This window comes from Taudactylus pleione, unplaced genomic scaffold (assembly GCF_031769625.1).
Source record: "Taudactylus pleione unplaced genomic scaffold, aTauple2 ptg000080l, whole genome shotgun sequence".
Lineage (NCBI taxonomy): Eukaryota > Metazoa > Chordata > Amphibia > Anura > Myobatrachidae > Taudactylus > Taudactylus pleione.
In genome coordinates, this window is record NW_028284482.1 from 4,705,118 (window position 1) to 4,849,296 (window position 144,179).

General features: G+C 43.1%; 1 protein-coding gene across 8 annotated transcripts; it reads right to left on the minus strand.

Moving 5' to 3' along the window:
- Positions 1 to 30,379: 30,379 nt before the first annotated feature.
- LOC148532264 (uncharacterized) lies at positions 30,380 to 93,361 on the minus strand. Of its 8 annotated transcripts, XM_088468035.1 has the most exons (10): positions 93,016 to 93,361; positions 81,373 to 81,621; positions 80,597 to 80,862; positions 77,035 to 77,869; positions 52,002 to 52,169; positions 47,558 to 47,907; positions 46,828 to 46,929; positions 45,064 to 45,200; positions 31,264 to 31,618; positions 30,380 to 30,522 (listed from the first exon to the last, which is right to left on the minus strand). In XM_088468035.1, exons 2-4 carry the CDS (start codon positions 81,528 to 81,530, stop codon positions 77,817 to 77,819), a joined length of 477 nt encoding a protein of 158 aa, XP_088324161.1. In that variant the 5' UTR covers positions 81,531 to 81,621; positions 93,016 to 93,361; the 3' UTR covers positions 30,380 to 30,522; positions 31,264 to 31,618; positions 45,064 to 45,200; positions 46,828 to 46,929; positions 47,558 to 47,907; positions 52,002 to 52,169; positions 77,035 to 77,816. The 8 variants fall into 8 exon arrangements, 3 of the variants coding, with proteins under 3 accessions (XP_088324161.1, XP_088324160.1, XP_088324159.1); XM_088468034.1 differs by lacking the exon at positions 77,035 to 77,869; XR_015877745.1 differs by lacking the exons at positions 77,035 to 77,869; positions 80,597 to 80,862.
- Between the last annotated feature and the right edge of the window lie 50,818 nt (positions 93,362 to 144,179).

Genomic DNA, 144,179 nt, shown 5'->3' on the forward strand with positions numbered 1-144,179 from the left:
CCTCCACACTTCATCAACCCTAATAATCTCATTCTCCTCTCGACTCTTAACTCTGTCCCGCTCTCCTGTTCCCTCTGGAAAGCCAGTTTTGTCTATAATAAACTGGCCCCCGTTCATGAGCATTTCATCTGCAATGCCTTGATTCTTTTTGCCTTCACCAAACCCTGTATTTACCCATCTGACACCACTGCTCCTGCAGCTATCTCCTTTGGGGGCCTCACATTCTCTCACACACCCTGCCCTGGAGGTTTCCAGGGTGGTGGTCTTGGGGTCCTGCTATCCTTGGGTCACTCCTACCAAGTCTTACCTTCTGAACCCTCCATCTCATTCTTTCCATTCGACACTCATGACATTTGCCTCTTCCAACTTCTTCGAGTGGCTGCCTTTGTTTGTCTCCCTGGCCTTCGTTCAAAATTCCTCCATCACTTGGCTTCCTGGCTCTTAATCTTCAAATGGGCTCGCAAGACCCATTTCTTCCTCAATGCTTTCCAGCGCTCATCCTAACCCACTACTCTATGCTCCTTCCTCACTATCTAGCCCATCTGTGTCACGCCTGTTTGTCACCCTCCCCTTTAGAATGTAAGCTCTTGCAGGCAGGGCCCTCTTCCCTCACGTGCTTCTTCTTGCCTTACTTTTACTTTCATTTACAATGGCACCTAAAACCTGGTTACTGACACCCTGCTGCTTATTTAGGTGTTATGCAGAATTGTTTATAAATCATGTACTTGTCCTGCATTGTCTGTACTATTAATAACTGTTGTGTTTTGTGCTCATTTGCTTCTGTACTTTGTAAGGCGCTGCGGAACCCTTGTGGCGCCATATAAATAAAGGATAATAATAATAATAGCATGCTTGTATAGTCTCACATTTAAAGGGACACAGAGCATGCTTGTGTAGTCCTTACTTGCCGATATCCTGGCTGCCCCTTCTGGGAGGGAGCAGCCAGGTCAGCTTAGCAGGGGGGCGGGGGTAGTAAAAAGTGGTGTGGCCAGGGACATTACACGCCATTTATGGCTAGGGTTGGAGCCACGTACTCTCATCATTTTGGCCCCACCCTCGTTACACAAAGCTGATATTTCCTGCATTGTGGAGCAGGGGGCGGGGTCATGATGATGCGATTCACCGAGAATCACGTCATCAGCCCCACTACTGCGGGTGTTTGGGGATGCATTGCAGGAGGGACTGGAGGGGCCAGGGGGCTTGCCTACTTTTCTGGGGAGCCGGGAGCGTTTTTCGGAAGGCTCCCGGCCAAATTGGGAGAGTAGGCATGTATTGTGTAGTCTCACATGACACAGAGCATGCGTGTGTATACTTACATTTATAGTGACATAGAGCATGCTTGTGTAGTCTTACATGTATAGTGACATGGAGCATGCTTGTGTAGTCTCACATTTATAGTGACACAGAACATGCTTGTGTAGTCTCATATTTATAGTGACATAGAGAATGCTTGTGCAGTCTTACATTTCTAGTGATACAGAGCATGCTTGTGTATTCTTCATACTTGCCTACCCTCCCGATTTGGTCGTGAGCCTCCCGAAAACTTGGGAGGGAGAGCACCTGAACGACACACCAGCCTCTTGATAAATGACACAGTCAGCACCCCTACAAAGCTACGCTGCTGATAAATGTGGCTAATGCACACACACACACACACAAAAGAAAAAAAGATTGATTGATTTAATTTTTGGGGGGCACTTGGGAGGGAGAGCACCCGAATGAGGCAGCAGCCTCTTGATAAATGACACAGGCAGCTCCTCTGTGCAGCTAGGTTGTTGGTCATAAGTGTGGCTAATGCACACACACAAAAAAACACATTAATTGATTGATTTTGATTGATGGAATAATTGTTTAGCACCCAAACGAGGCACCGGCCTTTTGATAAATGACACAAGCAGCACCCCTGCGCAGCTACGTTGCTGGTGACAATTGTTGGTATCGCGTACACACACACACCAAAAAAAAAACACATTGATTGATTGATTGATCTTAATTGATTGAATTAATTTTTTTGGGCCACTTGGGAGGCAGAGCACCCATACGAGGCAGCAACCTTTTGATAAATGACAGAGGCAGCACAGCATCTTTGCGCACCCCTGCGCACCTACGTTGCTGATAAGTGTGGCTAACACGCACACACAAAAATTTGTTTTTATTTTTACACACGGCAGGTGTGGCTAACACGCACACACAACATTTTTTTTTTATTTTTACACATGGCAGGTGTGGCTAACACGCACACACAAAAAATTGGTTTTGTTTTTACACACAGCAGGTGTGGTTAACGCACACTCAAAAAATTGGTTTTATTTTTGCACACGGGGGGAGGGGGGAAGCACCCCTGAATGAGACAGCATTCCCTTGATAAATGAGACACAGGCTGCACACCTGCGCACTTACATTGCTGTTAATAATAAGTGTGGCTAACGCACACACAGAAATAAAAAAAATATTTTTCTATTTTCTCACTGGGAGTGAAGAGCACCCCAGATGGACAGAGCACCCGCTGTACAACAAAACAGAACAGTCAGCCAGCCAGCCAGCCCTTATGGACAACAACAGCTTGCCAGCCCCTATGGACAGGATAACAGCCAGCCAGCCCCTATATGGACAACAGCCAGCCCCTATGGACTACAGCCAGCCCCTATGGACAGGACAACAGCCAGCCAGCCACTATATGGATTATGTTATGGACAATAGCCAGCCAGCCCCTATATGGACAATAGCCAGCCCCTATGGACATTAAGCAGCCAGCCCCTGGGTGACTGACAATGATAAGTCCCTGGGTGACTGACAATGATAAGTTCCACACAACTGTAGCCGGCCCCTATGCACAGCTCCCAGCTCCCTCACAGCGGGATGATGAAATTGTGCCTCATTTTGAGTTCCGAGTCAGGCGGGAAAGCCTGAGCCGACTCGGATCTGACTCGGATCCCCTAAGTTCAGGTGGGTTCAGATCTCTGAGGTCCGAACCCGCTCATCTCTAACATTTGTAGTGACACAGAGCAGGCTTGTGTATCCTTACATTTATAGTGACACAGAACATGCTTGTGTAGTCTCACATTTATAGTGAAACAGAGCATGCTTGTGTAGTCTCACATTTATATTGATGTGAGGGTCGGGTGCGGTGCAATGCCTGCTGCCGTGCAGGTGTACGTCTGTTACTTACCTCGCGTCGCACCCTCTCACCTTCAGGCCGTGTGTTGAGCAGACGGTCCTGGAACCTTCGAATAGAACACGGACACGATGACCTAGGGGGAAGGAGATGAGGTGAGTACCGTCCTTCCTCACGTCGACCGACGCGCCCTACCGAACCGGGGGATAAATTCAGGTTTTAAGTGAAGATCATCATTGGCACTTTTGGCCTCAGATCCCGAATTTTCACCTATCGGTACTCACGCACCAGGTGAAGATCCGTCCTTGCACCGGGTTGCAAGGTTCACCGTCCGCCCAGAAGGAAGGAGATAGGTAGTGACAAACAAACAGGGAGAGACAGTACACACAGATATTCCTCACCGTGTCCACTCTTGCTCTTCGTCCGCTCACTCGCCTACAGGTCCCTGTAAGGAGATACACATCACAGCCGTGCAGGGCCTAAACCTATGTCAAGCAACTACACATACTAAAACAGCATCACCCTCAACCTACAGTGTGTGTAGTGCGACAGATATAACAAAAACGAAACATTTGCCCTGCACGGAACACCAAACACAGACTAAATACACAAGAGCAAAACACAGTGCTGTCCCTTTAAATGTCTGCTACCTATCCAGAGCTGGCCAGCTCCTCTTCTCGGTGACTGGGGAGACCACTACCTCATGGGTGGAAGCCGTACAGCTCTCCACCACTGCTCACACCTCTAATCATCTATGCGGGGGCTACCTAATGGGCTCAGGGCCCTGGACCTAACGCCTAGGATCTTACCAGCGGCTCAGGGCTTATGCCTGCCTACTGCGGGGTACTCAAGGGACTTGGGCCTGCTGCCCAGAGTCCCGCTCTATTTTGCTGCTCAGGCCTAGTGGCCTGCCTAACGGTGGGCTCTGATAGTGGTCTGGGCCTAATGCCCAGACCACATTTTATGGAGCTCAGATATAGGGCCCAGTGCCCTCCTGTATGGGTACAGGCCTACGCCTGATTTATGGCCACGGGCCTAGTGCCCGCCTACTCGATCATTTAGTGGCCTGGGCCTAGTACCCAGGCCACTCACACCTTATTACGGGCCAATCCTTTTATAGGGCCTAATGCCCGCTACTGTCCCCCGGGCCTTGTGCCCGACTAATTGCCCACGGGCCTAGTGCCCGACAATACTCCATGGGCCTAGCGCCCGACAATCCTGGCGGTCTAGGGAGGGGGGTATATGGTGGGCCTCACGGAGGGCCTACCTGCTACGTTGGAAGAGGCTGCGGGGGGGAACTTCGTGACGCTCTTTTACTTTCCTCCCCCGCAGTCCTCTCCGGTCCTCAGCCGCATTCTTCGGCCGCTGGCCCGTCCTGGCCAGCGGCGCCGCCTCTTCTTCCTTTCTTCCAGCCGGCGCCGCCTGTCTTCTTCTTCTTTCTTGACAGCGGCGTCTTCTGGCCTCTTCCGCGGCCGCCGCCCCTGTTGACGCGCCGAACTGCTGCTCTTCGGGAGGTCTTCTCTCCTCCCTCTCCGCCGCTGAACTGACTTTTCCCGCTCTGCGCCATCTAATACAAGACGGCGCGAGTGGGCGGGGCTATGACGCGGCGAGCCGCGATTGGCTCGTCGCGTCCGCCTGATTGGCTGCTGGCCCGCGAGCCAGAGCCAAACGCCCGCCGCACAGTGCACCGCGCCCAACGCCTGACCGGCGCTGGGAGCAGGTACTCTCTCCCAGCGCCGGCTACCCGCCGCTTCTTGGCTGCCGGGCGCCAAGCTCCGCTGAGCTTGCGCCCGGAACCAAGCTTCTCCCGGCGCCACAGTACCGCCGGCACTGGTGAAAGGGACCAGGCGGTCCCTTCACCAGGTGCCCGCGGTATCTGCACCGACGCTAGGGACATTACTGTCCCAGCGCCGGCAACGGATGTGTCCCGCAGAGGACACATCCCCCCTGCTTGCCCCTGCACCTCGGCTGATGCTGGGATCAAACACGTGATCCCAGCACAGCCTTCCACAGTGACACAGAGCATGTTTGTGTAGTCTCACATTTATAGTGACACAGAGCATGCTTGTGTATTCTTACATTTATAGTGACACAGAGCATGCTTGTGTAGTCTCACATTTATAGTGACACAGAGCATGCTTGTGTAGTCTCACATTTATAGTGACACAGAGCATGCTTGTGTAGTCTCACATTTATAGTGACACAGGGCAAGTTTGTGTAGTATCACATTTATAGTGACACAGAGCATGTTTGTGTAGTCTCACATTTATAATTATTATTATTATCCTTTATTTATATGGCACCACAAGTGTTCCGCAGCGCCTTACATAGTACATAAAACTAATAAGTGAACAAAAAAAACCAAGTAACTTACAGTACAGTGAAGGACATTATATAACTTGCTGCAATAGTAATTAAAACACTCACAATAAACAGCAGGAAGTTGGCAGAGAAGTGTTAGGTGCCCTTATGAGGAGTAAGGAGTAGAAGAAAGTGTAAGGAGAAGCACATGAGGGAAGAGGTCTCTGTTCGTGAGAACTTACATTCTAAAGGGGAGGGGCAGACAGACAGGCATGACACAGAAGGGGAAGATAGGGAGGAGAGAGTATTATGTGGGTTAGGATGAGAGCTGGAAGGCCTTGATGAAGTAGTGGGTCTTGAGAGCCCATTTGAAGATATGCAGTGACGTGGAGAGTCTGATAGGGAGAGAGTTCCAAAGGAAGGGAGCAGCACGGGCAAAATCTTGGAGGCGGGAGTGGGAGGAAGTAATCAGTTGGCAAGAGAGGTGGTATTCATTTGTTGAGTGAAGTAGATGGGCGGGAGTGTGAAGGGAGAGAAGGTCAGAAATGTATGTGGGGGAGGATTTAGTGAGGGCTTTGTAGGCGAGCGTAAGAACCTTGAATTGGCATCTGAAGGGGAAGGGGAGCCAGTGTAAGGCTTGAAGGAGAGGGAAGGCAGATGTAGAACGTCTGGAGAGGAAGATGAGCCGAGCAGCAGAATTGAAGACTGATTGTAGTGGAGAGAGGTGGGAGACTGGGAGGCCAGCTAGGAGAAGGTTACAGTAGTCCAATCTGGAGATGACCAGTGAGTGGATGAGGGTTTTAGTGGCATCCTGGGTGAGGAAGGGTCTAATCCTGGAAATATTTTTTAGGTGGAAGTGGCAGGACTGCGAGAGGTGCTGAATGTGTGGTTTAAAGGAGAGGGAGTCGAGTCTAGGATAACTCCAAGACAGCGCACTTTGGGGATAGAGGAGATAGCTGTGCCATCAATAGATAAAGAAATTGTGGGAAGTGAGGTAATCGAAGAGGGTGGGAAGATGATCAGCTCAGTCTTAGACATGTTAAGTTTAAGAAAACGCTGGGACATCCATGAAGAGATAGCAGAGAGACAGTTGGAGATACGGGTAAGAAGCAAGGGGGAGAGGTCAGGAGTGGTAAATTTGAGTATCATCAGCATAGAGATGATATTGGAGGTCAAATGAGTTAATGAGTTCACCTAGAGAGGACGTATATAGGGAGAAAAGGAGAGGTCCAAGAACAGAACCTTGGGGAACTCCTACTGTTAATGGAAGTGGGGGGGAAGAGGAGTCCTGAGAGGAGACAGAGAGGAACGATCAGAGAGGTAGGGGGACAGCCAGGAGAGGGCAATGCCACGGAAACCAAAAGAGTGAAGGATTTGCACGAGGATAGGGTGGTCTACAGTGTCAAATGCAGCAGAGAGGTCAAGGAGAATGAGTAGAGAGTAGTGGCCCTTGGATTTGGCAGCAAGGAGGTCAGTGCTGACTTTCGTGAGGGCAGTTTCAGTGGAGTGGAGAGAACAGAAGCCAGATTGAAATTAGTCAAGAAGGGAGTTGGAGGAAAGAAAGGTTTTAAGGCGGTTGTAAACAATACGCTCAAGGATTTTGGAAGCAAAAGGGAGGAGAGAGATGGGTCAGTAGTTGGAAAGTATGTTAGGATCCAAGGTAGGTTTTTTAAGAATGGGGGAGACAAGGGCATGTTTGAATGCAGAAGGGACAGTGCCAGATGATAGGGAGAGATTGAGGAGGTGGGCAAGATGGGAACAGGCAGAGGGAGACAGGTAACAGGAGACGGGAAGGGATAGAGTCAAGGGGGGAGGTGGAAGGAGGGGAGGACCAGATGAGGGCCATGACTTCCTCTCTAGAAACAGGGGAGAAGGATATCAGATTTGGTGAGACAGAAGGGGAGGGGTGGTCAGGGAAAGGAGGGGCAGGAGTGCTGAGGGTCTGATGAGATAAGATGTCCTCACATATGGAGTCAATTTTAGATGTTAAGTAGGTGGCAAAGTCAAGGGCAGAGAGCAAGGAGGGGAGGCAAGGAAGAGAAGGGCAGTTGAGCGAGCTGAAAGTGGCAAAGAGACACCAGGGGTTTGCATACTGGGAGGAGATGAGGTTCTTGAAATATGATTGTTTGGAGAGGGACAGGGACATTTAGATGAGAGAATAAATTTGAAATGGAGGAAGTCAGCCATAGAGCACGATTTCCTCCACTGGCGCTCAGCAATTCTTGAACACTTCTGCAGGTTTGTAGTGCATTTGGAATGCCAGAGTTGTGGTGTGGATCTGCAAGGGTGAGTAGTTATTGCCGGAGCAACGGAGTCAAGAGCAGAAGTAAGGGAGGCATTGTACAGGAAAGTGGCTTGTTCAGGACAGGAGAGAAAGGGGATAGGTGAAAGAAGCGAGTCCAGCAAAGAGGAAAAAGCAACAGTGTCAATAGCCTCGATGTTACTCTTAGTAATGGTAGCCTTATGAGGTAAAGGAGGGGAAGGAGAGAGGTATAAGTTAAAAGTGAGAAGGTGATGGTCAGAGAGGGGGAATTGGAGTAATCAGACATATCACAACGGTGAGTAAAGACCAGGTCAAGTGAATGCCCACTCACATGGGAGGGTGATGAGGTCCATTGGGCGAGACCAAAGGAAGAGGTGAGGGTAAGGAGTTTAGCGGCAGAGGAGTCTGTGGGAATGTCAATAGGAATATTAAAATCACCTAGGATAATGGAGGAGAGAAAGTGAGGGAGCCAGGAAGCAAAGTAATCATGGAGTTTGGAGGGAGAGCCATGGGGACGGTAAATGACAGCTGCTCTAAGGTTTACTGGTTGGAAGAAGCATATAGCATGAACCTCAAATGTGGGGAATGTAAGGGATGGTTCAGTGGGTATTAGCTGGTAGGAGTAATTGGTGGATAGAAGGACCCCAACACCACCCCCATGGTGACCCCCAGACCGGGGTGTGTGGGAGATGGTGAGGCCCCCAGAGGAGAGAGCAGAGGGTGAAATCCAGGTTTCAGTAATGGCTAGATGTAGGGAGTTGGAGATGAATGGGTGGGTACCAGTTTATTACAGACTGACCTGGTATCCCAGAGGGCACAGGATAGAGAGATAGTGATTGTGGTGGAGATGTAAATAAGATCATCCGGGTTGCTGTAACATGGAGGTGAGATTAATTTGGGGGTCCGATATGAATAAAGTTTAGTGATGGTGCGTAGCAGTAGAACTGTTGATTTCTTTACGTGACTGCACAGGGAGTCCAGGTATAACAGTCCTGAATATGTAGACAGCAGTGGTTTGTTGATTGATGGAAGTTGTTCTCCTTCTGTTTATCTTCGGTTTAACGCAGGTCTAATCCTACAGTTTTGCACTTAAGAAAACCTGCACTGTAAAAACTGCACCCTCCAGCCAAGGCTTCTAGCCGATATAATGATACTTATACAGAGATGTAGGCAAGTGTGGGCACTAATTAGTGAAAAACCCCATGTGGCCATCCAAGGAAAAGCTAGCAATAAATGGCATAAGTAAACAGTCAGCACATACCAAACATCTAGCAGTAGATAGAAATCATGCCTAGAGCATGCTTGTGTAGTCTCACATTTATAGTGACACAGAACTGTTTGTGTAGTCTCACATTTAAAATGACACAGGACATGCTTGTGTAATCTCACATTTATAGTGACACAAAACATGCTTGTGTAATCTCACATTTATAGAACACTGGGCCTGATTCAGAGACGGACGCTCTGAAAGACCGCTCGGTCTGAATCAGGGCATTTTTTTTTTGTGCGGCCTGCTGGCCACTCGCATAGCTGTGGGTGACCACCCACAGCTATTGCGAGTGGCCAGGATGATGGTCGTGATGGTCAAGACCATCGTGACCATCGGGGCTTGCGACGAGACCCTTGTGGTAGGGTCTCGTGGCAGCAAGCCCCAGAGAGCTTCTGGCTCTAATAGAGCCAGAAGCTCTCACACTGACATCACTGGTGATGTCAGTGGGGCCGCCCACAAATGGCAGGTGTTCTCATGGGAACGCCTCCGTTTGTGAAGCCACACCCCCACCACACCTACAAAACGGGGTGAGCTGTTGATCAACATCGACAGCCGCCCCTTTTGTAGTGAGCCATGGAGCGAGAGAATTTCTCTCTTGCTCCGTGGCTTGCACACGCGCAGTGTGGCCGCCGCGCGTGTGCAGAGCACACCATCGACCCGCTCGCGAGCGCTCAAGTGCTTGCGAGCGGGTCTGAATCAGGCCCACAGAACATGCTTATGTAGTCTCACATTTATAGTGACACAGAACTGTTTGTGTAGTCTCACATTTATAGCGACACATAGCTGTTTGTGTGACATTTATAGTGACACAGAGCTGTTTTGTGTAGTCTCACAATTCAGCTTTGTAAGTCATGCTTCCAAATAACAAAAAATGTGCAAACGTGTAAACAAAAAATAAGCTGCATCTGAGGTGTGTGCTTAAAGGTGTGTCTGGGGTGTGTGCTTAAAGGTGTGTCTGGGGTGTGTGCTTAAAGGTGTGTCTGGGGTGTGTGCTTAAAGGTGTGTCTGAGGTGTGTGCTTAAAGGTGTGTCTGGGGTGTGTGCTTAAAGGTGTGTCTGAGGTGTGTGCTTAAAGGTGTGTCTGGGGTGTTTGCTTAAAGGTGTGTGTGGGGTGTGTGCTTATAGGTGTGTCTGGGGTGTGTGCTTAAAGGTGTGTCTGGGGTGTGTGCTTAAAGGTGTGTCTGGGGTGTGTGCTTAAAGGTGTGTCTGGGGTGTGTGCTTAAAGGTGTTGTTGAGGTGTGTGCTTAAAGGTGTGTCTGGGGTGTGTGCTTAAAGGTGTGTCTGAGGTGTGTGCTTAAAGGTGTGTCTGAGGTGTGTGCTTAAAGGTGTGTCTGAGGTGTGTGCTTAAAGGTGTGTCTGGGGTGTGTGCTTAAAGGTGTGTCTGAGGTGTGTGCTCAAAGATGTGTCTGGGGTGTGTACTTATAGGTGTGTCTGGGGTGTGTGCTTATAGGTGTGTCCGGGGTGTGTGCTTATAGGTGTGTCCGGGGTGTGTGCTTAAATAGTAACTGTCCTCCTTTGTTGTACTATATTTCTGTTCCTCACTCCCAATGAGTATAAATGTTGAATAACCTTTTACATTTACCACATTATATTCTTTCACCTGGTTTTTTTTCTCCAAATATATTTAATCACTCTTCAACTTCCCATCACTCTACTTCCTTTCTCACATTTCTTTGTAAGATATGTACAATGTCTCGCTCAGTTTAGTGTTTCATTTCTATCACACAGAATTCTGGTTTTGCTCAGTTCTTAAAAATAATTACAGTTGTGGATGGACAGAGATGAATACTTCCTAATATGGATGCAATAAACAGTCTGCACTTTCCTGTCAGTGATGGCTCTGGATTCCAACAATACTGTAAGACTCTATATACACATACATTGTTATATACATGCCATCCCTTTGCTAATCAGAATGCACAGCCAGATTCATTATACTTTGTTATGTCTTTGCTATTTAGAGCTCCTTCATATAGTATTCATTTTAAGCTATCGCTTCCTGATTTATCACTCTATATAAAAACTAGTGCCTGACTAAAAGGGAAAGGATCCTTTTCTCAGCTCATAAAACAAAACACACAGCTGAAAAAGGAATTTTATGTAGTTTTATTTGCAGAAGCAGCTTTCCCAGGCCAGAATTACCTTATTTTCCCTAGAATGAAGCAGGGATGCTTGAAAAACCAGTAGGTTATATGTAAATTTTTTTCTAAGAGAATAAATAACAGTGGATGCACCATTATGCATCCCAATAATGGTCTGAATTGGAGAGACCCTAAAAACTCACCCCTCATATCTATGTATGAGCTATCAAAGGTGGCCATCCAATGTTTATGAATTCCAACATGACACGGATGCTGTGAATTGTAGTCAGTTAGGTTATTTATCAATCCACCACTAATAAGATAAAAGGAAAAGCAGCAGAAGGTAACTAATTAGTTGGCAATCAGAACATCGACACATTGCCGACAGTGTAATTGTTGACTTCATGAATGCTCCATAAGTGAAGTATCACCGTTTGGTCTTCTGTGCATGCTCTGCACCAACTTGTTACTATGTTAGAGTGCTACAGTGGGACATGGATGTGTTTCACTTAGCTCTGGTGATACTGCAGTATATCCTGAATATATCCTGCATATACATCTCTATTGCTGTACTGCTACCCTCAAATATGTTCTTCTGGTCCTCTGTATGTTCCGCTCAAGCTCTGCACCAACCAGGATACTGTGTGTATGTAACTGTGAGGACAGCTGTACAAACATACTGCTACACTGCAATAAAACAAACTACCGGTTAAGTCCTGAGCTGTCTGCTGTATCTGGATTCCGTTGGTGTCTTCTATTTTCCACTACAAATAGTTTACAAATATCTATACATACAGTACCTATACACACCAGACGCAAAGAAAATGACACGTTTAAGCAAAGTAAATAAGTGAGACTGCATACTGTGTTATAGTTCACAGCATGTCACAGGGTCTCCATCCATGATGGATTTTATTCATCTAAAAGGCTCAGAGAATTATTCCACATGGAAATTTGCAATGAAATTTGCATCTAGAATCCTAGAGCGATGAGGCTACAGAGTCCACTTCACAAAAGAAAAATGCTTCATGCTGAACAAGAGAAGAACTTCTTGGCGGGATGGTTACAGGAATATTAGTTACTGATACAGAAAAGTCAATGTGTGAAAGCTGTATAATAGGCAATCAAACTGTTGCCCATTCCTGAAATCATAAAGTAGAGCTAAAACACCCCTGGAGTTGGTGATACAAATGTGTGTGGTCCAATGGAAGTTAAATCAATAAGTGGATATAAATACTTCATAACTTTTATCAATGATTTCATGAGAATGACTCACATTCATTTCATCATGGAAAATTGTGAAGTGATGAACAAGATTGCAGACTACAAGAAATCAGTGGAAACTCAAGCTGGTTACAAATAAAAGGTCTGACAATGGAAGAGAATATCTAAACAAAGATGTGGAAATATTTCTAAAAAAAAAGCATGGCATGTATTGACCATTGCATACACGCCAGAACAGAATGGTGTAAGTAAAATTGTACCTTAGTGGAAAAACCCAGCCTAGGTTAGAAGATGACAACCTAAAACAAGTGTTTTTGGGTGAAAGCAGTTGCCCTAAAGGATAACACACCAAGGGCTCTATTCATTATGTTAATTATTGGGGTCAGATAATAAATATTCCAACTCGCCGCGAGCACCAGAGCAATTCATCATTGCTCTGACGTGGAGACAGATGATCTGTAAATTAGCTGTCTTCCCAAATCTTTTCACTGCCCCTTTCGGAGCAGAGAAACTTAGCACTGCCGAGTCTGACTGCTAGTGAACCTGCGTGACCTAGGGTACACGCAGGCGCACAAAAGCCCTGGTGGAAGGAGCCGGACAGGGGCGTAAGGATCCTAAAGGATCACTCTTTGCAACCCGGGACTCCTTTCCATAGGGGAGAAGCGGGGTATGTGCCGTGAGCGGGAGCAAACTCCATCTGCAGATAAAGAATGCTCCCGCAGTCAAGCTCCAAAAATATTGTATTTTCAAAGCTTGATGAATTTCTGTCCCCATACTAGTATATGGGGACAGCGGGCAACATTGTGAAAGAAAGGCAAGCAGGAGATATCTGTGTTTTCTCTTGCATTACCTTTCTGATGAATGGCCTGAAAACTTAATTTCTACAAAAGAAGGTAATAATATTCATTCTCATCTGCTTTTGTAGAAAATGAAATTAAGTGTTAATGAAAAGAGCCCAATATAGTGAGGCTTCTTTGGTATTATCAGGTTATTGGGAGGCCGCCTCAGTGCTCATGTCTGTCTGGAATTAATGCATTTTCTTATAATTAAATTACTGAAGTACACAAGTGCACATATTTTATTATAACATAACTGTTTAGTAAATTAGATAGTTGTATTGTACAAACTATTATTAATATATACTAAGACATTGAGGGCATTAAAGCACTACAATACATGACAGCTCAGCAGTATTTATTCCACCAAGGGGTGTGAAAATGTATAGTTGCATACCAAAATTATTAGCGTCTGGCCGGCCTTGGCACCATCACCCTCCATCCTCTTGTGTCACACCATCACTCCCCCGGAAGTGGTGAGGACAAACAGAGGCACATTTGAGTTCAACACCACATGATGGAGACTGAGGGTGGTAGGTAAGCAAAATTTTCCATTAAAAAATCATTAGGTCTTTTTCTCACTTCAAAGGGTTACTAATGATGATAACACTGTTATCGCTTGAAATAACCCTGGATGCACTAAGACTGAAATAACCAATACAGGTTGAGTCTCCCATATCCAAAATGCTTCTGACCAGGGGTATTTTGGATATCGGAATATTCTGTATTTTGGAATATTTGCATACCATAATGAAATATCTTGGGAATGGGACCCAAATCTAAACACAGAATGCATTTATGTTCTATATACACCTTATACACACAGCCTGCAGGTCATTTTATACAATATTTTTAATTATTTTGTGCATCAAAAAAAAGTATGTGTACATTAAACCATCAGAAAGCAAAGGTTTCACTTTCTCAGTCATGGTAAAAATATTCCGTATTTCGGAATATTCTGTATTTCGGAATATTTGGATATGGGAGACTGAACCTGTATCACCATCTGACTTAAAATATTATTTTTCAAAAATGATTTATTCTTTGATAAAAGCATTTTTTTGTAGTATTTAAAGTTTTTCAAATATTTTGTAATTTTTCTATTCTATTAACCAAAAGGCATAAAATTTATGAAAAATGTATAGAGTTTGGTGGAGTCAGAAAATGGCAACAAATTACTTATGATTTTTTTTCTGTGTGGGGAGGGGGGGATGCTGGTACTCACTCTTATCTGGGACTCTAAAATGTCTAGTTATGGTTCTGCATTCCACAGCAGAGCCGTAACTAGACTCTTTGGTGCCCTGTGCCAGAAAGAGCATTGGTCCCCCCCTCATTTTTCAAAGGGACATAATGCACCCAAAAAAGGGCCATGGCTTCATGGGGAAGGTCCAGGGAAGAGATAGGAGAGGCCAGGAGATGCTGGGGATGAAATAAGAGGAAGCTACAAGCAAGAATTATAATAAACAGAAATTTGCGCCCCCTGACCTTTGTTGCCCTGTGCGATGGCACCGGCCACACTACCCTAGCTACGGCCCTGTTCCACAGCATCTATAGCAGCAGGTATGTCACTGAGTTCTTTAAGTAAGATACCACAGCAGGTCATGACACGCATCTGGTGCTTTATTAATTTTCCAGAGATCCTTTTATAGATAAACATTTTTTTACCATTACTCAGTTACTCATTTTCCACATCATAGGGGAAGTTTATGCTATCCATTTAGGTGCATATTCAATTAGCAGTGGAATCTGCACTAAGCTATTCAATTACTGTCACTACCCTATGCAGTAAGACCCAGAGGGTGCACTTAACATGGATTTACCTCACAGTCTCAGGAGCTGCGAGGAAAAATATGCATTAAATGCACCCTCTAGGGCTTACTACGTGGGGTAACCCATAGATTCCAGGCACTTAACCCGGAATCTATGAGTAACATAATACAGTAGCTCCAGGAGTCAAACCAGGAGCTTTAGCTGCAGAGCAAACACTGCGGCTAATTGAATCTATCCATTAGTCCTTGTACCACTGGTGCATAGTGAATCTTACATATCTGGAAACATTAGCTTTCCATTAATGCACAGGCTATACAATGTGATGTGCTTCTCTTCATTTTTAACCTTGGTGCAAATTTTCTCAGATTACCCAAGACTCATTCATAATGAGACAATCAATACTATGGCAAAAATAATCAGAGAGACAAGGGGAACATGAGTGGCTATAGGTAAGTATGCAATGCACTAATTATTGTTCATATAAGTATCATATTGTATGGATTAATTAGGAGTTGTAGCAATTAATGTTCTGTGATGGTTACAGGCTAAATGACATCTGGTCAGGACCTGGCATTTGGGATTGGGAACTAGCTGTTGGGGATCTTTTCTTCCCCTGAGTCCTTAAAACCACATACTACATGTGCAGTAGAAGGAAGCTGCTTCAAATACACCAGGCAATACCCAGTAACAAATATTACAACATCTTTACATACAGGGGTGTATCTATAATGGATGCTGGGTGTGCGGTGCACACTGGCCCCTGGGTCCAGGGTGCCCACAGCGCACACCCTACACCCATTTATTAAATCTTACCTCTCCGGAGTCCCAAATTACCAGTACCAACCATCGTTATACAAAAAATTAGCCGCCGCTGCCAATTTTCTGCCATTTTGCGCAGGCACAGTAGGGAAATCACTGGGAAAATGGCTGCTGTGCTATTTCCCCAGTGTCTTGCGCATGCATAGAAGACTGTGGGCTAGCACTAGAGTCTACTCTGGTGCTTGGAGTCTGCTGCGATGCAGCACGCCAATTAGAGAGAAGGGGGATCCGGACGGAGACTGCACAGGAGCCCCCTCCTCTCTTAATATGCCCCTTATTACATATGTTATTACACTGACCACACAGTACCCCGCTATCTTTACTATAAGAGGCAGCCTGGACATTTATTGGTCATGCAGGTTGTCTACATTGGGACGAGCGAAGCTGCAAAGTTAGAAACTGGCTGAGGGGCCCTCAGGTCGTCCCACCTCTATTTTAGGTAATAGTATATACAATGAGTAATTACCAGAGATGTGTAATACTTTAAAATAAGAATGTGAATTGTTATGTACAATAAAAAGGTTCCATTTAATAGAGATTGTGAAAATTACACATAAGCAAACACATTTCACACAATATATAAAAAAAAATCAATAAATATGGCATTCAGTAAATTAGCCATATTAGATATTGCACTACTATGAGGTCTATCAGTAAACTATTAGTGGACCACATCCTTTATATTAGGTGGTTAATACTGTAAGTGTGATACAATTTGAGTAAATTACCTAATTAACTTTATGGATCCAGAGTCAAATGTTGGACTTCAAGTGTGCGCACACAATGTAAGCACTTATCTGTTGAAAAGGGTATGCTCAATGGTTTGTATTCCAAAAACTGCAATGATGGATAAGTATTTAGTCCTTAGAATTAATATATTGGGATATCTCTTGAATTAGCAACATCTACAGAACATGCATGTGGTGGGGATAATCCAGTTGAAATGTTTCTGAAGCATTTCGTAACCCCTGTTACTTCATCAGAAGTTACTACTGGTACTGCTGACATGGGTTTATATATTTATCCACATTTACCTCACAAATCATGAAAAGAGTATTAAGCTAATAAGGAGACAGTAACAATTTCTTAATTCTATAACACTTTTATAGGATAAATGTATAAAATGTGAATAATCATATATCGTTATTCAAACAAGTTACAGTTGTGTCAGCTGACTTGATCACATGATGAAAAAGTGTCAAGCCATTTATCGTTTATATTATTTTTTAAAAAGACTTCATAACTTTAAGAATGTGGTGATGATGTCACATGATAAGGTGAACTAATCCAGGACTGGGTCCTTGTTGTCATAGAAACCAAGACATACTGGGGTAGATGTATGATAGCGGCACTTAACGTGCCACTATAACACTTCCTGTTCACCTCTTTACCGAGGCGAAGCAGGAAGCACTACCGATAAGATGTAAGAACATCTCATCGGCCGGAGAGGGGGAGCGTTAACTCCCCCCTCTGGCTCTACCCGCTAGAGACCACAGCGTATCAGTCTAGTGCTGATGCCCTGTGTCTCTGTCCCGGCATGTGCGGGATCTCACAAGTATCGCGAGATCCCCGCGTGTAGCCTGGAGCCTGCAGCAGGGACAGCGCTATCCCTGCTGTGGAGATGGAGCAGCGCCAGGCTGTAGCTGTCGATAATGACAGCTACAGCGGCCGAACGGTCAGGTGATCTGACCGTTTGTACATGGCCCAGGCTATCTGCGCTGCTGTCTTGTAGATAGCAGCGCCGATAATGACAGGGGTGCATATTGCCTCTGTCATTTACCGCCCAGACCATTGCTTTGGGGGGTCTCATAGGGTGGTCTTTTGCCACAGTGGGGTGGTTTGTGGTAAAGTTGTAGTACTCAGCACCCCACAAGCTGGAGTGGAAATTAACCCAGCTCGAGATGAGTCTGAATATCTGGTCTATTTAAAAAAGTAGCTAGTCCAGTAAAGATTCATGTTTAATGGATCATAGTTTTAACAATAGTAAAATACATTCTTCTTTTGAAAATCACTTCCCTTTTCTATAGCAACTAAGGTAATTATACCAATGTAGAAAACATTCACTCTCCCTCCCTGGGTAATCCACCTCATTACTTGAATGGGCAATTTATAACTGAGCCACATAGTGCCCTATTGTGGCTCGAGTGCCTTGTTTTGAAGCGGGGCATCACATCTTTCAAACAATCCAGATCCAGATGATTCTTTGGTCTGTCACACTTACAGGATGCAACCCTGGCAGTAGCCTAAGTCTTAAACTAAGCTTGCTTAATAACAGAATTATTTGATATTAATATATTCCATAGACAAAAAACCTTACGGTTTCACATGTCCCATTAAGGCTTCTTAGACATGATCTGAAATGTGACAAAACCTACTGAATTTGTGCCACTCAAACGGCCGCTAATGCACGTTACCGTCCCAGGTCCCGGCCGCAGCTAACACTCGCTACCCCCCCCCTTCCCCGGATCCCAGCCGCAGCTAATGGCTGCTTTCTTCCCCCGAGCCCACTGCCACTGCCGCCACAGTGAGTACACCTGCTGGAGGCTCCTACTGAGGCTGTGCAACAAGTTGAAACTTCCTATCTCTACAATGGCAGATTCATGAGGTCATAGTTTAAAAACTGTAACCTTCTCAATTACCTAAATCCCAAAAGTGACTGCCCTGGAACAATAGCTACCTAATAAAGCAAACCCCAAGTCTAATCACCCCCTACCCTGAGTTATGCCTTCCCAAAAATCTCCCATAGAGAACAGCAGAAAAGTGGTCCTAATTGAGAGTGTCAGAAAAAACTGACCATTGGAACTTTAGACTACTCCCAAATCCTCATTTTTTTTATGGTTTTGCCCTGAAATTTGGCATGCAACACCAAGCAACAGTTCTACCTACCCATGCCAAATTTCTCGGTAACTCCAATAGCTTTTGAGGTGTAGCTCCCCTCGGGAGTTCTCTATGGGAGAATTGCATTTTTTTAGATTCAGCCTTAATATAAGGGCATGACTGTGCCCTTATAATTAAAAAAACAAGAAATCTTTTTTTACCATGTATTGTGTCCCTTTAGAACAGAGATGTGCTCAGACCTCCATTTTTGTGTTCTGGTTCTAAATAATCATTGTGTTTTTGTTTTGACATAACCACCCTCGAGTGTTTTGGTTTAGTTTAGGATTTCTTTAAAATAAATAAAAAAATAAATAAAATCATGTTACTTGGGCCTGTTTCTGTTCCTATAGTCTTATTAACATCAACAACATTAATTTCCAGTCAATTTTGATCACCTCACAACTTCGGAAATCACGAGTGAGGAACATATAGTAAGTGAAATCCAAAGTACAGCCATGGCCAAAAGTTTTGAGAAATACACAAGTATTGGTTTTCACAAAGTTTGCTGCTTCAGTGTTTTTAGACCTTTTTGCCCGATGTTACTATGATATACTGAAGTAAAATTACAAGCATTTAATAAGTGTCAAAGGCTTTCATTGACAATTACATAAAGTTTATGCAAAGAGTCAATATTTGCAGTGATGACCCTTCTTTTTCAAGACCTCTGCAATACGTCCTGGCATGCTGTCAATCAACTTCTGGGCCACATACTGACTGATGGCCATCCATTCTTGCCTAATCAATGCTTGGAGTTTGTCACAATTTGTGGGTTTTTGTTTGTCCACCCACCTCTTGAGGATTGACCACAAGTTCTCAACGGTTGGGATAAGTTGCTCTTGGAGGATGTTTTGGTACCATTATTTATGCATGTCTGTGTTCTTAGGCAAAATTGTGAGTGATCCCACTCCCTTTGCTGAGAAGCAACCCCACACATTAATGGTCTCAGGATGCTTTACTGTCTACTCAGAACCCCAAAATGATCCAAACCTGGACTCGGGGCCTGATTCAGAGCCAGACGCTATTTGCGGATGGTCGTTCCTAAAAAGGGGCCGGCTATTTAAATTGAGCGCTCGCTCATTGCAGTTTGTTGACGCCTCTATGTCTGAGCGAGCGAACGAAAAATGCACTCGCTATTTTGTAAAGACGCCCCTTTGCCATTCTCATCACACGTCATCTCCGGTATTTATTTGATTAATCGGGTACATCGAAAGGCATCTGAACTGCTCGCAGTGCTTGTGGTAGGTTTATCCTACCACAATCACTGCGAGCAGATCAGGCTAAAAGACAACCAAGTGACGTGGTCGATGACGCTCCTTTACTAATTATGCACTCCCATTAAACGCCCTTTTTACCGTTAGGCACGCCTGCGTTTGGATCTCCACTCCCCCGTTTTCAAGCACCTTCCCCTGTTACCACCCACAAACGGTACATTCTGTCAATCAAATTAGCAGCCCCTCGCTGTTTTACGAGCGCTCGATTTCCAACCGCAATGACTGGTTTGCGCATGCGCATTACGACCTATATGCATGTGCAGTTGTGCGAACATCGCTCATAGCGAACGAGCGGCCGCTTACGAGCGGCTCTGAAGAAGGCCCTCGGTTCGACTTGGAACCCAAAAGTTCAGGTGTGTTCGGTTTTCAGTAAAACTGAAGACACTCATCTCTATCACAAAATTAGCATTATACTTTTTCTAAACTAAAGTTTCACATGATTGGGTGATGGGGCTCACTAATAGAATCTTTGATCTCCTGTACAAATGGTGTCCAAAGTAGTTTTAGTACTACAAAAATAATTTTATTGTGATAGATATAATTTTGAAACCATGAATTTGTAGTTTGATTCAAAATTATCAAAATATCAGTTAATTTGCACTTTTTAAACCTTAACACAAAAGAAGTTCCTTTATATGCACACATATAATACTAATACATTATTAGAAACACCATATTTTTTCAAGATTAATATCTCAAGATAAAAACAATGATTTTAATGAAGGATTCATAATAAATACTATCGACCTTATTTAGAGTTAGATCCAGCTAAAGGATCCAACTTTGTACCAGACCAAACCATGTTGTGATTCACAGGGGGGAAAAAAAAATTTGTCTTTGCATGCAGGTAAAATACTGCCTGCTTTTGCATGTAGCATGCAAATAATGGACACTTTTAATTTTAAGCACTAATTTAGAGTTGAATTTGGATGCATGCCACCCAATACCAAACTCTAAATCTGTCCTCATATTTTCAGTTTGCTCCGCCCCTGCAGTTCATTGTTGGTTTGCCAAAGTGCAAAATTGCACCGTCTAGTTAGTTTTACTCCTATCACTAAGTATATAGAATTTATTGAGGTTTACACACATTTAAAGACAAGATTTAAAGATTTGCAATCAGGACACTAAAATATATATTAAACTTTTGTAAATAAATAAGCTTGTTTTCCTGCCATTTATATTTACAGTATAACCACTACATTGTTTTCAAAATATTATACTAAGTTCCATACAAAGGGTTTTAGTTGAATAAAGTGAATTAATAACATCTAATTATGAGCATTGTTTCCTACCACTGTCATAATGTATTTGTTTATTATAGTTGAAATCATTTACAGCTTGACTGCAATCAAATTAGCATGTTACTCCAAGAACGGATGTTCTATTTTAATAAAAAAGTGCATCTTGTCATAACAGAAAGAGAATGGAAAAATATTAATACAACTCAAACAGAGGGCAGAGAGAAATATGTTTTCTGACAGTGATATTTGTACAACAAATTGATGCATTTTATGTGCCAAAATGTGGGCATAGGATTAAATCATCTACTTGTGAGAGTATAACTAGCTTTTCACTGTATGTAAGCTGCAGGGCAGTAGCTAGGGGTGTGTTAGCAGTGCCGTCGCACAGAGCGCAGGACCCTGTGGGCGGGACTTCACTGCCCCACGGTCCCTACATCTGGCTAGCAGGGTACCTGGATGCTCTAGACATGGTGGTAATTAATGTACTCACCCTTCCAATGTTTACTTAAGGTCAGAATAAGAATATTAAACCCCTTTTACACCGACTTAAAAATCTGGGGTTGATGCACATGAACGCGCATCAACCCCGGTTTTTTGTCAGTGTAAACAAATCAACCTGGGTCCAGTGACCTGGGGATCTGACCCTGCTGGATTGCAGGGTTGAGCACCAGTCATTCCCATGTCACCCTGCAGTGTGAATGGCACGACCCAGGACACGATAACCCGGGTCGCGCCACATGACATCATCTCCAAGAGTCCACTGCCGGGCGACCAGAAAAGAGCAGCGCACCCCAGCTGCCCTCTGTGCCTCCGGACCACTTTCTAGTAAGGTTAGGGGGTTGCGGAAGGGGGAGGGAGGGGAATAAGCGCTGCTCACCTGCGCCGGAGAGTTTGAACAGTGTAAAAGGTGGTCTGTCTCAGGTCTGATCCGGGTTGGAAACGTGTTCTAAATCCCGGGTCAGACCCTGGACTTTGGTGTAAAAGGAGTATAAACCTGTGCTTTAAACTCCAGACAATAATACTGAGAGCTCAGAAGTGCCAAAAATATAAATGAATTTAATATCAATTAATAGACATATATTAGCAAATGATCCACAAATATAGATACAGTATAGTAATTATAAACAAAAATAAAACAAAAAAAATATATATAATAGGTACTCTCATATGTATGCCCAGAATTCTCTTGGGTAATTAGTGATGGGGCCGACTGTCAAGTGTTTTTTTGCCCCAACATCCTCAATATGCACCCCACTCAGGACCATAGCTAGGGCTCCGGGTTGCACTGCCTTGTCTCTTACCATTGCCCTGATCGCACCCCTGACAGCACCACACCTTGACTGTACTCTGCTGAATCTGCTACTGGCAACATCACGGAACAGTGATGATGATTTTGCACTGTTTCCCACTTGCCTGTCAGAGGTCTCAAGCGAAAAAGAAAATGGAGGTGGAGAGAAAATAAGGAGGCGATTTAAGGCAATCCGGTAACATTAAAGAATTTATGGGGATATGGAGAACATTGGAGAACTCACAAGGTGGGGGGATGTGGAGTTCTCTGAATAACTCATATGGGGTGAATTTACAGATGGTGAGGCACATTAAACAGCTGGAAGCAGCACTTGATTCAGAAAGGACCAGGAGCAGAACAGATGGAGACAACGTGCGTATGTCTGGGATGAGGGATTCCTACAATTTGCCTGCTGCACTGGGACTGATTCTGAGGTGGACGCAGCCATGGCCACATATTTTGCTGCAGATGCAACTGCATCTTTATGGTAATGCCATGGCCGATTCTGAGTATACTGAGATGCACACTTTCTGCGGTGCTAATCCATCACTTTACATCTTAGAATGCACCATTGGACACACCATCGAGATTTGCCTCTGCCCTATGGCAGATGCAATTTCAGTCCTGTGCCAGCGCTACTTTGTCTCTCCACATCTAGCTAGCCATCATCGTGTTACCTCCCAGAAATGCCCACTGAAATCCCCAGCTCTTGCATCCAAAATCGTTCTGCATCTCCCTGTGGTAACCATAAGGATGATTGCACAGTGCTACTTGGATGCACACACAGACTTACAAATTTGGCCACCTGCTTGCAGCATTGACACTGCATCCAACACTAAATCAGGCCACTGTGAGTATGCTTCCAAAGTGCAGTTGATGACTACAAAAGGTTCCAGGTTGAATGATATTGCTGCTTGAGATAATGGTGATATCATCTTTTTCCCACTGAAAATGGGGCAACATTAAGATTCCAGTTCCTGCCCACAACATTTTGCAGGATAACACCAGCAGTGGATCATGGCTGGGATAGGAGCCACAAGTGTTCTGGACTTAGGGGTTCCACAGATGGTCACCATCTAGTCAGGGGGGTGCAGTTAGATGGTGGCTGGGATTTTTCAGCAGGACTGCTTCAGTGGCAGCAAGTCCCGGGGGAAGTATAAGCTGGGGACTAAAGCATGAGGATGATTTTATCACTCATACAAGTCCCATGAGGACTTACAATTGCAGCAAATCAGTGCCTCAGGAAGCTCCTCCCTTTAAATGAGAAGCTTTTTGGAAATAGGAGGTCGTGATTGCACTACTATGGGGCTTCCATTATAACCAGTTTTGTGTGTATTATGCAGACACTTAAAGAGCACAAGAGCATCCCGTGGCCAGTTAAAATATTACACAATTATCTCAATGCTATCCCAAAGCACAAAATGGAGTTCTGGCCCAGTCTGCCCCTGATTGGTATGCCGTCTGTACTTTATGGGGTTCACTGGGACACTCAATGTACTGCATGGGAGTCACTGGGATGCTGTTTGAAGTGTATGGCAGTCACAGGGATGCTCAGTGTACTGTATGACGCTCAATAGATTGCTGTCTGTGCTGTATGGTGATCAGTGGGATGCTACCTGTGCTGCATTGTGATCACTGGGATACTGTTTGTGCTGTACAGCAGTCACTGGGATACTGTTTATATTGTATAGCAGTCACTGGTAAACTATCTGTATTATAATTGTCACAGCCCGCAACAGACACCTCAGACTCAGACCCCGGCATTTATCTTTGCGGGTCCTATCCCGCTGCGCTTTCCGGCTCCCACGACGTGCAGCGCTGTCCGCTGTCCTCTCTGATGGGTCCCACTGTCTTCTCTCCTCAATGCTGGCTTCGGATGTCCGCTCTGGCTCCAATGCTTACACGCTGAAACGTGCTGTCCTCCGGTCCATGGGCGCGGCCATCTTCGATTTACCCGCGTGACTCCACTACCGCCAATGAGTATGCTTCTGCTCAGCCAATTAGCCTCCTGTACTTCCTATAAATGGATGGTTCCTGCTCCCACAAGCTACCAGTGCAACAAGTCTCTTAGTGTAACTAAGTGAGCCTCCTCACTGCGCTCCCTATAGGTATTTACTACCTTCTAGTGACTTTGCTCCTCATGGCTTCCTAAGCCGCTCCAAGTAGCCTCCGAGCTACCATCGTCACCTCACGGCTTCCTAGGCCGCTCCAAGTAGCCTCCAAGCTACCATCATCACCTCGTGGCTTCCTAGCCGCTCCAAGTAGCCTCTGAGCTACCATCGTCACCTCACGGCTTCCTAAGCCGCTCCAAGTAGCCTCCGAGCTACCATCATCACCTCACGGCTTCCTAGCCGCTCCAAGTACTATCCGAGCTACCGTCACCACCTCACGGCTCTCTAGCCATTCCAAGTAGCTTCCGAGCTACCACTGTCACCTCACAGCTCTCTAGCCGCTCCAAGTAGCTTCTGAGCTACCACCATCACCTTACGGTTCCCAGCCACATCAAGTAGTCCTGTGCTGTCGAGGTTCTCTACCTACCATCCTCACTCACTCGTAAGTCCTTTCCGGCCGGGTATATCTTTTCATGCATAGGAACTTTATTAAACCTAGTCTCCTCCAGAGGGCATCTGAGTCGAATAGAACTAGTTTAAGACCCAACCCGGGAACACAGGACCTCATTCAGTCGGTCGTAGCGGCCACACGGTTGTACGCATCCCATGTTTTTCTTTCTGCGCCTGTGCACGGCTAGCTGTGCGCATGTTGCGTACGAGCTCTACCGATGCAAAATACTGTCAGTCGTAGGGCTTCCAAAATGGAAGTGGCTTGCAAAAGTTGATTGACAGGAAAGCCCGTTTGTGGGTGTATACAGGGGTGGTGGTCTGCAAACGGAGGCGTGCTTCAGCGTTTCCAGGCGTTTTATCTGCTTCGTACGACCATGAATTGCGGATGCATGACAACGTCACTCTACGAACAGGATGATCGTCCAGGCCAATGGTAGGCAAGAAGCGTCCGTAAGCCACAACAGTACAATCGTTAATCCGATGTTACTTGTGATGTTTCTAATTGGAACCACACAAACCAAGCAGCTAAGATTGGTGCATTGTAACTATTAACACTGCTAATTACCTTGTAAATGTTTTCACTTGCGTGTGCATTAGGGAATTCGTAACACAACTGTTTATTTGTGCTTTTTTAACTTATTTTTTTAGGACATTTTTTAAAACATCTAGCATTGTGTTTTGCGTAGCAGCCTTTTCAGATACCATACTTTTTAAACCATGTATACATTGATATAGTTAAATTTAGACATTTCTTTGTTTACATTTTTTATTTTTAGGAAATGAGCCTTTAATCACAATTTTATTTACAATTGTTAGGGCAACATTTGCCTATAAATAAAAATAAAAAATTAATAAAAAAAAAAAGAGCTTGAGACATTGGTGACAAGAAATATGGGGACTGGACAAGAGGTGAGGGAGGAGATATCTAGGGCTACTTGCGTCATTTGGGCCGACTCAGAGGAAGAGGTAAGCTATGGACAGCCGACTGGCGTGTAACCCGCCGACTGGCCTGGCCAGAGGTAGATGGTATTTCTTCAGGCCTAGGCATAGGGCTCTCCATACTTGTGCGGGTGGCTGTTGGGCTGCCAGAGGTGGTGGTCCTGGGAGGAAGGGAGTCTCGCTCCATCATGGCAGGTGGGTTTGCCTGCTCCTGGGTATTGGCCCAACGATCTATGGCCCCAGCAATGGTCTCCAGGGCCACCGCCACCCTCACCAGAGTGGTCTCCATCCTCAGAAGAACACATCTGTTCTCCTGAGTTTGGGAGACCAACCTGGTGAGGAAAGGCACTGCTCGGTCCGATGGTTGCCCTGGAGTAGACTCCACAGGGTCCCCAGATGGAGTACTTGGATCCTCCCCTGCAGAGCCTCCATCTGTGCTGGACCCAGACCTGACCTTAGGAGCAGGCACTACCTCCTCTGAGTCTGGAAAAAAAATAAAAAAAACATTTGTATTTTGTTGAAAAAAAAACGCATACACGGTTTAGCTTTATACTTTTTTGAGTCCTAAAAATATTTACATTCTTGCACATGTGGAGCGTTGAAGTCGGCCATGTCAGTGTCCATAGTGGACACGCCGACTATCTCCTCTTCCATCACACATCCCTGAGCCAACGTCTCCAACCTCGTCAAGGTCAGCTCCTCAGGGATGGGACCACCACCTGTCCCCGCAGCATGGTCCACCCTACTCCGTAGCTTCCTCTTCAGCTGGTATTTGAAATCAGTCCATCTGACAATGTGATTTGGAATTTTTTAAGGGTTAGTTTATTTAATTAAGATCTCGCTTTTGACTTCAGTACACTCACAATATAATTTTTTTACCTTTTTTTGATGACTTTCATGGTTCTGTGGGTTGTCCCCACAGCATTAACAGCCCTGGATATCTCCTCCCAAATCCTGTCTTTGGCTTGAGCCCCCATATTTCTTGGGGCATCCATTGTCAAGGTCACCAATGTCTCAAGCTCTAGCCTTGAAAATGGTGGATTTCTGGCCCTTGGCCTGCTTGGCCCCACCTCCTCCTCCTCTGGTGGTGGTAGTGGATTCCCAGCACCTACAATATTTTTTAATTTTGTTAATTTCAAAAAGGCATTTGTGGAAGATATGAACTGTTATTGTTTTTTTTTTAAAATGTGTTTAACACTTACATGCCTCATTTGTCCTCTGCTCACCATGCTCCTCGCTTGCCATTTTCAAAACTTGTGAGAGAGCGTGAAGAATAGTGCTTTTGATGACTATTTTATAGATGTGAGCACATCCCTGGATTGGTTCCCCGTGCATCCCTATTTGCCTACATACAATGCACACCTTGCCTGCATTCCGTAATCACTGCGTGGGTTGGGCTAGATGTGAGCGCATCCCTGGATTGGTTACCCGTGCATCCTTATTTGCCTACGTACAATGCACACCTTTCCTGCATTCCGTAATCACTGCATGGGTTGGGCTAGATGTGAGCGCATTCCTGGATTGGTTACCCGTGCATCCCTATTTGCCAACGTACAATGCACACCTTGCCTGCATTATTCAATCATTGTGTTTTTTTTGGCCTTATTTAAGGCAAAGCCAAATGTTCCCTTACTTGTGGGTTGTAGTTGGAGTGATTTGTGGTGCAGGAAGGATTGCTAGTGTTTACAGTGTTTGGAGTTGTTTGAGTGGTGCTTGTGTGTGTTTTTGGAGTGGTGCTTGTGTGTGTTGTTTGAGTGATGCTTGTGTGTATTGTTTTAGTGGTGCTTGTGTGTATTGTTTGAGTGGTGCTTGTGTGTGTTGTTTGAGTGTTGTTTTATTTATTTTATTTTATTTTTTTTATTTTTTTTGGGTGTTCCTTTTGTTTTTTGTTTTTTTAATTTTGGGTGGTGGGGTTTTTTTTGTTTTGTTTTTTTGGGTGGTGTTTTTTTTTTGGGTGGTGGGTTATTTTTTAATTTTTGTTTGTCCATACATTTCCCAAACCTGGTTACTTTGTGTGTTTGGGTGGCCGTGTTCTTTGAGGAACAAAATAACAATGTTCTTTGCAGACTCCAGTAAGTGTGCCAGCCTACTACAAGCTTTTTGTTCTCTTTTTGGTATTTTAAACCAAAAAAAGGACATTATTCAAACAATTATTGTCATGTTCTATTGTTTTGTTTTAGGTGTTTAACAGTCCAGTTTGTACTTGATTCAGGTAAGTATCTATGTTTACAAACCTAAAAGTTTTTTGTATTTAATAATGAAGTGTTTTATGCTGTCTTTTTTACATTTAATAATGCATTTGTGGTTTTTATTGATAAAACAATAATTATGTTTTCAATTTTTAATATTGCCCAATTTCAAAGTTAAGGATTGTTTTAACTTAGGCAGGTGGTGGAGTGCTGTATCAGCCTTTTAAAGGGCCGGTTCCGGTGTCTCCATCACTCTGGTGGTGCACTCATGTACTCGCCGGATATGGTTTCTCGCATTGTGGCCCTGTGTGGGATAATAATGGTATTTTTTTATTAAAATATTATTTTCTTTTTCTTCCATAAAATAAAAACCCATACACAAACAACACCTGTAGGGGTTCCCGAAGATGGCACAGCCCAACCCTGTAAGAATATGCACCATTATTACTAAGCTAAGTATTTTTGGAAAAATATTGAAAAATCTTTCTCAACAACACTTTTTTTTATTGTAACTTTACAGAGCGATGTGGGCCAGCTAATAGTGGCCATGTTGCCCCCCACCAACCTTCCTCAGCCTCCTCCTGGGCGTAGGCATAGGAGGCGTGCAAGGGCCAAGATATATAGAACACGTGTCACCCTTTTTGGAATGCCTGATGATGTGGTTGTAACCACTTATCGCCTGCCTCCAAATATTATCCTAGACACTCTTTCAATAATAAAGAATGATCTAGAAAGTCAGATTAACATTCCTACAGCAATCACACCACTTACACAGTTGTTGGCGGTGTTACATTTCTGCACCTCAGGGTCCATCCAAATCACTGTGGGGCTGGTGGGTGGCCTCTCCCAGCCCTCATTTTCATGGATCCTGAGGCATGTGCTAGATGCATTCTTCAATCATATAGCACATTTTATTAGTATGCCTTTGGATACGGAAGCCCCTGATGCGGAAAAGCAGAAGTTTTTTGAGATTGCAGGCTTTCCACATGTCATAGGGGTAGTGGATGGCACTCACATTGCACTTCAGCCCCCTGCATGCAGGGAACAAATCTATAGGAATCGTAAACATTTCCATTCGCTAAATGTAATGGTGCTATGTGATGCTTCCCTCCAGATCCTCTCCCTGAATGCCAAATTTCCAGGCTGCAGCCATGATGCGTACGTGATCCAGTATTCAGGGATTTGGAAAAAATTAAGCACTCTGCAAGCTGGTGATGCATGGCTTCTTGGTAAGTATAAATCCAGTATGTAGCTATAGTAAAAGTGTAAACATGTTTTCATTGACAATTTATGGATCTTTTGGTGTCCCATTTCCATCAGGAGACAGTGGATATCCTTGCACGCCCTGGCTGCTGACTCCTTATTTGAATCCCACACCAGGGCCACAAACTCAATATAATGCCGCGTTTACTGCCACCAGGCAGGTGGTGGAGTGCTGTATCAGCCTTTTAAAGGGCCGGTTCCGGTGTCTCCATCACTCTGGTGGTGCACTCATGTACTCGCCGGATATGGTTTCTCGCATTGTGGCCCTGTGTGGGATTTTACACAACATTGTAATAAGGAGTCAAGTACCCATGCAGCCAGAGGATGCCTTGCCAGAGGATGGCCCCCCGAAGGAAGGTGTTGTGATGCTGTTGGGGGGGGGCCAGATGCTATTCTGTTGTTTCAAGATTTTTTAGGTAATAATTTTTAACTTTATTTTTAAGTTTACAGTTAGAGCAAATGTATTTTAAGGTGAACCTAATTTTTTTATTGGTCCAAAATCACAACACTTTCCAAAACTGAAAAACTAATGGAACCCATTGGCAATACCCTGTACTGTTTTTGGACAACTAACATAATTTTTCCGGCTATACCACCACATGTTTAGTTAATTTTGATGTTTTTTTTTTAATTTTGTCTGTTAAAAAAGAAATATTATGTTTGAGTTTTGCTTTTGTTGTTTATGTCTGACTAAGCAAGATATTTTATTTTTGGAAACCCTGAGGCCATTTTTTTGTGTGATTCTGTGATAAAATTCTTTTTACAATTAAAAGCATGTTAGCAACATGTTTGTTATTTATTATATATTTTACAAAAAAAAAAGGTTTTGTGTAAATGTAGTTTGAAACCCATTTTGAGGTGGATAATGTAGGGCAACCCCAAACAAAACAAAAAAAAAACATTACTGCAAATATTCTTAAGGTTTACATAAACATTTTTGGATTAGTTACACTATGGAAAGGCACCCAGCTTTGTTCGCAAAGTGTTTGAAATGTAGAATGACACCATTTAATATTTATGAAAAAAAGAGGACAAATGTTTTTCAAACCAAAACTTTACTTGAAATCTCAAAACTTATAAATGTACAAAGATAAAAAAAAAACTAAAAATGCTCCAGACTCCCCACAATCCGCTGTAGGCAGCAGTAGGCCTCCAACAGATGGCCACTTGTCCGAGTTAGCTCCTCCCGAATTCCCACAAGTATGTTGGTTAGATCTGTGGACAGAAAAATTTATTTGTAGGTTAAAAACATCTAAAAAATGACCCACATTTTAACATTAAACATTATTCAATGTCCCAAATAGTGGGTAGACACAATGATGTTAGGATGTGTTCTAAAGTTTACTCCACACAACATTATTATTATGTAGAAACTTTTATGGTGTAAAAACACTTTGAAACCCTAACTATGTGGCATAACCAAAAATACCCTAGGATGATTTATAAACAACTGGGAGGTGTATTCTTAAGTCATGATGGCCATATCCTTAAAACACACTGCATGTATTCACTTCTAGAATGTCCTTGATAATCCAAAACTACAATGTGTTTGTTTGCTATGGCTAACATCACTTTTCCTAATGAAGTTACATCTTAGTACATTTTAAACACAGTGCACATAACATTAACAAGGTTAGTCTGGTTCCTATCACCTTCCCAAGTTCTGTGACATGTTTTATTTAAATCTAAAATACAAATACAAATGTAATCAATTTTTACACCAAATAAAAAGCATTTTGAAAACCACAAAAGGCATACATTTTTGGGCACCCCCCCAAAAAAAGGGCCCAGGCACAAAACATAAGCACAAAATATTGAGTAACAGGATTACTGCGCAATGATTATGACACCCATACTGTAAAAATGAAAACAAACACACAGCCAAAATATGTTAAAAAAAACATGGATAACAACAACACTCCAAAAAAAAAAAAAAAAATATTAAAAAACACATACCATCAGAGCGTGGCAACAAAGCACCCAATGGAGATGGTGCTGGAGATAGAGATGGTGCTGGAGATCCAGATGGGGAGAAAGTTGGTGTTGGTGGAATGGTGGGAGGGATTGACAACATCCAAGGGAGGGGATATTTGGGTAGAGGACTCGGGCACGGTAGTGATTTGGGATGAGTGGGCAGGGGAGGGAGGAATACTAGGGGAGTTTTGGAAGAGGGAGGGAGGGTTACTGGGGGAGTATGGTGTTGGAGAGGGAAGGCTGGGTTGAGCGGATGGGGAAGGTGAGGGGGAGGGCTGCAGGTTGGGACCTGCATTGCGGCCAAATCTGCGGGCCCTTCTCTGTCTCCGCTGTGTTTCTAAAATATAAAGATATTAAAAAAATCTAAATTTAGTTTTCACTTTCGGTTACACAATACAAGTACACTTTACACATTCAGGACAATAGGGACAACATACAGGAGGGGTTGTTTACATTTAATAAAAGAATAGGAAAAGGAACAGACATTTTTAACAGTCCACTAATTATAACATTTATACAAACACATACTTGTGTCTGCATAATCGCGCCCGCAAATTAGCCAAAAGGACTGGCGACCAGCGGTGCAAATCCAACCACCGCCTCTCTAATTGCGCTATATTGCGCCTAAATCCCGTACGGCGAAGGGCTCTCCTCACCTCCGCATAGGCCGCACGCTTTATGCGGTTGGAAATGGGAGGCTGGGCGTTTGTAAGCCTCCTGTCTAAAATATTTACAAGGATGCTTAATTTCCGACGGGTAAAGGCCGCGGCTCTCATGATGGCAATGGCCGAGTTTACAGAAAACATCAAATATACATTGGGTAAAATAAAGATGATTGGCTAAAATATTTACTCAGTTTCCTAAAAAAAAAAACACTATTGGCCAATCCTTTAATCATGTGACCCAAAAAATAAGGTCAGATTTGAATGGATAAAACACGCAGTGTGCAATTGCAAACATAAGAGTGCAAATGATCCTAACGCAAAATGCACATGCATTTTTAAAGTTAACACAATTAGCAACAGTACATTCACATATAATAAACATTATTTTGTTTTGGAATTTGTAAAAAAAAAACGAGAACGGGGAAAACACACACAAAAAAAAACAATAACGTTTATTGACACATGAAAAAAACTGAATAAAAAGAAAGGCAAGAGTTAAACACTCTTAATTAGATAATTGACAACAAGCTAATAACAAGCTGTTCGATAGTCCATGAAAACATGACATGTGACCATCAATACAACACATACGGCCGCAACCATCACAACATAATTAGCATACAGCGACTGACAGCGCCTGACTACGTTCGTTCTCGTTCGTTCGATCAGATCAGTCGGTAGCTAGAAGAGGTGCAGTGCTAACGAATGGGCGTCACTTTGTTCACAATCGACCAGCCGTACAATCGGATTTTGCGGCAGTAGCCCGTACAACCGTGCGGCCGCTACGACCGACTCTGAATGAGGCCCACAGTCTCAAGAATCCACAGCCGTAACAGTTTGCACTGGCCAGATGGACTCGGCAATTGGTCAAGGATCTGGTACGGATTCCTCTCAAGATGTCCTTTCTCATCTGCAAAGACAGGAGACTTCTCAAGCCCAACTCATCCAGTTCATTCAGGATGTCTTCTCGCTTGGATAGTATTCAGGCCCTATTATCCAATCCTGTGCCAATTAATTCTCAAGCTACAATTTCCTCCGCTGTGGCGACTTCACCTCTAGCACCATCCACCCCTCAGCTCCACCTCGCACTTCCCAGCAAGTTTGATGGCAATCCCAAACTATGCAGGGGTTTCCTGAACCAGTGTGAGATTCATTTTGAACTTCAACCAGCTAATTTCCCAACTGCCAGATCCCGAGTAGCTTACATAATCTCATTACTCTCCGGACAAGTGCTCGATTGGGTTTCACCACTTTGGGAAAAGTCTGATCCGCTACTCTCTAACTATTCTGATTTCGTTGCCATGTTTCGTAGAATCTTTGTTGAACCCAGAAGAGTCACGTCTGCCTCAACAGATATCCTTTGTCTTCAGCAAAGCAGTAAAACAGTTGGACAGTACGCGATCCAATTCCGAACCTTGTCCTCAGAGCTCAACTAGAATGAGGATGCACTCATTGCAGCCTTTTGGAGTGGGCTTTCTGAAAGGCTCAAAGATGACTTAGCTTCTCATGAGCTTCCTCCCAAATTGGATGAGTTAATCTCTCTTTGTAATAAAGTGGATCTACGGCATAGAGAACGTACTCTAGAGAGAGGCAGATCTGACAGGGGTAAACCACGTCTTGCTCCTCAATTCCATGCCCCTCCTACGGGTGAAGAACCCATGCAGGTTAACCATTCCCATTTGTCTGCGGAGGAGCGACAGAAGAGGCAGAGATAGAATCTCTGCATGTATTGTGAATCATCTCAACATTTAATTAAGGGTTGTCCGATTCATCTGGGAAATGCCTCCTCCTAACTTATCGCAGAGAGGTTAAGTTAAGAGTTGCCATTGATTCACCTAGGAAGTCAGATTCCACCATCCAGGCTCAATTGAGACTTCCACAGGGTCCTAAAGTTGTTCCAGCTCCTCTAGATTCTGGAGCCGCAGAAAATTTTTTGACTACGGACTTCGTCCATAAGTATCGGATTCCTGACGAAGTCATCAATTTGACTGCCATCGATGGTAGTCGAATTAATAGTGGAACCATCACCCATCACACCAAGCCACTTGAACTTACCATCGGGGTTCTCCACTCTGAGAATTTTTCCTTCCCAGCGATTCCCAAAGCCTCTCATCCTCTAGTCCTTGGCTACAGAGACATTCTCCACATATTGCCTGGTCTGCTATGCAAATAACTTCTTGGAGCACTAACTGTTTCAAGAATTGTCTTCACCGAGTAGTCCCGGTTCGAGCTTCTGATGTTCAGTTACCTTCAGCCTTCCCCGTACCCTACTCAGACTTTTTGGATGTTTTCAGTAAGCAAAAGGCGGACTTATTACCTCTCCATCGCAATTGGCACTGTCCCATAGATTTAATTCCTGGGAAGAATCCTCCGCGAGGACGCACCTATCCGCTTTCACTCCCTGAAACTCAAGCCATGTCTGAGTACATTGCGGAAAACTTAAACAAAGGATTTATTCAGCCCTCTTTGTCCCCAGCAGGGGCCGGATTTTTCTTCATAAAAAAAAAGACGGGGATTACGTCCGTGCATTGACTATCGTGGGCTCAACGATATAACCATCAAAAATCGTTACCCTCTTCTCCTCATAACTGAATTATTCGACAGAGTCAAAGGGGCCACAATCTTCAGGAAGCTTGATTTAAGAGGGGCCTACAATTTGATCTGTATCTGTCCCGGAGATGAGTGGAAAACAGCTTTCAACACTAGAGATGGGCACTACGAGTATCTCGTCATGTCCTTCGGCCTTTGTAATGCCCCAGCTGTTTTCAATTCTTCATCAATGAAATCTTCCGGGATTTCCTATACAAGAGTGTGGTCGTCTGCTTGGATGACATCCTGATCTTCTCTCGGGACTTGATGATCCATCGGATCCAAGTGAAAGAAGTCCTCCTGAGGTTTACGCTCAAATCAACTCTTCTGCAAATTGGAAAAATGTGTATTCGAAGTAACCAGTGTGCCATTTCTGGGTTACATCATCTATGGAACTAATCTTCAGATGGACCCAGTGAAACTTCAAGCCATCCTCGATTGTACTGCTCCAAACAGCTTGATACAGCAGGTTTTAGGGTGTGCCAACTACTACTGCAAGTTTGTAAAAGGGTTTTCCACGTTGGTGGCTCCCATCACCGCTCTCACCCGCAAAGGAGCGGATCCAACCATTTGGTCTGTGGAAGTTGCCTCGGCCTTTCAAATTCTGAAACAGGCGTTCATCTCTGCCCCTGTATTGAAACAGCTGGATTAACACGACCCTTCATTCTGGAGGTCGATGCTTCTTCTGAGGGAGTTGGAGTGGTCCTCTATCAACATTTTGAACATGAGAAACTCCATCCTTGTGGATTTTATTCCTGGAAATTTCTACCAACGGAGAGGAATTATTCCATCGGTGACCAAGAGTTACTTGCCATGAAATTGGCTCTCGAGGAATGGCGATATCTTCTGGAAGGGGCTCGATACCCGATCACTATTTACACAGACCACAAGAATTTACTTTATTTAAAATCTGCTAACTGTTTGAATCCTTGGCAGGCCAGATGGGCGATGTTCTTTTCTAGGTTCAACTACAAACTCTCCTATCGTCCCGGATCACAAAATTGTAAAGCTGATGCTCTTTCTCGTTCCATGGAAAGTGATTCCAGGCAGCTTCCTGAGCAGTGTCATCCCATCCTGGATCCAACGTCCATTGCTACTGCCAGCATCTCCTTAATGCCTCCTGTCGGAAAAACGTTAGTTGCATCTCATCTCCGCAAAAAGTTGTTACAGTGGGCACATGCGTCTCATTTCTCTGGACACTATGGTATTGAGAAAACTCTTGAATTCGTTCGGCGATCTTATTGGTGACCTTCAATGAAAGCAGACATTGTCTTCTATATTTCTTCATGTGTGAAGTGTGCCCAGCACAAAGTACCTCAGCAGACTCCTTCCGGACAACTCCAACCATTGGCCGTCCCTTCCCAGCCATGGACACACTTGTCGATGGATTTTATCACTGACCTTCCTCCATCTCGGGGTCACAACACAATCTGGGTTATCATGGACAGGTTTTCTAAAATGGCCCACTTTGTACCTCTTACTGGGCTTCCATCTGCATCACTACTGGCCCAGAATTTCATAAAGGAAATCTTTCGACTTCATGGTCTACCACAAGAAATCATCTCTGACAGAGGTGTACAGTTCGTGGCAAAGTTTTGGAGGTCACTTTGTTCAGCCCTTTGGGTGAAACTCAAGTTCTCCACCGCTTATCATCCTCAAACTAATGGACAGACCGAAAGGGTCAACCAGGATCTGGAACAGCTCTTTCGCACCTTCATCTCCTCCTCCCAAGATGATTGGATTGAGCTTTTCTCTTGGGCTGAATTCACTCACAACAATCAGTATCATACATCCACGGATTCAACTCCGTTTCTTACAGTCTTCGGCCTTCATCCTCAGATTCCAGACTTCCCTTTACTCCCAGCTCTGGATGTGCCTGCTGCCAAAGTATCCCTTCAACAATTCTCTGACATTTGGAGAAGGGTTCACTCTGCTCTCACTAAAGCTTCAGCCCTGTATAAGAAATTTGCTGACCACAGAAGATGAGCTATTCCAAGTCTTCAGACTGGAGATATGGTCTGGCTTTCCACTCAAAACCTCAGACTCCGAGTACCCTCAATTAAATTTGCACCACATTATATTGGTCCTTTTCCGATTATCAAGGTCCTGAATACAGTAGCTTACAAACTGAAACTACCGCCTTTTCCCAATTCCGTTCATATTTCTCTCCTTAAGCCACTGGTCCTAAACAGATTCCAGAAGGATCTTCCCAAAGCTTCTAGTGTCCAGACTCAACAAGAGGAATTTGAGGTTGACAGAATCCTAGACTCCCGTTGTCGATACAATCGTCTTCAATACCTCATTGATTGGAAGGGATATGGTCCGGAAGAAAGGATTTGGATAAATGCTTCCAATGTTCATGCTCCTCACTTAATCAAGGCCTTCCATACGAAGTTCCCTCATAAACCAAAAAAGTGTCCAGTGGCCACTCATGAAGAGGGGGTACTGTCACAGCCCGCAACAGAGACCTCAGACTCAGACCCCATCACTTACCTTTGCGGTCCTCTTCCGCTGCGCTTTCCAGCTCCCACAATGTGCAGCACTGCCCGCTGTCCTCTCTGACGGGTCCCACTGTCTTCTCTCCTCCACGTCGGCTTTGGATGGCCGCTCCGGCTCTAATGCTTACATGCTGAAATGTGCTGTCCTCCGGTCCATGGGCGTGGCCATCTTGGATTTACCCATGTGACTCCACTACAGCCAATGAGGACACTTCTGCTTCTGCTCAACCAATTAGCGTCCTGTATTTCCTATAAAGGGATGTTTCCTGCTCCCACAAGCTGCCAGTGCAACAAGTCTCTTAGAGGGGTATTCAATATGAAACGTTAACTTCACTGTCGAAGTTAACGTTTCATATCAGAGTTTTTTCCTGCGTTAAAATCTGGTGCGCGTTCCCGCTTATCCCCGTATTCAATATAAAATGAACGAAAAACGGGAAACTCCGAAGTTGGATTTGCGTAAAGTTACGAATTTTTCCTTAAAATAATTGTAAGACCCCCCTAAATTTGTAAAAACATGGGGGAACACTATGGGTACCCCCGTTTTAGCCTTTAATTGAAAGTCGGGGATTTAAATAGCCGCAGCAGGTGTTTTTTTCCCGACATTGAAGAAGTGATACAGAAGAGCACTTAGGTTATTTTTTTCGTTTTTTTAAGTGGTCCCATCAAATTTGGGGTACATGAAAATGGGTACTAGCATATTTTGATGTCCCTAAAGTAAGTTTTTAAAAATTCTGCATTTGTGCACCTGCCGCTATAATTCTATTCTTCAAAACACCTGCCGCATACTTGCAGAATAGCCCTGAACCTATTTCCCTATTGTTTAACAATTTTTTCCCATTTTTTTTGCACCCCAATTTTTAAATACACTTTTTGGGGTGTCCCTATTTTTTATTTTTATTTTTTTACACAGTTCTTTTTTAAATGTCAATCTCAGGGGTGCAGGCTATTTTTTTTAAGCCTGCACCCCTAAAACCCAATTCTGCACTTTTTTTCGACACCTATTCAATGGTGAAAAGTTATCACCGTTTTTTATCAAAGACTTGTCAAAACTAGTCTTTGAAATTGAATAGGGTGTAAAACTAAAACCTGCGATAATTATGTCATAATTGCGATATTAAAGCAAAAACGATGTTATCGCTCCCATATTGAATACCCCTGTTAGTGTAACTAAGTGAGCCTCCTCACTGCGCACCCTATAGGTATTTACTACCTTCTACTGACTTTGCTCCTCACGGCTTCCTAAGCCACTCCAAGTAGTGTCCGAGCTACCATCGTCACCTCACGGCTCCCTAAGCCGCTCCAAACAGCCTCCGAGCTACCATCATCACCTCACAGCTTCCTAAGCTGCTCTAAGTAGCCTCCGAGCTACCATCGTCACCTCACGGCTTCCTAGTTGCTCCAAGTAGCCTCTGAGCTATCATCATTACCTCACGGCTTCCTAAGCCGCTCCAAGTAGCCTCCGAGCTACCATCGTCACCTCACGGCTTCCTAGCCACTCCAAGTAGCCTCCAAGCTACCATCGTCACCTCATGGCTTCCTAGCCACTCCAAGTAGCTCCCGATCTACCATCGTCACCTCACAGCTACCTAGCCGCTTCAAGTAGCGTCCAAGCTACCATCATCAGCTCATGGCTTCCTAAGCCGCTCCAAGTAGCCTCTGAGCTATCATCGTCACCTCACGGCTTCCTAGCCACTCCAAGTACCGTCCAAGCTACCATCACAACCTCACGGCTACCTAGCCACTCCAAGAAGCTTCCGAGCTACCATCGCCACCTCACGGCTCTCTAGCCACTCCAAGTAGCTACCAAGCTACCACCGTCAACTCACAGCTCTCTATCCGCTCCAAGTAGCTTCCGAGCTACCACCATCACCTTACGGCTCCCAGCCACATCAAGTAGTCCTGTGCTGTCGAGGTTCTCTACCTACCATCCTCACTCACTCGTAAGTCCTTTCCGGCCTGGTATATCTTTTCCATGCATAGGAACTTTATTAAACCTAGTCTCCTCCAGAGGGCATCTGAGTCGAATAGAACTAGTTTAAGACCCAACCCGGGAACACAGTCTCAAGAATCTACAGCCGTGACAATAGTGAGTTGACTGGAATGCTCAATGTACTGTATGGCCATCTGTCACAGGAATGCTGTCTTCACTGTTGGGTTTTTACTGGGGTGCCGTCTGCTGTATGGTTGCCACATGGATGTTGTCTGTTCAGTACAGTGATTACATAGATGCTGTATGTACTGTATGGCAGTCAGTGGGAAGCTGTCTGTACTGGATGGTGGTCCCTGGGATGCTGTTTGTACTGCATGGTGGTCACTAGAATGCTGTCTATTCTGCATGCCGATCACATGAATGCTGTCTGTATTGTATTGTAGTTACATGGATTCTGTTGGTATTGAATTGTATCTAGGGTTAGCAGTTTTCTAACCCCATCTACATTGGTGTTGGGTCCCACCTACATTTTTATTCAGTCCCACCTACACGAGGCCACTTTCAGAATTGTTTTCCAGGGTCCCTTTCAGTTCACAATCCAACCAACAATGTGCATTGGTGTTTTCTAACCACCAACAGCCAAATAATGTCTTAAATAGTATATTTACATTCATGGGGTATAATATTAAGGAATTAATAGTTCTCTACTGCTAATTTTGTAAAGAAAAAAATAAGCTGTACTGTAGGTTGATATGCAATCTCTGTGTATTTAAAAAAGGTTAGCTAATCCCTACGGTAGCTGGATTCAGAGCAATGACTATATGAGGAAAGGCAACATCTCATCCATGAATAAAATAATGTGAAAAAAGGAAGAATGCTGTCAATCACGAATTTAAACATAAATTATAATAACAAGGGGAGACAGTGGAAGTGAAAAACTCAGTCCTACTGTAAATGAATAACCAATCCCCATGGTTGTAGAATTCAGACCTGTAATTATAAGAGGAACCTGACATTTCTGTAATAACTAAAGTAATGTGACTTTAGGATAAATGTGGTGACTCACAAATGAAACTGAAGTTATAATGGTAAGTGGAGCGAGTTGAAGTAAAAAACTAACTTATACATCATAATAGGAATTTGGCTAATATAGATTGTAATCAATCAACTAATGGAAACCACAAAGTGAGCATCTGTAGAATAGCTAATCTCCTAAATATATGAACACTAATTTGCTGAATAAGTAATAAACATGTTTAAAAGATATTATCAACTAATAATAATAATAATAATAATCAATTAAAACAATTATTTAAATAACAGATATATTAAGGATGCAAATGAGCCAATAAGGTTCTACGTGCTGCATACTACTTCTAATATCAATGTATTGAAATAAAATATGACATTAAATGCAAATGAATAAGATCTGCTCTCTGCTGGATAAATTATATTTAAAGTGTCTATGTTATGTGAAATAAAGTGTAATGATTCTCTCTATTCCTGTTACATTTCTAAACCTAGGCTTAATAACTATTTGCATATGCTGCATCTATGCCTACACTTGTATTTATGTAAATATGTTACTTTGCTGCCTTGTTTAACCTGTTTTGTACCTTTACTATATTTGGTACTGCTGAGATTTCTGGCACAGTATAAATAAATACAAATAACAATAAAAGATTATTGGTCTAATAACTTGTAAATTAGAAAAGGATGTTATAAGTATTACTCGTATTATTAATCTTTAGGTTACAGTATGCTGTGAGGTGAAAATAGGCATAAAACAATAAAACCATATTATATGTCGGGAATGGGATTGAAATGCTTGCGGTTCAAATCCCGAATAGCAGCTGCCCGACAGGATGAGGTAGGTAAGTATGCTAACCTCCCCTGCCACCCTCCCCTCCCCCTAACCCACTCTTAGTGGGGCCTAGCCCTAACCCCCCCTTACCACTCCCTAAACCTAACTCTCACCGGGGAGGTGCCTAGCCCTAACCTCTCCCTCGGGGTGCCTAGCCTTAACCCTCCTCCCTAGGGGTGCCTAACCATAACCGCCCCCCCCCAAAACCTAAAGCTAACCCGCTAACTGCCCTAAACCTAACCCTCCCTCCCCACGGCTAACAGGACAGGCGCCCCGGACTTACCTCTTTCGGGCACGCTTTGTCCTGGATTCCGGCGGTATTTCAACACCTGTCATAAATCTCTAGCTGGCATTCTGCTACATCCCATATGTTGTGCATCATAAATAGATGTGCCTAGAACAGAGGCGCATTCTAATAGTAATAAAAGTATAAGGATTATTGCAGTCGTACAGTACTGTATGTGGGCTATAGTGAAAGTGAATTGGTCTGATCATATCTACTATTTAAAAGTGAAAATTTGTCCTGTCTTTCTATACAAATTCACAGTTTACAAGCAACGATCGTGAAATTTTACATATGAGCGTATTAAAACACGGCGGAGGCAACTAAAAATTTTTTAAATTGAAATGAATTACTGTTAATTTTTAATTAATGAAAACCCACAATTTTTGATTAGCATTCGCCCTCGTCAGGTATGGATTTACAAAAGGATTTAGCTTATCTACTATTTTTTCTTTTCTATCTTCTCTACTAAATGGAAATTAATTACTGTTGCTTTTTAATTAATTAAAAAACACAATTTTTGCATAGCATTCACCCTCTACAAGTCAGGTACGGAATTACAAAAGGATTTAGCTTATCTACTATTTTTCCTTTTCTATCTTCTCTACTATATCAAAGCGAAAATTTGTCCTTCTATACTTCTGCCTTTCTATACAAATCCACAGTTTACAAGCGAAGATTGTGACATTATACATACGAGCGTATTAAAACACGGCGGAGGCAACTAAAAAATGTTTAAATCAAAATTAATTACTGTTCATTTTTTATTCATTTAAAACCACAATTTTTGCTGGACGCTCATTGTGGGGCCTCATGGCATATGGGTAGGGCCTCGGAGCAAGCATTTTGTGTTGTCATGTTTTGTCATGATCTTAATATTTATTATTGAAGAGAGCTTTAGCAGGCTTTGCCAGCAATCTCAGCTCTCTGACTAAAATTATGCAACAACATTTACTTCTTTCTTCCAACTGTCAAAATGATGACTTTGCAAGGACCCTGCCGTACTGTGAGCTGCCATAATATTACACATGGAATGCTTCTCCCAAAGTTTTTCTGTGCAAAAAACAGGGTATCAGAGCAACAGAAGCTCTTGGCCATGTTTACACTGTATATCCTACAAAATTTGAATGCTTCTATCTCCGAAGTTTGCTTTACACTGTTACAGGTCCTACTTCCTTTGAAGACCTTAGGACTGTTGATGGGGAAGTTTGTGACACTTTTCATGAGGCCTGCCTAAGGAGATTTTGGTTGGAGGATGATGTGTAAACAAACATTCTTAAAATTCGGGCAATGCCGGGTACTCCAGCTAGTTAGTAAATAAAATAAACACAATTAAAAAATATACAGGTGTTCTATAAAATAAAAACATAAGTAATAATATACATTTAGAAGTTGTTTATAAAATATTGGATATTTCCACAATTTAAATGTTCCATAACAGGAAATTGTACCATACTGTAATGGATACATTTTCATAGAAATGTAGCAAAGTATATTGCAGTGTTCAGCCCCTAGGAAATTAAGTCTTCAATTGATACATGTCTCTCTGTGATAGCCTCTTTCATTTTCAAATGCATTTAATCCTTAGTAGTTCTTTGATGTTGCTCAGTGCTCGCTAAAATGTTTGGAAACACAACGAGTGGACAGAACTTTTATCAATGTTGAGATGTTTTCTCATTCTCATTTTTAATGATCTTGATGTTTTTCCCACAAACTGTAATCCGCAGGGACATTCTAGAAGATAAACGACGTAATCACAAATGCAGGTGATGCTGTCAGTTATTATTTTTTTTATATACTTTGGAAGTGATCTTTTTACTTCATCTGACTGGTCACTGTATTAAATGATGAAGAGTAACTGAGAGGTATTATACTGTATGCTCTTTCCTTTTTTAATGAATAAAAAATCCTTTTGGGTTAAACAATTATATTCTTTAACACAAATTCTAAAATCTAAGATGGATATCGCCTTTCCTCAATTAGTTGGACAAGAATGTTGCCTAATCATTAATAGTCATAATTGATTAAAAAATAATAAAACAAATTGTATTTTCTTCAATAGCTCTTTTCGTTTATTTTTATCCAAGTACTATATGGTTATGACAACTTGACAGCATGATATAATAGTTGACATTAATCTCTTTTAAATTGTTTTTATTTTCTATAGTGTTTAAAATGTCTAAGTCTAAAATGCAAACTGTCTTTACTGCAACTGGACTCCAAATGTTATTTAAGATCATTATTGTTTATGAAAGCTAAAAATTCTTCCATGATTGGATTGTCACCATTCCAGATAAAAATAATATTGTGTATATTGCATCACCAAAAAAAAAATCTCCCACTTATAGGGCTGCCATACAAACTTTAGATATGTTCCCACAATCCTATAAATTAATTTGTGTAATTGAGTTTAAACTGTGTTCCCATCAATGTACTTTGAAGTTGTAGAAATAATTGATCTTGTAATTTTAAATAGTTATTGTTCTATAATAAAATCATAATGCTGTCAAGAATGAAATTGATTTGAGGGTCTTCCAAGTTGCTTTCTTTTTCTAAATAAAGATTGATTGCTGATGCCGCTTAACTGTGTCTGATGGATGTGTACGGAGATGAAGTATCCACAGTGCAGAAAATGCATTCTTTCTCCCATATAATTTATTTTAATATTGTGATGATTTCTGTGGAGTCTGAGGTAGGATGGTAGTTGAAAGATTTCTGTGAAAATAAGTTTCAATGTATCTCAAGGGTCTGGAGATCAATAAGCCTACCCAGTAATTAACGGATTTCCTGGTGGATTAATTGTATATTTATGCAATTGTGGAAGACAGTAGAAATAAAGGATCCATGGATGTGTAATATTTGGGAACTCAACTTCAGCTTTGTCAAGAATACACATCTAGGAATTTATTATAAGAACAATAAAAATCTTGCATTTTTATGTAATATTGGAGTTATTATTTAAAGATTTTTAAGTACTAAGTACTAACATACTGTAGTAGTATTTGAGTCTCATTGTAGCACTTATCTTTTCTGAGAATAATTGAACATCCTCCCTTGTTTATAACTTCTGGATTTTTCATACGTTAGTTCAAGGTTTTATTTACTTGTTTAGTGAGATTCTTTTTTTTCCCCCTTTGATGTTCTCCTATTCCTCCTTTAGCAAACAGTGGAAATATTCAACAAAGTTTTGCTTGACATATTTGTGGTAAAACATGGACTTGTTCTTTAAATTGGTGTGTGAAAACTTGTTAGCTCTTTGTGAGTCTGATCGGTAGTTGCATTGTTTTGTTTTTAAAAAAATATCTTTGTAATGTTAGAGATCTTTATTATTATTATTATTATCATTTATTTATATGGTGCCACAAGTGTTCCGCAGATCGTGGATTAATGGTATGTAAGAAAGCAAAGGAACGTCCTTTAATAAGTAGTGAACTGTGGCCCTGATTCAGAGTCGGACGCTCTGACAGAGCGCTCGCTCTGAATCAGGGCCGGGCTATTTTTTTTTTAGAACGGCCTCCTGGCCACTCACATAGCTGTGGGTGACCACCCACAGCTATAACGAGCGGCCAGGAAGATGGTCACGATGGTCAAGACCATCGCGACCATCGGGCTTGCAACGAGACCCTTGTGGTAGGGTCTCGTTGCCACAAGCCCCAGAGAGATTTTGGCTCTAACAGAGATCTCTCCTACTGACATCACTCGTGATGTCAGTGGGGCCGCCCCCAAATGGAGGAGTTCACATGGGAACACCTCCGTTTGGGCAGTCATTCCCCCGGCCCGCCCACCAAAGGGGGCGTGCTGTCACTCAACATCAACAGCATGCCCCCTTTGGAACGAGACCCGGAGCGACGGATTGCCCGTCACTATCTGGGTCGCGCACATGCGCTTGCGATCGGGTCTGAATCAGGCCCAGTGTGTGTTGTTCAATGCCAAATCACCAAGATAGGATATACCTGATGTTAGATCTGTCTTATTTTCCTTCTGGGAGATGTTTCTTCTTCCTTCGGAGTCTCTTGGCCTGGAATGTCTCTCTTTCTTATCAGAGGGCATTCTACATCTATTCTTTTTTTTCATAGGAGAAATATGGTTCCTGTAGAAGAGCAATTCACCCTTTTCTGTCAGAATATACTGTACTTGCACCCACACACCTCCTCACATCTCATAAATGCTGGGTCAAATTTTCCTAGCACCTGCTGGTAACTTTCCTAGTAGATGATTCTCCTTTTCCTACTTACCTCTGTGCATCTTTTTGTGTATTCTTTCTAGTCTTTCTGTGTGTAATATTTAAGTTAAGTGCAAAACCAACCCTGCAGTAGTAGGTTAGTAGGTTAGAGGGTGAGCTGTGGTAGTTGCATGGTATCAAAGAGATGAGCTTTCTATGCATTCATGTGTGAATGATGACATCATTGCACACACTTGGACATATTAGCATAGGGGGAGCACACTGCAGTGGCACATGTTGTGCTTTGCAGTTCCAGAACATTGAAGATTCAGTGGCACTGCTAGAAGCAAAGTGTCATTGACTGAAGTACACCTACCTTGCACCTACCCACTCTTTGTAAGCATGACTTAAATAAAGGCCCCTGTCACATAAAGTATCCTCTCATACCATAATAGACCTTACTAAAAGTGCAGATATCCCCTACACAAAATAAAGTCAGGTGTTTTGTGATCTGAAACAATATTTATTAGAATTCAACATAATCATTTTACTATGAAGGACATAAATGGTCCTCGCTGAGCCCTTCCATCAAGCCTGGCCCTGGGTAATTAGTACCCGCCCCCTTGACACCGTTGCGTTTATGTTCCAAAAATGATGTGTGATTTCAGCCAATCGGAGCCAGTGGTGGATATAGGGGGAGGGGTGAGGAAATCAGTACAATCACCCCCACTGTAAGTTACTGTTACACACATATCATCTTTTGAACATTTTGAACATTGTCCTTCAGGGCTCTGTGGGTATATTTAGTGAGCACCTTAAGCTCATCCCTGGAAAACTGTGCTCCTGGGTTTCCCCGTTAGTTGCATAAAGGATGATTCAGGCAAAATGACACCAATGCTGCCATGGAGCGGGCGCATGCCCTGAATTATGCATCTAATTGTGTAGCAATTCAGAAATTGTCACCCATATGTGGTACCAGTGGTAGTAGTATATTACATGTAAAGATGGGCTTATGTGTAAGCCTGTCCACTTGTCGCATAATCAAAGACATGGACACACATGTAACAATGCAGTAAAGTGGGTAACACTTGTACACTGGTCACACTGTGATGTGGATAGTGGGTGGTTTTGTGCAACTTAGCAGAGCCTGTCGCATTATCAAGTACATAGATGCAGTTGGGATCTCCCTATCTGGATATATCTATTGCATCCATGGCCTGCAGTGTGTTTACTGTATTGAAGTGCAACTATCTTCCATGCGGTGGCTATGGGGGTAGTGAATGGTTAAAAATGGATAAACCACATTTCGACTTTGGTCAATTACAGGTCCCAGCATGGCCCAGCTGCTATAAATGGCTAACAGTACCTACTGGCACTTATAGCACCACATATACAGAAAAATACGGGAAGGCCACCCAGTGCTGGTCTGAAAAAAATGATTAATTAATCAAATTATGTCATAAATAGTTCTTCTGTGTAACAGCATCAACCAAGGTCTTCAGAGAGCTTCAAACAATCGATGCTGACTGATATATTCTGATAAAAGTATGCTCACCTCAAATCAGTGAGATGAGTACATGTAAAGGTATCTTTGGAAGGTCTTCTAGATTTATTCAAGGAAATCACTTGTCCCACTATGATCGATTCTCCAAAGACCCTCAAACATAAATCATAGAGAATGAACTCCCATCGTGTGAGACAGTAAGGATATTTATTCACAATAACACAGCACACTGTACACGCAACAAAAGGTACTGAACAGAAAAAAATAAAAATAAAAGACCCCCTTCACGGTTCCTGCGTACCAGAGTGGGCCCAGAAGTAGGCACTGTAAAGAGCATAGGTGGATAGATGTTATCCCGGGTACATCTCCCCCCAGATCAATTCAGAAAAATCCCCTCCTAGGTCCAGTCAGGCAGCATTAATTTCTCCCACACCACCAACGCGTTTCGGAATCCTATTCCTTCCTCAAGGTGAATGGGTGAAATGAGAACTGAAGCTCCTTATATACATGAACACATAGTTAATGACGCTCATTAGTGAAAACACCTGTGATCCTAATGGTGGACTCTCAGATGAATATGTGCCTAAATAAATACAAAAATATCTAAAATATCCACATCCTATACACAATAATTATATAAAAAACCATTAAAAATAAATAATTAATAAAAACATGCGAAATTCATATTCTTTCCCCAATCGGTAAAAACCAAAGTGCGGTGCATAATCTTGACATAAATGTATTAATCCATAGTGATCCCATGGTCATATTAGTCCATTACCTGTTTTTGTGGTGCAAACACGATGCTTCAGAGATAAAACTACAACGTTATATCCAGTTCACGGAGCCCGAGAACGGAAGTCATCACCAACATAGATGCTGAACAGTAAGCCCGTCTGCCGTGACACACAAAATGATCCTACCGCCATGATCAAACTAGTATTTCCAGGTTGTGGAATGCAAATCCGGAAGTCATTGGTAATGAAACGGACAGGTAGCTCCGCAATGTGGATGTCAATTAGCCGCACCCTCAATTAACTCTTTATGCATGGCATCTCCGGTCACCGAATCGCATCGTGGGTATTGTAGTTTTTCTAAAAAATGTCCATGGTATTACAGGAACAAGGATACCTCATGAATGAAATAAAAGAACATGCAGTAAGGAAACAATACAATAAAAAACCTTCCACACTCTAAAATCAATATATATAAAAAACCATAAGGTCATAAAAATTCATAAAAACCACTTGGTCTTGAAATCGATATTGAGACCCCTTGGGGTTAAAGTGCGTAAGACATAAATGGTCCTCATTTCCAGCCTAGCTAAATCCCCTTCTTGATCTTTAGTTCTCCATTTACAGGGGGATATTTTAATACCACAGAAAGAGGTTAGAAATTTAAGATCACATAAGTGTTTTTCTTTGAAATGAAGGGGGACACTATGAGTCTCCACACCCTTATGGATGTTTCTGCAATGTTCTGAAAGTCTTTCTTTTAACATACGAGTAGTTCTACCCACATATTGACTCTCACAGCTACATTCCAGTAAATAAACAAATTTTTGCTGTGACATGTAATAAAATCTTTAATAATGTAGGTTTTCCCAGTTTCATTCGATCTGTAATGAGTGATGTTACTTGTGGAATTTTTGCATGTTTTACACATCGTACAAGTCCCACATCGATGGAACCCCTCTGTTTTGATCATTTTCCTTGGGTCTGGTTCAGAGGTCATACTACATACCAAGGAGTTTTTTAAATTATCAGCTCATCTGTAAATAAAGGTGGGTTTCCTCTCTATAAACTTTCTTAGTGTTGGATCTCTATACAAAATCTGCCAGTGCTTAGAGATAATATTCTCCACTTGACGGAATTGGTTATTATATTAAGTGATGAAGGGAATACATTCCTTATTATATTCTTTATGCCCTCCATCTTTTATATTAAGAAAGTCATTCCTATCGGAATTTCTAATTTTTATACGTGTTTCCTCAACTTTACCAGCATCATAACCTTTCGACACAAAATGCTTTTTTAAAGTTTCTGATTGTGCCTCATATTCTGTGATCTCCGTGCAATTTCTACGAATCAATTGGAACTGTCCCGTGGGAATACTTTTCAGCCAATTAAAATGGTGATTGCTAGTATAGTCTATATAAGAATTACAATCTGTAGGTTTAATATAATTCCATGTTAGTAGACACCCATCTTTTATATACAAAGTCATATCTAAAAATTTTACTTGATTGATACTAATATCAAAAGTTAAAACATTGTACCGGGTGTTAGAGTTAAGAGATGAACAAAAAGTATCCAAGGATGATCTGTCCCCCTTCCAAATAAAGAAGATATCATCTATATAGCATGTCCAGAGCACTAGTCTGGTCCTAAAGGACAGGTCCTCAACACCGAGGAGGACTCCCAATGAGCCATGAACAAATTGGAGTAACTTGGAGCCAGTCTAGAGCCCATCGCTGTCCCTGATACCTGAAGATAAAAATTGTCTAAAAACCAAAAATAATTATCCAATGGACTAATATGACCATGGGATCACTATGGATTAATACATTTATGTCAGGATTATGCACCGCACTTTGGTTTTTACCGATTGGGGAAAGAATATGAATTTCGCATGTTTTTATTAATTATTTATTTTTTATATAATTATTGTGTATAGGATGTGGATATTTTAGATATTTTTGTATTTATTTAGGCACATATTCATCTGAGAGTCCACCATTAGGATCACAGGTGGATTCACTAATGAGTGTCATTAACTATGTGTTCATGTATATAAGGAGCTTCAGTTCTCATTTCTCCCATACACCTTGAGGAAGGAATAGGATTCCGAAATGCGTTGGTGGTGTGGGAGAAATTACTGCTGCCTGACTGGACCTACGAGGGGATTTTTCTGGATTGATCTGGGAGGAGATGTACCCGGGATAACATCGATCCACCTATGCTCTTTACAGTGCCTACTTCTGGGCCCACTCTGGTACACAGGAACCGTGAAGGGGGTCTTTTATTTATTTTTTTCTGTTCAGTACCTTTTGTTGCGTGTTCAGTGTGCTTTACTTGGCACTACTTTGTTGATGTCATGTAGAAATGAAATGAGTTGGGAAGTGCCTGCAGATCCACTATTAAAACAATCAAAATAAAATATAATAAGATGTATCAAAATAACACAAATACATATAAATAAATAAACAAAAATGTGAACAAAAAATGAATATAAATGAATGTAAATAAATGAAACTGATAAATAATAAATACAAATCAATAAAATGAAATTAAATAAATTGATCAGTGAAATAAATGTTTATACTCTTTCTTGGGGATATTGGGTACCCGCTGCTGAAGTGCAATGCATGCGGGTGACTTTCCCTATCTTACCCTGAGACGCGGAGTTCTGCCTGGATTGTCCTCTGATGCTGGTAAAGACTTTGGCACCTGGTACTTTATGGACACTTGCACTGTGTCTTGAGTGCGGGGATGGCAGCTTACTCTGGCTTGCTCCCATTTTGAATGTGGGGATAGTGGCTTGTTCCGGCCTGCTCCGGTCTCTGTCTTCCCTCCGGCATGCTTTCCAGCTTATAGCTCTATTTAGGAAAGGGCCGTTGGTTTGTCTGTAGTAAGGGATCCAATGCGTTTCATCCACGTGACAGACTTTGTCAAGGACAAAACGTGAGCAAGCCGGAGTAAGCTGCCATCCCCTCACTCAAGACACAGTGCAATTGTCCATATAGTACCGAGCGCCGAAGTCTTTACTGGCATCGGAGGACAATCCAGGCAGAACTCCGCGTCTCAGGGTAAGATAGGGAAAGTCACCCACATGCATTGCACTTCAGCAGCGGGTACCCAATATCCCCAAGACAGAGTATAAACATTTATAGCACTGATCAATTTATTTCATTTCTTTTTATTGATTTGTATTTATTTTTTATCAGTTTAATTTATAAACATTAATTTATATTAATTTTATGTTCTCATTTTTGTTTATTTATTGCTATTTATTTGTGTTCTTTTGATGCATCTTATTATATTTTATTTTGATTGTTTTAATAGTGGATCTGCAGGCACTTACAAACTCATTTAATTTCTACATGACATCATACAGTCACATATCCTTTTTGTTTCGTCAAGCGCTTTTCATACTGTAATATACTCTTCCTATTTTTAATAGAAAGTACAGAAGCAGCTACAGATTTTCAGGCGCGCTATTTCATTATCACTATAAACCATTGCGGGTGTAGCGTCTTCAGAGGCGCTCTATCGGCATTTGCTCTGAGAGACAAGGAGTGCAGTCTCTGAGATATCCCTGCAAGTCAGTTGTCATTGCCGTACTCCATCCCCGGTAAGATCCCCACCTCGAGCACCTAGCACAGCATCAATCATCTCACCAGCGGGACGCTGCTGGTCCTCCTAATATTTAATAACAAACTAGCATCATTTCAGTTGGAAATTGAGACATAGCCTTTCATTGACATACTTTAAGGAAGTGTGCAAAAGGATAATTATAACACTACAACTGCACCATTATCAATTAAGAGCTCTTGGATTTATTTTTTCTGTTTTCCCTGGTTTGACATTTCTATGGTTATTTGCACCTAAGACTTTGTGTTAGGATTATCGTCCAAATTTGTCCTATATAGGAAAGTGTTTTACGCATTATATTTTACTGTAAAGTAGGGGTGTGCACCGGCCACTTTTCGTGTTTTGGTTCTGGATCTTTCTTCGTGTTTTGGATCTGGATTGGTTTTGCCAAAACCACCCTTCCGTGTTTTGGGTTCTGGATTTTGTGTTTTGGATCTGTATTTTTTTTAAAAAAAGCATAAAAACAGCTAAAATCACAGAATGTGTTGGTTTTTCTCACACCTCACAATTCTGTTTTTATGTCCAAAAGGTTGCACCAAGGTAGCTGGATGACTATGCTAAGCGACACGAGTGGGCGGCACAAACATGTGACCCATCTAGGAGTGATACTGCAGTGGCAGACAGGATGGCAGTTTGAAAAACTAGGCCCCAAACTGTACATAATGCAAAGAAAAAAAAGAGATGCAAGATGGAATTGTCCTTGGGCCCTCCTACCCACCCTTATGTTGTATAAACAGGACATGCACACTTTAACAAAGCAATCATTTCAGCGCCAGGGTCTGCCACACAACTGTGGCTGAAATGATTGGTTCGTTTGGGCCCCCACAAAACAAGCTGGCAATTAATCTGTACCTGCACAAACTGGCTCTACGGAGGCAAGATGTCGTCCTCATCCTCCTCATCCACCGATTCCTCACCCTCTTCAGTGTTGTGTACATCCTCATCCTCACAGAGTATTAAATCGTCCCCGCTGGAATCCACCACCACAGGTCCCTCTGTACGTTCTGGAGGCTGGTCTCCCTGGAAGAGTTGATAATTAATTTTTATGAACATCATCTTCTCCACATTTTGTGGAAGCAACCTCCTACGCCTTTCGCTGACAAGGTTCCTGGCTGCACTAAACACTCTTTCGGAGTACACACTGGAGGGGGGGCAACTCAGGTAAAATAGAGCCAGTTTGTACAGGGGCCTCCAAATTGCCTCTTTTTTCTGCCAGTACAGGTATGGACTGTCTGACATGCCTACTTGGATGCTGTCACCGATGTAATCCTCCACCATTCTGTCAATGGTGACAGTATCATATGTAGTGACAGTAGACATGTCAGAAATTGTTGCCAGGTCCCTCCGTCCGGACCAGATGTCCAAACTGGGTCCTGCCTGCCCTGCATCACCGCCAGCGGGTTGCTTAGGATACCTAAGTTTTTTCCTGGCGGCCCCAGTTGCAGGAGAAAATGAAGAAGGAGCTGTTGACGTGTCACGTTCCGCTTCAGCTGACAGTGTTTTCACCAGCAGGTCTTTGCACCTCTGCAGGCTTGTGTCAGCCGGAAAGAGAGACACCACATAGGCTTTAAACCTAGGATCGAGCACGGTGGCCAAAATCTAGTGGTCTGATTTCAACAGATTGACCACCCTGGAATCCTGGCAAAGCGAATGAAGGGCTTCATCCACAAGTCCCACATGCCGAGCGGAATCGCTCCGTCTCAGCTCCTCCTTCACTTTCTCCAGCTGCTTCTGCAAAAGCTTGATGAGGGGAATGACCTGACTCAAGCTGGCAGTGTCTGAACTGACTTCACGTGTGGCAAGTTCGAAGGGCTGGAGAACCATGCACAACATGGAAATTATTCTCCACTGCGCTTGAGTCAGGTGCATACCTTCTCCTTTGCCTATGTCATAGGTGGATGTATAGGCTTGAATAGCCTTTTGCTGCTCCTCCATCCTCTAAAGCATATAGAGGGTTGAGTTCCACCGCGTCACAACCTCTTGCTTCAGGTGATGGGGCAGGTTCAAGAGTGTTTGCTGGCGCTCCAGTCTTCGGCATGTAGTCGCTGAATGGCGAAAGTGGCCAGAAAATTTTCGGGCCACCCAAAGCATCTCCTTCACGCCTCTGTCGCTTTTCAGAAAATTCTGCACCACCAAGTTTATTGTGTGAGCAAAACATGGGACGTGCTGGAATTTGCGCAGATGTAATGCCCGCACAATATTGGTGGCATTGTCATCCCATGGACAACAACTGTCTCCCCCGGAGCCTGATTTAAACAAACCACATCACCATCAGAATCCTCCTCACCAACTTCCTCCTCAGCGCCAGCTACACCAGTATCCTCATCCTGTTGTACTTCAACAGTGACATCTTCAATTTGCATATCAGCAAGTGGACTGTGGGTGCTCCTTTCAGCACTTGCAGGGTGTGTGCAAATGGTGGAAAGAGCCACCTCTTCCCGTCCAGTGCTGGGAAGGTCAGACATAGCAATCGCCACCACACTTGGACTCTCCTTGGGGATTTGTGATATCTCCTTAGAACGCACAGTTCTTCGCTGTGCTTTTGCCAGCTTAACTCGTTTGATTTTTTTAGTGGGAGGAGGGCTTCCATCGTCATGTGAAGCTGAACCTCTAGTCATGAACATAGGGAAAGACCTTAGCCATTCCTTGCCACTCCGTGTTGTAAATGGCATATTGGCAAGTTTACGTTTCTCTTCAGATGATTTAAATGTTTTTTTCAATGTCATTTTCCTGAACTTTGTGAATTGGGATTGCATGTGCCCTCTACTATGATATTGGGCATCGGCCTTGGCAGACGACGTTGATGGCATGTTATCGTCTATGTCATGACTAGTGGCAGCAGCTTCAGCACTAGGAGGAAGTGGTTCTTGATCTTTCCCTATTTTATTTTTATCGGAGAAAGTTTGGTCCTCCATTTAAGTTATATTGATATATACGTGCGGCTAAGGCGCACACAAACACAGAAAATATTTTTTTATTTTGTTTGGAGTGCCCTTTGGGGGTTACAGCACCCTTTAACGGTCAAGCCAGCCGGCCCTTTACTTATGGGACACAGGTGCACGCTTGGCGCTGCTCCTTTGTTGATGCACGTGCAGCCACAGTGCACACAATTCACAAACACAGAAAATATTTTTTTATTTTGTTTGGAGTGTACTTTGGGGGTTACAGCACCCTTTAACGGTCAAGCCAGCCAGCCCTTTACTTATGACACAGGCGCACGCTTGGCACTACTTTGTTGATGCACGTGCGGCTACTGCGCACACTATTCACAAACACAGAAAATATTTTTTTATTTTGTTTGGAGTGTACTTTGGGGGTTACAGCACCCTTTAACAGTCAAGCCAGCCTGCCCTGTACTTATGACACAGACGCACGCTTGGCACTACTTTGTTGATGCACGTGCGGCTACTGCGCACACATTTCACAAACACAGAAAATATTTTTTTATTTTGTTTGGAGTGTACTTTGGGGGTTACAGCACCCTTTAATAGTCAAGCCAGCCGGCCCTTTACTTATGGGACACAGGCGCACGCTTGGCACTACTTTGTTGATGCACGTGCGGCTACTGTGCACACAATTCACAAACACAGAAAATATTTTTTTATTTTGTTTTGAGTGTACTTTGGGGGTTACAGCACCCTTTAACGGTCAAGCCAGCCGGCCCTTTACTTATGGGACACAGGCGCACGCTTGGCGCTGCTCCTTTGTTGATGCATGTGCAGCCACAGTGCACACAATTCACAAACACAGAAAATATTTTTTTATTTTGTTTGGAGTGTACTTTGGGGGTTACAGCACCCTTTAACGGTCAAGCCAGCTGGCCCTTTACTTATGACACAGGCGCACGCTTGGCACTACTTTGTTGATGCACGTGCGGCCACTGCGCACACAATTCACAAACACAGAAAATATTTTTTTATTTTGTTTGGAGTGTACTTTGGGGGTTACAGCACCCTTTAACGGTCAAGTCAGCCGGCCCTTTACTTATGACACAGGCGCGCGCTTGGCACTACTTTGTTGATGCACGTGCGGCTACTGCGCACAGAATTCACAAACACAGAAAATATTTTTTTATTTTGTTCGGTGTGTACTTTGGGGGTTACAGCACCCTTTAACGGTCAAGCCAGCCGGCCCTTTACTTATGACACAGGCGCACGCTTGGCACTACTTTCTTGATGCACGTGCGGCAACTGCGCACACAATTCACAAACACAGAAAATATTTTTTTATTTTGTTTGGAGTGTACTTTGGGGGTTACAGCACCCTTTAACGGTCAAGCCAGCCGGCCCTTTACTTATGACACAGGAGCACGCTTGGCACTACTTTGTTGATGCACGTGCGGCTACTGCGCACACAATTCACAAACACAGAAAACATTTTTTTTTTTGCACTTGGGGGGAGCACCCCTGATGGACAGAGTTCCCCCTGGACAACACTACAGCACCCCTTTAGGACTGGGGCTCTGCACAAGACTTTGGAGTGGACACTCTGGACTCTGGAGTGGCCTCTATGGACAACTGACTGCACAACACAGTCCAGCCAGCCCCTATGGACTTTGGAGGAGTGGACACAGCCCCTATGGACAACAGCAGCACAGCACAACACAGCCAGCCTCTATGGACTTTGGAGGAGTGGACACAGCCCCTATGGACAACAGCAGCACAGCACAACACAGCCAGCCCCTATGGACTTTGGAGGAGTGGATACAGCCCTTATGGACAACAGCAGCACAGCTCAGCACAGCACAACACTACACTGCACTACACTACACAGCCCAGCCAGCCCTAACTGCCACCCTCCCTCTTCACTGTCCACAGCCGAGTGAGAAAATGGCGCCGACGCTGGTACCTTATATAGGATCCAAGACCCGCGAGACCCAGAAGGCGGGATGATGACGTTTTGCCTAGATTTCAGATCCGAGTCAGGCGGGAAAAGTTGAGCCTGACTCGGATCGGCCTCGGATCGGCCTCGGATCGGGGTGGCTCGTGGAGGTTCGGATTTCAGAAATCCGAACCCGCTCACCCCTACTGTAAAGTAAAGTTTTTTTGGATTATATACATGATAATTTTTTACTGTTTTTTCTCTTTATTTATGGCACATAATTTAGGCTGAGCGCAGTAATTATTACTGTTTATGTTTGTGTTTACAGGTCAGGATCGACTCTACTGTTACCGCAGCTAGACGCAACCATACCCAGAACCCATGACAGTGAACGCAGGTTCCCCTGTATATTTCTTATCATTTATCTAGCCTTTTCTAGAAGATAATAGCTAGAATCTGATTGGTTGCTAAGGGCAACAACTCCACTTCTAAAAACCCAGACTTTAGTAAATATACCCCTTACTGTCTAAGGGCCTGATTCAGCAAGGATCGCTATTGTGTTTACTCACTCAGTCTCTCTGTGAAGATATGCTAATGATTGCAGTCGCAATGCCATACACAGCCTAACATAAGGACGCCCACTTACCTTACACTACTGATAGAAACATTTTAAGGGGTCTATTTACTAAGCAGTGTTAGGAGAAGTGAAAAGTGAAGAGTGAAAAGTGATAAGGTGCCAGCCAATCAGCTCTTAACTGCCATCTCACAGGCTGTGTTTGAAAAATGACAGTTGGGAGCTGATTGGCTTGCACCTTATCACTTTTCACTTCTCCTAACACTGCTTAGTAAATAGACCCCTATATTTTGAATGTCGTAGGCAGTAGTCAAGCTCTTGCCACTATTTCAACAGGTCACAATTAAGTGAAAGTTCTATAGGGCAATTCACTATTTTCTGTTCTGTTCCATCATTCCCTTTACTTTTTTTTATTAATCGATTTTCTCTATCCCTGAGAGAACATTCTGGTGGTTGCATATATTATTATGTTCATTACCAGTGAAGTAGTTGAAGAAGCTGTGAACATACTGACCTATTTTTTCTCTGTTCATGTTACTCTATATTGCTGTATGAATAACTAAACTGTATTTTGTAGCCGTGTTAATGCACAAGTATTGACTACTTGTCAGAAACAGCACAAATGTTCATACAGTATGTTATGCTTGTAGTATATTAACAAGTACATTAGTTGATACCACAACAAATGACCTATTTATTTCAACACTTACGTAGATAAATTTACTTAGAACACAAAAAAATTATTGGCTGGATATTTGTACTTAATATTTGCCTGGATATTTCAGTAGCTATCAGTAACTATCAAAATAAATGTCTTTTGCAACACATTCTGTGTTGTAAAAACTACATACAGTAAGTGGAGATCACAATAAGCAGTCTATGGGCCTGATTCAGCTTGGATCGCTATTGCAATCGCAGCTGCTAATATGCACGCAGTTCAACTGGGATAGTATGCTAATCCACTGCGATCGCTATGCCACCGCAGCACTACACAAGGACGCCCACCTTACCTTAAACATATCCGTAATACTTAGCAGAATAACAAAACCATTGGTACAATCAAGTACCATCGCAGCCTCACACACACTTGCACAAGGTCAGACTTCACTCAGAAATTGCTAACTGCAGCGCACGCTATGAGACCTATGGCCCGTGAAATGCACTGGCACGCCTGCGTTCGCATGACCACCCACAAACAGCACTTACTGTCAATCACTCTGCGATGGGTCTGCGTGGCCTCTCTGATCGCAGTCCCGATCACAGTGGCTGGCTCGTGGACACGCACTGCAATGCATACGCATGTGCAGAACTAAATAACCAGCCGTATTAGCAACTGCGATCCAAGCTGAATCAGGCCCTATATATTTTATACGGCTTTGCAGCAGTCATGTCACGTCTTGTAGTTAGGGTGTAAGAATAATGAATCAACACAATAAAAGGGAAAATATTAGCCGGGTAATGTTTTCACTGTTAACTACTTTTGTTCAAGTTAAAGACGTGATATTTGCTGATACTACGCAGGAATAAGAGACTCTGGGCCTAATTCAGCGAGGAACGCAGTTGCTAATACGCACAAAATCGTCTGATTGCTGCGTTCTGCTCATCGCAGTGCGCAAACTGGCCATTGTGATGGGATCTGCAATCGCAGTGACTACGCAAACCCATCGCAGAGAGATTGACCAGAAGTGCCATATGTAGGTGGTCTGCAAAACGCAGGCATCCCAGTGCGTTTGGATGCCGGTGCAGGGGCGTGCACAAATTATCCACTGCGATGGCCTACGCAGCCTGAGGTCTCATAGCATGCCTGGAAGTCAGCAATCTCTGAGTAAGGCCAGGCTTGTGCAAGTGTGCATGAGGTCTGATCGACTACTTTATATTCCATTTACTCTGTTAGGTTGGTTGCTAAATATTAACTGAATTTGTGCCTCCCGCAATGCTGACCTCGCGTGGTGTGGCAAAAGTGGTCGGGACTGGGGGTGTGATGAATTGAGTGACATCATAGTTGCCCCACCCCCTGCCATACAATGCTGCATTGTGAATCAAGGGGCAGAGTCACAACGATGCAGGGTCATCTGCCAACTGTACCGCCCACTTCACTTGGGGAGTAGGCGGCCAAGGCCGGATGGCTCTAGTTTCTGGGAGACTTGCACACTTTTCCAGGCAGTCAGCTACACCATCCGATTTTCAGGAGCTTCCCGGCCATTTCTGGGATGATAGGCAACTATGCAGTAATATCTGAAATTCTACCACATTTTCAAATCAATTCTATTTCTAGCAAAACTCACTATGTAATGCTAACAATCCATCAGAGAGAAATATCTCCATGCAGCATATACAACAGCAAAATAGGAGCCAAGCACAGACACAAGATCCTGGGTAGTCATAAAAATGTAAATTGTTAACTGTATTAAATACCGCTTATTGGCTAATGTTGTTTTGTATGTATATTTTAGTCATTATTGTTCATGGATTTTTAAAATAAAAGGAAAGTGTCCAGGAAAAAAAAAAGAGAGTAGAAGGGAAAGAGGTAATGACCATCTATTGGTAGTCGCCTGTCTGCAACTGGCTGCAGATACAAACTCAGGGCCTGATTCAGAGCCGGACGCTATTTGTGCTCGCTCGTTCAGAAAAAGGGGCCGGATATTTAAATTGAGTGCTCGCTCTTTACGGTTTGTTGACGCCTCTATGTCTGAGCGAGCGAACGAAACATGCGCTCTCTATTTTGTAAAGACGCCCCCTGGCCACTCGCATCCTACATCATCTCAGATATTTATTTGATTAATCGAGTACATCGAAAGGCGTCTGAACTGCTCGCAGAAACAACCAAATGACGTGGTCGATGATGCTGCTTTGTTAATTATGCACACCCTTAAAACACCCGTTTTGACCGTTTGGCATGCCTGCGTTCGGATCACCACTCCCCCGTTCACAAGCACCTTCCCGTTACCACCCACAAACGCCTCATCCTGTCACTCAAATTAGCAGAGCGCTCAATTTCCGACCGCAATGACTGGTTGGCGCATGCGCATTACGACCCATATGCATGCGCAGATGTGCGAACATCGCTCGGAGCGAACGAGCGGCCGCTTACGAGCGGCTCTGAATCAGGCCCTCATTCCCTTGTGTACATCCATGCGGCCAAATGTGCAAGGACTGATAGGTCTGATTCAGAAGTTAACTGCTGAACACAGATTCCTGATCATCGTGAATCTGCGTGTGTGCAGGACCCATTTTGCAAGTGAGCAGAATAGGTCCTGCTAAGACACACGCAAGCCCTTGAATGCCTCTGACTGATTGACAGACAGAGGCATTTAAGGGACGGTGCGGAGGTGGGGTCAGCTGGCGTTCCAGAAATGGGGCGTGTCCTCCTTGTTTTCCAGCAGTGGCCAGCCCAAGTACTGCGTGGATGTACGCAGTCTGCTGGGCTTGCAAGCCGGCCAGCCTGAGTAAGCTGAGGCTTAATCAGCTGGCTGGCTGTCCAGCACCGTCCACCATCGAGACCATCGTCCACCAATGGTCGCGATGGTAATCCTAGCCTACAACGTCCGTCACAGTGCTGGGATTGCAGATGCAGCAGGAGGTGTCATACACCTCCCGCTGCATTTGCATTATTGCAGCTTTGCAATTTCGATCCTTGCTGAATCTGGCCCTCAGACACCCACTTTTAGTGTCTGTGCATGCTGCATTACCAAATGGTGCATCCTTATATGCCACCATTGGTTGCACCATCAAAACTTGCACCAGCCCTATGGTAAGTGCAATTTCTCTGTCTGACTTTCATGCCCAAGAGACTCCCATAACACAACCACTTAACAGACCATTGTTACGTTCACTTCTAGCCACCTCCCAGTCACTGTGCTAGGACAAGGTAAGTATGAAGTGTGAGTGTGTGTAATAAAGTGTTACACCATTCAGTGTGTGTGTCCTTCGGTTTTTGTAATGGTGTAGGGGGACCCTACACCATTTTTTTTAAATATTAACCTTTTCTTTAGAGGTTTCTTAAACATGATTCTTAAAGCCATGATTTCTATTCTTGCCAATGTTAACCAAAAAATGTTTAAATTTGGGCTTTAGTAAATATCCAATTTGCAAAATCACACCCAAGTTTCAGAAAAATACCAAATTGACCAAAAACTAATCCCTAAGGGTGTCCACGAGTGCTCAATGGGAGTCTGACATTTCTGAAACAGAAATCTTAGCGAAGCCTCCTTCCACAATTTTTGCAACTTCTGCAAATATAAGGATGAGTAGCAGTAACGATAATGATGATGACATAGAAATTGAGAATGCTACTGTGGAAGTGCAACAGGATAAGGGGGATATTTGTGTATCTGACACTAATGAGGATGTTGATGATGAATGGTGTAGGACAAGAAGCAGTTGATAAAATTCAGGAGGAGGATGCTATTTGTGTCAATGTAATTCAGGTGGGAGCAGTTCGCTTTTCAAATTTTCTCTTTCATATTCTTGTCAAGCCATCCATACCATTTGTGAGGCCACAATAAGTAGAGGTAGGGATGTTAACCATCAAGGCATCACCCCAATGTTACAACATTGGCAGTGAGTTCATGTAAATTATTTATCAAAATCTGGAAAATTCTGTAAAATTACAAGCAGTCCAGCATCAGCTGCAAGCAGCATAGATAGATCCCAGCACATGCAATCTCCACTGTCAACATTTTTATCCTCCTCATTAATGATTGGAGGTAGTCCTCCTGCAACCAATTTTTAATGGCTAACTGACCCCTCCTTTATCCAAGATTCCCAAGAAGAAACCTTGCGCACTAGGGCTGCTGGTGGTAAATCTTCATCACAGAAGGGGACCAATAAGTCTAGTAGTTTAAAACAACAATTGACTGTGAAACAAACATGTGCAACAGGAACCAAGTATGACAGCTGCCATCCTGTTGTACAGCAGATCACTGAAGCCATGATGGCTATGTTGGCATTAGATCTGCATCCAATATCCACCATCAATTCATCTGGTTTTAGACAGTTAGTTCAGGTCATGTGTCCTCGCTACCAAATTCCATCTCGATTGCATTTTACCAGAAAAGCAATTCCTCACCTGTATCGACATTAAAAATAGTTATTCTTGGCCTAGAAAATGGCCATTGTACTGACTATCCACTTGCAGATATGTGGACAAGCGGTACTTGTCAAACTATAGATTACATGACTGTGACTGCACTCTGGGTTGGTGTATCAACTTCAGCAGCACCAGCAGTATTATCTAAGACACATTGGCCCTCATTCAGAGCCGCACGTTAACAACAGTACGCTCGTTGCGTTCCGATGTTGACTAACCGCGCATGCGTCGGTGTTACACTGCGCATGTGCGTACGGCAGATTGCGAGCTTTTTTTCTCTCGTTCCTAAAATAGCGTACAGGAAGTGACATGTCAAATGTGATTGACAGAACAGGGCGTTTTTGGGTGTTGACGGGGGTGGAGATGAAAAAACGCAGGCGTGGCGAGGCGTTTTTGGGGCGTACATACATTAGCAGATGCGAACGTCAAATGTGTTCGGACCGTCTCATACGTCACTGAAACATCCGCTTTCCCTTCAAAATGCTCGCACAGCTTAGGGTCAGGATTACTCGACCACATTGGCGATGGCCTTCTCCTCCGTCCCGGGACTCCACGATGGTGCAGCGATTAATCGCGGCTGGTCAGTAAAGTAATTAGTGTTGGATTGAAATCCGGTTTGGTATGTGTTTGGAAAGCAGTTTATTGGGATAGCACAAAAGCGTACGCAGGTGGAAATCAGAGCTGCTAATGTCATGATTACACAATCAATTAGCGTACATTTTTGGGGTTTTATTTTGGCCACAATTTGGTGGTTATGGCCTATTGTAACAATAATGTCATCATCTTTTAATTAGCTCCCCTTTTTTTTGGTTTACTGTGGAATTTGCATCGCTATGTGATTTTTTAAACGTTCCTTAAAGAGGCCTTTTTTTTTTTTAAAGAGGGTCAGTTTTTGCCTTTAAGGCCAGGATTAAATGTAACCCATTTGTACAATAATGTCACAATACAATGTCAGTGTTTTGTTTTTAATTTATTGTTTACACACAAACAAATTGGCCTAATATTTTGTTGCCTTTTTTTGTGGCCAAGATATTTGATCCAAAAAAAAAAAAAACATAACTACTAACATAAGCGTAAATACAAAATTTAAAAACATTTCACAAGAAAGGAGAGGGAAGTTTTGACCAGAAAGGAATATGAGCCAAGCACAGAAGGAGTGTGGGAAAAGTCGCCATTGCTGTCACCGTTTTCTCGCCCGTTTGGCTGGGTGAGGGTGGGCGCCAGACCGGGTCCGGGATGCCATCGGGCTGGCCTGTCCAGAGGCAGATGTTGTGGCCTCTGGACTAGGCACAGGGCTAGGCACATTTGGAGGATTGGCTGATGTTGTGCCAGAGGTGGAGGATCCGGATGTTCCGGCAGGAAGGGAGGTCGGCTCCACCATGTGCTGGCGAACGAGCTGCTCCAGGGCATCGGCGATGCGGATGTTGGCCCTGGTATTTTCCGCCAGGGCCTGACCAATGGTCACGTTGGCCGCAGCATTTTGCTCCAGGGCCTCAGCCACCCGTATCAGACTGGCGTCCATCCTCTGCAGAATCTCCGTATGGAAATCCGATTTAAAATTGAGTTCTGTGAGGAGGCCCACTGCCTGCGAGGGGGCACGCCCTGGACTGGCTTCTGCAGGGTCCTCAGCCGGATGTACTGGTTCCTCCCCTGCAGAGCCAGCAGAAATTCTGCGGCCAAGGCTCCCCTCTGGAGCAGACTCATCCGCCTCTGTCTCTGTTAGGAAATTGGAGAAAAGACTCACATTAGAATCTACATATTGGCACAATAGCATTTCTGAGTTGGTGACATCACAAGACTTACCTTGGCCAACATGAGGAGCCGCAAAGTCTGGCATGTCCGTATCCATGTTGGACACGCCAAACACCTCCACAGCCTGCACACACCCCTGTGCCATCTCTTCTAAGTCTGTCAACTCCAATGACACAGGGGTGGGACCCCCACCTGTCCCCCTTGCATGCCTAGCCCTGTCGGCAAGTTTTTGTTTGAGACGATATTTGAAGTCTGCCCATCTGTGGAATGAATTTGGAACCATTATCCTTTTTTTTACAATGGGGTTTGTTTATAGGATGGGAAAGTGTTTACTTACCGCCGTTTGACATCCCGGGCTAGACGGACATAATCACCCACCCTATTGACAGCAACGGCGACCTCCTCCCACATTCTCCACTTCTGGCTTTGGCTCATATTCCTGGCTGCCTGGGGCAGGATGTCAACGCACTTCTGGATCAAAACCTCCATCTCCTTGCTTGTGAAATGTGGCTGCCTTTTTTTTTTGCCAGCTTTGGCGGGTTGACTGGGGCCAGCAGTCTCTTCCATGTCATCCTCCTCACCTATTTGGGTAAATATGCAGATTTAGCCACTTCACAACTTGCACAATATTATGTTTTAAAAGAATCATTGACACAAAATGCATGAAGGCCTTACCGCCGCAATTTTGACCATTGTTTCCCTGGTTTGAAGCCATGTCTCTGCTTCCAGCATGAAATCATCCAGAAATTCTATGTGATTTCATGACGTATTTATACATGCGTCCTTAGTTTGCGGCCGCATCATTGATTGTGCGTCCCTATGATTCATCCTTAATTTTTGCGGGAAAATAAACACTATTTATGGCTTGGTGTGTGTGGAGTCGAGGTGGGGTTGTTGGAGTGTTGTCGGTTAAGTGGTTTGGATTTTGTTGTTTGCGGTTGGAGGATTTTGCAGAGTTGGTTTTTTGTTTGTTTTTGCTACATTTCTTTGGTTTTTCCGTTCGCATTTTTTTCATTTTTTCCACATCCTTTCCTGATTTGGTAAGTTTTGTGCAGTCAAATTTGTGGCCAATTGGTGTATTCTTCTGTTTTGTGGTTCGTTAATTTGTTTAACACTCATTTCATCTTTTTTAGTTTTTTTTGGTTTTCGGACCCAAAGAAGTTTTTTGGGGAAATCTTATATATTCGAGTTGGGTAAGTCCATTTTTTGTCTTGCATTTGCGAATTAATTACCGCATTTTTGACTGTTGATGTAGTGACTTGCATTTGCGAATTAATTACCGCATTTTTGACTGTTGGTGTAGTGACTTGCATTTGCGAATTAATTACCGCATTTTTGACTGTTGGTGTAGTGACTTGCATTTGCGAATTAATTACCGCATTTTTGACTGTTGGTGTAGTGACTTGCATTTGCGAATTAATTACCGCATTTTTGACGGCTTATTCATCATATAATCCAGTTTTGCTTTTCCCTTTTCCATTTTTTGGGTCCATTTGAACCCTATTTGACGTACGGTGTGCAATGTCGTTTTCATCGATGGCCAAATGTGTGTTTCCGCTATTTTCTGTGTTGGCTTGCAACAATTTAAAAAAAAAAAAAACACCCTCTAAATTTTTGAAGTCTCATTGTTGGCTTTTTTACAGTTTATACGTATCATGACAATACCCCGGCATGTAAGCAGCTATGGATGGTATCAGAAAGCTAAGTTGTTTTTTGTTACTTTTGGGGTGGGTCAAAAGCCTTACATTGTAAACTTTGAATTTCAGGTAGATCTGGGGCGAATTGTTCTGGCCCTGCTCCCGGAAGACGACCAACCTCAAACTCGTCCCAGGCGTAGGCATCGTAGGCATGCAAGGCCCCAGATATTTCGAACACGTGTCACCCTTTTTGGAATGCCCGATGATGAGGTTTTAAGACGCTACCGTCTACCTCCCAAAATCATCATAGACACTCTCTCATTAATAGAAAGTGATCTTGAGCGGCAAATTGACAGTCCAACAGCAATACCACCACTGACGCAATTTATGGCGGTGTTACATTTCTGTGCCTCAGGATCGTTTCAAACAACGGTGGGAATAGTGGCGGGCATCTCCCAATCCTCCTTTTCCCGGATCCTGAGGGCAGTGATGGAGGCACTTTTCAAGCACCTCCATCATTTTATTAAAATGCCTTTGGATATGGGTGCCCTTAGTGTGGCCAAGGCCAATTTTTACCAAATAGCTGGCTTCCCACACATCATAGGGGTTGTGGATGGTACTCACATACCACTTCAGCCTCCAGCACGGCTGGAGGCAATATTTAGAAACAGGAAACACTATCACTCCCTGAATGTAATGGTGGTATGTGATGCCTCCCTCCAGATCCTGTCCCTGAATGCTAAATTACCCGGAAGTGCTCATGACTCCTTCGTCATCCGGCAATCAGGGATATGGCAGAAATTAACCAACCTACAAGCTGGTGATGCGTGGCTTCTGGGTAAGTGGAAACCTTTAGTACATAACAATGTTAAGCTTGATACACAGTGTTCCTGATGTGGTCTATTTTTGTTCACAGGAGACAGTGGATACCCTTGCATGTCCTGGCTGCTCACTCCTTATTTGGCTCCCACACCAGGGCCACAAAGTGCGTATAATTCCGCACTTACAGCCACCAGGCAAGTGGTGGAGCGCTGTATCGGCCTTTTAAAAGGCCGATTCAGATGCCTCCACCGCTCTGGTGGCGAGCTCATGTATGTGCCGGATATGGTGTCGAAAATTGTGGTCCTGTGTGGGATATTTCACAACATTGCCATAAGGAGTGGTGTCCCAATGCAGCCAGAGGATGCCTTACCTGAGGATGGCCCCCCCGAGGTTGGTCGAAGGTCAGTATGTGGGGGGGCCATACGCGATGATGTGGTGGCCAGATTTTTTAGGTAAGTTTGAACAAAACTCCAGTGTTTATACCTAATGTGTTTGTGTTTTTTGGCGAACATCTAATTTATTTTTATTTTTATCACCATCTTCTGTTTGTTCACATAATCTTTGCCACTCCAACGCTCACTACTTCCTGCTACCCTTACCAAACCTGGATCTGGTCCTTTTGGGCATATATTCTGGAACCCATATCGCAACGCCATGTTTGTGGAATCATGTTGGCATGGTCCTTCGTCAACCAGTTCTTGATTTTGTGTTTTTATTTAATTATTTCTTGGTATGTGTTGTATTTGAATTTATCACTGTGTATATTTTTTGGGAGTGACCACTTTGTTTTCTCTGTTATGTTGTGAATAAATGTTGGACGAGTGAAATGGTCTTCCTTTTTTGGGACGTTAACAGCAAGTGTAACCAGGTTAACACAAGTTACATTTGACTAAGGGGTAAACCAGTACTGACGCCAGTTGAGCAAAACTGAAATGTTTTCAGCTTCCCAATCCACACCAAAAGGAAGCCTGGCCCAACCTTGGGATTTGTAAGATTGGCCTAAGCAGCTTGCGCACCAAGTAGGAACCTGGAAAATGTAGAAATCTGTAATTGACACTAGACCCAAAAAGGGAAATGACATTGTTACTGTTATGTGTTTCTGGTGTCTGTTTGACATACAAAGACAAAACACAATCTAACTTTTAAAAAAGGGAAATCCTTGCAGGAACAGTCTACTTATGTCAGGCTAAACTATCTTGGTTTTGGTTTTTAAAAATGAGCCACAACGTATATTTGTCTTAATAAATTTAATTGGAAAATAGAACCAAAAAAAAAAAACTAATGCCGAAGGAGGCCAGACAGCCGGTCGAGGGCCACCAGAAGGCCGATTACATGTTGGCGCATCTGCCCCACAACATCCGCCACCTCTTGCCGACGCCTCTGTTCCTCTGTGGGTGAGAAAAGTGTGTGGGTTAATACAACAATAGGGAATCCACAGAAAAATGTAAAAAAAAAACCAAATCACTCCTAAACCCAAAAACAAAAATAAAAAGGGTGGGCTGGCAAAAATACAAGGCCTAGGTACAAATTCCCACAGGTATGATATGTGTATGCTTAAATCACCAGGAAGAGGTAAAGGCAAACCTTCACAATCAACAAAAGTCAAGCCACAAAAACACGAAGAAAGGCACGACACATGATTACATACAAACAGTTTGTGCTTTAAAAAAAAAATTTAAAAAACATACCGGGAGACAAAACGGGAGCTCCGGCCAAACCTCCATGATCCTCCTCGGAGGATCCGTCATTCCCCAAAGAATGGGGCGGAGTTATGCTGGACTCCGGGGAGGGGGTAATTGGAAGAGGGGTGGGTGGAGGAGAGGGGGAAGTGGGACGGAGGGGAAGGAGGCCCGACATTTCCGGGAGAGGGTCTGGGAAGGATGGGGAGGAGTGGGGAATAGGGGAAAGATTTGGGGTGGAGTGTTGGCTGGGGGTTGGGGAGAGTGGGCGGGAACGCCGTCTGGACGGACGGTGACGGCGGAGTCTTGGCTGTCCCCCTAAAATATGTCAAAGAAATTGCGTTTAGTTTATGGACAAATCCGGGCAACCAAACTAAAAAAAAATAAATAAAAAAAAAAAAAAAAAATAGCAGAATTAAAAAAACAGAAATAGAGGGGAAACATGCAGACGCAGATATGAGTACAAATAATAAATAGAACAGACAGGAAAACATGCAGACGCAGATATGAGTACAAATAATAAATAGAACAGACAGGAAAACATGCAGACGCAGATATGAGTACAAATAATAAATAGAACAGACAGGAAAACATGCAGACGCAGATATGAGTACAAATAATAAATAGAACAGACAGGAAAACATGCAGACGCAGATATGAGTACAAATAATAAATAGAACAGACAGGAAAACATGCACACGCAGATATGAGTACAAATAATAGATAGAACGGACAGGAAAACATGCAGACGCAGATATGAGTACAAATAATAAATAGAACAGACAGGAAAACATGCACACGCAGATATGAGTACAAATAATAAATAGAACAGACAGGAAAACATGCACACGCAGTTTGCCCCACAAACACAAACATTAAAACCACAATACATAACACTTACTTGCCAGGATCTGCATGCGAAAGCATGCCAGCAAGCGGGGCGTTCGCCGTTGCAGGTCGGACCACCTGCGCTCCAGCTGCCCGATGTTGCGGCGTGAGCCGAAGGACCGCAGGCGGGACCGTACCTCCGCATACGCGGAGCGCTTCTGCTGGTTGGTCATGGGTTGAGGCTGGCTGGTGATCCGGCGATCCATGACCTCCGTAAGCACCAGCAGCTCACGCCTGGTGAATGCGGAGGCTCTCATGATGGCAATGGTGTTTTTCTTAAAAATCATTTTTGATAAAGTGTGTAAAAATTTTCTGATTGGCTAATGTATTTTGGAAATTAACAGGAGCAATTTTATTGGTTAGTGTATGAGTCATGTGTTCGACAGGGCCAGAAATCTCTGGAGAGTTATGATAGGCTTGATGCAGTGACATGCGTAAGCAAATTTAAATAAAGAAATCAACCCAGGGAAATATGCGGGGATCCACAGCAATAGTACAATTGTTTAATTGTGGTTCACATGTTTTTTGAACAATAAAAGCGAATGTTTCATCCGTACGTATTCTGCGGGTAAACACAAACACGGACAAGAGTAAAGTTTCTTGCATTGTGTTGAAAAAAAACAAACAATTAAGCTAATTGATACATTGATTGGCATGATACGATTGATGGAGGTAGGCAGAATAAAGGAGCAGGTAATCGACATCTGACAAGGCCACTTCCTGTTTATACGTGTGCGTGCGTTCCTTTCAAGCCATTTCGGGGATGTACGCTCGCTATTTTGTACGCTCGTTAGTTAGAGGAGGGGTCGTCAGAGTTTAGGGAGGAATTTTAGATGCGAACGAAAATACGAGCGAGCCATTGAATTTAAATATTTTTGTACGTACGCCTAACGTACGTGCGCCCGCTTGCGAGTGGGTCTGAATGAGGGCCATTGTCAGTTCAATCACAATTACTGGCTTCACTAAGAGGCATAACGCTGTCAATCTGTTGGAAAAACATGGAGACATGATAGCAAAATGGTTTACTTCACTTAGGACCTGATTCACTACCATACGCAGCTACGATTATGCAGGAATAAGAGAGTCTGGGCCTGAGTCAGCAAGGAATGCAGTTACTTAATATGCATACATTTGGCCGATTGTTGCGTTCTGCAGATGCGAATGCATCTCAGTGCACAAACCGGTATTGCGATGGGAACTGCGATCACAGTGACTACGCAAACCCATTGCAGAGTGATTGACCGCAAGTGCCGTTTTTGGGTGGTCTGCGAAACGCAGACATCTCAGTGCGTTTGGATGCCGTTGCAGCTGCATGCACAAATTATCCACTGCGATGACGTATGCAGCCTGAGGTCTCACAGTGTGCGTGGAAGTTAGCAACTTCTGAGTAAGGTCAGGGCTTGTGCAAGTGGGCGTAAGGCTGCAATGGTATTCGATTGTACCGATGGTTTTGCAGTCTTGCTAAACAGTAAGTATGTGTGCTAATTAATGTGGGCGTCCTTATGTTATGCTGCGATGGGATAGCAACCAAAATGGATTAACATACTATCGCAGTGAGACTGTGTGTATAATCACAATTGCATACGCAGTTGTGATCTGTAATGAATCTGGGCCTAAGACCCTGCTCAGGATTTGTTATTTGAGTTAATATTGTGTCATGATGATATTAACAATGATGAGGGTGAGGATGTCGATGTTAATGACATCTTCCAACTATGACAAAGATTTGCAACACTGTTAGCTAAGCCCATTGGTAACTTGGTTTGTGGGGGCCCAAAGAAACCAAGCACTTCAGCCGCAGTCCCTGTCACTTAAGTGCTTGATTTGTTAAACTGTGCATATCCTGTTTAATATACATAATCTGAAGGACAATTCCATTGTGCACCACTTTTCATTATGGGTTTTGCCAAGATTGTGTGTGTATGACAGGCAGTGTATCTTTCTGTGCTTTACTGGGGTGTTCTTGTTCTTTTGTATCTTGCAATGCCATCCATTACCAGCTTCTCATCCAGGTGTTTGTCCCATTTAATGAAGCTTTTCCATAGATACAGAGTAATATCATCAAATCATATAATTAATAATTAATTATCAACTTTGACTGCAGTGCACTATGGGTCTGATTCAGCTGGGATCGCAAGTGCTAAAGCGTACACAGATGGGAGGTTGTCGAGCACTGTGCATGCGATCGCAGTGAGTATGTGGACCCATCGCAGATAGATTGACAAGAAGAACTGTTTGGGGGTGGTGATGGGGGGTGATCAAGAGAATGCAGGCGTGCCGGTGCATTTGAACACCATTACAGGGGCGTGCATAATTAAGCCCCTGCAACAGCATGCACATCCAGAGATCTAGATGGCGACAGGAAGTTTTGCAATTTGTGTTATAGGGATACTGTGTCTTTTCCTCCCTACCATAATCATGATCCCATGCCTTTGATTTTATTAATTTTATTAATAACTAATCTCATTAATTATTGGGATATAATGCAATTTGCGGCTTGTCCGCTATTCTAGTCACGTCGAAATACGAACCTTGTGACAAATCCGATGTACTTGAGGCATTGATTGACAGAACATTCGCCTTGTACCTCGACAACCATCTCATCTCAACTAGAAATTCGTAAGAGCTAATTATGCAATTTTTTTGTTTGATCTGGTTCTATACCGCCAAAGTATTACACATCTATTGACATCCACATCAAATAGCCCACCATAATGTGTTAATCACTAAATAAATATCAATCTAGCATCCAATTCTCTATACTGCATTCTAAATATAGATAAACATTTCATTCATTCTTTCTCTCAGTTATCTAAACAAACAGACATAAAGTACAAATGTGTTTACTTTATAAAGATAACTACAAGATCATATATACAATGCAGAAAATGTTTACATATAAATAGAGACAATACATTATAGTTTCAATATACATCTATATTGCTAAACTACTTCAGAGTACCGTATATACTCGAGTATAAGCCGAGTTTTTCAGCACATTTTTTGTGCTGAAAAAGTACCCCCTCGAGTGAAGTGTAGCGCTGACCGGACGGAGTTCGGTCAGCGCTACACAGCACAAACACACAGCCGCTGGAGCCGGCAGCTGCGTGTTTGCTGTAATCAGCAGCCGCTGAGAGTCTGTCAGACTCTCAGCGGCTGCTGCTGCTCCCACTGCGGGAGCCATCTTCCGGCTCCCGCAGTGGGTAATGGGAGACACGTCGTCATGACGACGTCTCTCCCATGCAAAGCGGCCGGAGGAGCGGATAGTGGCGGGACCAGGAGCGGGAGTTTCAGGTAAGTGATTTTTTTTATTTATTCTTATCACATCTCTCTCTACTGGGGGGGGGGACTACAGGGGGAGATTACTACAGAGGGCGATTACTACAGGGGGCACTACCAGGGGGCGATTACTACAGGGGGCACTACCAGGGGGCCGTTACTACAGGGGGCGATTACTACAGGGGGCACTAAAAGGGGGGATTACCACTGGGGGAACTACCAGGGGAGGATTACTACAGGGGGCACTACCAGGGGGGGATTACTACAGGGGGAACTACCAGGGGGGGATTACTACTGGAGGCACTGAAAGGGGGGATTACCACTGGAGGCACAGAAAGGGGGGATTACCACTGGAGGCACTGAAAGGGGGGATTACCACTGGGTGCACTACCAGGACGGATTACTACTGGGGGCACAACCAGGGGGAATAACTACTGGGGGCACTACCAGCTGCTGCCATTTCCCACACTAGGCTTATACGCGAGTCAATAAGTTTTCCCAGTTTTTTGGGGTAAAAGTAGGTACCTCGGCTTATATTCGGGTTGGCTTATACTCAAGTATATACGGTAAGTTCACAATTCAAATCTTACAATGTGAGGTAATTCTGTTTCTAAATAAACTTTGTATATTTAATCCTCCTTGTGTATTTAAATTCAGGGATACGTGTGTGTGTGTGTGTGTGTGTGTGTATATATGCTGAAAGATAGAAATAATATATGTGTATTTATTATCAGTACAGGTTGAGTCTCCGATATCCAAAATGCTTGGGACCAGGGGTATTTTGGATAACAGAATATTCCGTATTTTGGAATATTTGCATATAATAATGAAATACCTTGGGAATGGGACACAAATATACACGCAGAATGCATTTATGTGTTATATACACCTTATACACACAGCCTGCAGGTCATTTTATACAATATTTTCAATACTTTTGTGGCTCAAACAAAGTTTGTGTACAAACATAAATTCAGTTATGTTTCATATACACCCTATACACACAGCCTGAAGGTAATATTATACAATATTTGTAATAATGTGTGCCTTATACAAAGTTTGTGTACATTGAACCATCAAAAATCAAAGGTTCAATTTTCTCAGTCAAGCCAAAAAAAATCAGTATTTCAGAATATTCCGTATATCGGAATATTTGGATATGGGAGACTCAACCTGTATTGCTCTTTGTGGATGTGTGAATATGTGTAAAGAGATAGAGAAAGATAGAATACATGCATGTGTGTGTATGAGTATATATATAGAGAGACCATGTGGTTGTGAGTGTGCATGTGATGTGTATATTAAGTGCTGACTTCCATGTGCTTATGACGTTCTAGCAGAATGTATTAATGTATGTGCGTGTGCGTTTTGCGTATATAAGTGCTAACTTCCATGTTCTACTCTACGACAGACCCGTGATCTATTGATTCATTGTAGGATGCAATATATCTGAAAGAAAACACCTAGGGCAGTGTTGGCTAACCTTGACACTCCAGCTGTTGTGGAACTATATATCCCAGCATGCCCTGCCACAGTTTTAGCATGCCCTAATAGCAAAACTGTAGCAGTGCATGCTGGGTTATGTAGTTCCATAACAGCTGGAGTGTCAAGGTTAGCCAACACTGACCTAGGGGAATATATTGTTGTTTATTTGTGTACAAGGAATGGGTGCAGGCATATAGGTGAAGGGATATATATATATATGTGTGTGTGTGTGATGTGAGCTTGCACAGGCATGTGTGAATACTGTCCATTGTAATGCAGATAGGGCTTAGATTGTAGATAAATTACAGTGATAGCTATTTGTTGTGCCTAAATATATTGTATAGATTATATTGCAGGATGGCGAAAACAATATATGGATGCACAATATAGGCAAAACATATACAGACAGAAATGATACTTGCAATGTGTCCAAAGAAGCATGCTGTAAGGAGAATCCCTGTGTACTGTATGTGTGTAGTCGGTATCCAAAGAGAGTGATCTGAGATTGCATGTGATTTATATAGCTTGTCCCAGAATGCACTTGTGTAGGTGGTGGTCAGTGACCTTCCCCCAATTACAGACAGCTGGAGCAATAGGTAACTGCTTTTCTATGGACATGTGTACATTCTGACTAAGCTGGTTCATCACATAATGTATTAACTTGCTACCTATGTGGCCATATTGGGAATGGCATCCTAGCTCCTCCACAGTCTCCCTGTTGTCGAAAAATCTCATACTACAAGTTGGAAATCTTAAGTCTAGGTGCCCATCAGAATGATGTTCAAAAGATGCCATGGTCCTCCCAATCTCCCCCCACCCCAGAACAATTAACACTGTGCATACAATGGGCGCACAACAAGCCTCCAGATGTGCATAGGTAGTCCATTTCAAATAATCTCTGATTAAAGTTCCTGTAAAATTTTGACTCATCGATAAACAACCCTACACACTGAAGAAGTCAGCTTCTCCACTACCCTCACAAGCCATGATCTTCTAAGCCATGATCTTCTATGTTTAGAAGAGAGTTCTGTGACAACAGGAGAGGTTTGACTCACTGCGAGCTGCTTTTGTCGAGGAAGCACCATCCCGAACCACGGTATTTGCAGGGTTTGCAGAATTTTAGCATGGGAGACTGTCCCTGAAAGACAAGGATTGCTACAACTGACCTGTTCCTGCCAACAACTAGGACAACGCTGCTACCGTGTGAGACATAATTGAAGTGGGTACCAGGGTTACCATGGCCCAGTTAGAGGAGATTGACATCTCATCAGGATCCACCAGATTGATAATCCATTAAAAGCTTGGCCTAAGCAAGGTTTCTGCATGCTGGTTGCCCCATCAGTTCCCTCAAGAGCAGGAGGGGGTTCAGATGATTTGAAGCCGTAACATGCTGCCTAGGTTTGATGATTCTGGTTCTGTGACCAAGACTGTTTGTGTAGCTACTGGTGCAAGAGAGCACCATCACTGGGGACTGGTACGCCAGCCAATGTCTACGACAAGTGCTGAAAGCCATTTCCAGGTGCTGTCCAAAAACTTGTGCTCATTGTGCTTTTCTCCATCACCACAATGTATCTGTCCACAAGTCCAGGAAAGCGGTGGATTTTCTGATGATTTTTTTTTTTAATTTAAAACCTATTGCACACCTCCCGCTCAGAGACAGAGAGAAAACAGAAAAACCACCACATCCTCCACACACCACTCTAACACAACATGCACTCCCCCAACAGTAGTCTGAGATAACTTTCCATTTTTCATTCAACTGCATGCTGTCGTTCCCGACACAGGGGCAAACACAGGATTTGTAAGGGGGGGTTTCTGTATGTATATGTATATATATATATATATATATATATATACCACCCACATGCCCGTGCAATGTATTATGTAAGTATAGTTGTATTAGCAATTTGGACTGCCCCCCTCATCCCCTCCCGCACACATACACTCAGAGCAGGTTACAGACACTTACACTGCACATTACACACAGACATTTACATTGCAGATTACACACACTTACACATTACACAGACACACAATGCACATTACACACTGCAGATTACACACAGGCATTTACACTGCACATTAAACACATACACACTGCACATTGCACACTGACACACACTGCACATTACACATTGCACACTGACACACACTGCACATTACACACAGACACTTACACTGCACATTATACACATACACACACTGCACATTACACTTCACATTACACACAGACACTTACACTGCACATTATACACATACACACTGCACATTATACACATACACACACTGCACATTATACACATACACACACTGCACATTACACACAGACACTTACACTGCACATTATAAACATACACACTGCACATTATACACATACACACACTGCACATTACACTGCACATTATACACATACACACACTGCACATTACACACAGACACTCAGAGCACATTAGACACAGACACTTACACTGCACATTAGACACATACACACACTGCACATTACACACAGACACTCAGAGCACATTAGACACAGACACTTACACTGCACATTATACACATACACACACTGCACATTATACACATACACACACTGCACATTGCACACTGACACACACTGCACATTACACACAGGCACATTGCACTGCACATTACACACACTCGGACTACAGACCATCTCCCCCCACACCCATGGTATAAACAGAGCTGGGAGGTACAGTACCTGTGAGATGAACTTGTTTGTGCCAGTGGCTGTGCTAATTACATGCTGCCCGGAGTGCAGATGAGGAGGAGTGCAGTGAGTGACATCACTGGCACATGGGAGCTGTCAGGGAGGAGCTGCAGCCACAGCAGCTCCCCTGTACTGCTCTCAGCTATCCCCATAGCTACGCGGAAGCTGCCCAGTCGGAGCTCACAGAACAGCCTGATGAGACAGAGACAAAGCTCTCTGTCTCACTTTAAAAAAAACAAATAAATACTTGTGCGCTGCGGGGATGAATTGGCCTGGCAGGGGGGGTTTCTAGGTACTCAGAAACCCCCCCTGCGTGCGCTACTGCCGACATCCTCCCACCCGAAGTGCAACACATCAGATGAGAAGATGTGAGGAAAGATGCATGTGAACACACATTAGATCATATGGACAACATGCCATTCCAATTTTACAAATGACAAATCATCCAATACATTTCCAGTGTACACCCAGCCCTACTTTAAAAAATTGTCCCTATATAAGTGTATCTAATCTACTCACCTCTGAAGTAGGTCAAAACTTAATACTTTATGAAAATTTTAAGGGAACAAGAGAAATTATACTAGGGGGCCATGTTTTAGTGACCTATAAATTCAAAAGAAGTGTCATTTAGAAAGTATGCAGACAAAATATAAATATTTGCTTACAATCCTGAAACATTGGAATAAATTTCTTTGTTCATTAGAAATTTGGATGTAATGTCCAGAAAGTTCTTTTAAAATCAAGTCCAGATGGATAAAAATCCAGGAAGAGGGAGAAAGACCACAATGATCTACAACTCTCACTTGTCCTCTTCCTACTGACTATGGAGGAGATAAAAAAAACCTCTATATAAATGATATCTCAGGAAAAACTTCCTAGAGATATCCATAGTGGAAAAAGTGTCCCCTCTCCCAAAGGATATTCTATAAAAATAAACTATCTGATCACAGATGAGCCAATGAAAAAATTTGAATCTTGTCCTATCTAGGTGGTCCATAACAAAAATCTTAGATGTAGATAGTTCAGTAACTAGTCCATAACAGAGAGAGTTCATAACTGTACATTGCCCCCCTCCCTTAATAGTTTGATATTTGCTCTCTTCTTTTACTTATACGCAGTGGCGTCACTCACCTTGATTGCACCCGGTGCGGTGGTTGGTCTTGGGCCTTAGCCTCGCGGGCGGAAGGGGGCATGACTTCGTTCCATGAAGCCATGCCCATTTATGTTTGACAATCTTGGGGATGCGTCATGCCCCCATCCTCTGCAGTCAATGGGCAAGGGAGGGGTTAGGGGCTGCTGTGCTTCTCTGCTGAGCAAGCCTGGCTTAGCGTAGCAGCAGCTGCTGGACAGCAAACAGCCTCTCCCCTGCCTCTCACGAGTGTGGCTGCTAGGTGACACCATCCAAGGGGGTGACACCAAAATAGCAGAGCAGCTCTGCTATTTTGGTGTCACCCCCTCGGATTGTGTCACCCGGTGCTGCCCGCACCCCCCTTGTGACGCCAGTGCTATAAACATTCTTCTTCATGATATAGTTTTACAGTGTCTATGACTTTTTTAATCATTCTTTTTATCCTTCTGTAGACAACTAGTAGCACAATATACAGGATTAATACCAGCAAAATAACAACTATAATGGGATGTATAAGGAGATTGAAAAATGATGTTGCTTTTGAGCTATATCCAAAAAGACTTTCCCACCAAGATACTTTGGCATCTCCCTCTAAGGCGTGTAGAATCTTTGTAATTTTTACGGCATCATGTTCTAGCATTATAGTTGCTTGGTTCTCTGTCTGTTTGAGTTAATTCAAGATGTCGTCTTCTTTTCCAAAATCGAGCAGCCAGTTTTTAAGTTCAGTACCAAAACCAAACGGGATCATCTGCAGTCTCACTGGAGTGTCTGGGCGAATATCTAATCACTTCTCCGGGGTCAGTGGTGTTCTTCCTCTCTCGTCTGCTACATCGATACCTAGAGTGGGATTAAGGGTACAATACACTCGGAGGAGATTTCCTCTTTGGGTGCAGTTAGTAGCATAAACAGTATACAAGATATTCTGGAGTTGATAAAAGCACCAGTAACCTTGGCCCAGATACGTTAGGTTAGATGATTTTTTTGGAATTACATCCATCAAGCAGGATCCTTCAGTATTCCAGCACTGATGTCTGAGAATTCTGTCATGATCCCCTTGACACAATACTGCACATTTGCATCTCCAACAACCATCTGTATCATGTAGATAAGGATGTGACCCTTCGTATGTTAACATATCAGATTGAAATCTGGGATTAAGTATTGTACCTTAGACATAAGAATACCTAAATTCCCTGCAGTATACCCTTTCCTCTCTCTACCAAAAACAGGAACTAGAGATGAAGCAGTGCAAGTTAGATTCAGGCAACCACGCCACTGTGTGAGCCACCAATTTGTATGGCTCAATGCAAAGGCGGGGATAAGTTGTTTTAGCCTCTGCCTAAGGTTGAATGGCTAGTGACCTGGTACAAAGGTGTAATTAGAATAGGGCTCCTGTATTTCACCCTCCTTACATTCAACTATTAAGAGACCCTCTTGATCAATAAGATCAGATCTGGGGTAACACTCTATTACAGTTGTATTTGACACCCCCCTATCCTCTTTGTTATTCTGAGGAGTTACTAAAACCACTACTACAACACCTACCAGTACAGAGTGCTAAATGTCTGTAGGGCAAGTTTGCTCAGAGGGCCGTATACCCCACACCTCTGGGCTCCTATGGAGGAATGGGATTTGTAATGGTATCTTCTGGGTACTGATGTCACCAATATTTTCTTGTACTCCATGATCTGCTAATAAAGAAGCATGAGCACAGTTCTTTTCACCACAAGTCAGAGTTTTCTTACAAGAACCTTTAGAGAGTTGTGTTACCTGTCCTACACTCCCCCTGTTCTTCAAAACTCAATGAGCACACATGTACTCTACCATATTTAGGAAGCACGAGTGATTTTTGCCTGGTCAATATGGACCCACAATACCTGGCACCTCCTCTGAGAGTTTTTCTTGCTAGTTACAGGCCTCTGTACCTTCAACATATACACGTATCATTCATTGTCTCAAGTACCTGATATGGTACTTCCAAGTTTGCATCCCAAGGACCTGTCTTACAGAAAACGTTGACATTACTAAATCTCCTACAAGGGGCATAGGCATCTCCCCCTGTAGATAGGGTTTGTTTAACCATATTGCTGCATGTGGCAGCAGTGCCTTTAGGTTATCTTGTACATAATAGGTTCAAGGTCTGTGTTTTGTGAGACCTCTGGCCATTTATGCACAAGTCCACTGTCATTCCTGTCTTTTGCATGTATGAGTGGACCCAAATCATGCTGCTGTATTACACAGATTCTTGTATTTCTGGGACCTTTCCATAGCATACAATTTGCTAGATCCAATATCCATCCCTGTTGTGTCATCACATCAGTTCCGATAATGTTATTGGATCCTGGGTAATACCACATGGGGATATTTAAAGAGAAATCATTGATTTCTACAATGACTGTATCACTCATGTGGGCTGTCACCCCCCCTTGTTTGTGATCAAATCCGATCAAAACACACTGAGGGCTATCTGGATCCAAATCATGCTCCACATTGGTGATGGAAATTTCTGCTCCACTGTCAAGCATGATTTCTACCCAATTATTTTTTTATTTTAGCTGTGATGTGGGGTCTCCCAGAAGAATCTAAAATAAGGCTGCATATCAGAGTTAGATCCTTTGGGACTCCTGACCTTCAGTCTATTTGCACCAGGTTTGCCGTTGAGACCTGTGCAGCACAGACTGAAATATGTTTACTTTGTGGTGTTACCTGTGAAGCAGACTGTTTATCTGCTTATACATTTACAGTTGCCATATATTTCCATGGTTGTGCAGCCGACTGCTCTTTTGTGTTTATAGTGGTGTTATCTCTCTTTTGGAAACCATTTGTATTTCCTGTTGTAGAAGGAGATGGTTTGGGATAGTTTTTTCTTGTATGCCCCTTCTGTCTGCATCTGTAGCAGACTCGGTTATCATCCTCTGCTGATGGAGCAGAAGGCTGAACAGCTTTAGGGCAATGTTCAGGATAAGTCTGTCGATCACGCATTACACCACAAGATGTATCCTGTTCCCTAATCTGTACAGATTTCTTGATCTCAATATTTCCTGTCTAACGCCTCAGTAATTCTAGCTGCACCTGCAAGTGTGGTTTCCCTTTGAGTATTTGTGCGCAGACTGACATTTATGTAAGGAAATTTTTCCACAAATGTGCGAATCATGCCTGGTGGAATATGGGGTCTATGGTCATTAGTTACTGTTCCATACATAGCTTCAAACTGACCGCATAAAGCTAAAGGCACGTGGTGTATTGTAGGTTTGAAACTATCCAGGATGTTGGGAGTTACCTCCCAATGTCCTGTTGTCAGTAACATCAGAGCAGCTATCCTTTCCTTTTTGTCATGGTAGCGACCATTCCTGGGGGCTGAGTCACCAGTTGTCTCATACCTTTGACTGAGATGAGTGGGTGATCACAACTTGAATAGATCCATGCGATCTTCTGGGGCCACCCTAAGTTGAGTGCAATGGCGCTCAAAAATATCACATGAGGTGAAAGGGACTAAACTGCTATCATAATGAGGAAATTCCTTTTTGAGTTCCAAGAGGATCTTTGTTCTCTTTATATCATTACCTGTAAGAGGTTGATTCACAGAGTACAAATCCTTTCTACCTTTGGTACTTGGCACTAAGGCAGGAGTGGAATCTATTACATCCCATCCACTCTTGCAGTCTTGTGACCGTGTACCAACAGTATTTCCCACCGGTGTTGGGGTGTAGTCCAGTGTGCGTATCACTGGGTAAGCTATAGGAGATCTTGCATCCTGCTGACTAAGTGGTGATGCAGTGAAATCCAAGCCAGTTAAATCCACTTGATGTCCAGCTATACTGCCACTTTCCCTATTAAAAACACAAATTTGTTTCATGGTTATTAACTCTGTAGAGTCCACCCGAGGATTATTTTTAGATAGCTCTTCTATTGAATTTGAGAGGTTCGTTATTAATCATGTGAACTCTACTTTCTAAATCCTGTTGTAATTGTGCCATATGATCTTCAGTACTATTAAGCTCCGCACATAACTCACCGAGCTCTTTATCTTTTTTTATGCATTTTTATAGCTATCTTCCTGATTTATTACATTAACTTCCTTAATCAACATACTTCTAGCTATCATTTCTGCATGTTCTGGCCTCCAAATTTTGTCCCCATAAACCTGGACTAATTTTACCAACATTTGGAACCTTTTATTGGTTTTATCAAACACTCTTTGCTTATTAATAAAGTTTTTATCATAACTGTACACCTGATCTAGGAGTTATGCCCATAAATGTTCTGCAGATGTATAACTAGCTGGTATAACAGGATTGAACATACTATCTTCTGCGAGTTTAGTGATGTTAAGTAAATACCTGTTTGATGATCTTAATGATTGGAATACCGATCTGTGTAAATACTTCTTTGTTTGTTGCGAGGAAATGAAGTCGATGAATTTGTCTTGTAGACCTGAATTCACGCAGCCAAAATAGCGACTAATGGCTTTACCAGGGTGTCCAGTGTGCGCAACCATCTACTCAGAATTCCAAAGCATCGCTGAAGCGCATACCCGCCTGACCACTCTCAAAGACAAATTTCTGATTGAGGGTCGGTGTGTTGTTACCCTAAGATACAGAACAATATAACTGAATATCATGTTCTACAGGAGATAAACACATAACTCCATTTAAAAATAAAATATTTCATTTTCCAAAAAATCTCAAGTTAATAGACAATCAAAACCTACAACTGTACAACATTCAATCCCTAGTCCATCTAGAGAAACAAATGTTAGAACATTAACCATAGGTAGATTGTCCCTATTCTCCCTTGAGGAGATAATCCACAGTCATTAAAGGCATTTGTTTCCTAATTATGAATTTTTTTTTTATAAAAGTAAAGGAATGGATTCTCTGCAATTAATTATGGTTCCTCTTGGCCATTGAGGATTACAATTAAAGCAGTTTGCCTGGCTTGCCACTTGTTATAGGTATCCTGTGTCTTTTCCTCCCTACCATAATCATGATACCATGCCTTTGATTTTATTAATAACTAATCTCATTAATTATTGGGATATAATGCAATTTGCGGCTTGTCCACTACTCTAATCACGTCGAAATACGAACCCCGTGACAAATCCTATGTACTTAAGAGGCATTGATTGGCAGAACATTCGCCTTGTACCTCGACAACCATAAACAAGGGATCCCAGCTGCAATGCTAAAGCATCTCAACTAGAAATTCGTAAGAGTTACTTATACAATTTCTTTGTTTGATCTGGTTCTATACCGCCAAAGTATTACACATCTATTGACCTCCACGTCAAATAGCCCACCATAATGTGTTAATCACTAAATAAATACCAATCTAGCATCCAATTCTCTATACTACATTCTAAATATAGATAAACATTTAATTTATTCTTTCTCTCAGTTATTTAAACAAACAAACAGACATAAAGTACAAACTTATTTGCTTTATAAAGATAACTACAAGATCATATATACAATGCATAAAATGTTTACATACAATAGAGACAATACATTATAGTTTCAACATACATCTATATTGCTAAACTACTTCAGAGTGAGTCCACAATTCACATCTTAAAATGTGAAGTAATTATGTTTCTAAATAAACTTTGTATATCTAATCCTCCTTATATTTTTAAATTCAGGGATACTTGTGTGTGTGTGTGTGTGTGTGTGTGTGTGTGTGTGTGTGTGTGTGTGTGTGTGTGTGTGTGTGTGTGTGTGTGTGTATATATGCTGAAAGATAGAAATAATATATGTGTATGTATTATCAGTATTGCTCTTTGTGGATGCGTGAATATGTGTAAAGCGATAGAGAAAGATAGAATACATGCATGTGTGTGTATGAGTAGAGAGAGAAGTATTCTGGACTATAGACAGACAGTAATTAGTTAGAAAATGTCTAGATAGACACCAGATGTTAGACAGTTAATAGTTAAACAAGGATAAAAGTCAGACATGAAAAAGATCGACACAAAAATGGTCGACACATTTTTTTTTAGGGTTAGGGTTAGGTACTTACTGGAGAGTTACTGTTAGGCTCTTACCCCCATGGTTAGAATTAGGCACCAGGAGGGAGGGTTAGGTTTAGGCACCAAGAGGAGGGTTAGGGTTAGGGTGAAGAGTAGGGATAAAAAACAAAACAAAAAATTATTGTCGACCATTATTGTGTCGACCATTGTCATATCAAACTTTTGACCCTGTCGACCTTTTGTACCTGTCGAACTTTTTATATGTCTAACTTTTGTTTGTGTCTAACTTTTTTCCCTGTCTAACTATTGACTGTCTAACATCTGGTGTCTATCTAGACATTGTCTAACTAATTACTGTCTATCTCTTATACCACACCCTATGAAAATGATACTTGCAATGTGTCCAAAGAAGTGTGCTATAAGGAGAATCCCTTTGTACTGTATGTGGGTAGTCGGTATCCAAAGAGAGTGATCTGAGATTGCATGTGGTTTATATAGCTTTTCCCAGAATACACTTGTGAAGGTGGTGGTCAGTGACCTTCCCCCAATTATAGACAGCTGGAACAATAGGTAACTGCTTTTCTATGGACATGTGTACATTCTGACTTAGCTGGTTCATCAGATAATGTATTAACTTGCTACCTATGTGGCCATATTGGGAATGGCATCCTACTGTAGCTCCTTCACAGTTTGTGAGTCAGGTCAAGCTCATCCACAACTGTGTGTATGGATCCGATGTTACTCAATGTTACCGATGTTTTTGCTGACTTGCGGATGTATGTAATGGGAGGTGGGCAGCTTTATAAGCTGGTGGGCATCTTTATATCATGCAGCGTTTAAATTGCGATTGCATTAATTGCATAATTTTGCAGCGAGCGGGTTCGTGCGATTGCAGACTTGCAATCCAAGCTGAATTAGGCCCTATGTTTCATAGATGTGCTATATACTGCCTTGTTTGTGCCATATTGGGAAATATTTTGTAGCCTATAAAACTGATGCTGACTTGTAGCTCTGTAAGGCTTATTTATTTTCATCTTGACTTTTATATATAAAAATATACACAATCATTTCAATAAGATATAGTGCAACCAGTGGTTCAAGCAGAAAACATTTCTTAGTGGTACTGAAGGCCACACATCACATGGAGCATGGCCACTCGAAATGGGGGCATGTCAGCATGACACATCACCCATTTCTCATCACTCTGGGAGCACTCCTCTCCATTCTATCCCAAATACACCTTACCTATATGGTGGTTTCTCTGCAACGGGGGAACCTCTGAAGACACTGATCCTCCCTGGGCAGACAGTGTCTCTAGTCAGTATTCACTATTCATGTAGGAAATCACACGGACCAGAAGATGCCTATTTGTGTAGGAATATAACCATTGTCATCATCATACAACAAAGGTTCAACCAGACTCGTGCCCCATGTCAACTCCTGCTCCCTGTATCCCCTCTAGCCTGCTGTCCCTTGTGTTTCTACAGTCTCCTATCTTTACAGCCTCCTGCTCCTGTCTATCCAGCCTCCTGCTCCGTCTTTCAAGCTTCCTGCCCCCTGCTCTGTCAATCCAGCCTCCTGTCTTTCCAGCCTTCTGCCCCCTGTGTCTCTCTCAGCCTTCCCCTCACCCTGTGACTCTCAGCCTCCCCCTCACTCTGTGTCTCTCAGCCTCACCCTGTCTCTCAGCCTCCCACTCACCCTGTGTCTCTCAGCCCCCCCCCACCCTGTATATCTTTCAGTCTCACCCTCAACCTGTTTCTGTCAGCCTCCCCCTGTGTCTCTCAAACTCCCCCTCACTCTGTCTTTCAGCCTCCCCCTCACCCTGTCTCTTAGCCTCCCCCATGCTGTTTCTCTCAGTCTCCCCCTCTCTGTGTGTCTCTTAGCATCATTGCCCCCTGTGTCTCTCTGCCAGGCCCCATCATCCTCAGTCTTCCCAGCTCAGTCCACAAGTACCTCCTGCTGCCTGTATCCCATCCAGCCTGCTGTCTCCAGTCTCCTGTTTTTACAGCCTCCTGCCCCCTGCTCTGTCAATCCAGCCTACTGTCTTTCCAGCCTCCTGCCCAGTGCCAAATTAAGGTACACATGGGTCTGGAGCTGTAATTGAGAAAGGGCCTATTGTACACACACGTATATGTATGTGTATATATATATATATATATATATATATTATGTGTTTGTGAGTATATTTAAAAAATTATATATATCTGTCTCTGTATACACACACACATACACGCAATAATTGTGTAAGGTCTGCCCAGTCCCCCAGTGCGGGCACAGTTGAAGCCTTGGCTCTCACCCCATTGGCTACCAGGCAAGGGAGATGGAAATTGAAAGAAGACAACCAGCCGCTGGGAAAAAGTAAGTATGGGAGCTGGGAGTAAGGAGTTAGGGGTAGGGTTGCTGCTATTTCCTATGTGGCTAAAGGACCTCTGTGACGTATCCACCATGTGACTGCTGCAGGAGGCTGGACCGCTCCTGTGTTACCATCCACTATGGCATAGAGGGGGAATAAATATTTGTGGTGAGCGCAGCGAGCCACCGTGCCCGAAGCGTGGCGAGCCCGCGAGGGGACGCTTTAGCATCCCCGCCCCTCCCCCTTTCAGGCCGGGTCATAGGTCCATCAGCGCTGTATAGTCTAGACCTAACCTTTCGGGTAGAGAGGCAGAACTGAGCAAACGAGGAGGAGGGTGGGACAGAGCAATGAAGGGGGTGTCAGGATGGAGCAAAGAGGGTCAGTACAGCAGATAAGGGGTGTGGCCGGCCAGAGCAGAGGGCAGTAAAGAGAATTAGGTACCCCAGTATATGTATATGTGTATATATATATATATATATATATATATCTGTATGTATCAAAATATACATACTGTACATATCTATACCTATAGCACAATATGTCACTCACAGTGCGTAGCAGTGCACTCATAGGGAGCAGAGCATACCTTTTTCAGAGACAGTGCACTGAGGCTCAAGCTACAGGATACGGACATCATGTTCCTAATAAGGCTCAGCAGCAGCCTGTCCCCCATCAGCAGCAGCAGCCCATTCCCGATCAGAAGTAGAAGCTGGGTAGCCTTCATGGAGATGACTAAGCTTAGCTCAGCTACAGTCGGGTGTGAGGGTGCGGCGGCCGCGGCACTTGTCACATGGTGTGGAGGGGGAAGAGGAGCTGGGAAACCATGCGTGCAGTACAAGGAGAACTTATGAAGCCTCCCACTGCACTGCCGAATTATGCCCAACGCCGTTACTTGAACCGCCGGTAGGGCGAGCTGACGGGGAATCGGGGAGTTGCGCTTTCAGTGGGCGGGTATTGGGTGACCGGCAGCAGCCAGGCTATAATAAGAAAATATTTTTTTCTTGTCTTCTGCAACTCTGCAGATCCTGTGGGCCTATTGCAATGGAGGGCCTGGAGCTGCAGCTCCATCCGCCCCATTGTTAATCCGGCCCTGCTCCTGCCCCTTGTTCCTCAATCCCATCACATGGGTCTTTCAGTCTCCCCCTCTGTGACCCTCAGCCTACCCCTCTGTGTCTCTTAGCCTCCCTTGCTCTCTGTGGGCCTGATTCAGAGCTGGACGCTCTGACCAGAGCGCTCGCTCTGAATCAGGGCCCTCCTACCCAAAAATGGAGCGGCCTCTTGGACGCTCGCATAGCTGTGGCTTACCACCCACAGCTTATGAGAGCGTCCATGATGATGGTCACGATGGCCGCAAGCCCTGGAGTGATTTTGGATTCTATCAGAGCCAAAATCACTCCCGCTGACATCACTACTGAAGCCGGCCTCACTACTGATGTCAGTGGGGCCGGCTTCAGACGGTAGGCGTTCCCATGGGGGCGTGCTGTCAGTCACCGACAGCACGCCCCCTTTGGTGCGAGACCCCGAGCCTTCGTCGTGCGCATGCACATTAGGGCACCATCGACCCGCTTGTGAGCGTCCTGCGCTCACGAGCGGTCTGAATTAGGCCCCGTGTCTCTTATACTACTTTCAGTTATATACGATCAGGGAATTTCCCTGCTCAGACCCGGGTTTTTCACCTCAGCAAGTTTCAAATTTGGATTTCTCTAAAAATTTATAAAAATAACTAAAATCATGTAAAATTTACCTGTTTTTGTTCCTATAGTATTAATAACTAGGGATGTGCGCCGACCCCCGTGTTTTGGTTTTGGATCTGTATCTCCTTCAAGGTTTTGGATCTGGATTTGGTTTTGCAAACCACCCTCAAGTGTTTTGGTTTTGGATCTGGAGTTTTCAAATAAAAAATAGATAAAAGTTAAAAACAGCTAAAATCATGTAATTTATGCAATCCAAAACCCGAAATTCGGATTTAAAATCCAAATTCCGAACTGCAAAATGATCAGAACCGTGACCTGGATTTTCCCGGATATCCTCAGGAGATTAGAACCGCGACTTAGATTTACTCGGATTCACGAAATTCGGGTGGATTCAGAGCTCTGGAGAACCGAACTGCACGTCTCTATTAATAATATAATTTCCAGTCATCTCCAGTCAATTTTGACCACCTCACAGCACCTGAAATCACGAGAGAGGGACTTAAATTTCTTCCAAAACATGAGAGATTCGGTTTTTAGATCCAAGTTCTAAACTTGGCAAAAACACAGTTGGGACTAGGGGCCTGATTCCGTCCCATTTGCTAGGCTGCGTTCGCACGCAGCCATCAGCAGCTAAAGTATGCAAATCCCACGATCGTTAGCAAGACATTAGCACGCCCACTATGTCCTGCCATGCGATCGTGGTATGTATTTAGATGCCCACCAGCCTGACACAAGAGGCCCACTTTCCCTTAGTAACATACATCATCTCCAGGAAGTGTATTAAACAATCGGCAACATCGATTAACATCGGACCCATACGCACCACTTGTGGCTGACCATACCCTACCGCAAGCAGTGCGAGTGCAACTATGTGTAATTCAGCCATGTGACATGTACGCTGACGATGCATCTCAGTTATGCACGCCCCAGAAATGCTGTTCAGATGCAGACATGCCTGCGTTCGCACCACCACACCCTCATTACCCATGACCACCCCCTGTCACCACACAAAAACGGCACGTCCTGGCACTCATGCTTGTGGTGCATCTGTGTACAGGCTGCGAACTCTTCCCGATCACATGGACTAGTTCACGCACGCGCACTGCGTCTTGTACACATGCGCAGATTGCAAACATTGGCAGGCTACGTGGGAAAGCAGCCTTGCGAACGGGTCTGAATCAGGCCCTAGGTTCGACTTGGAACAATAAAGTTTGGGTGTGTCCAGTTTTCAGCAAAACGGAACAACCATACTGCTCATCTCTAATTTGCAGGCACATTTTTAAAAAGTAAATGTTTTTACAATTTAAGGGACTTTGTATAACCCTAAAGATGATCTAATCACCTCACAGCCAAAAAGTTTTAAATGCGACACTTTGTTTTAATTTTTTTTATCTTGACTTTGCTGAACGGATTTGATCATACAGTACTTACTCAATTGTAAGAGCCCAAAAATTAACTGCCACCTTCACCAAAAGAGCACAGGTGACAGGCGCAATTTGTAAACTAAACACCTACAGAATGCCTGCCCTGCTTAGTTCTCTACAACAAAAGAAATGCCGAAGTGGGCAAAGGGCTGGTGTAGGAGGTTATATGCAACTTATGCACTGTTATCATCATTGGTGTGCGCAGGGGGTGTTTAGAGAAGCAGCCCTTTTCTTCATCCGGCTGCCTTACCAGGACCACCTCTATGGTTCCATTAGGCTGTGGGTGCACAGCACACCCCACATCTGACACTACTGTACTAATTAATTCATGCACTGTTCCAGCTGCACCACCCTCATTGTAGGAAAGAGGGGAACATAGCACGCAACTTTCCCTTTACACTATCTCGATCCTTGTCTCAGAGTATTTGGGCTTGTGGTGAGAGTACATATGGTCATTATTATTAAAAAACTTTGTTTTCTCTACTGCTAAATTAATAAATAGTTTGCAAATGTTCCCATTTATTGTAAGTGCCATGTTAGTAAAGAGCAGTAATGCACTGGTGCTACTTCTTTCTGCAGCTTGCAGTATATACTAGGGGTGAGCGGGTTCGGAATTCTGAAATCCGAACCGCCCCGATCCGAGGCCGATCCGAGTCAGGCTCGACTTTTCCCGCTTGACTCGGATCTGAAATCGAGGCAAAACGTCATCATCCCGCCTTCCGGGTCTCGCAGGTTTTGGATTCTATATAAGGTACCCGAGTCTGCGCCATTTTCTCACTCGGCTGTGGACAGTGAAGAGGGAGGGTGGGAGTTAGGGCTGGCTGGGCTGTGTAGTGTAGTGCAGTGTATTGTTGTGCTGTGCTGCGCTGCTGTTGTCCATAGGGGCTGTGTCCACTCCTCCAAAGTCCATAGGGGCTGGCTGTGTTGTGCTGCTGTTGTCCATAGGGGCTGTGTCTACTCCTCCAAAGTCCATAGGGGCTGGCTGTGTTGTGCTGTGCTGCTGTTGTCCATAGAGGCTGTGTCCACTCCTCCAAAGTCCATAGGGGCTGGCTGGACTGTGTTTTGCAGTCAGTTGTCCATAGGGGCTGTGTCCACTCCAAAGTCCTGTGCAGTGTCCCAGTCCTAAAGGGGTGCTGTAGTGTTGTCCAGGGGGTGCTCTGTCCATCAGGGGTGCTCCCCCCAAGTGCAAAAAAAATAAATATTTTTTCTGTGTTTGTGAATTGTGTGTGCAGTAGCCGCACGTGCATCAACAAAGTAGCGCCAAGTGTGCGTCTGTGTCATAAGTAAAGGGCCAGCTGGCTCGTCCATTAAAGGGTGCTGTAACCCGCAAAGTGCACTCCAAATAATAATAATTTTTTTTTTCTGTTTGTGAATTGTGTACGCAGTAGCCGCACGTGCATCAACAAAGTAGCGCCAAGCGTCCGCCTGTCTCATAAGTAAAGGGCTGGCTGGCTTGACTATTAAAAGGTGCTGTAACCCCCAAAGTGCACTCCAAAAAAAATAAAAAAATATATTTTTTTGTGTTTGTGAATTGTGTGCACAGTAGCCGAACGTGCATCAACAAAGTAGCGCCAAGCATGCGCCTGTGTCATAAGTAAAGGGCCGGCTGGCTCGTCTGTTAAAGGGTGGTGTAACCCCCAAAGTGCACTCCAAACAAAATAAAAAATAATTTTCTGTGTTTGTGAATTGTGTGCACTGTGGCAGCACGTGCATCAACAAAGGAGCAGCGCCAAGCGTGCGCCTGTGTCCCATAAGTAAAGGGCTGGCTGGCTTGTCCGTTAAAGGGTGCTGTAACCCCCAAAGTGCACTCCAAAAAAAAAAATATATATATTTTTTTGTGTTTGTGAATTGTGTGCGCAGTAGCCGCACGTGCATCAACAAAGTAGTGCGAAGTGTGCGCCTGTGTCATAAGTAAAGGGTCGGCTGGCTCATCTGTTAAAGGGTGGTGTAACTCCCAAAGTGCACTCCAAACAAAATAAAAAAATATTTTCTGTGTCTGTGAATTGTCTGCACTATACGTGCATCCTCAAAGCAGCAGCGCCAAGCGTGCGTCTGTCTGTTAAAGGGTGGTGTAACCCCCAAATTGCACTCCAACAAAAATAATAAATTTTCTTCTGTGTTTGTGAATTGTCTGCACTGTACGTGCATCCTCAAAGCAGCAGCGACAAGCGTGCGTCTGTCTGTTAAAGGGTGGTGTAACCCTCAAAGTGCGCTCCACAAAAAATAAAAAATTCTTCTTTTTTTTTCTTTCTTTGTGAATTGTGTGGGCTGTAGCCGCACCTGCATCCTCAAAGCAGCAGTGACAAGCGTGCGTCTGTCTGTTAAAGGGTGGTGTAACCCTCAAAGTGCGCTCCACAAAAAATAAAAAATTCTTCTTTTTTTTCTCTTTGTGAATTGTGTGGGTTGCAGCCGCACCTGCATCCTCAAAGCAGCAGCGACAAGCGTGCGTCTGTCTGTTAAAGGGTGGTGTAACCCTCAAAGTGCGCTCCACAAAAAATAAAAAATTATTCTTTTTTTATCTGTCTTTGTGAATTGTGTGGGCTGTAGCCGCACCTGCATCCTCAAATCAGCAGCAACAAGCGTGTGTCTGTCTGTTAAACGGTGGTGTAACCCTCAAAGTGCGCTCCACAAAAAATAAAAAATTCTTTTTTTTCCTGTCTTTGTGAATTGTGTGGGCTGTAGCCGCACCTGCATCCTCAAAGCAGCAGCGACAAGCGCGCGTCTGTCTGTTAAAAGATTACATCTGTGACAGCATCCAAGTAGGCATGTCAGACAGTCCGTACCTGTACTGGCAGGAAAAAGAGGCAATTTGGAGGCCCCTGTACAAACTGGCTCTATTTTATCTGAGTTGCCCCCCCCTCCAGTGTGTACTCCGAAAGAGTGTTTAGTGCAGCCGGGAATCTTGTCAGCGAAAGGTGTAGGAGGTTGCTTCCACAAAATGTGGAGAAGATGATGTTCATAAAAATTAATTATCAACTCTTCCAGGGAGACCAGCCTCCAGAACGTACAGAGGGACCTGTGGTGGAGGATTCCAGCGGGGACGAATTAATACTCTGTGAGGATGAGGATGTACACAACACTGAAGAGGGTGAGGAATCGGTGGATGAGGAGGATGAGGACGACATCTTGCCTCCGTAGAGCCAGTTTGTGCAGGGACAGATTAATTGCCAGCTTGTTTTGTGGGGGTCCAAACGAACCAATCATTTCAGCCACAGTCGTGTGGCAGACCCTGGCGCTGAAATTATTGGTTTGCTAAAGTGTGCATGTCCTGTTTATACAACATAAGGGTGGGTGGGAGGGCCAAAGGACAATTCCATCTTGCACCTCTTTTTTTTTTTTGCATTATGTACTGTTTGGGGCCTAGTTTTTCAAACTGCCATCCTGTCTGCCACTGCAGTGTCACTCCTAGATGGGCCACGTGTTTGTGCCACCCACTCGTGTTGCTTAGCATAGTCATCCAGCTACCTCAGTGCAACCTTTTGGACATAAAAACACTATTGTGAGGTGTGAGGTGTTCAGAATAGACTGGAAATGAGTGGAAATTAAGATTATTGAGGTTAATAATAGCATAGGAGGAGAAAAACCCACAAATTCTGTGATTTTAGCTGTTTTTATGCTTTTTTTCAAAAAAACACAGATCCAAAACACAAAACCCAGAACCCAAACACGGAAGGGTGGTTTTGGCAAAACCAATCCAGATCCAAAACACGAAGAAAGATCCAGATCCAAAACCAAAACACGAAACACGAAAAGTGGCCGGTGCACACCCCTAGTATATACCTCGCTAATGCCAATTTTATCTGGCACCATTTACTTTTTGCAGATAGTTATAACATTTGAATTGCCTTAAGAGTGGACAACACTAATCCTCTTCTCCAGCAGCAGCAGGTTCTGCCTGTATTTAGGGCCTTGCTTATTAAACTAATATCCCCCTAAAATCATGTGAAAACAGCAGTTTCCATTTCAGTTAAGTAACCTATTTAGAAAATAAATACACGAAAATCCCTCCCCAAAAAAAGGGGGGGGGGGGGGTAAGCGCTCTGTGGCAATAGAATATATAGATGGAATAATTATATATATGCAGTCATGCAAATCACGTTAAATTAGAATCTCTATCTATAGTGTGACCTAATCAGAGTCTAAATGTTCTGGATATTAGGTCAGAATGTCCTTATGTCTAGGCAAACTTTATAAAGACGATTTATGCTCTAATATAGGTGTGTATGAATAATCAATTCAAACACTTGACCCCTGATTATGTCTTAAGTTAATAAACTATATTGTAAGTCCCTCAATTATGTCAGGTAAGCAAAAACTTTAGGCTGAGTGTTCTTAGAGCAAACAAATGTCAGTCTAAAGTTTATGACAGGTCAGCGATAACTTTAGGCAGAATATTCAATAAGCAAGATATTGATGTTGTACAAAACCAGATGCTGTGGGTGCCACCTCCGTCACAGTTGAAACAACCTCGGGAAATAAGGAACGCAGTATCAGGGTATACTTGGACACTATGATGCAGTCTGGGTAGAGTATGGATTACTTACCCAGTTTCAAGCTTCTGCTGGTCCGACTCCTCCCTGCGTCCCGGTCAGCTGAGTGGATGTGGTGAACGACCCAGTGTGTGCAGCATGACCACTGACTCAGTATGGCTTGTTGTACCAAAAATATTTAATAAGGATTCCAATACATAGATAGAATCACCCCTAAATCCGGTGGTGATAAATGTCCATAAAAACATAGATAAATGGGTAAGTGTCCCAACACGTTTCGTCCCTCTTGGGGACTTCTTCAAGGGCAAAATGTTCACAATCCTGCTCTTACCATCTTAAATAGGGAGTTTGTTCATTAATTAAGGCTCCATGTGCGGTGATTTGCCGTACTTCCGGGTTCGGTGCGGTGCGCATGCGCAGTACGCACGTCTGGTTGTCTTGTGCATAGAGTCAAACATACACATTGCGAGTTGTCAGTTACCGTGTCCCATTTACTGTGTGCCAAGCTCAACTATCTTGTATATGTACAATACAGCATTGGCTCCTCTGTCTCTATTGATGTCTGCCTGCAAGGCGGCGGCCATTTTTGGTAAGTCTCTTTTCAATTTAATATGTGCTGTTAATACTGCTCGATTGCTACGTGTGATGTGTCTTTTGAACACAGGCAGTGGTGGCCATTTTGGGTTAATCCACAGTCTCATATATAATAAAAACAAACTATACCTCGATGAACTCTTAAATTGAATTAGATTAGAGCAAAACAAATGTGGTACCTTTAGAGTGTATCAGAAGTATTTGTTGTTAAGTTTCTGGGAACAGAGTGCCAGTCGTTCCGCTGCACATGGTATGAGGAGTGATCAATATGATCTCAGTATCCAGTGAGCAGTGTTTAAACATATCTGTCAGCCATATAGATTTTATATATATATATATATATATATATATATATATATGTTAATTGATGGGCCAACATGAAGTATATAATACACAGTACAGTTGGCCTCATTCCCGTATATATAGATAATTGTAATAAGGATAATAGCTGTATCAGTAGGAGATGTTAAGAATACCTCAAGATAAAAATATACATAAGGAATAAAATTAAAATTAAGGATCTATATTCAGACCTTCAGGATGTAATGTTTGTAAGTCATAGATCCATCGACTTTCCACGTAGTCTATTCTCTTTATTTTATCTCCCCCCCCTCCAATTACAGTGAATTTTATCTATGTCTATAAATTTCAAATCCTTGGGGTTACAATGATGACTGATTTTGAAGTGTTTTGAGACCCTATGGTTCTCAAAACCCTTTGTTATGTTTTTGAGGTGCTCACTAATATGGACTTTCAGTATCCTTGTTGTTCGTCCTACGTATTGTAATCCGCAGGAGCACTCCAGAAAATAAATAAGATTGTCACTGTCACAGGATAAAGTCCCTCTGATCTTAAATTCCTTCTTTGTCTGGTTGGATATTATGGTGCAAGTTGGTCTTGTGCTTTTGTATCCTAATTTATTACAATTAGAACATCTCCCACAGTAGTAAAAACCCTCTCTCATGTAATTACCTTCTAGGGTCCTTTGTTTCACTCCCTTATCAATTTCAAGGTGGTTCTCAACTAATTTTTTCTTTAAATCAGGGGCTTTGAGGAATACTACATCAGGTCTATCTTGTAGTATTGTTTTCAGACCCCTATCCATTTTCAAAATGTGCCAATGCTTTTTGAGTATTTGTTTCACTTTATATGAGGCTCCGGTATATTCTGTAACAAGGTATACCTTGTCTTTCTCATTTATTGATTTTTGGTCTTTGGTGGAATGTTCCAGAAATTGTTCCCTGGGAGTGGCTTCCAAGTTTTTAAATGCTTCTTCTACTTCCTCCATATTGTAATATTTTTCCTCAAATTTCTTTTTCAGATCCGTACCGTCTGATATAGTCTACTTTATTAGTGCAATTTCGTCTCAGACGTGTGAACTGCCCCTTAGGGATCCCCTTTAGCCAACTAGTATACTGATTACTCTGGGCCAAGATGTAACTATTCACATCAACATGTTTGTAATGTGTTCTTGTGTGGAGTTTGTAATCCATGACAAAAATCTCCATATCCAGAAAATCCACCTTACTCTTACTATACACGGAGGTGAATTTCAAATTCCTATCATTGTTGTTAATATAGGCTAAAAATTGTATTAAGGATGCTTCATCACCTCTCCAAATGCATAGTATGTCATCTATGTACCTCTTCCATAGGACCAAATTCGCCCCAAACTCCGCATTGGACAAGATCTTATTGTCCTCCCACTGGCTCATAAAGTGATTAGCGTAACTTGGGGCGGACTTGGTCCCCATGGATGTCCCTCTCCGCTGCAGATAGAAATTTCCATCAAACTTCATGTAATTATGCGTTTTTTAATTTTTAGCCTATATTAACAACAATGATAGGAATTTGAAAGTCACCTCCGTGTATAGTAAGAGTAAGGTGGATTTTCTGGATTTGGAGATTTTTGTCATGGATTCCAAACTCCACACAAGAACACATTACAAACATGATGATGTGAATAGTTACATCTTGGCCCAGAGTAATCACCATCCTAGTTGGCTAAAGAGGATCCCTAAGGGGCAGTTCACACGTCTGAGACGAAATTGCACTAATAAAGTAGACTATATCAAACAGGGTACGGATCTGAAAAAGAAATCTGAGGAAAAATATTACAATATGGAGGAAGTAGAAGAAGCATTTAAAAACTTGGAAGCCACTCGCAGGGAACAATTACTGGAACATTCCACCAAAGACCAAACATCAATAAATGAGAAAGACAAGGTATACTTCATTACAGAATATACCGGAGCCTCATATAAAGTGAAACAATACTCAAAAAGCATTGGCACAATTTGAAAATGGATAGGGGTCTGAAAACAATACTACAAGATAGATCTGATGTAATATTCCGCAAAGGCCCTGATTTAAAGAAAAAATTGTTCAGAACCACCTTAAAATTGATAAGGGAGCGAAACAAAGGACCCTAGAAGGTAATTACACGAGATAGGGTTTTTACTACTGTGGGAGATGTTCTAATTGTAATAAATTAGGATACAAAAGCACAAGACCAACTTGCACCATAATATCCAACCAGACAAAGAAGGAATTTATGATCACAGGGACTTTATCCTGTGACAGTGACAATCTTATTTATCTTCTGGAGTGCTCCTGCGGATTACAATACGTAGGACGAACAACAAGGACACTGAAAGTCTGTATTAGTGAGCACCTCAAAAACATAACAAAGGGTTTTGAGAACCATAGTGTCTCAAAACACTTCAAAATCAGTCATCATTGTAACCCCAAGGATTTGAAATTTATAGGATTAGATAAAATTCACTATAATTGGAGGGGGGGAGATAAAATAAAGAGAATAGACTACGTGGAAAGTCGATGGATCTATGACTTACAAACATTACATCCTGAAGGTCTGAATATAGATCCTTAATTTTAATTTTATTCCTTATGTATATTTTTATCTTGAGGTATTCTTAACATCTCCTACTGATACAGCTATTATCCTTATTACAATTATCTATATATACGGGAATGAGGCCAACTGTACTGTGTATTATATGCTTCATGTTGGCCCATCGATTAACATATATATACATAATCTATATGGCTGACAGATATGTTTAAACACTGCTCACTGGATACTGAGATCATATTGATCACTCCTCATACCACGTGCAGCGGAACGACTGGCACTCTGTTCCCAGAAACTTAACAACAAATACTTCTGATACACTCTAAAGGTACCACATTTGTTTTGCTTTAATCTAATACAATTTAAGTGTTCATCGAGGTAGTTTGTTTTCATTATATATGAGACTGTGGACTAACCCAAAATGGCCACCACTGCCTGTGTTCAAAAGACACATCACACGTAGCAATAGAGCAGTATTAACAGCAGATATTAGATTGAAAAGAGACTTACCAAAAATGGCCGCCGCCTTGCAGGCAGACATCAATAGAGACAGAGTAGCCTATTCTGTGTTGTACATATACAAGATAGTTGAGCTTGACACACAGTAAATGGGACACGGTAACTGACAACTCGCAATGGGTATGTTTGACTCTATGCACAAGACAACCAGACGTGTGTACTGCGCATGCGCACCGCACCGAACCCGGAAGTACGGCAAATCACCGCACATGGAGCCTTAATTAATGAACAAACTCCCTATTTAAGATGGTAAGAGCAGGATTGTGAACATTTTGCCCTTGAAGAAGTCCCCAAGAGGGACGAAACGTGTTGGGACACTTACCCATTTATCTATGTTTTTATGGACAATTATCACCACCGGATTTAGGGGTGATTCTATCTATGATTTGGAATCTTTATTAAATATTTTTGGTACAACAAGCCATACTGAGTCAGTGGTCATGCTGCACACACTGGGTCGTTCACCACATCCACTCAGCTGACCGGGACGCAGGGAGGAGTCGGACCAGCAGACGCTTGAAACTGGGTAAGTAATCCATACTCTACCCAGACTGCATCATAGTGTCCAAGTATACCCTGATACTGCGTTCCTTATTTCCCGAGGTTGTTTCAACTGTGACGGAGGTGGCACCCACAGCATCTGGTTTTGTACAACATCAATATCCTGCTTATTGAATATTCTGCCTAAAGTTATCGCTGACCTGTCATAAACTTTAGACTGACATTTGTTTGCTCTAAGAACACTCAGCCTAAAGTTGTTGCTGACCTGACATAATTGAGGGACTTACAATATAGTTTATTAACTTAAGACATAATCAGGGGTCACGTGTTTGAATTAATTATTCATACACACCTATATTATAGCATAAATCGTCTTTATAAAGGACAAGCATTCAACTCTCAGCCTCAAGTTTTTGCTAACCTGAAATCAACTTGAAGTTTGCCTAGACATAAGGACATTCTGACCTAATATCCAGAACATTTAGACTCTGATTAGGTCACACTATAGATAGAGATTCTAATTTAAAGTGATTTCTATGACTGCATATATATAATTATTCCATCTATATATTCTATTGCCACAGAGCGCTTACCCCCCCTTTTTTGGGGGGGATTTTTGTGTATTTATTTGTGTTAAGGAAGTAGGGACACTTCCCAGGGGAGCAGCTCGTGACAATTATTTTCCCCTCTCTGAGAGTGCTGACTGCTATCCCTAACCTATTTAGAAAAGCCTCCATTATTCAGTACATCCCTTATCACTGTAGTAGGAAAAAAGGGAATGGGAATGTAATACTGGCAGATGGGATGCCTCCTGTCCAAATACCGACAGCGGCATCCCGATGGTTGGTATCCCGACAGGGGTTAGGTAAGTATACTACCCCTCCCCCCTTCTCCCCCTAATACTCCCTTCTTGTAGCCTAACCCTAACCCTCCCCACCCCGCACTCTAACCCTCCCCATTAGTGCCTAAACCTAAGTCTCCCCTTTCGTGCCTAAACCTAACTCTCCCCCCTTAGTGCCTAACCTTAACCCCCCCTTAGGAATGCCCAACCCTAACCTCCACACCAAAAACCTAACCCCACTATGCTGCATAAACCTACCCCCCCCCACACCACCCCACCCCCTACACGTGGCTAATAGCTAAGATGGCCGACTTTCCTCATTCAGGATGGCACCTGTCTATATTCCGGCGTCGGGATTAAGATAGGTGTCAGTATTTCGATGCCTATCTTAAGTCCCGTGTCAGGCTTGCACCTTCGGGATTGCTAACTACATCCCTAAAAGTCCTTAAGCCAACAAAAATAATAGTTTTCTCCAGCAAAAAGGCTTTTAGCCCTTTGATAAATCAGTCCTTGTGTTCTATAAGCAAAAATCCTCTTTAATGATGGCTGCTGCTCAAGAACCAGTCTTGCTTCTTGCACCCCAGGCTAATATTTGCCAGCCAGGCCCTATACTCTGTATTTTTAATGTGGAGACTGCTGGGACATCTAGCGATGCCAGCACCCAGGAGGCTGCCAAGAGGTCTCGTAATGCTGGTCCCTGAGGCTTCTGAGAAATCACATGATGTCAGTGCCCCGGAAGCTCCCTTGTCAGTGAGTCCAGTGACGGAGCTTGATTAACAGAGACCAAAGTGCCAGCTGCTGGGAATTAAGTGGAGGTGGAGACTGAGCCCGGGGGCTATACCATGAATGGCAGAAGCGTGAGGAGCAGCAAGTACCACTGGGAGCAGCAATCGAGTGTCCATAGAGATCCTTTGTATGTTATAAATCCATTTAAACATCCAGAATTCAGTTAAAAATGCTTTAATCAGGTGGTCCACTTAATCTGAGACTCTAATATCTCAAGAACAATGAATACAGTATAAACCCAATGGGATGCGCAGCTGGACAGTGAAAGGCTGCACAGATGTATAATCAGCCAGCTGACTTATTAGCAGTCTATCACCAGGATTGATAGTAAGAACTGGTCCTATGGACACTGCTGAGCATGCAACCTGTGAGGTCCGCTGGTGAGGCAGCATTCAGGAAACTGCCAGTTAATTAGCACTCAATGTAGCACTATAAAGGATAGTGACCACTGGGGCAGATGTATTACGCTCTGGAAAGTGATAAATTGGAGAGTGATAAACGACCAACCAATCAGCTCCTGTCACTTTTCAAACACAGCCTGTAACATGGCAGTTAGGAGCTAATTAGTTGGTCGCTTATCACTCTCCACTTTATCACTTTCCAGAGCTTAATACATCTGCCCCACTGTCTCCAATGTACAAAACAAAAAGTCTTGACACCGTATATGCTAGGATTGCAAAAGGTGAGGCACTGTTCCTGTCAGAAATCCGCTCACTGTCACATGTCAAGTGACTTTTTAAAAGGCATGGTAAGGAGCTGCAGAACAGGCAATATATGTGTAACATGGTGGTTACACATATGTGACTCATTAATTTAATTAAAAACACTTAAAAATATTTAAAAATATATCTGACTTCTGGATACAAAAAAAGTATAAGTATACTTAATAATATACTTAAAATTACAAAAATAAGAATTTTTGTAATTTTAATGATACTGAAACTTTTAAGATACATACTTTTATGAATTGCACATCGACATTGGTTATTTATTTGTTTGAATGTCCCTGTCACCTCAAATATATAGGGAAAACAAGAAGGCTTTTGAAAATTCGCATACAGGAACATATTTGAGGAATTAAAAATAAAGTAGATAACCACTCTATACCTCGACATTTCTCTAAATATCATAACTCTGACCCATCTGGTGTGAAGTTTAAAGCAATAGAATATATACAGATGGGTGATAGAGGGGGTGACAGGGAGAAAAAACTCTCCCAAAGGGAAATGTATTGGATCTTTACTTTAAATACTATGGTCCCTAATGGCTTAAATGAATCTTATGAAATTACACCTTTCCTATAATTGTTTTTTATTGTAGAATTTTTATATTATGTGGTAACTTTTTATTCAATTTATTGCCTTGTAATTTTGGGTTGCTACCTCTGTTATAGATATTTATATATATATATATATATATATATATATATATATATATATATTTTTTAGTCTATTTATGTATTTATTATTCTGATATAATATTGTATATATGTCTGATTTATTTGGATGAAAGGAGAGATATTTCTAGAATGATATGGTGATATATATGCTATGTAGTAAACCATGACAAAATGGCGCTTTTACAAACACTAGGAAAGAGATATGTCTACAACAAAATGGCGTCCGCTATAGTAAATGTTGAAAAATGTGTATAAATTTTATAACACTGTAGAGAGGTTGAAAAAGATCGAGAGCCGCTAGTCGCACTCGCGATCCTAGTATAGAATGAATTAAAAGTGCCGCATGTTTGTGGTAGTAAGATCGAGTTATTGTGATCGTGAAAGTTCCCGTGCATGCGCGGGAGACTTGGACGCCGATATATAACAAATGGTGGAACGCATATATTGCCGCGAAACTGTGGTGATCTCGCGCAGCCGCGTAATGTCCCAAAATGGCGGCACCGGAAATACCATATATAGCAATGCCCGATTAGAGTGGGTATATAAGTCAGATTAGCCAGTTTATTCCAGTTTTAGCCAGTTTATTCTTTATCCTCCTGACGAAGTCCTGCTGAGACAGCGTGAGTGACGAAACGCGTTGAGGGTGGTAACACTGCTGATGTCCCAAATCCGGTTGTTTGGACAACTCAGATAAGCTTTTCAAAAACCTTTTAAATATTTTATATGGTTGAGCTCCATGTCCAAAGGGTCTATTGAATGAAGACATATAAGATACTGACTACGTGATTGTCTATACAACTTTTGGGGTACGCATATTGGATTACTTTAATTTCTATACAAATAATTCCTATAAATTACTACACCATAAGGCGCATGTTCTCTCACCCTTTAGTTTTCCATAATTATCTATGACTTTATGAACAACAGTCTATTGGAGAGTTGAAGGCTGCCACTGCTACGACAGGAGGTGTATTGTAAAAGGAACATTTTACATATAAAATCCGGAACACTGAAATCAACAAGGGGGTGTGGTGCCATTATGAGTACCATATTTAGCTAATTGTTATTGTTGTTCTCTGACTAATAGGCTGCCTCTCCCTATTGATTCCTTCCCGTGTTTATCCTTACCCTCTTCTTATATAACATGTTTGGGATTAATGCAAGAGGTGATATAAGGTTTGGAGTATGTCAAAGAATTTTCAATGAGCAAGTCCCAGTGGAACAATTATCCATAAATGGGGATCTGGATGATAATTTTTGGGAAATAGAGAGATTATTGAGTAAGGAAATACGTACCTGGTGGGATATAGCTATATTAGAGCAATACGTCAAAGTTGGACGCATACCAAGAGGCCTTAGGCTTACTAAAAAACCTACCTTTGGTCTAAATAATTATGTTTTTTTTAAGGAATGGGAGACTATACTACATAATAGTGCATTAAAGTTAATGCAACTAATTATATCAGAAAAGAAGACAGAAATGGGGGTTCTAGAGAAAGAAATTAAAAGTAAAGAGGTGATATTAGAAACAAAGAAAAATGATGAGAAGTTTAAAGCTAATTTTGAGGTATTGAATAGAAAACTGGAAAAAGTAGAAGCAGAGGTTACACAACTAAAAGAAAGAAAATTTCAAAGGGATAAACTGGATTATCAGAATAATAAAGTGAATGATTGGAGTAAAAGGGGACCTTTTGAAAGTAAGACTTTTAAAAGACCTTATAGAGAAAAGAAAAGGGAACAGTGGATTAAGACACAACCTAAATATAGAAATTTCCATCCACCAACACCTAAACAGGTCACCTTTACACATCGTAATAGATACTCGACTCTAAGTAGATTAGAGTCGGATGGTGATAGTGATTATCCCTCCCCTGGTTTTACTCCGCACCCTCGGGAGAGGTACAACAAATACCTCTTCAAAGAGGAAGTAGCAAGGGCCTCCCCTCTAAAACGGAGATTCGAAGAAGAGGAGGAATTAGAGGTGAAAGGAAGAAACCCAAGGGAAAGGAAAAGAAATCAGAAATATTTGTAACAGAGGATGAGCTCAAACGTCAAGGCATTTTTAATCTGTCCAATTATAAACTTACGAAAATAGATGTATCACTTTTGAGTAAAGGATTCTCTTTTGCACCAGTGGCCAAAGCAAATAACTTCCAAATGTTTATGGATTTAAATAAATTCACAAGGAAGTTAACCTTAAAAAGGCATTTCCTTAGAAAAGATACAGCAATCATTAAAAACTATGAAGACAGATCCAAATCAGGACTAAAGCCACCATCAAAATTCTTCCCAGTGGAGTCATGAAGTACCCAAATAGAGGCATTTCATGAATTAGTTAAAAGAGACTTATATATGGGAAAGAAAAAAGAAAATATTAGATCAAATCTTACACATTTTGAAGAAGAAGCTTTGAAAAAATTAAAAAATAATGATCAACTTGTCTTTAAACAGGCAGACAAGGGTGGTGGCTTAGTCATCCAGAATAGGGTAGACTACGAAAAGGAAGTTTTTAGGTTACTGGGAGATGTTAATTCTTATATATGAGACTATCTCAAGATCCATCTTCGAATTTTGTGGAAGAGTTACGTAAAATACTTGTTGATGCTCTACATAAAAACATTGTGACAAAAGATGAATACCAGTTTTTAATCAATAACAATCCAGTAATTCCCACATTCTATTGCCTGCCCAAGATCCATAAACAATTGGAGAATCCTCCGGGTAGGCCAATTGTGGCAGGAATAGACTCGGTAACATCAAATTGCTCAGAATATGTTGAGGTATTCCTAAATAAGTATGTGAAGACATTAGAGTCATATGTAAAGGATACCACATCGATTCTGGTAAAATTAGAGAAGATAGAGTGGAAAAGTGAATACCAATGGGCAACAATTGATGTACAATCCCTTTATACATCCAAACCTCATGATAAGGGAATTAAGAGTAAGGAATTTTTGGATAGTGATACATCTTTAAGTTCTATACATAAAGATTTTATATGTATATTGGTGGAATTCATTCTTAGCCATAATTATTTTACATTTTTGGAAAGTTTTTTTATTCAAACAGAAGGGACGGCGATGGGTACTGTCTTTGCCCCCAGCTTCGCCAATCTCCATATGGGAAGCTGGGAGCGGAAATATATTTATGGAGATAACCCATTTAAGATGCACCTGATTCTGTATGTACGTTATATAGACGACATACTGGTGATTTGGAAAGGTAATGAGAATGATTTTATCGAGTTTATGGTTTATATAAAATCTAATGAGTATAATCTGTCATTCACCTATAAATTTAGCCAGGAAGAAATTGAATATTTTGACCTAGTAATTAGTAGTGAGGGTACTAATATTGTCAGTCGGAATTTTATCAAAAAGGTTGATACCAATAGCTACGTACACTACAATAGTAGCCATACATTGGGATGGAGAAATAATTTTGCCGAATCAGGAGAAATTGTAGTAAGAAAGAAATATTTGAACAACAGGTGGAATTGTATTCCGAGAGATTTCGGGAGAAAAATTATCCTGAAGAAGTTATAAGGAAAGCAGTAACTAGGTCATATAATCTGAATCAAGATGAATTGATGGTGTATAAAAATAAAGAAACAGACAATGATAAGATTATATTTGTTACACAAATTAATCATAGACAAAAAGAGATTTAAAAGATTCTCAATAAGCATTGGGATATTCTTAAAACTGATAATATTTTGGGAGATTTTTTACCTGAAAAGCCCACTGTCACCTTTAGGAAGGCAAGGAATTTGAAGAATGTATTAGCACCAAGCACTTTAAAACCTATCAACCAGAATATGAAAACGTGGATTCAAAACACTAAAGGATTTTATAAGTGCAATAGTTGCAATATTTGTAAATTTGTCAGTGGAGTATCGAAGAATTTTTGTAATTTTAATGATACTGAAACTTTTAAGGTACATACTTTTATGAATTGCACATCGACATGGGTTATTTATTTGTTTGAATGTCCCTGTCACCTCAAATATATAGGGAAAACAAGAAGGCTTTTGAAAATTCGCATACAGGAACATATTCGAGGAATTAAAAATAAAGTAGATAACCACTCTATACCTCGACATTTCTCTAAATATCATAACTCTGACCCATCTGGTGTGAAGTTTAAAGCAATAGAATATATACAGATGGGTGATAGAGGGGGTGACAGGGAGAAAAAACTCTCCCAAAGGGAAATGTATTGGATCTTTACTTTAAATACTATGGTCCCTAATGGCTTAAATGAATCTTATGAAATTACACCTTTCCTATAATTGTTTTTTATTGTAGAATTTTTATATTATGTGGTAACTTTTTATTCAATTTATTGCCTTGTAATTTTGGGTTGCTACCTCTGTTATAGATATATATATATATATATATATATATATATAATTATATATATATATTTTTTTAGTCTATTTATGTATTTATTATTCTGATATAATATTGTATATATGTCTGATTTATTTGGATGAAAGGAGAGATATTCCTAGAATGATATGGTGATATATATGCTATGTAGTAAACCATGACAAAATGGCGCTTTTACAAACACTAGGAAAGAGATATGTCTACAACAAAATGGCGTCCGCTATAGTAAATGTTGAAAAATGTGTATAAATTTTATAACACTGTAGAGAGGTTGAAAAAGATCGAGAGCCGCTAGTCGCACTCGCGATCCTAGTATAGAATGAATTAAAAGTGCCGCATGTTTGTGGTAGTAAGATCGAGTTATTGTGATCGTGAAAGTTCCCGTGCATGCGCGGGAGACTTGGACGCCGATATATAACAAATGGTGGAACGCATATATTGCCGCGAAACTGTGGTGATCTCGCGCAGCCGCGTAATGTCCCAAAATGGCGGCACCGGAAATACCATATATAGCAATGCCCGATTAGAGTGGGTATATAAGTCAGATTAGCCAGTTTATTCCAGTTTTAGCCAGTTTATTCTTTATCCTCCTGACGAAGTCCTGCTGAGACAGCGTGAGTGACGAAACGCGTTGAGGGTGGTAACACTGCTGATGTCCCAAATCCGGTTGTTTGGACAACTCAGATAAGCTTTTCAAAAACCTTTTAAATATTTTATATGGTTGAGCTCCATGTCCAAAGGGTCTATTGAATGAAGACATATAAGATACTGACTACGTGATTGTCTATACAACGTTTGGGCTACGCATATTGGATTACCTTAATTTCTATACAAATAATTCCCATCAATTACTACACCATAAGGTGCTTGTTCTCTCACCCTTTTGTTTTCCATACTTAATAATATATTAAATAATACTTAACTGATAAAATAATACAATATAATAAAATAACATCAAAGAAAACTAGAATGATCGTTCTAGGAACGGACCAGTGTTACTTTTTAATGCTATAGTTGTCATATGTTTTGCAAAGACACAAAAAATAATAGTAAAAAATAAAATAAGAAAATATGAAAAAGGAAATAATAGAAAGAGGAATAAAAATGTTGTAATAAACATGTTGTAAAATAACAGTAAAACATTAATATGCAGTCATCCTGGAAGTTGAAATGAACATACTGTAATATATCCAAAGGTCTCCCATCCACAGGGTGTGATACTGCATGCTGGCGGTCAGGATGCCAGCGGTCAAAAGACAGATAACGGCATCCCAATCATCAGTATGCTGACGGGGGCTCCGTAAGTACAATTATCCTCCCCCTTCACCCCCTAACCCTCCCCCCTGCACCCTAACCCTCCTCCTTAGTACCTAAACCTATCCCCCCATGGTGTCTACCCCCCCGATGGTGCCTAACCCTAACCCCCCCAAGGTACCAAAACCTAACCTCCCCCCTGAACCTAGCCCTAACCTTCCTGGTGCCTAACCCCCCCCCACCAATACCTTGGCATAAAACTATACTTTCCTGCTGTACCATCATTCGGGATGCTGGCCATTGGGATTCAGATGTCGGCAACTCATACCACATCTGGATTCTGGTGCCGGTCTTTAGACATGGTTCGGGATTCAGGTGTCGGGATTTCGCCGGTCGGCATCCCGAACGCCGGCAAAAAAACTATATACCGATCCACAAGCTAACTACACTCGACTCTGATTAGCTAAACTGAAGATCATAGCAAATTGGGGGCAAAGTGGTATACAGTGTGAGTTGGGGGCACAGAGTGGTATACAGTGCTAATTGGGGGCACAGTGAGACATACTGTATATTGCGAATTTGTATTGTGCAGTTGACCCCCAGATTGTATGAGTTCTTGTGTCTGTAGAATCACAAAATTGTAGCATCTTATATTTAGTGTTATTGTATTTCCATACTGTGCTGGCCCTGTTAACAGGTGTTCTTTAATCTTATCAGCTTCTCTGCAGCAATAAGGGTGCTGCCACATTTTCTCACTCCATATTTACCACTTGCCTGGCATGGCAGTATCAGATGCGACCACATCAGGTGGGCTTTCCCTGACATAGTCGCATCTGATGCGACCAGATAGAAACGCCCTGTGGGTGGCTATAGGAAGAGAATCTTCCTATGGCTGCCAGTCTTAGAAGGACCTCCTGGCCCCTCTGCTGCTTTGGATTTCCATCCAGTGCCTGCTGATCACTGCAGGCCCCCCTCCACCTTGGAGGGGGGCCTGCAGCTGCTTCTCTTTGCAACCACCAGGACCTTCATGCCGGCCTACCCTCCCCTCTGATCACCTGGTTGCTGCTTTTCCCTGCAGCCACCGGGGCCAATTTCAGCACCAGTCCACCTCCCCCTTGTGATTACTCAGCGGCTGCTTCTCTCTGCAGCCACCAGAACCATCAGCACTGGACCCCCCCCCCGCCTCTGTAATCAACCGTCGGCTGCTTCTTCCTGCAGCCGCCGAGACCTTCAGTGCCGGCCCCCTTCCCCCTTGTGATTACCTGGTGGCTGCTTCTCTCTGCAGCCGCCGGGACCTTCAGTGCCCACCCTTCTCTAGGGATGGCCATCAATCAAATTGATCGTTAAACATCGATTGTTTACTATTGATGGCCGATGGTTGTGTCATCAATGGCAGAGAGCCAATGGTTCTCTGCCATTGATGGATGACTTGTCTTCAAAAAATTAATAAAATTGTGTTGGATAAGTTTTAAATACACGTTCTTGACTCATTTCAATCATAAAAAAACAGACAATTTTCAGAGCATTTTTTGGAAAAAAACAAAGTGTCAGTTAAGTGGTGAAAGCACAGCATCTAATTGCTCCAAAATTAAAGGATTAACTAGCTCATTCAGACCCGCTCGCAAGATGCGGTCGCTCGCAGGCAAAAGGGGGCGGATATTTAAATTAAGCGCTCGCACTGCATCGCGCAAGGACGCCAACTGTGTGTTAGCGAGCAAGTGCTCTTGGGGTTGCCTTTCCCTGCCGCAAGCACCACAATCAGTGCGCGCTGAAATACATGCAGGTGACGTGTACAATGACGCTACATTGCTAATTATGCATGCCCTTAAAATGGCATTTTGGCGGCCTGACACGCCTGCGTTCGCACATCCACTACCCCGTTCACAAGCACCTTCCCCTGTTACCACCCACAAACGGCACTATCTGTCACTCAAAGCAGCGATCTGATAGTGGCTTATGAGCTACCAAAATCAGATTGCAACGAATGGCTTGCGCATGCGCACTACGAATTATACGCATGCGCAGATGGGCGAAAATCGCTCACAGCGAGCGGGTCTGAATCAGGTCCTAATTCCCATGAGCAAAATATAGATTATATCCCATGAGAGCTTTTATTAATTAAGCGAATCCCAAAGCATGTGGTGAAATACATTATTGGGTATATTTATCATTGGTGTCAGTGGTACCCTAAAAAGTATTATTCTTTATCGCTGGATGTTTCAGCGATAAGGAATGAATTTAGGGAGGACACATGGCCCCTCTCATTCCTTATAACACGCCTCTGACTATAATCTATGAGATTCAAAAGGTTTTTTTTTTCACCTGCTGTAAACACACATTAGAAAGGTGTACATTTCATATTACCCTAATGCTTAAAGGTGCACATACATCAGCAACGACTTGTCTCATATTCCCAGATCCAGAGACACTGGGGATCGTGGCATAAGTGAAATCCAACATGTCTGATTTCTCTGATCTGCCAAATCTGAACAAAATGTGATCGGGATCAGTAAATCAGGCATTTTTAACATGAAGAATTTCCCTGATTGGTGATAATCAATGGCCACGATCAGCATTTCCAACCAGCGGATTGGCAGTTCCAGTCGGATGGAGGAATCGTGGAAATGGCAGTCTGATGTATGGGACCCTTAACTGTGTTGTTACTGCAAAATCCTATTATAGTAAATATGCAAGTGAAGGTTGTAGTCTATGCTTATATGTTCACTTGAAATTTGTTGTCTGAAATTTACAGAACACAACCAGAGAAAGGTTAGAAAAAAACATTTTTTTTCACCAAAAAAGTAAAAAAAATGTTTTCACCAAAAAACAACAAAACATATTATTATATTAATTCACAAGTTATTTTATTATCAAGTGAGGTATGTAAATAACTAAATGTCCATGCTCAAAATATAGGACGTAATATGCCTCCTTATATTACAGTAAAGTATCACACTTAGCAATGTAGCTGTGCATGGTGATTGAAGAATAAAATCATGAGATCTGCTTGAACAATAAACATGTCTTAATAAATGTCACCAACTCTACATCTCTGCAGCTATAAGTCACCCATTTGTTTTATTATTCCCTTTTGTTAACTTAACTTAATCCTAAACCTAGAAATAAACACACTGACACATGTATATGGAATTAAAAGAGGTCACAGCCAGAATTTATTGATCAAATTGAAATTCTAGAATAGGTGGCAAGAAGAAAGCAGTGCTCCGAGGCCACAGCCCGATGGATACTAATAGTAAATAATAGGGGTGGATTCCCGCCCTGCGCAGCCTGACCTGGGGCAGTACCATCTTCCCCTAATTGGCACAGCCTTTGCCCCTCCCTTGGAACGGAGACCAGGTCCCCCCTTTAGGCGGTGACCAAACTTGCCGCTCTCAAAGCAAAGATGCTACCACAGGCACTCCTGCGCTAATAATAGGCCGCCGAGGAGCACTGCTTCCCGCCAAAGCCCGGTTCGCAGAACCAGGCCCGCCACCAAACTGTGACACTCCTGAAAATAAAGGAAACTGCAGAGGCCGCTGATGAACATCTCTATCCACTCGCCCGTGAGGTGTACCCCATTGGGCCCCCAAAAACTCTCTGCCCATAACGAAAAAACTCGGGTGTTGTATGACATGTCCAGCAACGCTACTGACAAACGTGCAATGGCCAAATATTAGCTCAATACCGACTCACGTGCCCAAATCATTGCCTCCCCAGTAAATGACCACCCGGTCAGGGGCCCCAACTACTCCTCTGCCGCCCATAGGACATAGATCAGGCGCTTCCAGCGCATTTAACGGAATCCCAACCAACGAAAATTACTTGCTCACCAAAAATATTGGGCCCTGTAATGCTAAGGGGTGCTGGCTAGACCAGTAACTAAAGGAATGCCCCTTAAACCACACCCGACAGTTAGCACTCCCAGACAACCGTGTCCAAAAGTTCACCTAGACATAAATTGACATTTATATAGACAGAAATTGGCATTTATATAGACAGAAATTGACATATAACAACCAGCCACCAAGGGAAGGGAAACAAATAGTTGGGTGACCCATCTGAAGGTGAAAAACAGCAAACCTCTTTGAGGGCAAATCTGAAAAGCCCCTCAAACTCCATAGCGGCAGTAGGCATAAGGCCCTTGGGTTCCCCAACAAACTCGCAAGGAGCGCAGCTACCTTTGCAATTGATCCCCCTTAAATGCAACTTCTGTTTTTAATAAGTCGACTTAAAACACCTGCAACCGCTGCGCCAGCTGCTACCCCTATCCTAAATTAACGAGTTCCCCCAAGCTCTGTAGGTAACCTAAAGCAAATAAGACAATTGTGAAACACCCTCCTAAACTGCTAAATGGACAAAAGGGGTAGATTAGCATGGATAAACCACTGCACGCCACCTGGAGGGCAAACATTATTAAAGCCCCTTGCATGAGCACCTGTATAAATCACGGGATCTGCATGCACCTAAATAGAAATCCCCTGCCCCCCCTGGCCAGTTAATCTGCCTTAAACCTATGTAGTTAGCATAAGATCAATACCGGCATAATAAGTACATTATTTAACATTAAATCTGATAGCGCAGAAATCTTATTAGCAGCAACTAGCTTGCCCATTATAACAGCCCTAATGTAAGTTAAGGAAAAGGCTAAACCAAAAAGGGGGGGGCAGTTAATACTTGCCCAAAGCAACCCCATTTACTCTCTCAATCAAATCCTGTAATAGAGCAGAGTTGATGGGGCTCCACGTAATGCCTGCCTTATGACGCTCATTTGCCCACCCTGTTAACGCCTGAGTTAGTACGAATTATTTGGCTTGATCCGCCAAACGCGCAACTTGGAAAAATTAGAGCTACCTGATAATGCTGAAAACAAGCCGCCTTAGAATGACCCCCTTTATGGTAGCTCCAAACAAAACTCTGCCATAAAATCATCAAACCGTCCTACATCACCAGCTCTTGGAAGCTAAGAACCCTGACAATCGTACAAAACCGCTGTGTAGTTCTTTAAGGTACTATGTGTCAATGACTTCAGTGTGAGACCGTTGGTGCCGGTGCTATGAATCCGCCAGGCAAGGAAGGGGAAGGTTAAACCATGTACTAGCGGGACGTGCGCACGAGCGAACGAAACCTGTCACACTGCAAACGATGCAAGGCGTCCGCTAACTCATTTGCGATGCCCGAAACTTGCCTAGCCCTAAACTTAAATATTCCTTACCCACATACCCATGCCAAATGGCCCAACAACCCTTGGGCCGGATCTAAGTCCATCCCTGATTAGTGCCGGCCTATACCACTCCTAAGGTATCACCAAAAAAGGATTCACCTATTGCAAATCTTGCTATCCCACAGCTCAACCGCTACTACAATTGGGAAAATACCTAAAAGAAGGATGATCTCGGTTAGGCCCTGAACCCGACAAGTATCCGGCCCCGGCTCCGTGCACCAAAACTCAAGGTAATGGTTGAAGTTGGAATTGTCTACGGGCGCTGGAGGCCATATCTGTATGCCATTGAATTCGGTCATAAAAAACCCGCCAAACGTGCAGAACCTAACTCGGCTCCAAAGAGATGCAGAATGAGGCGATGAGGCTTCCTAACCCCCATTGTGGATCTCCCAAGCCATCTACTACAAAACCAACCCTTATGTATGCTCTAAATGCGAAACTGAGGCGACCCACAAGCGATTGCAACTGGATTAGCGAAAAACCTCTTTGCCAAAACTAATGCTTCTAGCAACTCCCCCCAAAATGCCACGCCTTCTCAATAGGCAAGCGGCATGACCCTAACAAGGTATCGATTTCTATACCCAAGTAGGATATGTACATAACTAGACCCTACGTCTTGTCATGAACCCCCGGGGCACTCATAACGATGAACAAGGCCTGCAAGGAAAAAAGTAAATCTTCGCAAACTCAGGCATCTTCTTGCCCTACTAACAGAAAATCATCCAGGTAGTGGGACACACCAGTATGTCCCATACCTGCCTGGATGCACCACCACAAAAAGTAACTAAAAGCATGCCAAAAAAAGTACCCGAAATGAAACAGTGCATTGGCAGACATCTGCTCGGTAATAGAGCCCTGCTATTTGAAATCCCACATATCAAATGGGCAGCAGCCGGAAAGCGGATTTGATATCCGCCTTATCTAGTAGATCCATCCCCCTGAAACCTTGTACTCTCTCCAGGGCATGTAATGACCGATTGGTAAACGACACGACAATCCGATGGATATAATGCGTACCGTGTTTCCCCGATAATAAGACCTACCCCGAAAATAAGACCTACCCTTAATTTTGAAACCCGGTCCAAATTAAGCCCTACCCCGAAAATAAGACCTACCTGAACTCATTTTGAGCTGGGAACGCTGCAGAGACCAGCGTTCCCAGTCATGCAGTGCGCGGGTGACGTCATGACGTCACCCGCGCGCTGAGGATCCTGTGCGGCCGCGCCTGCTGGATCATGTTAGATCCTGTCAGCGCGCAGGTGAGAGCGACATCCCGGACGGCGGCGAGTCAGGTAAGTGCACTGCAATAAGGGACACTGCTACAGGGGGGGACCTGCATAAGTGGCACTTCCACAAGGGGGCCTGCAAGGGGGGGTATGCATGAGCGGCACTTCCACAAGGGGGGGGCATGCATAAGGGGCACTTCTGCAAGGGGGAGGCCTGCATAAGGGGCACTTCTGCAAGGGGGAGGCCTGCATAAGGGGCACTTCTGCAAGGGGGTGGCCTGCATATGGGACACTTCTGCAAGGGGGTGGCCTGCATATGGGACACTTCTGCAAGGGGGGGCCTGCATAAGGGCACTGCTGTCAAAATTAATATAAGACCTACCCCGAAAATAAGCCCTATGGTGTTTTTGTTAACAAAAAAAAAAATAAGACAGTGTCTTATTATCGGGGAAACACGGTAGGTGCCCCAACATGTCTTCTGCCTCCACTTTACACCTAAACGGCCTCCAGATGTTCACTTGCCAATTTCATAACCCTCCTAGAACCCCGGATATCGCCCGTGTCAAAGGTAAATGCAAACCCACGCCAAAACCTTGCCACAAAAAAGGCTGCTTCCCCGCAAAGGGGATAACGACCCAAACAGCCCCTCAAAACCCCAAATTACTTAGCAACGGCGCTTCACTGAACACCTCGGCTGGTTGACCGCTCCCGCAGAGCATGCAGATATGCCCGTATCCACAGCCTGCCACATATGACACTGCGTGTTATTACACGCATATCACTACCCGCGACTGATGCACGCAGGTCCGGAGCAGGTCCGAAAAGGGCTGCTTCAGACCAGCCGAGGAATCTACAGGCGGCATAGGCAGTAGATCGACTGTAAGTCAAACCTCAACATCCTTGAGACCTAATTGAACCACTGCCTGCCTCCCCTTCTGTGCCCTAAATGTCCCGACTTATTGACGCCAAGCGGTACCTTCAGAGGATGAGTGCATGCCGTGTTCCCTGTGTGTGTATTTTGAAATCGCCAACATATCCACAATTTTACCCTTCCTGATCCTCTCTAATTTTAGATCTTAAGCCCTTAAGGATAGCCGTAATCGCGTAGTGAACCATACCTCGCGCTGCATCTGGCACCTTAGTTGCGCGGCCTTTCGGATGAGTTGGAAGACTTGATAGAAACAGTGTATGTGTGAACGTGCTGCGTGATGGAGTAACACCATGCTCACCGGATCCTGACGCCGAAGGACCAGCCACTTCCTCCTGTTTGTTCGCCAACAGTCCCTCGTTGTGCAGTGCGCCCACCACAACTTGACTCGACGTCAATCACCATACCCTTCAACCGCAGGAACACTCCGAAACTGTGACCTGGGGGCTCGAGACAATAACTGGTGAGTCCAACGAAACAGCAACGCTTGCCACAGGAGGGATGCTGTGAGTGGCAGGGGTACGGGGGTAGGGGATGACGGGGCGGGCGGGGGAGTGGGGGTTGTGTCATGTGGATAGATTTGGAATATGTGGCTGCGGGGGCATGCGGTAGGGGAAGAGGCAGCCTCTGTGCCTGGTAGAAGGCGCGAACCCCTGGCCAAAGGGGGGGGGGGGCAGGGCCCATGGGTGCAGCGTGGGGGACGTAATGGACCAGAGGGGGGGGCGGTGGCTGGTGGTGCTGGGGGGGGTGCAGGATAAGGGGGGGAAATTGTAACAGGGGTGTGTGCGGGGGCCCTGTGGCAGGGGATTAAGGGGACCAACCGGGATGCACTGAATTAACATATAGTGTGAGGCAGGCATTATGTGCTGCGTGTAACCCCCTCCCGTGGTAGCGGGGGGGACGGGGGGGGGAAATATGCTGGGTGGTGAGCTTAGGGCCCTGGCGATTCGGAAACCCCCTTGGGATGCTGCACTAAAGGGGGGGGCCTCTGGGACTGAAGCAGCGGTGATGTTGTGCACGCAGGGACCCACTTGCTTACAAATCAGTGGGGGAGTGGGGGGCTGAGCAGGGCATCATGCTAAGGCTGGTCGCTGCTTAAAATGGCCGCCGCAACCCTGTGGGTGGGGCCAACCACAGCTGCAGGGCGCGGGCTGGCCGTTATCTGAGGAAGGGGAGCCATGTAGCGGGAACCGCCCAGGCTGTTCGCGCCGCTGCCGGAGGCGGCAAGGTAAGGTGGGGAAGCTGCGGGGGCGCCCGGCACATGGGGGCTAGAAGCGGGGCCTCACGGGGGGCATGGCATCGCGGTCTGCAGCGGCCCGCGGCCCTGGTTTGGCTGGTGAAGAAGGTGCAGGGTTGAGGGCCTGTCGCCTCCATTAAGTGACAGGGGGATGTTGGATGCCGGGGCCGGGCATGCTGTCACTTGCTGGGGGGAAGGGGGGCTGGCAAAATGACAAGGAATAGGATGATAGCAGAAAGGGAGGGGGAGGAAAAAGGGGGAAAGGTGCTGACAGGAAGGGGAGAGGGGAAAAAGTAGAAAACAATGAAGGCAGGAAAGGAAGCTTAAAAGGAGACAGAGAGGGTGGTAGGAAATATGAAATGGGAATGAAACAAGAGAAAGACAGACAGGTAACATTTAATGTATGTGACACTTAGCCAGCCTGGTTGAATAAACTGGAAAGAGGAAGATGGCTCCCCTCACCAGGCTATTTATATGGGACCTCTAAGCCCTCCCATAAATCCTACCATAGGCTTATACTCCACAAGTGACCAATCACTGACCACACCCCCCTCCAGCCTTTAACCCTTAACTTACCTAACAAAATTCCATATCAAACAGGGTCCTTATCTATCCTCAAACTTATTCAAGTATTCGGATGCATTAACTATATCAGGCTCACATGACTCCAAACTAGAGATGTACTGTACACTAACCCCCGTGTTCTGGTTTTGGATCTGGATTCATTCTCGTGTTTTGGATTTGTAAAACTACTAGAGATGAGCGGTTCGGATCTCAGAGATCCGAACCCACACGAATTTCGGATCTCCCTGCTTGCCCGGATCCCTCACACGTGGTAAAACCTTGCGACCCCGCTGTCGGGCCGTGAGGTTTTGTTTTGAGTGGGCTTAACGCTGTTGGCTGAGAGAGCTGTCTGTCATGGCTCTCAGCAAATCAGGGTTAAACCCATTGAAAATGCACAGAGAGAGAGAAAAGAAGATGGGGCCCGCCATCCCCCGCTGCCTGGCACCGCCGGCATTTCCTGCTGCCGATACCGCCGGCACTCCCACTGGCAGCATCCCCCGCTGCCGACACCACAGCTGCCAAAACTCCAGCACTGTTGCCCCACGAACTGAGGACACCGTCAGCGACCCCCACACTGCCAACACTGACGACACTCCCACACTGAGGTCTCCACCAGCACCCCTGCACTGCCGACACAGTCAGTACACATGCACTGAGGACACCGCTTGCATCCCCGCTCTGCCGACACTGCCGGCACCCTTCATTGAGAACACCCCTGCACTGCTGACACAGTCAGCAAACCTGCACTGAGGACACCGCTGGCACCCCTGCACTGCCATTTCATGTACTGAGGACACCGCCAGCAACCCCGCACTGCCGACACAGCCAGCAAACCTGCACTAAAGACACCGCTGGCACCCCCGCACTGGCGACACAGCCAGCAAACCTGCACTAAAGACACCACTGGCACACCCGCACTGCCGACACAGCCAGCAAACCTGCACTAAAGACACCGCTGGCACTCCCGCATTGCCGACACAGCCAGCAAACTTGCACTAAAGCTACTGCTGGCACCCCCCTGCACTGCCAACATCACCGGTACCCTTCACTGAGGACACTGCCAGCACCACAGCACTGCCATTCCATGTACTGAGGACACAGTCAGTAACCCCGCTCTGCCGACACTGCTGTCACAGTAAGTGCACTATTGGTGTATCCAACCCACACTGTATAACACACTGTATCTGTGTTGGAAATTAGAAACTGAACTGCCACATGTTAGTGCCGCCCACTTTGTCACTTAGCTTAGTCAGCCGGATGCAACCTTTGGCCTTAACTAGATGAAGCAAATAATATTTTGAGGTGGTCAAAATTGATTGGAAATTACTGGAAATAAATGTTATTGAGGTTAATTATACTGTAGGAACAAAAACAGGCCCATTTTATGTGATTTTAGCTGTTTTTATGGTTTTTTAAGAAAAAAATCCAGATCCAAAACCAAAACACGAAAACAAAACACGGAGGTGAGGTTTTGGCAAAACCAATCCAGATCCAAAACCAGGGGGGATCCAGATCCAAAATGAAAACCAAAACACGAGGGTCGTTGCACATCTCTAAAAACTACCCTCACATGTTTTTGATTTTGGTTAAGGATCTGGTTTTTGTTTAAAAAAAAAATGATAAATTGTTTTTAAAAACCGCTAAAACATGTACACTTTGCAATCCAAAACCCAAAACTCGGATCTGTCTCTACTGTAAACTTTTGCTTCAATATTCCCTGTATTGCATGGTAGTGAATGGGTTATAGGCTTGCTGGGTGGCACTAGAGAATTGAGTTACGGTAATGTCTTCCGAGATGGCTAGAGGAATGATTACAGTACATTTTTTACTGTGATGGGATTTCCTGAGCAACCCTTTGTAAATTAATTGTTCTGAGCAGGGAAACAGAAGGTTTACAAAAAAAGGAAATATTGAAGGGAGCATCCCAAGTGGGCCACTCCCTATACTTCACTAAGTGAAGCAATCTGCTATGTACATCATGGCCATGTTGAGTATATTTATCCTGGATGCATGAATCCAGCAGTTTGCAGCACAAATGGTCAAATGTAGTTGCATCAGCAATAAGTGCTCAGACACACACACATGTATATTTACCAAAGTGAGCGTTTAGACGTGGAGATGTTGCCCATAGCAACCAATAAGATACTACTTAACATTTAACTAGCACCTTCAAGAAGATAATAGCTTGAATCTGATTGGTTGTTATGAGCAACATCTCCACTTCTAAAATGTCTCACTTTAGTAAATATACCCCTAAGAACCCCCTCACACTTTTGTCCCCAGCGTATGCACTCCAGAATGCTGGCTGCACAACATTCTGTAGTGCAAATCAAACACTGATGTCAGCGGTATGCTACATCACTGCCTGGTGGGCTGGAGAGCCAGGGGAAATCCATTCTGCACATGTGCGGAACAAATTTCTTTATTAAAAACCAGGGACACAGGCAGCACAGTCACATGTCAGCTAAAGCCCAGCTGACTGTGGTCACATCCCATGCAACTGTGCCAGTTAAGTGGTTAAAAGAGGTGGCAAATTGTACTTCCTGTATGTCCACCCTGACAATGATGTTGCTTTCTGTATCTTACAGTAATTTTAAAATTGATAAAAAAGAATATGAGTTAGCCATATTTATCAGCATGTCATTATTATGATAATTATCATAATAATGGCATGCATAATTATGCCCTAGTTTCTTTAGTGCTCAGTCATGGCTTTCCTAGTAATTTATGTCACCAATTTTGTTAAATTGGATAAGGTATTTTAAAACTCAGACCATTATGGCAGTAGTATCCTAGAGTTAGCTGGAACCTCTACATAATCTGTATTATACACACCGTTAGCCAAGGATCCGTCTGCAACCTTTCAAATGAACTGAGGCATTTTTTGGATAAGGCATTGACAAATCGTGTGATATCCAGAAAGGAATTTTAATTTTTGTTTACACTTCACCCTGTTATACCGGTTTATTATCATTTGCCCAAAATACATAAGTTGCTCACAGATCCACTAGGGCATCCTCATTTCCTCAATAAGATCAAAGAGAAATAGTTACCAATTTCTAACTTGTGATGTAACAGCGTTATATACTAATATCCCCCATGATAAGGTGATTGAAGCAGTGGATTATTTTTTATCACAGCGGGCTGAGATCTCGGGGAGGCAGAGGAGCTTTCTCACAGATTGTTTATTATTCATTCTGAAACACAATTGCTTTATTTTTGATCAGCTTCACTATTTATACCGCACTCGGGCGGCCTTGGGGACCAGGTTTGCCCCGAGTTTCACCAACCTCTATATGGGGAGAGCAGGGGAGATACTCATTTGGGGGTTGGACCACGGGGTGCACCTGGTCCTCTATGGCCGGTATATAGATGATTTATTTTTTATTTGGGATGGGGATGATCAATTTATATTAAATTTTGTTGCTCATTTAAACACTATTTTATTTAATTTGTCAGTTACTAGCACTTTTCACAAATCACGTATTAACTTTCTGGATATCACATAAGAAATTGTTGAGGGTAAGATTACCTCTTATACTTACAATAAAGAGGTGGACACAAATACTTTTATTGATTTTTCCAGCAACCATCAAAGAAACTGGCTTTCAAGTATACCGCAGGGTCAATTACGCAGAATAAAGTGCAATTGTTCCTCAGTAAAGAAATTTGAGGAACAGGCCTCGGGGCTCTTTAGAGTCTATGAAGTCCAACAGTGGGAAAAGGAAGAAGTGTATAGATCCTTCAGTGGTGTTTGTTTCAAAATACAAAAGTTCAGCTAATAAGATCAAATGAATAATTAAGAATACTCACTGTTGTCATTGGATCCACTACTGAAGGATAGTTTGAAAAAACAACCCTCTATGATTTTTAGACCCATATCTGAACATATGAAACTTTATGGTCAGGACCAAAAGTAGCTAGTAACTTTTGTTGTGGACATACCAGATGTATAACATTTGGATTTATACAAAATAAAAGTACATCTGTTAAGTCCACAGTCATGAATGTCACCCACCAAATAACCACATTTATAAATTGTGATTTATCTACTCCATTGTAAATGTGGGTCGCAGTATGTGGACCGCACCACTCACTCACTTAAACAATGATTCCTAGAACATCAAAGAAATAGCCTAAATAAAATAATAACACATAGTGTACCTCGACATTTTCTAGAAAAACACTGTGGAGAGATTGCAGGTTTAAAGTTTGTGGGGGCTAGACCATATACCTAAGAACCCTGAGACAAGGAGATAGATTCAAGAGACTGTGTATGAGGGAGGTTTACTGGATCCACCTTTTGAGCACCCTTCTTCCGGAGGGGCTCAATGGGAAGGTGGATCTAAAGTTCATCTAATTTCCTCATAGATTGTCTCCGAGATGATTCATTCAGGGCTTCTCCCCCCTTTTTTGTCTGTGAATATTATTCTGTTTAAACTACTCTAATGAAGAAGTTTTTTTCTTTTTCTATACTCAAGTACAAGCATAGGTTTGGAGTTAGATATAGTAGTGGATGCTACCATATCTATCTCTGTAGGTCTGGGCAAGATCCCCCCCTTTTTGGGGGGGCACTCTTTAGAATGAACAACAGGGGTGGATAGTTTGTAGGGAATCAGTATGAAATACCGCTGGCCGTAACCTTTAAGAGGTTTTTTTCTCTCTCAATATAAAAGTATAAGCATAGGTTTGGAATTGGTTATTGTGGTGAATGCCACCATATAAATCTCTGTAGGTCTGGGTAAAGCACCCTCCTTTTTTGGGAGGTCCATTAGAAAGAACCTGTAACAAGCTGCCTCACTGCTAATGCTGTGCAAAGCGAACGTCGGGCCAGCGTTCGCTGAAACTCCACCTACCTCCTGTCCATCATTCTGGGATCAGCCCAGATTGGTTCCTGCATCCATGACCTCCTATGATCGCTGCTCCGATGCCGGTGATAGCGTTTCACGTGTTTCCGGTTCTAAGCGTGGACTCCTGTTTCCAGTCAAGTTTCCAGTATCCAGTCAGCTTTATTGTTCCTGCCATTTGTGCCATCAAGGTGGCACGGTCCGCATTTGTACTACCGGCCGCTCGTGTCATCTTGGCGGAATGGTCTACATTCCTTCCCTCTGTCATTTGTGTCATCCAGGTGGCACAGTCTACATTCCTGCCCTCTGCCGTCTGTGTCATCCAGGTGTCCAGAGTGCGCAACCTAGCATCCAACTGCTTGTGTCAACCCGGTGGCACAGGTCTCACAACAGAGTAGATGATCTTGTGTACTGCTGCTAGTGTCATCCCGGCGGCACGAAGCGCACCTCAGCGTCATGTATATGCAATCTTGTGTACTACCGCTAGTGTCATCCCGGCGGCACTAAGCACACCTCATTGTCCTGTATATGCAGTCTTGTGTACTACCACTAGTGTCATCCTGGTGGCACTAAGTGCATCTCAGCATCATCTTGCCAAGTCTTTCAGCCCTCAAGAATGCTACTCTGCCCAGAGATGATATTTAAGCCTAGAAGCAGCATCAAGCCAACGTTTTCCAGCCCTCAAGGCTACTATACAGCTCAGAAGCTGCTACTCTGCCCAGAGGCTGATATTTCGGCCCAGAGGCTGCATCAAGCCAAGCTTTTCCAGCCCTCAAGGCTGCTACTCAGCACAAAGGCTGCTTCTGGCTCAGAGGATACACCTCTTCTTATTGGCCCACAGGCCACAGACAGCCAGGGCTGTTATCGGCCCAAAGGACTCATCTCATCCTACTGGCCCACAGGCCATAGCCAGCCAAGTCACTTCCAGCCCTCAAGGCTGCTATCGGCCCAAAGGCCGCATTTCATATTACTGGCTCACAGGCCACAGCCAGCCAAGTCACTTCCAGCCTCAAGGCTGCTACACAGCTGCACCTAGCCAAGGTATACCAGCCCTCAAGGCTATTGCAGGACTAATACCCTACTATCTTACCTGAGCCTTAACAGAACCACAGTGGTGGGTAGTTATTAGTTTAGTGGAATCCTGTTACAATTAGTCTTGAATATAACCTTAAAATGCAAATGTGGTACTTTACTTTCTATATTGTGTCACAACAAATATATGGATTGAATTGGTGGCCTTAGATAATATGAGGGGACTAATCATTGGAATTGCTCTTTAGACCTCCCCCTGTAGAAAGAACATATATGGCTAAGTCTATAAGAACTTTATAAGAAATTATAGATATTCTTATGGATTATATTTTACTTTTTCTGATTTGAATATGTATTAGTAATGTTTTTATGTATATATATTTTTTTCATTTTATTAGTGAAATACAGTATATAGACATACATCTATTTATGGTGATGATATTATTAGAGTATTTAAAGTGTTAAAAAAGTGGTGGTTTTGTTTCATACTCGATATTCTCAAGTCCTCTGATATGATGTGTTTCCTGATTGGGGACAAAATAGATTGCAAGCGCTGTGTATATGAATAAAGCTGACTGGGAGGAACCTCCTATAAATTCCTGCTTACTGACATCCTTCTGAAGAAATTCTCAGTGAGAAAGAAACATGTTAAGGGTGTCCCCATATCAAGATTACATATCTGACTGGCATTGCTGATTCACAGGAGACTTGGTTGAACAAATCTCCAAGCCTGACTTCCACCGGTGAATATACAGTCAGTGAATGCCTTAATGCGGTGAACGCCTTGGATTTTATCCATAAGATTATTCTACCTTGAACCTACAATCCAATTACAGCTAGGACACTGCATTTAATGCAGGCTATATATAATAGGAGAGTGGACCGCCTATATGTAGCAGCTCATTAAACCACAAATATAGCGGTAGGATACAACTTACAGTGCACTAAACAAACGGATCCCCCAGCTCTGGCCACAGCAGCGGGAACTCCACATGATTCCTGAGCCACATCAATAACAGCAGGATTTGGCGTGCTGTTAACATCACATAGACTGGTATATATCCCAAGCCGCAGGGAAAGCAGTGAGACGTGGCATGCAGTTAACTCTATACGGACCAGGTGAGCGGACAAAGCCGGTGGAGCGGCTCCCCACCTATGATCGGCTACGGTGGGTCCCAGGGGTGTAACACAGGCTGATCTCCCTCTCACTGACACTGGGAGAGAAGGATAACATCGTGGTGTAGGCACTGGCTTATCCTACATGTGTGAAGACTATTTAAGAAGCCGCCACTGCCATTGAGATTTTTTGACACTGACATAGGTGGAGGGGAGTTGTATCGCGGCAACAGCATTGGTTGTGTCTGTGGAACTATATCATGAGCTGCTAAGACATTGTAGCAACAACAATATCAGTTGACTTAGTGCAGGCCCTGCTCCTGACACGTTCTGTCAGTGCGGCCGCACAGGGCCACCTGGTCCGTCGGAAGAAAATCCCCGCCCTCCACCCACCTGCTATAGCTATAATTTTATGGTCAGGGGGAGGACGCAGGGAAGAAGTGGGCAGAAGGGAAGCACGAGATGGCGCTGGGTGCAGAGACACCTAGCGCCAACCCTGACTTTGTGGAACCATATTATGAGCTCAATTCAATGATTGTGGAAACCTGCGCACACTTTCTATGTTAGGAGCTGCTGGTATAGAAGGGTCTATCCTAATTCCCTTAATGAAATCGAGTACAGTAATTGGTAATACCTGCGCTTGATATTATGGAAGATGGGTGGTGTTTCATATGGTAGTGATACTATAAGGCCCATGTGTTTGAAAAGATAATTTATTCCTCAATATTAATAATGCTTAATAGGTAGAAAAATATGGGATCTGCAGGCAGTTACAATGCTACTGGACTCCCAATTTATCTACAACAAACCAATTGGATGTGAGTGGTGAAAGGGGGGGAGGGGGAAATTAAATTCTGATATAATAATGTCAAAGTCCACCTTCCTGATTGGAAGGAGATGAGTCCGGGGGTTTGGGAATGAATCAAAAAGGAGAGGGCAAGAAATGTAAAAGTTATCTGCAAGAAAATACAGTAAACAATTCCAGGGTGTTGCGCTCTGGAGGGGCGGCGTCCCCTGCCCTCCGGTCCGACAACTTACCCTTATCTTCTAAGGTACCTGCTTCTGCATCCGCGGCTCCTGCAGGATGGGTTCAGACTAGCGGTGTGAATCTTCTTGCGGATGCACCTTTGGCGGTGGGTCCCATTAGGTCACGCGATCCTCCGCCATCCTCTGCCGCTCACAGGTGGCTCAACTCTCTATGAGAGGAGGCTGGTCTGCAGCGGTGAAGTCCGGGGTGCGTGCCTGGTTACGCCGATAATCACTAGGGACCCGATAGACATCGTCCAAGCAACTTCCAATGTGGGAGAGCGGATGCGGAAGTGGGGGGTATGATGGGAAATGTAGTTCAGTGCGTCCTGTGTCCAATGCGTAGCGGCCGTGGTAGCCTTCTTCAGGGACATGAGCAGACATCAAATTAAGGATGCTTGATATAGTGTGCACTTGATGACGTAATGTGACATGGGCGTGTACCGATAATTCAGTGTCCATATGCAAACAGGTGTATCCTGTGTCTCATGGGAGTGGTTTCTTGCCTGGGATACTGGGCAATCGAGGATTGTTTCCACTTTTCTCTGGTGTATGGCTTGGTTACTATTGGCCCTGTTACCAATAAACATTATATATTATACATAATATGTATATTTGGGGAGTGGAACACGTGGTCATTAGAAAAATCATAATAAACACATTGTTAGTGGATATAACTGTTACCTGGATTACCTGGGCATAGTGAGAATTAGTGTAAATTAGTTCCTTTATGCTGTTATGATGGACTTTACCTCATTATCAATATTAAGGCCTAGTGGGCTCTGTATTTTAAGTGTAAAAATCAACTTCAGGTCTTCTTTGTTGAGTCTCACTTCTAAATCGCCCCCCCTCCAATTAGGTGTAAGGGTTTTGATATCTATTAGTCTTAATCCCACATGTATATATGTAAATTGGTATCTTTCATTAGAACATGTTCTATGGCCTGTAGACCCTGATTGTGGTCTATGACTGTATAGAGTGATGTTACATCACACGTACACAACCAATAGTCTGGTTGCCACGCTAACTGTGTGAGAGTTCTTAATATGTCTGATGTGTCTTGTATATGAGATTTTTGATGTTTAACATAAGGTTGGAGGTAGCTATCTATATATTGTGACAAATTGGATGTTAAAGAATTGATGCCCGATACAATGTGTCTACCAGGTGGTTTTAATGGATTTTTGAGTAGTTTGGGCAGATAATAGAAGACTGGTATTACTGGATGTTTGATGTTCAGAAACTGGTAATCTGGTTTGGTCAGTATGCCTCTTTCATATCCTGCCTCCAAAAGTAATGTGAGTTGAGTATGGTAGTTTTTTGCTGGGTCTTTGTCGAGTTTTTTGTAAGTTTTTTCATCTCCCAATATTCTGTAGCATTCTAAGATGTAATCTTTCTTGCCCAGTAGGACTATCCCTCTTCCCTTGTCCGCTGGCTTGATGACCAAATTTGGTGCATCAGCCAATTCCTTTAGGGCTGTGCGTTCCGCCTTTGTGAAATTAGTCTGTTGGTGTCTGTTTGGGTTCAATTTCTCTACATTCCTCATGACCAATGACTCGAATGTATCTATATATGAGCCCCTTAGGTATTGTGGGTAGAAAAATTTCGATTTAGGTTTTAAATCTGAATGTCTGAAGTTGGTGGTGTTGTCTTTAGGTTTGTAATCTACCTTGGTGTTGTTAATATGGTATTTTTGTAGTGTAAGCTTCCTGATGAATTTATTTAAATCCAAATATGTCTTGAACTTATTCAGATTGGTCTGTGGGGCAAATTTAAGGCCTTTGTTTAGGACAGAGACATGAGTGTCTCCTAATGTAAATTTACTTAGATTGAAAATGCCTACTGGTTCTGGTCTTGTTGTGTTTTGTTTAATTTTTTTGTGGGTGTGTTGGCCTCCCCTGCATCCCTGTCTATGTCCTCCAGTTTTCATTTGTTGTTGTTTGGTTTGGTTGGTAGGCAGGCCGTTGCGCCTGCCTCCAGATCTAAAAAAGTATGGCCCCACTCTGGTTGATTGTTGATGGTAGTTGTTTTTGGTATTAGGGGTGGTGTTAGTTGTTCAGGTATACTGTGGGAACCTGCATTTAGTGAGAGTCTCGCCAGGTTTTCGTAGGAAAAATCCTCCTCTACACTGTAGGTTGAGAAATCGGTGTCAGAGCTTATGTCTAATACAGGATTTAACTTTTCGGATTGAGTGTCTACCTTCTGTGCATGTACCCTAGTATGTGTTCTTTTGTCTGTTTTGTGCAACTGTGACATGTACTGCTGATACGTTAGATTTAGTGTAACCGGTGTTCTATTAAAATTGGTGTAGTTTTGTAGGTCGCTGTGTGTATGTCTGAACGTTTGGATTTGGGTTTAACCTTCAACTTTGTACATGGATTTTTGTTTGTTTTCTTTCTTCCCACTTTAACCCTCAGGATGTGTTGTCTCTATTTCTGTATTAAGATGATTGAATGTCTCACTGTGCGTATCAATGATCAATTTAAGTAGATTCTGTGAACATTGGTGGTGGATGGCTGTCCATTTTGTCATAAAAGTATCATCATTTATACTGTGTGATATTAGTTTCTTGATTTTGAGGCCCCTAGGGGTGATATTTTGGGTGACATACCACTCTAGGGTTTGGTTATCCCACTAAGTTGTTTTCTTTTTGTACTAGCTTTTCTAATTTCAAAAAATTGTCACAGAAATGCTGACCTTACATTTGGGCATTGGTGGAGGTTTCTAATTCCGAGAATAATTTCTGTGCTTTGTTTGCCCTACTGTGTCTGATGTCAAGTAAACCCATGGACTGTGGCTGCTGGTTCTCGGGATAGATAGTAGATACAATTCAATGATTGTGGGAACCTACGCACACTTTCTATGTTAGGAGCTGCTGGTATAGAAGGGTCTATCCTAATTCCCTTAATGAAATCGAGTACAGTAATTGGTAATACCTGCGCTTGATAGTATGGAAGATGGGTGGTGTTTCATATGGTAGTGATACTATAAGGCCCAAGTGTTTGAAAAGATAATTTATTCCTCAATATTAACCACTTGCCTGGCACAGTCGTATCAGATACGACCATGCCAGACTGGGCTTTCCCTGACATGGTCGTATCTGATACGACCAGTCAGAAACACACAGTGGGCGGCTTACTGGAAGTTAACTTCCAGCAGCCGCCCACCTCAGAGGGACCTGCTGGTCCCTCTACACTTGCGGCTCCCCCTCCTTTGTGTCCCGATCACTGCTGGCCACAGTGATCGGGCCCCGGTGGCACCCCCCTAGAAGCAGCAGCCATGGCTCATGTAGCCGCTGCTGCTGCTGTGACCTGATCACTGTGGCCAGCAGTGATCGGGCAGCCATTTCAGTAACAGGCAGTAGCGCCAGCTCTGGTAGCCGCCACTGCTGCTATGTAGCCGGGCCGCTAGCGGGACACCCTCCCGCTGCGGCTCCGGATCACAGTGATCAGTGTGATCACTGTGAGAGAAGCAGCAGCGGCGGCTCTGGTAGCCGCCGCTGCTGCTATGTAGCCGGGCCGCTAGTGGGACACCCTCCCGCTGCGGCTCTGGATCACAGTGATCTGTGAGATCACTGTGTTAGAGAAGCAGCAGCGGCGGCTCTGGTAGCCGCCGCTGCTGCTATGTACCACGGCAGCCCCTCCCACTCCTGTCCAGCCTCAGCTCCACCTCCCCAAGTCCCCATGTGTCCCGATCACTGCTGGCCACAGTGATCGGGCAAAATATAATATTAGTAATAAAATATGTGTATATATTATATATATATATATATATATATATATATATGCACACATATGTATATATATCTATATATATATACCAACGAAATCAGCGGCACTCCAGTTCAATAAGCACACAGGCGCAGATTCAAACTTCAACGTTTCGATGCATTTATTCACATCGTCATCAGGATACAAATAATTACAAAAAGACACTTACTTATACTCCATCAGCAAGCACCACGTGCAACACCACAGCTTCCGGGTTCCGGTCACTGAAGACGCCCACAAATGACGTCATCATGCACGGCCCGTTGCCATGGTTACAATAAACAATACAGATTAAAAACAAAGTGAGAGCGTGTGTGAGCACCATACATTAGATACATTTAAAGCATACTACATGTCTACTGTACACAGCAGAATCTACAGCGTTATCATAACCGCTAGTGTTCAGTGGACATATCACATATGGGCAGCAAAATACATAAATAACATAGAAGGGATCAATGTTGTTTAACCATAACAAGAATCACTCAATGCAGTACCTAATCATCATTAGACATTAGATACAAATCCATGCAAATCATATGAAACAAAATAGACCAAGGCTATCATTCAAGCCTTTAGGGTTTAATATGCCAAGTCTATAGATCCAACGTGACTCGCACTGTAGTAACCTACGTGATCTATTGCCACCCCTCACCATTGGTGGCACGTGGTCAATAATCATAGGAGCATGGATAAACCATGTCCTGCTACAGCGAAGTGTCGTGCCACAGGTTGGTCACTGGATCCTGAAGCAATGGCCGCCCTAATTGCAGAGCGATGAGCAGCCATGCGTTCACAGAGTGTACGTTCAGTTTTTCCAACATAACTTAAGCCGCATGGACAAGTTATCAAATAAATCACAAACTTGGTGGTACACGTTAATCGATGTAAAATCTTATACCTTTTTCCTTTAAGCGGGTGGGAAAAACTATCACCCGTGATTAAATACCTACAGGTTAAACAATTAAGGCATTTAAAGCATCCCTTCTTTTGTCTTAGAAAGTGCTTATCTTCTCTGACTGCACATTCACTAATGTCAGTCTTAACCACCCAGTCACGTATGTTTTTTCCACGTGAATAACAAGACCTAAGTCCAATATCAGTTAAATTCAACTCACGATCCTCCTGAACAATATTCCAATGTTGTTTAGATATGGAATTAATACTACCACTAAATGTATTAAAGTGGTTAGTCCAATGAATACATTCCTTCTTAGCCCTTGTTGTTTTAGATCCAAGCAGTTGTTCTCTAGGCATTTTCAAAGCTCGATTTTTAGCTTTAATCAATAGTTCCCTATCATATCCCTTATCATATCCGCGGCGTGGTAAGCAGTGGACGCGGAGGAGAAAAAAGGAGATTGGGCAGACCTCCAATACAGAGGAGGCGATAATATTTAATTTGTCCAAGTATCATCTAACGGACATTGGGACTAAGGTTCTCTCAGGGCTTGTCTTTTGTTCCCACTGTGGGCCTTGATGGTATGAGTTGGGAAATTGAAAAATACAAACTTAATAGACAGCTCAAATTACATGAATACTTTAGAGGGTCTAAATCTAAGAAAAAACAAGGGATGCTTTAAATGCCTTAATTGTTTAACCTGTAGGTATTTAATCACGGGTGATAGTTTTTCCCACCCGCATAAAGGAACAAGGTATAAGATTTTACATCGATTAATGTGTACCACCAAGTTTGTGATTTATTTGATAACTTGTCCATGTGGGTTAAGTTATGTTGGAAAAACTGAACGTACACTCCGTGAAAGGATGGCTGCTCATCGCTCTGCGATTAGGGCGGCCATTGCTTCGGGATCCAGTGACCAACCTGTGGCACGACACTTTGCTGTAGCAGGACATGGTTTACCCATGCTCCTATATATGATTATTGACCACGTGCCACCAATGGTGAGGGGTGGCAATAGATCACGTAGGTTACTACAGTGCGAGTCACGTTGGATCTATAGACTTGGCACATTAAACCCTAAAGGCTTGAATGATAGCCTTGGTCTATTTTGTTTCATATGATTTGCATGGATTTGTATCTAATGTCTAATGATGATTAGGTACTGCATTGAGTGATTCTTGTTATGGTTAAACAACATTGATCCCTTCTATGTTATTTATGTATTTTGCTGCCCATATGTTATATGTCCACTGAACACTAGCGGTTATGATAACGCTGTAGATTCTGCTGCGTACAGTAGACATGTAGTATGCTTTAAATGTATCTAATGTATGGTGCTCACACATGCTCTCACTTTGTTTTTAATCTGTATTGTTTATTGTAACCATGGCAACGGGCCGTGCATGATGTATCGGGATTTGTTGAAATTACGTCAACGTGAACTTGACTATTATTACCATGGGGTCACAATAAGTGACTATTTTAAGGAGAAGCGGATACCACGGGGCTTTAGGGTGAAGAATTGCCCGACGATTGGCAGATATAATATGAACTTCTGCAAACGTTGGATTGCCATTTTAAATAAATGTAGCTTTGATTTGATTTTACTTGTCATCGAGGAGGCTACAGGTGAATTAAATATTACCAAAGAAAAGATAGTTGCTTTTGAGGTAGCCCATAAAGAGACTCTGGTGTCTGATAGTGATGTCAACTGGATTGATAAATTGGATACACAAATCGCTATGTATAAAAGGGACCTTATACAGTTCAAGAAGCACAAATTATCAAAGGTCATTAGTGATTGTGAACAGAATAAAGTGTATCTGTGGAGTAATAATGGTACACAAAATCGTGGTGGATCTAGACGTAGACACCATAGACGGTACTTTCCAGATTCTGATGCAGTTGGTACTACTAGTGACTCTGATAATGTTAATAATATTAATGATTTACCTGCACATGCCCCTTCAGGCGTATGTACCAGACTTCAAGCTGGGGGTTGAGGAGAAAACATACGCGGTGTGGTAGGCAGTGGACGCGGAGGAGAAAAAAGGAGATTGGGCAGACCTCCAATACAGAGGAGGTGATAATATTTAATTGTCCAAGTATCATCTAACGGACAATGAGACTAAGGTTCTCTCTAGGGACTTGTCTTTTGTTCCCAATGTGGGCCTTGATGGTATGAGTTTGGAGATTGAAAAATACAAACTTAATGGACAGCTCAAATTACATGAATACTTTAGAGGGTCTAAATCTAAGAAGGTGGAATCTAAATCTACTGTTATACCTCAGAATGTAAGAAAACTCACTAACAAATCTCTGTTTGATCCAGTATCGATGAATTTATCGATTAAAACATACATGAATATGTTAGATAAAGATGTCAATAGGATCGCAGCTCAAGGGGTACATGTACAGCAGAATTTAAATAGGGAAGAGTTTCAAGCATTAAAACAATTGTCTTCCAATTCTGAAATTGTAATTCGGCCCGCCGATAAGGGCGAGTCAATTGTTATACAAGATATAGGTGATTATCACAATGAAGTATTACGTCAGTTATCAGATAAAACTGTGTATGTACCCCTTGATGTTGATCCGACTTTTCAGTTTAAAGGTGTATTACAACATTGCCTGGAAGGAGCAGTGTCTGAGGGATTAATTACTCAGGAATTATGTGATGCCTTGATACCTAAGTTTCCAGTCATGCCTGTATTATATACCTTGCCTAAGGTACATAAAGGCTTGGACAACCCCCTTGGCCGACCAATCATTTCGGCGAGGGGGTAGTTGTTCCAGCCGACATCTGTATACCTTGATTCTTTACTACAACCGTGTGTGGTTAGTCACCCTGACTTTTTTAGACACTACTTTTTTTTTGAAGAAAATTGTGGAGATTGGTGACATCCCACCGCACAGTTTATTGTGTAGTGCCGATGTTTCGAGTCTTTACACTGTTCTACCAAATGATGAAGGGCTGGATGCTGTATTCCAGTTATTGGATGGCAATCCATTGTATAAGGGACCTGATATCAAGTTGGTGATTGAATTATTAAGGATCATATTGACGCATAATTATTTTATGTTGGATGGGAAGGTATATTTACAATGCAGCGGCTGCGCGATGGGGTCTAATATGGCCCCCGCGTATGCCAATGCATACATGTTCATGGCTGAAAAGGATATATTTTTTTCTACAATCGATGTATCTAGGTGGATTCATTTCTACACTAGGTACATTGACGATATCTTCTTTATCTGGACAGGCACTAGGGATCATCTTGACAATGTGATTAATAATCACAATGTATCAGGTAGCCCTATCAAACTGAGCATTTGTATTGATGATGAACGGGTAACATTCTTGGATGTGGAGATACAAAATAACCATAGCAAATTGTGTACATCACTTTATCGTAAACCAACAGATAGGAATATGTTCCTCCATGCGAACAGTTTTCATCCTAAACATTCCAAATATAGCCTACCATATTCCCAATTCTTAAGAGCAAGATGTATCTGTAGTGATGAGAGCGTTGCATTACAGAATATTAATTAAATGATTGATGATTTTCGGGCTAGGGGATATGATAGGGAACTATTGATTAAAGCTAAAAATCGAGCTTTGAAAATGCCTAGAGAACAACTGCTTGGATCTAAAACAACTAGGGCTAAGAAGGAATGTATTCATTGGACTAACCACTTTAATACATTTAGTGGTAGTATTAATTCCATATCTAAACAACATTGGAATATTGTTCAGGAGGATAGTGAGTTGAATTTAACTGATATTGGACTTAGGTCTTGTTATTCACGTGGAAAAAACATATGTGACTGGGTGGTTAAGACTGACATTAGTGAATGTGCAGTCAGAGAAGATAAGCACTTTCTAAGACAAAAGAAGGGATGCTTTAAATGCCTTAATTGTTTAACCTGTAGGTATTTAATCACGGGTGATAGTTTTTCCCACCCGCATAAAGGAACAAGGTATAAGATTTTACATCGATTAACGTGTACCACCAAGTTTGTGATTTATTTGATAACTTGTCCATGCGGGTTAAGTTATGTTGGAAAAACTGAACGTACACTCCATGAACGCATGGCTGCTCATCGCTCTTCGATTAGGGCGGCCATTGCTTCGGGATCCAGTGACCAACCTGTGGCACGACACTTCGCTGTAGCAGGACATGGTTTATCCATGCTCCTATATATGATTATTGACCACGTGCCACCAATGGTGAGGGGTGGCAATAGATCACGTAGGTTACTACAGTGCGAGTCACGTTGTATCTATAGACTTGGCACATTAAACCCTAAAGGCTTGAATGATAGCCTTGGTCTATTTTGTTTCATATGATTTGCATGGATTTGTATCTAATGTCTAATGATGATTAGGTACTGCATTGAGTGATTCTTGTTATTGTTAAACAACATTGATCCCTTCTATGTTTTTTTTGTATTTTGCTACCCATATGTGATATGTCCACTGAACACTAGCGGTTATGATAACGCTGTAGATTCTGCTGCGTACAGTAGACATGTAGTATGCTTTAAATGTATCTAATGTATCATGCTCAAACACGCTCTCACTTTGTTTTTAATCTGTATTGTTTATTGTAACCATGGCAACGGGCCGTGCATGATGACGTCATTTGTGGGCGTCTTCAGTGACCGGAAACCCGGAAGCTGTGGAGTTGCACATGGTGCTTGGTGATGGAGTATAAGTAAGTGTCTTTTTGTAATTATTTGTATCCTGATGACGATGTGAATAAATGCATTGAAACGTTGAAGTTTGAACCTGCGCCTGTGTGCTTATTGAACCGGAGTGCCGCTGATTTCGTTGGTATATTTGCTGTAGCGTGCTTTCAGAGGGCAACCGGGACTTTACATATTCTTAGTGGGAGTGCCATCCTACTGTTGGTGATATATATATATATATATATATATATACGGTATATATGCATATATATATATATATATATATATATACGGTATATATGCATACATATATATATATATATATATACAGTATATATGCATATATATATATATATATATATGCACACACATATATATATATGTATATATTAATGCATATGTGTGTGTATGTATATATATATATATATATATATTTATATAGAGATATATATATATATACACATATGTTCTATATATATATATATATATACATATATGTTCTATACATATATATATGTTCGATATATATATATATAATCGATAGATATCGCAGAGCCTCTGTTTAGGGATGGCAACCAACCATCGATGGTTTGCAAACATCGATGGTCTGACTGAAAACAAGTGGTTTGCCATTGCTGGTGGCCATTAATGTTGCACCATCGATGGCAGCCATCAATCGATGTTTAGGGAACATCGACAGTTGTGGTCTACACAGATCTTGCCCAATCGCTAAACAATTGATGGCTTCTAACGATGGTTGAACCATCAATGGTCCAGCTGTCAATGGCCATCACTACAGTATAACATAAAAATTGCTATTTTTATGGTATACTGGGTTTTAAAAAAATTTTTTTTTCAAATAAAATAGTGATGGATAAGTTTAAAATTATGTTCTTGACCTAATTCAATCATAAAAGAAACCGACAATTTTGGAGCGGTTTTTGGAAAAAGAATTTGTCAGTTAAGTGGTTAATAATGTTTAATAGGTAGAAAAATATGGGATCTGCAGGCAGTTACAATGCTACTGGACTCCCAATTTATCTACAACAAACCAAATGGACGTGAGTGGCGTAAGGGGGGGGGAGGAAATTCTGATATAATAATGTGAAAAGTCCACCTTCCTGATCGGAAGTTGATGAGTCCAGGGGTTTGGGATTGAATCAAAAAGGTGAGGGCGAGAAATGTAAAAGTTACCTGCAAGAAAATACAGTAAACAATTCCGGGGTGTTGCGCTCTGGAGGGGCGGCGTCCCATGCCCTCCGGACAACTTACCCTTATCTTCAAAGGTTCCTGCTTCTTCATCCTTGGCTCCTGCGGGACGGGTGCAGACTGGCGTTGTGAATCTTCTTGCGGATGCACCTTTGGCGGTGGGGTGCCTGAGTCTCGCGATCCCATTAGGTCACGCGATCCTCTGCCATCCTCTGCCGCTCACAGGTGGCTCAACTCTCTATGAGAGGAGGCTGGTCCACAGCGGTGAAGTCCGGGGTGCGTGCCTGATTACGCCGATGATCACTAGGGACCCGATAGACAGAGTCCAAGCAACTTCCAATGCGGGAGAGCAGATGCGGAAGTGGGGGGTATGATGGGAAATGTAGGTCAGTGCGTCCTGTGTCCATCGCGTAGTGGCCGTGATAGCCTTCTTCAGGGACATGAGCAGACATCCAATTAAGGATGCTTGATATAGTGTGCACTTGATGATGTAATGTGACATGGGCGTGTACCGATAATGCAGTGTCCATATGCAAACAGGTGTATCCTGTGTCTCATGGGAGTGGTTTGTTGCCTGGGATACTAGCTGGGTGAAGTCCCTTGTTTATAAACATGTTGCACATGTATAAATAAAGGTAAACACAAATGAACATGTGCTGCATGTTGGCCAATCATGGATTGTTTCCACTTTTCTCCGGTGTATGGCTTGGTTACTATTAACCCTGTTACCAATAAACATTATATATTATACATAATATGTATATTTGGGGAGTGGAACATGTGGTCATTCGAAAATTCATAATAAACACATTGTTAGTGGATATAACTGTTACCTGGATTACCTGGGAATAGAGAGAATTAGTGTAAATTAGTTCCTTTATGCTGTTATGATGGACTTTACCTCATTATCAATATTAAGGCCTAGTGGGCTCTGGGCCTGATTCAGAGCCGGACGCTCTGACCAGAGCGCTCGCTCTGAATCAGGGCCCTCCTACCTAAAAATGGAGCGGCCTCCTGGCCACTCGCATAGCTGTGGGTGACCACCCACAGCTTATGCGAGCGGCCAAAAAGATGGTCGCGATGGTCCAGACCATCGCGACCATCGGGCTTGCGACAATACCCTGCGGTAGGGTCTCGCTGCCGCAAGCCCAGGAGTGCTTTTGGCTCTATCAGAGCCAAAAGTACTCCCACTGACATCACTAGTGATGTCTGTGGGGCCGGCTCCCATGGGACCGCCTCCGTCTGGGCAGCAACGCCCCCGGCACGCCCACCAAAGGGGGCGTGCTGTCAGTCACCATCGACAGCACGCCCCCTTTGGTGCGAGACCCATAGCGACAGCTTGGCTGTCGCTATGCGGGTCTCGCGCATGCGCACGACGGAGCTCCCTCCGTCGTGTGCATGCGCATTAGGGCACCATCGACCCGCTTGCGAGCACTCAGCGCTCGCGAGCGGGTCTGAATTAGGCCCTCTGTGTTTTAAGTGTAAAGATCCACTTCAGCTCTTCTTTGTTGAGTCTCACTTCTAAATCGCCCCGCCTCCATTTAGGTGTAAGGCTTTTGATACCTATTAGTCTTATTCCCACAGGGTTGCTATTGTGTACCAACCTATTAAGCATTATTAATATTGAGGAATAAATTATCTTTTCAAACACTTGGGCCTTATAGTATCACTATCATATTATGAGCTGTTAACACTATTGAGTCACTGAGTAAGCCAGATATTGTAGTCCTATGCAAGCACACCAGGAATTCCCGGGAATGGATGCTGTGTTTGCTCAATGCAATGATACAATGTTTCATGCACAAGCCACTTTGTGATTGGAAACATTTTAGAGGTTGGATTTTACTACAAAGCTGATCCAAACCAATAATCACCTTACACCAGTTTTTATAGCTGATTGTTTTTTAATATATGTGATCTTTTTAAGTTATTTCTCTGCATGCAGAATATGTTATATATGGAATTTATTAATAAGCATATTGACCTTATCATTGACATAATACCTGTGATATTATAATAAATATATTGTTATACATTCTATATATAATTTTTTTTTGTGTGTGTCTCACGAGTCCGATACAGATGTTTTGGCGCTATCTTTGATTACTACATATTACTTCTAGATTCTAGGTGTCGGTGGACCCCTGGAAGAGCTGCCAGCCTACGTTCAGCCCCTATTAGGAGTGCGCCATATAGTTTCTATATTATCTGTTTAATAGCTCTATATAATCTGTAAAATATATTCTGTGGAAGTTCACTCAGAGGTTTACAAATACACCTGCCGCCAGTTGATGTGTCGTCCCCCTCCCCCACAGCGCCAAGTTCAAATTGATTACAGAGGCAAGCTGCATGAAATGTATTCCCCTATTTTACCGACACATTTATAAGGGTTCAATGCAATTTTATTTAAATAGGAGCATTTGTCACATAACAATTGTACATTTAGGGCCTAATTTACTAACGAGTTTTATCACCAAAACGAGTGATAAATATCACTGTGTATGATAAATGGTGCTCCAGCCAATCAGCTCCCAACTGTCAACTGTTAGAAAAATGACAGTTGGGAGCTTATTGGCTGGAGCACCATTTATCATACACAGTGAAATTTATCACTCGTTTAGGTGATAAAACTCCTTAGTAAATGGGGGCCTTAGTACATTGCAACACAATAACCATTCCTTAAAACAACTAGTTTCAGCAAAGCAACTACATTTCTGGCCATATAAAAAAAAAACACAGTACAGCATTACAGTGAATCTATGGGTTTTGCGTACAGATATGCGGCCTTAGTTTTGAACAAACTCAATCCAGTTTTAGAGAAATGAACAGCGAAGTTTGGCAGCTTTAGCTTTAAGTTCAGTCCAGCATAAAGAAATATTAGAGATTGCAGTTCATGGCTTAAACCTTAAGCACAGTCCAGCATAAACAAATATTAGATTGCATACAGTTCATGGCTTAAACCATAAGCACAGTCCAGCATAAAGAAATATTAGATTGCATACAGTTCATGGCTTAAACCTTAAGCACAGTCCAGCATAAAGAAATATTAGAGATTGCATACAGTTCATGGCTTAAACCTTAAGCACAGTCCAGCATAAAGAAAAAATTAGGGCTTAGAATGAGTTCATGGCTTTAGCTTTTACGCACAGTCCCACATTGAAGAAAAAGTTAGAGATTAGCATACAAGACATTTCATGGTTTAAGTTTTAAGCACAGTAAAACTAACAGTGCACCATACAGAAACCACGCACAGTGACAATATTTGCACAATTCTGGAATAATAGACATTACAGTATTTTTTAGAAAGAAATCAGCAGTGATCAACATTCCATAGGTTCACATATATGTCAATAGCACATTCCAAGGAACCAGCATAGACATATACACGGAAAACTGTAAGTATTCCACATAATTTAGCAATAAGGTTTAGCTAACGGTATACAAGCAAGAGGGAGATTTACCATGAATTACAGCATGAAACTTTAACACACAGCATGAGCTTATGAAGTTCAGCATAAAACATTAGCACAGAGTACAAACTTCCTGTGGCACTTACAGGTGCAAATCTCAACAAAGGTTTCAGCATAAAACTCTAACAGTGCGTATAATAGTACTTTAAGTTCAGGGGGTCAAAATTCCCTCTGCATAAAACAGGCATTAACATATACAGACAATACTACAAGGCAAACCAGCAGACAAAAACTTAGGGCCTGATTCAGAGCCACTCGTAAGCGGCAGCTCGTTCGCTCCGAGCGATGTTTGCCTAACTGCGCATGCGTACGGATCGTTATACGCATGCGCGAACCAGTCAGTGCGGCCGAAATTCATGTGCTCGCAAAATAGCGAATGCCTGATAATTTGAGTGACAGGATGAGGCGTATGTGGGTGGTAACAGGGGAAGGTGCTTGAAAACGGGGAGTGGAGATCCGATCGCAGGCGTGCTTAAAGGTCAAAACGGGCATTTTATGGGTGTGCATATTTAAAACATCAGCATCATTGACCACGTCATTGGGTTATTTTAGAGCCAGAACTGCTCGCAAAATTGTGGTAGCAAAAACCAACCACAAGGATAGCGAGCAGCTCATACCCTGTTTGATGTACTCGATTAATCTAATAAATAGCGGACATGACGTAGGATGCGAGCGGCCAGGGGGCGTAGTTTCCCAAAAAACGAACGCAAGTTTTGTTCGCTCGTTCAAACCTAGAGGCGTAAACAGACCGCAAACAGCGAACGGTTCATTTGAATAGCCACCCCTATTTTCTGGACGAGCGAGCGCAAATAGCGACCGGCTCTGAATCAGGCCCTTAGTCCTCCTCTAAAAGTCACACATTCCAGGGATCTCTGGTTTAATCCCCTGGAACTACACGTTCAGCAGAGTCTACCCTATTCCTTATGAATTACCATTTTAGACCAACTTTATAGGGACATTCTAATGAAACTACCTCGGGGAGCTATTAACTGCTCCTAAAATGCCAAAGCCTGATGGATAATGGGTCAAAAAGATATCAGTAACACTTTCTCCTTTTCCCTATAGGGAAATAGCCACCAACTGCAGGAAGTAGAAATTTAAACCAGTGTTTTCTCATCCTCTGCAGCAGTGCACAGCTCCTCCTCTCTACAATGGCCACTCTCTCCAGCACTGCCCAGGATGCTAAGCACCGCACTGGTCTGCGCTCGCTCTCCAGGGCGGTAATTACAGCAGGGGTCTTTCTAGTGAGGACAGGCTCTCCCTCACCAGCGGTGCTCTTCAGATCTGGTACCAGGGGCAGACCTTTGTAATCCAGTGATCCCGGGCTAGGCATCCAGCAGAGGTATCTACCAGTTATATCCCTGGGCCCTGGCAGTGGTGGTTCCGGGTCTCTCTCTCTGCAGCAGTAGTGCATTGTCCGGGCGTTCCTTCCCTCAGACTGGGATCCTCATAGGGGTCTTCTCCCTAGGAGTCGTCCCATGCACTGCCTGTGTCCACTGGATCCTCTCCTTCCAGACGTTCTTCCTCTGAGTTCGGCAGGCGCAGCTCCTCTTTCCCTGGTGAGGTCTTCTGGTTCACAGGCACTCCTCTGTCAGCAGTGCGGCTGCCTCAGCTGGGTTTTTTACCAGGTTCCTCACAGTCCAGGCTGCCTCCTAAGATATAACCCTGGTTAAGGGTTAAAATAATAACTGTACTTCTAAATCTACAGTGTGTAATATTTATAAATGTACAATTTATGAGGTAATATATATATATTATAAATATATATGTATGTAGTCACAATTCATGATATTTGTATTTAATGTATTAACATATCCATTTATGTGGTACTTTTTTATCTCTGTGGTGAGGTTGTGCTACAGTGTGTTGGCTGTATGGGAATAAAAGGGGCGGAGTGATATGGCTGGAAGTGATTTGATTTCTGTCAGAAAAAGAAGGTCCGGTTAGAGAGAGGTATATAACAGTTGTCAGGAGTAGCTGACAGGGAGTCAGGAGTTCCCTTCCTTGGATGCTCATGCTTACCCCCTGTGTCCTGCCAGGCACAGGGGGTGGAGCCATTGAGGGAGCCTGTCACAGCAGGAGCTGTGAAGATGATGGGAGCCAGCACCCACCCTGCTGGCAAGGCAGCCGGCGGTTGTGCCCGGCAGCAATGGACAGTCTGGTGGCCAGGAAGCTGTCAGTGGCAGATTACACAGCAGCAGTGACTGACAGCAGGTGGTAGGCGAAGCAGCCAGCTGAAGAGCCATACAGGCTAAAGGAGGTGGTGTGATAGCCAGAGCCTAGTCTCCCTGTCCAATGGACAGAAGTGTTGGGTAAGCTGTATCAATCCAGCACCTAACATCACAGTAGTGGCCAGACAGCAAGGACAGGTCACAGAGATGCAACAGAGTGATGGAGGTGGTCAGCGCTGCTCAGAGCAAAAGAACAACAGTAGTTATCATTAGTGGAGCTGCATCTCAGGTACATACCGCTGCGGGGAACAGACATAGATTACCAGCACTCCCTACCAAGCTAATTCATCCAAATACAGGGGATTATAATATAAACCCCCTTTTTATTACATCAGTTACAAATATGCTGTTATAGTTACTCTACTAAGGAGAGAGCTGAGGAGTATTTGCATGCTCACTTACAGAGAATAAGTGGGCACTACTTATTTATAGTCAGGTACTATATGATCTGGGGGCTGTATTCATTAAGAGGAACATACGTATCTAAAATTGTTTAACATCCTTTTTCAGTGGTGATAGACTTTAAGTATCTAAAGACAGCTGGAGTCATACACTAGCTGGTTGCTGCAGATACAGACTCCAACTTTTCTTATACCAAGGAGGATACTGGCATAATACCCTAGTTATAACAGGAACCTGGTGCTGTTGGCTCAGAGTGCAAATAACTAAGAGATAAAAGGGATATGGACTCATAATTGCAAACGAGCACCCTCATATTAAAGGGATACACCGTAGACTTACATTATTTTATTATATGGATCCATATATACATATATATTACTCTGATGTAGTATTATAGTATTGTTCAGTTATATTCTATGTATTGCTAGGTATCAAACTGTATGTTATAAGTTAGGTAATACAAAAAAGATAAGTTCATGTTTCTATATGCATGAATATCTTGTCTGTATAAATTGCATCAAAACTAAACTACAGAATGGTGTCAACTTACTGGCAAGAGTCATTGGAGAACACACAAATCCACGAAGGACAGTATGTGATCAGGAAGATGGGTATACAGTATATATTGTGTTATTTACACCACATTACTTAATCGCTATTAGCATTTGGGTTTTCCCAAGTAGGCCCCTACCGACCACAAATACTTGGGTGGAGGCACTGATAGGAAAAAGGTACACCACTTAGAGAGAGTTTAAGGGTGGGTACAGTACACTAGATGGGTGTTAGTAACCCAGTGTCCCTTTAGAGAGGTAAAAGGGGGGTTACACTGACATCCTCTGAACGGGGGACAGCAGCATCAAGGCACTAGAGCCATATTCTCGGCAGCAGGGTCTCTCAGCAGCAAGTCCTCTTCCCAGGCGGTGGGCTCCTCTCCTTTTACAGACAGATGGGGGGCATCTCCAGTACAGGTGGCCAGCAAGTCAGGAGGCTGTCTCTGGGGTCTTTCAGCAGTTAGGTAATCAGTGGGGATGGCCCTCCAGGCTGGCAGTGGGCATAGACGGGGCAGCTCCACAGCCCTGGGGATTTAGTCAGTACCAGCAGCCTTCTCCTCTGCTGGGTCCTCCGATCATCACATTAGCAGACATCCTCTTAAAATTCCTTTGCCGTGTCCCCGGCTTCAGCAGTCCAGTAAGCAGCCCAGCATCTTGTCCTCCACGGGTCGGTCCTGGTCAGCATTGGCAGGTAAGGTAACCCCCACTCCTGCACAGCAGACTCTTCTCCCTTGATCTGGTCCACCAATAGCAGCTCATAAGAGCCAGGGTCCTAGCAGGGGAATCTTCTTGTGATAGCTTACCGCAGCCAGGATCCATTTAACAGAGGCAGTTCCCTGTGCCCTCAGCTGCTTCCCCCCCTGCAGATTCACTCAACTCTTCCCCGGCTACATGACTGGTTCAGTGGCTCTGTCCTTTCCTATCCGGGAGCCCCTCCTCCCTTACACTACCTTCTTTTATAACTGTGGCCGGCTGGCCTACCTCAGCTCCCTGCTTCCTTCACTGGCTCCTGCTCTCTGGGGACATCCTGCCCTAGGGGACTTTTACCCTGCAACCAGCGCCACCAATGGGTCCCTAGGGATTTTCCTGGACTTCATTGTTGGTGGCCAGGAAAGGGTTCCTGCCAGCCTCTCTAACACCTGTGCATTACAGGCCTTGAGAGAGGGGTCACCTAAAATTCAAACAACACTGCCATGGGCTGCATGGGGCATACATGAATTGTTTAAAAAAAACTGACAGGGGTTGCCTTGTATCTAAGTGTACCCATAACTAACTATGGGATGACCCCATAACTATGGGGGTACCACACTAAAGTGAGAGGTTTTAGAAATTGAGATGTTGCCCATAGCAACCAATAAGATTCGACTTAACATTTAACTGCACCTTCAAGAAGATATTGGCTTGAATCTGATTGGTTGCTATGGGCAACATCTCCACTTCTTAAAACTCTCACTTTAGTAAATAACCCTCCTCACACTTTTGTTCCCAGCGTAGGTGCTCCAGAATGCTGTTTGCACAACATTCTGTGGTGCAAATCAAACACTGATGTCAGTGGTATGCTACATCACTGCCTGGTGGGCTGGAGAGCCAGGGGAAATCCATTCTGCACATGTGCAGAACAAATTTCTTTATTAAAAACCAGGGACACAGGCAGCACAGTCACATGTCAGCTAAAGCCCAGCTGGCTCTGGTCGCATCCCATGCAACTGTGCAAGTTAAGTGGTTAAAAGAGGTAGCAAATTGTACTTCCCTGACAATGATGTTGCCTTCTGTATTTTACAGTAATTTAAAAAAGAATATGAGTTAGCCATATTTATCAGCATGTCATACTTACCAGGTAATTATGCCCTAGTTTCTTTAGTGCTCAGTCATGGCTTTCCTAGTAATTTATGTCACCAATTTTGTTAAATTGGATAAGGTATTTTAAAAATCAGACCATTATTGCAGTAGTATCCTAGAGTTAGCTGCAACCTCTACATAATCTGTATAATAATCTGTATAATAGCTCTATATAATCTGTATAATAATCTGTTTAATAGCTCTATATAGTCTGTATAGTAATTTGTATAATAGCTCTATATATTCTATAAAATAAATTCTGTGGAAGTTCACTCAGAAGTTTACAAATGCACCTGCCGCCGATTAATGTCCCCCCCACAGCGCCCGGTCAGGACTAACTACTGACCGGGCTAAACATGGGCATAGTTGCTCCACCTCCCAGTGCCTTCTGACTTCGAGTATATGCGCGATGTGATGCAATGATGTTACACCATGCTCTTGCCCACCCACAAGCCCGCTCTGTCTCTCTTAATCTGCTAGGCTATGAGGAGGTGGCGGAGCATGCTGCTCCTCTTAGGACGATTACACATCATTCAGTTGCAGTGCTCTGGCACTTACTTGGCACCCATTCTCTGCATACTGTACACAGCTCACACTATACATAGAGTATCAGTATTGTTTATGTACAATGCAAAATAGTCTTCCATCAAATCAAGATTATCCAAAAGCCTATTGTTGCACCTGGGTCTATCACTCACTAGTTCTGCCATTGTATCTAACTGAACTATTCATTATATATAGAGATGTGTGTGGACCCACATACTTTAGTTTTGGTTCTATAGCTTTGTTATTTTTTGGTTCTGCAAAACCACTCTCAAATGTTTTGATTTTGGATTTCTTTAAAAATTGATTAAATACAGCTAAAATACTGTAGTGTAATGTACTATTATTAACATACATAACTTTAACTTTCAGTTAGTTCCAGACAATTTTAACCACTTCACAACTCACAATATTGTTTTCACCAATATTGGCTGCAGCGAGGGCATGTAGTTATGAAACCGGAGGCCGCCGGTCTCAATCCCGTCACTGTAATCCCGACAAGGTAGTTAAATAGGCATTGAAATACCGACACCTATCTTAATCCCAATGCCAGAATCCAGGTGGACGTGTGCCCGAACAAAGGTAAGCCGGGGTGCCCTTAGTGTTAATCGTGGGGGGGGAGGGAGAGGTTTAGGTACCATAGCGGGGTTAGTGTTAATTTTGAGAGGGGAGGTTAGGTTTAGGCACCCCTAGGGGGGTGTTTTAGGGTTAGGCACCACTGGGGGGGTTAGAGTTAGGCACTATGGGGGTAGGGTTAGGTTTAGGCATGAAGAGGGGAAACTTAGGTTTAGGCACTAACGAGGAAGGTTTGGGTTAGGCTACTAGAAGGGAGGGTTAGTGGGAGAAAGGGGGAGGGTAAGTACACTTACCTGACCCCTGTCGGGATACCAACCATCGGGATGCCACTGTCGGTATTGTGACAGGAGGCATCCCGACAGCCAGCATTACATACCCATTCTGCAGCGAGCTAACTGGAGTAAGCGAAAGAGCAGCAACACAAACACATGGCAGTTTAAAAGAATATAACACATATATGAAACATAGTGGCACTACAGTGGGAGACAGGATGGCAGTTTAATAAACTAGATGATCCTATAAAATGTTTTCATTAGTCAATAACTAGATCAGAAGCCTGGGGCCAGCATGGGTAAATGGAGTTTGAGTATTCAGTGGAAGCCAAGTAAAGGATTGATTGATTGATTGATTGATTGATTATTAATAGTACTAATAACTATACGGAAAAGTAAATT

What these genes read in the sequence shown, in the direction of transcription:
- LOC148532264 (XM_088468033.1), bottom strand. Translation starts at nt 81,530, where the DNA reads ATGGTTGCGCACACTGGACACCCTGGTAAAGCCATTAGTCGCTATTTT. An exon ending in TCATTAAGATCATCAAACAG is followed by an intron (nt 80,863 to 81,372) that starts GTATTTACTTAA and finishes TGTTTTTAATAG; the next exon opens with GGAAAGTGGCAGTATAGCTG. An exon ending in TGTGAATCAACCTCTTACAG is followed by an intron (nt 78,724 to 80,596) that starts GTAATGATATAA and finishes CTTCTTTATTAG; the next exon opens with CAGATCATGGAGTACAAGAA.